The sequence below is a fragment of the Phoenix dactylifera genome, chromosome 1 (assembly GCF_009389715.1).
Source record: "Phoenix dactylifera cultivar Barhee BC4 chromosome 1, palm_55x_up_171113_PBpolish2nd_filt_p, whole genome shotgun sequence".
NCBI classification, from domain to species: domain Eukaryota; kingdom Viridiplantae; phylum Streptophyta; class Magnoliopsida; order Arecales; family Arecaceae; genus Phoenix; species Phoenix dactylifera.
This window is the reverse complement of record NC_052392.1, coordinates 4,653,612-4,797,790: the sequence shown is the minus strand read 5'-3', so window position 1 is coordinate 4,797,790 and position 144,179 is coordinate 4,653,612. Positions and strand designations below refer to the sequence as shown.

Here is a 144,179-nt window from a genome sequence, read left to right as displayed (position 1 = left end):
CTACACAGAATCAACAACAAACGGTGTGTACAATTGGCATTCAAGATACAATTTGTGAAGACAATGCAGAATCAAGCATCAGCATTTATGAGAACAGATTCGCACCATTTGATGAGCCTACTTACTAAGCCGCGCTTCTGGTCGTCCTCCAGCCCAGGTCAGATTTCTTCTCTTACTGGAAAATCTTTTTGTTCTCTATATTCAGCATCGAGAAACTCTTGTGTGCTATATTGAATTATCTTACTGTGGATTCACCATATAGACCCCAAACAACCCTAAATCCTTATAGTGGCCCATCTTTGCCATTAATTGTAGGGCTGCCTAATCTTTGGAAGTTTTTCGAGGCTTCGTGATATCCTATAACACACAGAATACTAGTACTATTTGACTTCTTACGTGTACTTCTTACGTGATTTTCTACTTGATTTTACTTGCTACAAATTACGGAAGTTGCATTAATGCAATATCCTCCAGCATCATCTCCTGCTTAGGTTTGACTCCTGTTCCCCAACCACAATCCTATAAGATCTCTTAGATTGACACAATTTTTGTTTATATTAAAGAGAGATGTCTTGTGCCCATTTATATCCTTTCTTACAAATACATCATATGGTGTGACGTAATCCCGATGGATGTGGGACATCTAATTTTGGGGAGACCTTGGTTGTTCGACCTTGATGTCACCATCCAACTCTTGCTCTTTCGTGTTCAAGGGTAAAATGATTCAACTCAATCCTTTACGGCCCAAGCCACCTGACAAGAATACGAAAAGAGAAGTGTCAAAAGACAAGGATCTCCACATCCTGCGTCCTGCTGAATTTGAGTGGAAAATGTTCAACAAATCTTTGGTATTCACTCTCCTTGTCAAAGAAGTTCACCCCCATATTTCATTCAATATGTCCATAGGCATGAGTCCATTTGAGGTAGTGCATGGTTACAAAGCTAGAAAACCTCCAGATCTCTTACCCATGTCACCCAATGCTAGAATTTCTAAGTGCACATGCATTTGCACAACACATTCATGAGTTGCAACGGAAAATTCACAAGTGCATTCATGCAAGTCTTGCTCACTATAAACTGCAAGCTGATTCCCACAGACGTGCTAAGGAATTTCAAACTGGGGATTATGTTATGATTCGTATCCGATCTGAACGGTTTCCTCCTGAAACTGTTAAGATCGCAGGCTTGTAGTGTTGGGCCATTCAGAGTGTTGCACATGGTTGGCACTAACGCCTATATTATTGATCTTCCATCTAATTTTGGTATTAGCCCACCTTTTAATGTTGAAGATTTGGTTGTTTACAAGGGCCCACCAACAAGCCTTGATGATCCTTTTGCTGAGCCCAATGATTCCCTCCCATACCAGCTTTGATTCCTTTACCCTTCCACCGAGCACAAAAAGAGCACATTGATGATATTTTAGATAATCAAACAGTTTTTACCAGTGATGGAGGTATTCAGCGTTTCTTTGTTCATTGGCGAAGACGATCAGAGTCCGACTCCACTTGGATCACGTACGAGTTTCAGTGAATTGACTTAGACCTATTGGAGTACTACCAGAGCTATACCGAGCCGCGCCCATCAAGGTCGACTTCTTTCTACCCGGAAGGAGCTGGTGCGGACACCAGTGCCAGGTCACCCATCACTTGGGTCTACGGTCGCCGCAGAAGAATAATCCAGGCAGTTTGATTTTATTTTAAGTGATTTTATATTATTTGGGCTTATTAGGGTATTTTGTTATTTGATAGCCTTTAGGGCCTATTTTGGTACTTCGTTATCTTGATAGCCTTTAAGTATGTTCCAAGCTTATTTACTGTGTGTCTAGAAGACTTAACTATGTGCCAGCCTAGATTAAGGCCCTGTTTGGAGGAGCTGTTAGTAGTAGAGCTTTTAAAAGTAGAGCTGTTGGAAGTAGAGCTATCTGAAACAGAGCGTTTATAAAAAGCTGTTTGCTGTTTGGTAACTACATTTCTAAAGTGCTGTGATACTTTAACATGTGTTTGGTAAACAAACTGAGAAAGTACTTTTGTGTGACAAAATAACCATAAAGGACATTACCAGTATTATACAACAGAGCATAATAAAATATAATATGTATTAATACATAAATATATGATAGAGTATAATATTAATGTAATGTAATATAATATTATTATAATATAGTACTATAATATTATGTATTATAGAATAATAATTTAATATAATATTAAATTATTTAACATAACATATCAATGTATTATGATATAATGTAATATAATATTATATTTATAGTATAATACAATAATAAATATATAACTATTAGTGTAAATTAATTTTTCATCATTCTAATGATCATTTATCTCTCTAACAAATTTTCTAGCTAGGTAATAAAATTGGTTAACTAATTACTAATATTTTTATTTATTTATTTATTTAGATCAGATTATTTGCCACTCACTCATTATTTTATTTTATTTATTTATTTATTTATTATTTTATTTCATTGAAATATAGAGGGGTCGCTGGCCATGGGTGGTGGCCGGAATGGTGGCTGCCACCGTGGGCAGCCATGAGCTCCCAAAACAAAAAAAAAAGAAAAAAGAAGAAGAAGAAGAAGAAGAAGAAGGAACAGAGGTGGCAGTGTTGAGAGGAAGAAGAAGATAGAGAGGGGGAGAGAGAGGATGGGTGAGAGAGGAAGAGACGGAATGAGGGTTTTGGAAAAAAAAAGTATGATTTAGATGGGGGTATTTTGGTCCAAAAAATAGCTTCCCGACAAAGCTGAAAACAGCATTTTCGGAAAGCTCCAAATTGGAGCTTCTTTCCAAAAACTGTTTTCAGCTTCCTGCAAAAGCTGAAATAGCTTTCCAAAAATTTTACCAAACACCATTTTTTATCTAAAAGTACTTTTGGAGCGCCAGGAAGTACTTTTTGGTCCTCCAAAAGCTCCCCCAAATAGGGCCTAAGTGTTCAACATTGATTACTTAAATGTGTGCCATGCTATATTACCTATGTACCAAGCTTACTAATCTAATTGCAATAGTGAGTTGACTGTGTTCGAGGCTATATGAACTGATCCGTTATTTCAATTTCAAAAATAAACCACGCAATAGCACGTATCCTGTAGGATAGTGATTACGGGTGTCGGTCCACAGGGATTGAAGAATAAGTTATTTTTCTTTTAAAAATAAATCAACAAGAAGGATTTGCTAACTTGATTTAACTAAATCAAACTATGAGTACGGATTGAAATTTTATCAAAGTAAATAGATCTAGGGTTTGGAATCCACCACATAGCATCGCATCAAGGATTGTGTTCTTAATCTTATCTTTTGGAGAGGCATGCAATTTTGGCTACAAGCCTTATAAAATAAAAGCATAAAGAGTTTTAGGAAGATCCATCTTCGGTATAGCATGAAGTGTCTACCTAGTATGCTAATCTAGGGTGTAGCACATCTCATCTTCCTAGGCATGGATCATCTTAGACTACTTTAGCAACATGAATAGTAAATGGCATGCTCAAGGTTTAAACATCATAAAATAATTTTTCATTGAGAATGAGAATTTAAACAAACTCCAAAAAGATTAAAAGAGTAAGAACTACAATGCCCTGTTACATTGCTAGGGCTTCATCCAGCCCTAGACTAGGTGTTCAGCCGCGCATGGTGGCCGGATGTCCTTCCATCTTCAAATGAAAGCCTTCACCTCTCATTCTTCCCAGAATAACACAAACTCTTCTCTTTCCTCCCCTCTCTCTTCTTTTTTTTTTTTTTATTTCTTTCTCTCGGCTGGTGGCTTCTTCTTCTTCACCGAAACAGGGGTTCTCCCCTGTTTTCTTTCTTCTCAACCGACCCCCCCTTCTCCTCTCTTCCGTCTTCCTCTTATAGATCGCTGAAAACCCAGCGGTCGATTCCCAGAGAGGAGGAGGGCGTGGTCTGCGGTCTTTGATCTCGCGGAGGCTGGATTATGGGCGCTGTTGCATGCGGCTGATGGCTGGAAATAGGCATGATCCGTGAAGCTCAGACGCGGAAGAGTTTGGCTCACAGGCTGCTGCGGCTTCCTTGACGGATGGCTGGAGGATCCAACGGATGCATTCCGGGCGAATTACGGGGAGATTGGATCACGGAAGAGGAGGATACGCTGGGAGATTGATGATCGCTAGCTGCACGCGGCTGATGGCGGAACACCCGAGGACGCTGGGACGAGCCGATCACGCTTGGAGCTAGGAATCCGGAGGAGGAGGAGTCGCTACGCCATCTCTGGGATTCGGAAGCTGGTGGCTGGATCGACGATGATTGCGGAGGAGATTCGGTGTGGATGCGGGAGAGCTGAAGAAGAAGGTGGCTGGATCGGTGGCTTCGGATGCTCCGTGGATGGCTGATCACGGACGGCTGGCCGCGGGATCGACGGGAGGACGTCGTGGAAGGTGGACGGCCGCGGGATCGACGGGAAGCTAATGCGGAATGTTTGGATGCACTGCGGGGGAGGGGGGAAGAAGATAAACAGTGGAAGAAGAAGAAGATAAACAGTGAATTTACATATATATTATTTATTAATTTATTTATTTATTATTTGATATATATATATATACACATAAATATATATATATTTGTAAAAAACACTGTTCATATGAACAGTGTTTTCACGGGATACTGTTCATATGAACAGTGAATCCAGTAATTCTTCCCAAACTTATTTTTATTTATTTTATTATTTATTATTATTATTTATTATTATTATTATTTTTTTTTAAAATTATAAATTTTATATGAAGGCACGCAAGGCATTGGTTGGGAATTGACTTTGGGTTTGAGGTGGGTCATGATCGTTGATTTGCTTGAAATTGTTCTTGAACCCAATGTTATTTAAATTTAATTCTTGCTGAGCTGCTTCAGATCGAACTCGACCAGACAAGACTAAAAACCGGACCGTGACCTAATAAAAAGGGTTAATCAAACTTTTGCCCCATACATAATTAATTATAACGATCGAATCAGGACCAAAACCTATTTAATCATAGCCTTAGCTTGATTACAACCCCATCAGGTTACTAAACCGGGTCAACACAATCTCCTCCTTATATGAAAGATTACAACCAGGAGAGAGACAAGTTCAAAGTCTGTTTTGAGAAAAGAATTATTTACCTCTTACCAGATTTTAAATTTATTTCAATGTTTATTCAATTTTATGGTAAAGTATGTATTTATTAGTTTAAGAACATTGATAAGTGCTATGAAAAGATAACTAAATTATAAATTATTCAGCACTTATCACACCCCTAGACCTATGTTTTGCTAGTCCTCGAGCAAAATAAAACTAGAAAAGAAGAATTTTAACTCACTTTCGCAGGCATCGCGATTGCATTTACCATATGCAACAAGGCTTTAAACCCCTAGGTTACCCTAGTGGACGAGTTATAGTCTCGTGAGGGTTTTCAGTGAAGATACCCACAAACTTTAATAAATCATTTTTTTAATTATTATTTATTATTATTATTATTATTTATTTTTTATTTTTTATTATTTTTTTTATTAGATCGATTGATCTATGAAGTGAAAATCGAATTCCAAATGCATACTAGCTAAGATTTTCAAAAACTCTCTTTTATTATTATTATTATCTAAGATACATAAATGATAAGAATTTCAAAGCACACACGGTTTTATTTACTAAGTCAGCCCAAATTCTAGGTTAGTATGCAATCTAAGTTAAAGTCATTAAGTTTCCTTTTAGGGAGTTGTAAGACTTATTTATACTGGAGTGCTCGGTGAAATCTGGACCGTACCCAAGCTAAGAGTTCGGATCTCCAAAATATTGCTAATACCAGTAGTTTCCAAGGATTGGTCGAAGGAACCTACTCACTGATTCAAAATCATCTTATCTGCAGGATTTCGAGAGTTGTGGATGTTTACTTTAGTACCTCACGGGCTTTATCTGTAATATTCCAGTTTACTCGAATTTTTACAACGACGGCTTTCACACTATTGTCTTTTCGGTCAATACAGCATTTTTTTTCTTCTTTTTCTTTTTTTTTCTTTTTTTTTAAAAGAAAGATATATAAATTGTGCACTTTTACTCTTGTGGTGATTTCTCCGTGTAACGAGCAATCAGTCGACAACTCTCACACCAGTTGGCATAAAGTGTCGGGCATCAAGACTCCCCTACGGACTTATGCTCGGAGTCCTCATCACAAGCCCACTTGACCTTTGACAATAGGTAGCCCTTTTCGATGTTCCTGACTAAATTCATTTTTATTTTTTTTTTATTTTTTTTATTGGATTAGATAAGTATGATTCATCAGGGTCCAAGGTTGCTACTATACTATCAACATAATGTCGAGCCTAGACCTTAGAAGGGTCGGCCAGTGTGTAGTAAAATTCCAAAGTATTAATTAGCTTACAACTCCCTAAGAGAGACTTAATAAAAAGAACTTAAATTTGTATTACTTCCCACTAGTCATTGGGCTGTTAGATTTTATATACCTTGTGTGTTTATCATTCTCGCATAAATGTATATAAATTAGGTTTTTTTTAACAAATTTTTTTTTTAATAAATTTTTTTTATTATTTTATGAAAATAAACACATTTTTTTTAAAAAATATTTTTAATTTTTTATTATTTTTTTTAAAGATGATTTTTTTATTATTTTTTTAACTTTTTTTTTAAATCAAGATGTTTTTTTTTTTGATGAAAATCAAGATGAATACCCCCAAACCTAAACCTAACATTGTCCTCAATGTTAAAGAAAACTAAAAGAATAGGGTTGCCTCCCAACAAGCGCTAAGTTTATTGTCTTCAGCCAGACACAGTGGGTCCTTAATTATTTTGATAAACAGGGTTCGTTAAATTAAGGGATTCGATCAATTGCCCGTCGGCAACACAGTCTACATAAAGTTTTAACCTTTGACCATTGACTTTTAAAATATGTTCACCATTGAGGTGTTGGATCTCTACTGCACCATAAGGAAAAACCTTTTTCACTACGAATGGTCCATCCCACCTAGAGCGAAGTTTACCCGGGAAGAGTCGCAACTTGGAATTAAACAGCCAAACCTTTTGACCAGGTTCGAAGGACTTACGGTTAATATTTTTATCATGAAAAGCCTTAGTTCTTGCTTTATAAATTTTAGCATTTTCATAGGCCTCATTGCGCAATTCTTCAAGTTCACTTAGTTGGAGTTTTCGGTTAGGACCAGCTACTGCCATGTCTAAGTTAAACTTTTTTATAGCCCAGAAAGCTCTATGTTCAAGTTCTACCGGTAAGTGACAAGCTTTTCCAAAAACTAATCGGCAGGGGGACATGCCAATAAGAGTTTTGTAGGCAGTACGATAGGCCCAGAGTGCATCATTTATCCTTTGAGACCAATCTTTCCTATCGGGACGTACCGTTTTCTCTAAGATGTGTTTTAACTCTCTATTGGACACCTCGACTTGTCCACTCGTTTGGGGATGGTATGGGGTAGCAACTTTGTGGGTGATGTTATATTTGCGAACCAAAGCCTCGAAAGATCGGTTGCAAAAATGAGATCCCCCATCACTGATAATGGCTCGGGGTGTACCAAAACGACAAAAGATGTTTTCATGTAAAAATTTAATTACAACCTTGTGGTCATTAGTTTTAGTGGCGACAGCTTCTACCCATTTTGAAACATAATCAACCCCTACCAGAATATATTCGAAACCAAAGGATGGTGGGAAAGGGCCCATGAAGTCAATACCCAGACATCAAAGATTTCTACAATTAAAATAGGATTGAGAGGCATCATATCTCTACGAGAGATGGTACCCATCCGTTGGCACCGTTCACAAGTTTGGCAAAAGTTATGGGCATCTTTGAAAAGTGTGGGCCAATAAAATCCACTTTGTAAAACTTTTGCTGCAGTTTTTCTACCCCCAAAATGTCCCCCACAAGCTTGTGAATGGCAGAATGAAAGAATACTTTGAAATTCACATTCAGGGACACATCGACGGATGACTTGATCGGGACAATACTTGAATAAATCAGGATCATCCCAATAATAGAACTTTACTTGTGAAAAGAATCGGTTTTTATCTTGAGTTGACCAATCATCAGGAATTCATCCTATGGCAAGGTAATTCACTATGTTTGCAAACCATGGCATTTTTATTCTTTGTACCTCAAATAATTGTTCATCTGGAAAAGAATCGTGTAAGGGTGAGGTATTTTTACAAGAGGGCTCAAGAAGAATCCTAGATAAGTGGTCCGCTACGACATTTGCAGTTCCTTTCTTGTCACGAATTTCTAGGTCAAATTCTTGTAGTAAAAGAATCCATCGAATTAGACGGGGTTTGGTATCCTTCTTTGCAAGAAGGTGTCGAAGGGCAGCATGATCAGTGAATACGGTAACCTTGGATCCTAATAAGTAAGATCGAAACTTGTCTAGTGCGAATACTACCGCTAGCAATTCTTTCTCAGTGGTGGTGTAGTTTAATTGTGCATCTGAGAGTGCTTTACTAGCATAGTAAATGACATGAGGTACTTTATCTAGCCGTTGCCCTAAAACTGCCCCAATGGCATAGTCGGATGCGTCACACATTAATTCAAATGGAAGGGTCCAATTAGGGGGCCGTATGATAGGTGCAGTGGTCAATTTTGAGCGAAGATTTTCAAATGCCTCCTCGCATGCTTTATCAAAGACAAAGGGAGTGTCCTTGGCCAGAAGATTGCACAAGGGTTTGGAAATCTTACTGAAATCCTGAATGAAGCGACGGTAGAAACCAGCATGGCCAAGGAATGATCGGATTTGTTTCACAGTTTTGGGTGGGGGGAGATTGGAAATAAGATCGACTTTGGCTTTATCTACTTCAATGCCCCTCTTGGACACGACGTGTCCTAAAACTATGCCTTCTTGAACCATGAAATGGCTCTTTTCCCAACTTAATACTAGGTTGGTCTCCTTACATCTTTTCAAAACTAAGGTCAAATTGTTCAGACAATCATCAAAAGATAGGCCAAAAACTGAGAAATCATCAATGAACACTTCTAGAAAGTTTTCCACCATATCTGAAAAAATGGCCATCATGCATCGTTGAAAAGTTGCGGGTGCATTGCATAATCCAAAAGGCATCCTCCTATATGCAAATGTCCCAAATGGGCAAGTAAAAGTGGTTTTCTCTTGATCGTCCGGGTAAACAGGTACTTGATTATATCCAGAATAACCATCTAAGAAGCAGTAGAAACCTTGACCAGCCAACCGTTCCAAAATTTGATCTATGAAAGGTAGAGGGAAATGGTCTTTCCTAGTCATCGAATTAAGTTTTCTGTAGTCAATACACACGCGCCAACCCGTGGTTGTGCGTGTTTGTATTAATTCTCCTTCCGTATTCTCAATCACAGTGATACCTGATTTCTTGGGTACCACTTGTGTCGGACTCACCCACTTACTATCAGAAATTGGATAAATGATTCCGGCATCTAATAACTTCACCACTTCTTTCTTGACTACCTCCTTCATGTTAGGATTGAGTCTTCTTTGCATTTCTCGGGTAGGCTTTGCATCATCTTCGAGATGAATTCGATGCATGCAAACAGAGGGGTCAACCCCTTTCAAATCGGCTACAGACCATCCTATGGCTTGTTTATTCTCTTCTAGCACCCTCAAAAGTTTACCCTCCTGTTCAGTAGATAAGTTGGCTGCGATAATTACAGGGAGGCTATCTTCTGGTCCTAGAAAGGCATACTTAAGATTTGTTAGAAGTGGCTTTAACTCAAGTTTAGGTGGTGAATCAATGGAAGGACAAAGTGGCGTGCTAGCAATGGGAGGAAGAGGTTCAGGTCGGCTCTTCCAAGGAAGGGAACTCACAGGAGATTGATTGTCAAGTAAGATGTTAACTTCTTCTATGGCCTTGTCTATATCAAAGTTGTCAATGTCAAAATGGGCCAGACATGCCTCTAAGGGGTCATTTGTTAAGATATAGGGAAGGGCTTCCTCTACAAGATCATCCATTTCGTCAATTAGGCAACACTCGTCTTCCCTCACATGTTGGTCAGCGGCATGAAACACATTCAATTTAATTTTTATGTTCCCAAATGATATATCCATTGCCCCTGTTCTACAGTTGATGCATGCATTGGCTGTCGCTAAAAAGGGACGACCAAGAATCACAGGGATTTGTTTTTTTAGGTTGGGCACATGTTCCATGTCAAGGACGATAAAATCTACTGGAAAATAGAATTTGTCTACCTTGACAAGAACATCTTCAATCATCCCCCGTGGTATCTTCACAGATCGATCAGCCAATTGTAAGGACACCGAGGTAGGTTTTAATTCACCTAACCCAAATTTTTCATAGACTGAATAGGGTAGAAGATTCACACTTGCCCCTAGATCTAAAAGTGCTCGATCAATGGAGTTATCTCCTATGACACAGGAAATAGTGGGAGCGCCAGGATCTTTGAATTTTGGAGGGGTGTTGTGTTGGAGAATTGAACTTACCTGTTCAGTAAGTAAGACCTTTTTAGGCACATGTGTCCTAGATTTTCGCTTTTGGGTGCAAAGGTCTTTGAGAAATTTGGCATAGGAGGGAACTTGTTTGATGGCATCAAGGAGTGGGAGGTTGATTTTAACTTGTTTGAAGACCTCCATCATCTCTTCTAGTGAAGTTCCCTTCTTGCCAAAGGGAGTGGGTGCATTAAGTGCTTCAGGGAATGGAGCCTTTGGAATGTGGGTTGTAGCAGATGGTGAACTAGTTGAAGAAGGTTTTGGATTTTCATGTGATATGGTCTGTTCCTCTTCTTCACCTTCCTTATTGTTACCCTCCCCAACCTTATTATCTATTATACGTCCACTCCTTAGGGTAGTCAAAGCATTGGCTTGCTCATGATTTAGTCGAGTTTCTTGAGCCACGTATTGTCCCCTAGGATTACTCATTGGTTGACTTGGAAGCTTACCTTCCTCTCGCTTGTTTAATGCATTAGCTAGTTGACCCATTTGGGATTCTAGCTTAGCAATTGATTGCGTGTGAGAGTGCAATAGTTGTGTGTTTGCCTCCAAACCTTGAAGGGCAGTCAACACCTTCTCCTCAAAGGCTGTATTTCTTTGGGTTGGAGGAGGAGGGTGCTGAAATTGAGTTGAGGGACGCTAGAGATGAAAATTCTGAGGATTTTGAAAATTTTGAGAGTGGGGTTGGGCAGAGTTCGAAGCTTGCTGTCTCCAAGAGAAATTTGGATGATTCCACCATCCCGGGTTATATGTATTGGAAAATGGGTCATTACTCGGTCTGGGCTGTGTTTGAGCAGCATTGATATGTTCTTGTACGAGTTCGGGAAATTGGGGTGCTGAGGGGCACTCATGAATAGAATGTGATGGGCTAGAACAGATAGCACACACTTGTGCTTGGGAAGAGCTAATGACATGTCCCCCTACCATCAGTTGGTCAATCTTATGGGACAATGCATCTACCTTGCTAGACAGGTCCATAGAATTACTTATTTCACAAATGGTTCCTCTTCTTTGAGAATTCGGGGGTGCTTGACGAGAACATGAAGCATGGTGGAGGGAGTTTTCATTAAGATTTTCAAATAATTGCCATGCTTCATGCTCATTTCGAAGCATGAAAGTCCCCCCGCATGCAGCATCAATCATATGACGGTTTCGTTCAGTCAATCCATCATAGAAGCATTGCACTAGCTGCCACTTAGGTATTTGATGATGAGGGCATTTACGGATTAGGTCCCTAAATCTCTCCCAAGTTTCATGAAATTCTTCTCCCTCAGTTTGGGAGAAGCTTGTAATGGCACGTCTAAACTGGTTCGTTCTTCCTATGGGAAAGTATTTTTTAAGGAATTCTTGTTGCATTTGATCCCAAGAACGAATTGAGTTAGCTTCTAAAGAATTCAGCCATTGTTTGGCTCTATTTTTAAGGGAGAAGGGGAATAACCTAAGTTTCAAGGCATCATCAGTGAAGTTTTGAATCTTGACAGTGGTGCAAATCTCAAGAAATTCATCTAAATGTTTGTATGGGTCTTCATTGGTGAGCCCATAAAAAGATGGGAGCATTTGGATCACACTAGACTTTATTTCATATTGTACAGCTGCTACCTCAGGTAATCGAATGCAAGATGGGGAAGTGTAAATGGTGGGAGTAAAGTATTCCCTCAGGAGTTTGGGTTGTTCTTCAGCCATCTTAAGATGTGGGGATGATCCTAATATTTTGATCTTAGCTCGAATGTTCCTAAGGGTTCGTTCTATTTCAGGGTCAAAAGGTAATAGGTTTTGTACTCTAGAACGACTACCGTGCATACACTAGTACTCGATCAATCAAGCATGTAATAAAAGAGAAAAGCATACCAATCCTAGTCTTTGTCCTAAAATCACTAGACAGCTCCTAACTGGTTTGAAGAGGGCACCTAAGCCTCCAATCCGGTCTAATGAACCGAGTTGACCAGGTAAGCTCCCAGGTAAGTGGAGGGGTCACGATGCGTTCGCAAAGGTCCCACTTAAAACCCACTTGCCTCGAACAGATGAACTGTCTCCCTTATAGGGACAAAGCTTGCCTAGACATCAACTAAGCCACAGAGCGAAATTGGTGCAACCTTCGGTGATCTTCGTCCTATTGAGCTCGAATGTCCTTAGGGGCCAACGTCTAATTGATTTTAATTAAAGATGACACTATGTGAGATTGAGTTCACCTAAGTTGGGCAAGAGTCCGGTGATGAAATCCGGCTCTTATCTTGTTGGGGTGATTGCCCTTACTATGTGCAAATTGATTTGTGTATGTGTATCAAGCATGCATTCACAATTTTGCTATAATTAAAATCAAACAATCACCACAAAATTTCAAACCAATAATTAATTTAAATAAGAAAAGTTTAGAGGTTACCAAAGGGAATTTCCCCAGCAATTTAATTATTTTTTTTTTTGCAAACCTCTACAGCATTTCTTTTCCGGCAGTTCTCCTTTTGATCATCCCAGATTTTTTTCCTCGATTCCTGATAAAAAAATAAATAAATAAATAAAAATTAGTAAGGGAGAAAAAGAAGATAAGAAAAGTAACAATAATAGAAATTTTTTTTTTAAAGAAATTTTTTTTAATTTTTAAATAATTTTTTTAATAAGAAAACTAACTATGCTAGCAATCCCCGGCAACGGCGCCAAAAATTGATCCGTTATTTCAATTTCAAAAATAAACCACGCAATAGCACGTATCCTGTAGGATAGTGATTACGGGTGTCGGTCCACAGGGATTGAAGAATAAGTTATTTTTCTTTTAAAAATAAATCAACAAGAAGGATTTGCTAACTTGATTTAACTAAATCAAACTATGAGTACGGATTGAAATTTTATCAAAGTAAATAGATCTAGAGTTTGGAATCCACCACATAGCATTGCATCAAGGATTGTGTTCTTAATCTTATCTTTTGGAGAGGCATGCAATTTTGGCTACAAGCCTTATAAAATAAAAGCATAAAGAGTTTTAGGAAGATCCATCTTCGGTATAGCATGAAGTGTCTACCTAGTATGCTAATCTAGGGTGTAGCACATCTCATCTTCCTAGGCATAGATCATCTTAGACTACTTTAGCAACATGAATAGTAAATGGCATGCTCAAGGTTTAAACATCATAAAATAATTTTTCATTTAGAATGAGAATTTAAACAAACTCCAAAAAGATTAAAAGAGTAAGAACTACAATGCCCTGTTACATTGCTAGGGCTTCATCCAGCCCTAGACTAGGTGTTCAGCCGCGCATGGTGGCCGGATGTCCTTCCATCTTCAAATGAAAGCCTTCACCTCTCATTCTTCCCAGAATAACACAAACTCTTCTCTTTCCTCCCCTCTCTCTTCTTTTTTTTTTTTTTATTTCTTTCTCTCGGCTGGTGGCTTCTTCTTCTTCACCGAAACAGGGGTTCTCCCCTGTTTTCTTTCTTCTCAACCGACCCCCCCTTCTCCTCTCTTCCGTCTTCCTCTTATAGATCGCTGAAAACCCAGCGGTCGATTCCCAGAGAGGAGGAGGGCGTGGTCTGCGGTCTTTGATCTCGCGGAGGCTGGATTATGGGCGCTGTTGCATGCGGCTGATGGCTGGAAATAGGCATGATCCGTGAAGCTCGGACGCGGAAGAGTTTGGCTCACAGGCTGCTGCGGCTTCCTTGACGGATGGCTGGAGGATCCAACGGATGCATTCCGGGCGAATTACGGGGAGATTGGATCACGGAAGAGGAGGATACGCTGGGAGATTGATGATCGCTAGCTGCACGCGGCTGATGGCGGAACACCCGAGGACGCTGGGACGAGCCGATCATGCTTGGAGCTAGGAATCCGGAGGAGGAGGAGTCGCTACGCCATCTCTGGGATTCGGAAGCTGGTGGCTGGATCGACGATGATTGCGGAGGAGATTCGGTGTGGATGCGGGAGAGCTGAAGAAGAAGGTGGCTGGATCGGTGGCTTCGGATGCTCCGTGGATGGCTGATCACGGACGGCTGGCCGCGGGATCGACGGGAGGACGTCGTGGAAGGTGGACGGCCGCGGGATCGACGGGAAGCTAATGCGGAATGTTTGGATGCACTGCGGGGGAGGGGGGGAAGAAGATAAACAGTGGAAGAAGAAGAAGATAAACAGTGAACTTATATATATATTATTTATTAATTTATTTATTTATTATTTGATATATATATATATACACATAAATATATATATATTTGTAAAAAACACTGTTCATATGAACAGTGTTTTCACGGGATACTGTTCATATGAACAGTGAATCCAGTAATTCTTCCCGAACTTATTTTTATTTATTTTATTATTTATTATTATTATTTATTATTATTATTATTTTTTTAAAATTATAAATTTTATATGAAGGCACGCAAGGCATTGGTTGGGAATTGACTTTGGGTTTGAGGTGGGTCATGATCGTTGATTTGCTTGAAATTGTTCTTGAACCCAATGTTATTTAAATTTAATTCTTGCTGAGCTGCTTCAGATCGAACTCGACCAGACAAGACTAAAAACCGGACCGTGACCTAATAAAAAGGGTTAATCAAACTTTTGCCCCATACATAATTAATTATAACGATCGAATCAGGACCAAAACCTATTTAATCATAGCCTTAGCTTGATTACAACCCCATCAGGTTACTAAACCGGGTCAACACAATCTCCTCCTTATATGAAAGATTACAACCAGGAGAGAGACAAGTTCAAAGTCTGTTTTGAGAAAAGAATTATTTACCTCTTACCATATTTTAAATTTATTTCAATGTTTATTCAATTTTATGGTAAAGTATGTATTTATTAGTTTAAGAACATTGATAAGTGCTATGAAAAGATAACTAAATTATAAATTATTCAGCACTTATCATGAACTGAGTCCCAAGCTTATTTAACTAATGCTTATTTAACTAATTAAAATGGTGACAAATCCACTATATCTATCAATATCATAAATATCAGATTATTTGCCACTCACTCATTATTATTTATTTATTTATTTATTTGTTATTTTATTTCGTTGATATATATATATTTATTTAATTATTCGTTCATTCATATATATATATGCATTTATTTATTTTTTTTATTTTTTTCTTTTCTTTTCTTCCTTTTCTTTCCTTTTCTTCTTTTTTTCCTTTTCTTTTCTTTTTTCTTCTCTTCTTCTCTTCTTCTTCTTCTTCTTTTCTTTTTTTTTGCTAGATCGGGTGATTCATACAACACGTGTACGGATGCACCCAATAAAATCGGAAAACAAAATATTACGGAGCTCCCGAGGCAGCTCCCCATCCTCCGCCCACAGGGTTCTACTGGCATGGTTAGCCACGTACGTGGCCATCCAATCCGCAACCCCGTTGGCTTCTTTAAACACATGCTTTGCCTGGACAACCCGTCCATCCCTTATCATCATCCAGATATCGCGAATCAAGGGATAGTCAGCAACAACAACCCTCGGACCCCCCGGATCCAGCTGATGGCTGTAGCCGAGTCACCCTCCAAGATGACTGAATTAACTAAGAGCACATGCTGAGCGTGACGAAAACCCGCCCAAGCAGCTCTCAGCTCCGCCCCAGGAACCGTGCAGTCAAATAACTGACAGCCTCCCACTGCCATGACCCTAAAGTTCGGATCTCTTATGACGAAATCTACTCCACCCTTTGTGCCTCCATCCAGCACCGACCCATCAAAATTGACCTTAAGAAAGCTTGGGGGTGGGGGCCCCAGATGAAAATACTGTACTAGAAGTTGCTGAGGCAGATGGGAACTCCAGATATTCCGAGATATCAAAAGTCCTTCTAAAGAGGAAACATGACTAATCTCTGCCGCCTGCACCTTGGCGCTCTCCGCTATGAGCCTTCGTGACATGCTCTGCTCGCCGAAGGTTCGAGTATTCCTTGCTAGCCATATCTGGTATGTTGTGCAGGTCGCCCTAACCGCCTCTTGGTGTGTCAATAGGTTGCCCGACCACCAACGGATGGTCCGCAAGAACTGATCCCCCTGAGACCAACCCTCCCACTGCAGCCCCGCCGCATGCTACGTCGCCCTCACCCATGTGCACTAAAACAATGCATGGTCTACTAACTCATCGGCTCCGCATGCCCCGCACTCAAGGGGCAGCCTCAATCTCCGTCCGCTAAGTATTGCTCTTATCGGAAGCCGATCCTAGACGACCTTCCATAAGAACAGCGCGGTCTTCGGATGGAGGCCTAGGCGCCAGACCCAGGCACACTCCGGACCTGGCTAATGCTCTGGCCGGAGCACCGGGAGAGCTCCCCCACCCTTACGCTGGTCCTGCACGACGTGCTCCACACTCAGGTATCCGGACCTGCATACTCTGAAATCGAAAGGGACCGGACCCTCTCAGCTAGGTGTGTCCCAAACATATGACCCAACCTAGCCTCATCCCAAGCAGCCCTACCAAGGACAAAGAGGTCACAAACCCACAGTCCCTCCGCTACCTCAATGTCAACCATAGTCGGCTAGAGTCTCAAAAGTAGGGCACCCACCCATGGGTCACCAACCACATCGATACTCCGCCCATCGCCTATCAACCATCTAGTATTCTCCACAACTGTGGGTAGGTATCTTACGATCTCTCGCTACATAAATGAGCAACGACGCCCACTGCGACCCGCTCCTACAGTGCCCGTCTGGCCATATCTAGTAGCCATAGTCTGACTCCAGAGCTCTTGTGGCTCCAGCGTGAATCGAGCTGTATGTCAGACAATCAGCGCCTCGTGCCTCTCCATAAGAGACAACACACTGAGTTCACCCTCCCTCGCTGGTAGGCAGACACTCTCCCATGCCACTAAGTGCATCCTGTGACCTCCTCCATACGACCTCCACAGGAAGCTCCGAAGTAATCGCTCGATCCTCATCAGCACTATTTTCGAAACCACTGTGTTTGCCATGAAGTAGACAGGCATGGAAGCTAGCACTGATCTAATCAGCGTCAATCTATCCATCATAGAGAGTGAAGATGCCCTCCAGCCCTCCAGTCTGCTCTGAATCCTTTGCACCAAACCGGAGCACTCGGCTACCCACAACCTCCTACCCGTAATGGGTACTCCCAGATAGCTCCAGGTCCCATCCTGTACTAGCATCTCCAGTATTCCCTAAATCTCCTGTCTGACCCTATGCTCAGTGCTAGGGCCGAAAGAGATGGTTGACTTTTAGAGATTTATCTTCTGCCCTAAAGTAGACCTAAAGAAGGGGGAAGGCATACCGTTAATCAAGATAGAAAACCTCGATCCCCGAATGCTTCCCTTCTTCTTCTTTCTCCTTTCTTCTCCTCCCGCGAGGCCAGCGGCGCCGGAAGGGGGCCAGGCCATGGTGGCTGCGGGAGGGGGCCCGGGAGGAGGCCGTAGGAGGGAGCCAGGCTATGGTCGGCCGCGGCCGCTGCGCTTCCTCTCCTTTCTTCTCCTCCCGCAAGGCTAGCGGCGCCTGCGGCAGCTGCAGCGGCCGCGGGAGAGGGCCCGAGAGGGGGCCGAGCTGTGGCCGATGGCGCCTGCGGCAGCTGCGGCGGAAGCGACTTGGCCTCCTTTCTTCTTCTCTTCTTCTTTTCTTCCCATTTTCTCTTTCCTTCGCCCGCGACTCAAGGAAAAGCTTCCCTCGTCGGAGTGCCTGAGAGGGGGGCCGGGCCGTGGCTGGCTGCGACTGCGACTAGCCAGCGGCAGCTGCGGCCTGGCCATTGTGACCGACCCCCTTTTTCTTTCTTTTCTTCGGTGGGAGTGGGGGATTAGCACCTCCCTATCGTAGGAGCGAAGGCATTTTTGGCCTTTTTTTTGAAAATAAAACGCTGTGAAGGATTGAGAATTAAGCTTAGTAAAGTTATTGGACCGAATATTTTAGTTATGGTCAACGGAGACTTTTTGTTATACTAGAATCTTTTGGAGGATAGAAAATTAATTATTTTTTTTTATTTACGATATTTATTTTGTAGTAGGTATGGCAGATGGCTTGGCATGAGGAGGCTCAAGAAGATAGACGCGAGAGAGAGAGAGAGAGAGAGAGAGAGAGGAAATTAAGCGGAAAGAGAGATATTTTGGAATTAGAGAAAAGGGGTAGGGACAGAGTTAAAAATTATAGCCCTCCGGACATCTCATATAACCTCATTGACAAAAAAATAAACAAAGGAAAAAAAGATAAGGTACAGCTGCTATGACAGCAATGGATAATTTTCTATGCTGAGCCCCACAATGTACGTGTGGACTTCCGCTCTCACTGAGTCTTCCCCATCCTACGCTACATGCACCGTCATACGTGCAGCCAATTGCTGCGATTTATTGTTTTAGAAATGCATTGAGATAAGTGCTGGACCAATTGCAAGTAGTATGGGGGAAACAACAACGCACCGACTAACGCAATGAGCAACGAGATGAGGATGAGGATGGGTTTGAGCTAAGAAGCTTCCTACCCTCGATCCAGCATTCATTGACGTTGTCTGCATCGTACATGAGATCTCGTAGCTCCTTCAGCCAACAGATACGAAGCTTCTTTGATTTCATCGGGCACACCCAAAATCTTGACGGCCTTTTCATTTGCATAACTCAACAGCAACCAACACAGTCTAGCGATGAAGGCATTTGGGATCGTCGCCATTTTTTCTCTTGAACTTCTTCTACAAGGACGAGACACTTGTGGAAGAAGGGTGGGAAGACAGAGAAATATTTGCGCCAATAATTGCTCATCCACTGGCTCCCACGAACTGCCATGATGTCTAGAGGACAAAATATCATCTCACCAAGATGGGTGGGAACGAAGATAAAATATCGACCAAAGCATTGTGAGTAACAACATTAGGCCTCAAACCTCTCCCAGCAACTTCATTAAGCATAACTTCCGCATCCTCAACCCTCCCCTTCTTACAGAGGCTACCAAACCATCTGGCGAGTAACACATCGCCATCCGGCGGCGATGGCGGAGGAGGAGGAGGGGCGGGAGGCGACGAGGGCGGCGACGGCGGCGCGGCGTGCCTTGATGATCGACGAAGGCGTAGCATGTTGGGGATCTAGGGGGGAGACATGGAATTAGGGTGCCGGCCGTGGCGGCGGCGCCTGGCGGCGGCGGAAGGGGGAGATAAGAGAAGGACGGCGGGGGAGGGAGAGGGAAGACTGACGTTTTCACCTACTTGTGGCCGACTTTTTTATTTTTCATCTTTTGGACGGAAATGCCCTTATACAAGGAGCTCGTACCGTTGGTTATGTTAGATACCATTTCTCTTCTGAAATCTGCACATTCCTTAGGCGGGATGGTCCTGGAAAAAATAAAAAAAATCGCCAAAGAATGACACAGCTGGAGTGCATTTATGAGAAATGGAGCGGATTTTATCAATTCTCATCATAGTAGCTCCATCTACCGTTCAGTGGTTCATCAAAAGTCGTGTGCCTGTAGATTTGTTAATGACAACGAATAAGCACTTATGCACCTAAATACATTTTTATTTTTATAATGACAAGCATAAATAAGCTGAATAAGAGCAAGCTAGGGCTAGTCCAAGCTTGTCTTGTCTTAATCTACTTAGCTTATTTAATTTTGAAGCAAGCTAAAGCCAGCCATTTAGGAATACTCGTTTGAGAGATCAAGTTAATTAGAGCATGAGATCATTTTAGGCTAATTTTTTTTGATAATATTATCCTTTTAGAGTTGAAATATATTTATTTTTTATAAAATAATATATTTTATATAAAATAGTAAAGTAATTTTCATATAGATAATTATTAAAATAATGGATAATATATAAAAATATTATATATTCATATTTACCTAAATCAAGTTAAACTTGAGCTAAACTTATAGTTGAATTTGAACCGGTTGTTGAAGCATTTATTGAAATTCTACAATTTATTGAAGCATGCTATACATATCCTATTTGAAAGGGAGTGCATTTTTTTTTTCTTAAGAAAGAAATAAAAAGACGTGCATAACCAAGAATGAAGAGTATATGTTAAGCAAGGACCATAATTACCCTCCCTTCCTTACGTGCTATAACAATCATTTAACAAGGCAACAATGCAATCAAAGTTGTTACAAAATGTTTTTGAGCAAAAGGTTGCACGAAGCCTTGATTTACCATCTGCAAAAGCTTGTGGAATCTTAATATACTATTTTAGCATTATGTATAATATGAATGGCTTTCAAAGACAAAATACAATATGAGGATGATAGTGTTATTTTGATGATTAACAAGCAATTATCTAGAGTATGTTATAAGTTAAATCGATACTACATTCTTAAGTCTGTTACTCTCAGTATATTTGTTTAAATTGATATAGATACATTTCATTGTTTATTTGAATGAATCTAACCTTGAGATGCAGCAAAGTGTGGATTGAGTCGACCCAAAGGATGATTGGGTCGACCCCGGCACATCAAGAAATCATTTGGCACACTTCTGTAAAAATGGCACAGATGAACAGTGTGTTGGGTCGACCCAAGGAAAGCATGAGTCGACCCAAACATCAAGATCCTCAAAACAACTCAGAAAATGGTTCTCTGGATTTACTGAGAGGGTCGACCCAAGAAGAAGTTGAGTCGACCCAACTGAACCTTGAGTCGACCCAAGGAAAGGTTGGGTCGACCCAAGTGAAGGAAAGCTGAATTCCAAGTTTCTGTGTTTCTGAAGGTTGGGTCGACCCAAGAAAAAGTTTGAGCCGACCCAAGGTTTGGGTCGACCCAAGAAAAGTTTGGGTCGACCCAAGCACGGGCAGAAGCATAACGGCTAGTTGTGCAGAAGTGCTTTTTGGACTCCCAACGGCTATAAACGGCTAGTTTCTTCAATCCAACGGTCAGGAAGGACTATTTGGAGGTTGGAGAAGTATTTAAGAGGGAGTATTCATCAGAGGAAGTAAGCTTTGGAAAATACATCAAGTGCATTCAAGAGAGAACCCTAGCAAGGCAAGCTTCATCCAAGAGCTTCATTCAAGAGTCAAAAGAAAGTGGTTGAGCAGATTTCAAGAGTCATTAAGAGCTCCATCCACCCTTGAAGAGTGAAGCATCCTTGACAAAGAAGAGAGAAGTCACATCAAGCGATAACTATTCTCTAAACTCTTCTTTGTAGATTATATTGTTATATTTGCTCATCTAGGAGCTTAAATCTTCTTACTTTGTTTATTAAACTCCTTGTTGTAAGGTTTGTTGGTAAGCCCGTAAAACCAACATTGTAGGTTGTTGGTAAGCCCGTAAAACCAACGTAGGTTGTTGGTAAGCCCGTAAAACCAACATAGGTTGTTGGTAAACCCGTAAAACTAACGTAGGTTGTTGGTAAGCCCGTAAAACCAACGTAGGTTGTTGGTGAACCCGTAAAACCAATTGTGAAGGTTCGTTGGTGAGCCCGTAAAACCAACATAGGTTTTTGGTGATCCCGGAAAACCAAAGTGTAAAGATTTTTAGATTGTGAGCCCGGAAAACAATCCAACTGTAATCCGCGGGATTATAGTGAATTCCCAAGGGGTCGCTTGGGGAGTGGACGTAGGTGCTAAGGAGAGCACCGAACCACTATACTTCTTGTTGTTTGTATTGTGATTTGTTTAATTCCACTAACTCATCATTTAACATAAGTAAGATAGTTAAAATTAAGAGAAACCAATTCACCCCCCCCTCTTGGCTTGTCACCTTGGGCAACAAGTGGTATCAGAGCAAGGTGCTCCAATAGTACTCATTGATCTCACAATCAAGAGTTAAAGATCATGACAACCCAAGTGAAATGTTCTATGAGTGAGGGGCAATCCACAGATAGACCTCCACTATTTAATGGTATAAACTACACACATTGGAAAGCACGCATGCGCATTTTCATTCAAGCACATGACTACGATTTATGGAGTATCATAGTCAATGGGCTACATACAAATGCTAATCATGATAAGAAAATGGCTCAGCAAAATGCAAAAGCCATGAATATTCTATATTGTGCATTGGATGATAGTGAACTTAATAACATATCTTTTTGCATGACTGCTAAGGAAATATGGAGTATGCTTGAAGTTAAATATGAATGCACTAACATTTCTAGTGAATTTGAAACTAGCTCCGAAGAAGAAGAGCAGCAAACTGAAATTGAAAATCTATGCTTTGTGGCACATGAAGATGAGGTATGTACTCGAATACAAAGTGATTTCTCATTCAAAAATCAAGTACATACTGAAGCTCAATCTGATTTTACATTTGATGAACTTCATGATGCATTTTCTGATTTATACTTAGAATACAAGAAGCTCAATTTAAAGAATAAGAAGCTTAGTTTAAAGAATAAAAGGCTACATCTGAAAATGTCAGAGGAAAGAAATTCTACTGCTGAAATGAAAGACAAATTAAATTCTGAGAATGAACGCTTAAGATTAGATTCAGAAGAATTGATTCAGAAAAATCAGAATTTAATTAAAGAAAATCAAAACTTAAGTGAAGAAGTTAACCAATTGAAATCTTTTATTAACAAATTCACTGTAAGTTCAGAAAGATTAAAAACGATGTTTGAAAGTCAACATGCTGTTTTTGATAAATCAAGACTTGGCTGGATTTCTTTGCTCAACAATAAACCCCTAAAGAAAAATGTTATCAATTCGCCAAGCAAACCATTAAATAAGATAACTTGATTCAAACATAAAAAGATTGGGCATAAAAACTTTACCTATGGTTCCAATACGAATAAATCAAATGGTAAAGTTATTACGTTTAAACAGAATTGGGTTCCAAAAGGAACCATATGCACTAACCCTCAAGGACCCAAGCAAGCTTGGGTACCCAAAATGAAAATATGAGGGTGTAGATATAAGTGTGCCAAGCTACCCATGGAACAAATGAAACCTTCATACAAATGGGTGCATTGACACATAATTAAAAATAAGTCTCAATTTATTCATTAAATCTAGTATAAGGTTTAACATTCTACATCGTGTATCAAAATTATCTTTTTATGAAATTACGATACTCTCTGCATCAAAGTTCTTAAATGCCTCATATGTTGAATTTTTATCTCAACGATCTTAGCATAAAATTTTTCTAGTGCTTGCATGATAATAAGAAAACAATGAATGAATATGTATAACCTTCTCCTTTAAGTTTTTCAAAATCTAAATTTCTTCTCTAATATAAATGGTTGATGCTGATTTCATGCTAAAACTTTATTGAGCATAATACTTATGAAATCTTAGGTTATCCTTCATGAAGGTATGAATGTAATTCATCATGTTATTATACCATTCATTCCTTATATGATTATCTGAAATGTATTATGATTTGCTTTATAAGTCTCATATATGCATCATAGGTTAAATCATAATCATTTCAAATTGGTTCAATCATAAATGATTAATGTGTTATGATCATAATAAGAAACTTACTTAAAAGTTTCTATAATAACAAATCGTCTTCCCTCTTACAAGTAATGCTCAAGACTATTCTAAAATTCAAAATCAATAAATCTGATCATTAAAAAAAAAAATATTTCATTGAGCATAATCATTGTATCCATGATTAATATCTTTTCCTAAAAAGATCTCAAATTCCACTGATTAATTTTAACTCATCATGTTTAATCTGAGCATAAAAATCTGTTAAAGCATGAATATTAATTTTCTTGAGCTATCTCTCATAAGTCAAAAATATTTCTTATTCTTTTCTACAAGAAGATTGCTTGTCTTCCTGAAACAAGAGTATCTGTGTTGAAAGCTAAATCATAATCATAATTTTGATGGAAACAACTACTTAAGATAATCTGATTAAAATTCAACTTGTATACTTTATTGATAATTATCTTATGCAAATAGAATCTAAGTTAAATTGATTCTGAAAACAAAAAAATTTTTGATTTAACTTTAATGAATCTTTCTATTGCCTCACATGCTTGTCCTTGAACCATTTTACTTAATGAAATTATCTCTTTAGTTCAAGTGACTTGTGCTTGCTTATGCAATCTCTTGAGTAAAGTGACTCAAATTCAATTATTGTCATGTCTCATGTTGAGTCATCTAGTTAAGAAATATGTTGTATGAATGTTTTTGTATCCTAGAGAACCTAATGAATTGCCTTCAAGAAAAGAAAAAGAATTTACTAATGATACAGAATTTATGATTAAGAAATTTCAACTTGAAGGATACATCGATGAAAGATACAATAAACATTCCCTTGCAAACAAAAAAAAAAAAGGAGAGATTTTCTTCAGCCAAGGATGTAAAGAATCTAAAAGGTATTTGGCTTCAAGAATGCTAAATGCATTGGTAATCTAAACTCTTCTCTTGTGAGTTAGTTGAGCAAAATCAATAGTCTGAAATTATATGGTAGCATGATTAAACCTTTAATTGCTGATCATCTTGATATCATGCTTCATTCTCATGCTAGTGATGATTGTTTCATGGTGTGATTAAATTGAAGTTTACTTTTTCGTATATAATGCATAACCATGAAATACACAAGTTTATGCCTCAAATCTCTAATTCAAAATAACTTGTGATAAGCTATGAATCATTGGGCATAATGAAAATGCTGTTTGCATGATATACATTTATATGCAGCATATTAGATTAATTTTTTATTCTGTTCTTTCATGTAAATTACTTGAGAATAACAAAAAGAGGGAGAGATAAAGAAAAGAAAATGAACAATTATTCAAGGGAAGTAAAATCTAAGTAAAGGCAAATACTCCAATCTTTAGGAAAAGCAAAACAAGCATAATATATTTGGCACATTTGTGAGACTAATATGAACATTCCTTTGGAAGAGATAAAATCCGTAATTAATTACAGGAAAAGTTTGAAGTGAACATTTTAACCCTTCTATATTGCTCATCATAGGGATGGTGTCAATGGGGAGGATAGTGGTAGTACCCGACACTATTTGACCCAACTATTCGGTGTAGGGCAGATTAGGGACGGCACAAGAGGGAGGCTAGTGGTAGTACCTCGTGCCCCTTCCAACTCCACCGGATAGGGAGCAAATAGAGTATAGAGCATAGAAAAGTAAAACCAAAAGAAATGAAGATTAGAATGTTCACTAAGTGGTTAAAGGAAGAAATTCAAAAATGAGGAAATGAATGACAAGATAAATGAAAGTATATAAAAAACTTGTGAAAAGCCAAATGAAGTTTCGATCACTTGAAAACACACCTTAAGGATAAAATCAGTGTAGAATTATATATAAATAAGGAGAGTTTATTTGAAAAGAATAAATTTTGATCCTTGACATGCTTGCTCTTAATGTTTTAATACATGATGTTATGACTTAATGCATATTATGTTTTGCATGTGACATGATATTTTGAATTATGTGTTTTCAATATTCAAATAACAAAGATCTTTCCTAAATATAACTTGGAATGCTTCATGCCTAAAAAATTTGATTGAAACATGTTATTACCAACAACAACATCATTCTGTTTTAATGAATATATTTTGAAAAATAAAAGAAAAGCATAATTTGAATTTGCAAATTAGGCAAAATGAATTGATTCTGATTTATCTCTTATCTTGCCTAACATTGGTACATAATATCCTGATACTTGTTAAATTGCTCCAATTTGTGCCCAAATTAAATGTTAATTACAAAGATTCTGAATATGTTCTAATACTTTTGAAATATGTGTTTTCAATCTTAATAACTTAAGATGAGCTACAATGTAGAAGATGCATATCTCAAATTATAATTCTGAAAGCTTCCTTGAAAATTTTTATGAAATTCAGAATCTGATTTTGTATAAAAGCTTAAACTTAATTTTTTTAAAAAAATGCTTCTATCATTGCATTTTTGTAACTTTCATTATATGCTTCAATGATTGCATCATTTTGGAGAATAACTCAATAGGATTCCTGGATGAAAACTACGGTCTAAAAAAAATAGAATTAATTTTGATGCCTTAATTGTTTGCTCCGATACGCATCTGAAACATATCATTTTTTATCTTATAAGTTTATTAAAATTGGTCTAAATGATGTATTTTTCAATGATCTTGATTGCAAATAAATGGTTCTAAACATATGATATTATTTTGATATTAAAAAGATTTATGGTGCTTCATATATACTTTGCTGAAAAACTATGACTAAGAAATTAATATTTTGAATATACACTCCTACATAATTAAATGCTTCTATCATTAAAAAGAAAAGCTGTTTTTAAGAAGAGAGTTAATGATCCTAAAGCTTAAAATATTTCAACTCACTTCAATAATTCTTATAGGAAAGAAAATATAATTACTTTTGAAAGAAATTTGAGCTTCAAAAGAATTATTTTCTGATTAATATTTTCATACATATTCAAAAAAATAAGAGAAAATATAATTTATTCTTGAAAGATTAAAAAGAGTGATTGCTATAAATTTTGAAAAATTCTGGATCACTCTACATTCTTGATATTATAGAAGAACAAAAAAAAAAGGTTTGAAAGAAAATGCATCTTTTGAGGGGGAGCTTTAAATACTCAATCTCTTTATTGAAAATTATCTTCAAACTCTAAACTCTCAAATGGAATGATTAATTAAGGAGGAGAAAGAAAATTTTAGAGTGAGAGATCATATAGAACTTAATCGTATAAATTCGCATCTAAAGATGAGACAAAGAATACTAAATGTAAAGTGGTCTTAAACTTTGTGCTTCATTGAATATCTTTTGAAAGTTGGATTTCCATCTGTATTCATCGGTAAATCATTTATTTCTGAAAATTAATTGAAAAGGATTCCATCTGTCTCAGTTTCGAAAATTTATCTTGGAATCTACTTATGAGTTCTTATTGGCTTGCACTTTAGTGTTTCAATCCTGAGCCAATTCATTTTAATTGATTTTGATGCTATGATCTTTAACGGAGTAAAAGAAAGTCTTTAAGAGAGCTCTAAAAGAACTTTCAAAGCCTTGAATTTTATGTATCCTACACTGCATAAATTCATGTTTTGGTATCTATGCCCCAATACTTTTATATCATGAAAGAACTTTGAAGTCATTAAGAATTAAGGATTCAACATAATCTTATGTTTTTCGAGTATATAAGGTTTGATCTTTATTTGCTCTTATACTATACTCTGAAAATTAATTAGATTGCTCTCATCTTGCTATATACTTAATATATATATATATAAAAAGGTGTTGAATTTTCATTCGTGCCTTCTTTGAATATTATTCTTGATACTCCTTGAAATAACTTGAAAAAGATTCCATCTACACTTGATTTGAAAAATATCTTTGGAATCTACAGTTAGAGATCTCTTTTGGCTCACATCTTAAATATCTCATTTCTAAAGCCAAACACATAGAAATAAGATATCATTTTATTAGGGATCATGTGCAAAATGGAAACATATGTATTGAGCATATATGTACTGAAAAACAATTAGCTGACATATTCACAAAACCCTTGAGTGAAGATAGATTCTATACGCTAAGGAGGGAATTAGGCATATGTGATCCTTTTTATTGAAGAGATATAAAAGGGAGCAAGCAGTCTCATGATACATTCCTCCCATTTCTAAAAACCCATGAAACATGAGTCAAACTTGTAATCTATAGATTCCTTACTCATGTATCATTGTCCCAGAGAGAATTTGTAAGGATTGGAAGCAAGGAAAATTTTTAGAAGCGAAAAGGAAGAGAAAGGAAAAATTTCTGAACTTGGGTCGACCCAACCCAGAATAGGGTCGACCCAACGTTGAGTCGACCCAAGAAAATTCTTGAGTCGACCCAACGTCGGGACCCTACTGTTAAAAGGGGGACCCGTGAGCTTTTTTAGGGCACTGTTTACCCTTTGTCCTCTTCCGAAAACCTTATTCCCCACTCTCCAATCTCCTCCAATCATCTCCAAACACTAGATTATTTCACGATCTTGGAGAAATGAGACCCAAGAGAGCCGTAGCCAAGCGATCCGGGAGAGTCTCATGATCTTGTTTAGAGCCTAGAATATGTATCTAGTTCTCATATATATTTTGTGTTTATCATGTATCTTAAACTTTGATTAAGGAACATTGTATTTGCTTTTGTTTTTGGCATGAATGTACTAAAATGTTCCTATTTTGATCAATGAAGTTTGAATATTTGTTATTTATTGTGTGTCTTCCCATACACCTATTTGATGATAACAAAAGGGGGAGAAGTAAAGAAAGAGTAATAGAGGAGAAGTAAAGAAAGAGTAATAAGAGGAGAAGTAAAGAAATTGTGTAAGAAAAGAGAAATAACTTGTAAAACAAATTGAAAATCATATAGGAAAGCATATACATTTAAGGGGGAGCAATTTGTAATAATGAAAATGATCAAATCAAAAATTTCTATAAAATTTCAGAATTTGGCACATAGAATTTCAGAATTTGACACGCACCTTTCACACCTCGATACATAATCTGAAACTCATGTTTTATCTCAAATTTTTGGAGTTTCATCTTTAATGAATTATAAATGAAAGGGGGAACAATTCAAAAAGTCAAACTGGCAACATTTGAATGATATAGGGGGAGACTTCACTCTTATATATGAAAAGCTGAAATTCAGCAAGTTAAGCCCTTTCAAAAACTGATTTTAAGATAAGTATCAATAGGCTCATACTCTTTATTTTGTAATCATCAAAAAGGGGGAGATTGAGGATGATAGTGTTATTTTGATGATTAACACGCAATTATCTAGAGTATGTTATAAGTTAAATCGATACTACATTCTTAAGTCTGTTACTCTCAGTATATTTGTTTAAATTGATATAGATACATTTCATTGTTTATTTGAATGAATCTAACCTTGAGATGCAGCAAAGTGTGGATTGAGTCGACCCAAAGGATGATTGGGTCGACCCCGGCACATCAAGAAATCATTTGGCACACTTCTGCGAAAATGGCACTGATGAACAGTGTGTTGGGTCGACCCAAGGAAAGCATGAGTCGACCCAAACATCAAGATCCTCAAAACAACTCAGAAAATGGTTCTCTGGATTTACTGAGAGGGTCGACCCAAGAAGAAGTTGAGTCGACCCAACTGAACCTTGAGTCGACCCAAGGAAAGGTTGGGTCGACCCAAGTAAAGCTGAATTCCAAGTTTCTGTATTTCTGAAGGTTGGGTCGACCCAAGAAAAAGTTTGAGCTGACCCAAGGTTTGGGTCGACCCAAGAAAAGTTTGGGTCGACCCAAGCACGGGCAGAAGCATAACGGCTAGTTGTGCAGAAGTGTTTTTTGGACTCCCAACGGCTATAAACGGCTAGTTTCTTCAATCCAACGGTCAGGAAGGACTATTTGGAGGTTGGAGAAGTATTTAAGAGGGAGTATTCATCAGAGAAAGTAAGCTTTGGAAAATACATCAAGTGCATTCAAGAGAGAACCCTAGCAAGGCAAGCTTCATCCGAGAGTTTCATTCAAGAGTCAAAAGAAAGTGGTTGAGCAGATTTCAAGAGTCATTAAGAGCTCCATCCACCCTTGAAGAGTGAAGCATCCTTGACAAAGAAGAGAGAAGTCACATCAAGCGATAACTATTCTCTACACTCTTGTTTGTAGATTATATTGTTATATTTGCTCATCTAGGAGCTTAAATCTTCTTACTTTGTTTATTAAACTCCTTGTTGTAAGGTTTGTTGGTAAGCCCGTAAAACCAACATTGTAGGTTGTTGGTAAGCCCGTAAAACCAACGTAGGTTGTTGGTAAGCCCGTAAAACCAACGTAGGTTGTTGGTAAGCCCGTAAAACCAACGTAGGTTGTTGGTAAGCCCGTAAAACCAACGTAGGTTGTTGGTGAACCCGTAAAACCAATTGTGAAGGTTCGTTGGTGAGCCCGTAAAACCAACATAGGTTTTTGGTGATCCCGGAAAACCAAAGTGTAAAGGTTTTTGGATTGTGAGCCCGAAAAATAATCCAACTGTAATCCGCGGGATTATAGTGAATTCCCAAGGGGTCGCTTGGGGAGTGGACGTAGGTGCTAAGGAGAGCACCGAACCACTATACTTCTTATTGTTTGTATTGTGATTTGTTTAATTCCACTAACTCATCATTTAACATAAGTAAGATAGTTAAAATTAAGAGAAACCAATTCACCCCCCCCTCTTGGCTTGTCACCTTGGGCAACACAATATCATGAGTTTTGTGCATTAAAAATATCTAAAAAATTCAGTGAAATTTGATTCTATGTTACGACATGTATGCCATGGACCAAGAACACAAATTATTGTTTTAATGAAGAAAATTATCTATTTTTTTCCTGAAGTGTTAGTGTAATTGAGTTTGATTTGACTTGACTTAGTGTAATTAGTTATTGCAGTGTTTTGTCTATGATTATCATTGGAAAGGATGAAATAGATAAGTAAATAATGATATATGATTTTAACGATACAAAATGGAAAGTTTTAAAATTTAGTAAAAAACAAAAAAACAATTTGATAAGAAGAAAAAGAGAAGAAATATGCCATCCAAAATTGGCCTTCCAACCATATATCTTCGCTCGTTCCATTTTTTTAATTAAATTTCTGGTTATTAATTCAAATATATGTTTTTTCTGATGCCAGCTATTCTTATTGAGAGAATTTTTTGAGAAAATAGGAAAACAAGAAGGAAAAAAGATGAAAGAACAAGAGAATAGAATATTTATGAGGTTCAGTCCATTGACCTACATTTGCAAACAGAAATGATGCAAAAGTTTCACTATAGAAAATTAGAGATTATAGAGTACAATATTTCCTCACAAATTCCAACCCCCAATACACCCGATTTCTAAAACACTTGGTTACTTTCTTTTTTTAAGGGTTACAAAAGATATATATAATAGAGTAAGTTGATTTGGACTCGAACTGGTGTCCCACAATAATAAGATTAGTCCAGCTCGTGAAAGCTCTAACCTTGCACCTTGGGTGCAGCTTAAACAAAATAAGTATGGCTTCCCAGAGGAGGGGGGGTCCCTCTGCTCTGCTTGCTACGCTCGTTGCGCTATGTTCCACTCACTTAGCTCACTCCACTTCAGAAAAAGATTTCTTTTTGCCTTTCTAGAGTTTGTAAACTCAAGAAATACTCAACATAATTGTTGCCATCTACCTACTATTGGCAGACCATAAGTGGAGTACCTTTAAGATCAAGAGTCCTTAGATTCATCAACTCTAGAGCACCTTTAAGGGGCTTATGCAAAGATTTATAATCCTTAAGGATCATGAATAAGAGATTTTTTTAAGATCTCCTATATTTTGGTATCTCTCTGATGTGAGTACCGATATTAGCTTTTTTTATTATTTCTCTGAAATTTTCTATGATTTTAGAAAAGGTTCAAATCGATATGGGATAGTTTAATGCAAATTGATGTGTATTTAATGAACTCTAACAATTCAGGGCTTAGTTGGGCTCTATAGGTTCTAAGCTGCTGACCATGAAGCGCAGCTCGTTCTATCGTGCCATGCATGATATGGATATGTGCATGGCTAACATTTTTGGCCATGCTCTGATATAATTCAAATTTTAAAATTCAATTTGAGGTGCCACACTCCCATTTAATTCAAATTTTAAAAATTTGAATTCAGGTCTTAGTCATCTTGATTTCACTCTTCCATATATAATGTTGGCATTATGGGTCTCTACAAGATGCTAGCAAAGGTAGGCAATTTACGACCTTCATGAGGTTATTGTTGAGGCCTTTATAGATCTCTTGACGGATTACCTGAGCCTGTATAAAGGCTACAAGTCAGCATGCAACATCGGTACTATCAGCCTTTATGAGATGCTAGCTCATGTAGGCCTTTACAGAGATAGTTGTGGGTTACTGAGAATCAGTATATATAAAGATTCTAGGTCTGGGTCTTAAATACAGATCATAAAACTAAAATCTCCACGAGAAATAAACTTCCTAAATTCTCTTCATGCTTCCTAAATACAGATTTTCAGCATGGTAAAGGGTAGATTTTCGCCCCAAGTAGCAATGGATGCCACGAAATTATACGGAAGGTGGGACAAAGCTCCTCGAAGACCTACCTGATTGTCTTAATCTCATCCTCTTTGTAGTATGTTCAAGGCTGCACGTTGTGGTCGTTTGGTAGCGTGAAATGCAAACTTTAGTATTCAACATGTATGTTGGCTAGAAGTGCTACATCTTTTGCTTCAAACTTGTGTGTAGGAAAGAAAAATATGTGGAAAAGAAAATATTGTGGAGAATTTTTTCTACCTATCTCATGAGGTAGTCTTTTATATCTATTATCTATAAGAAAAAATTGCAAAGTTATCTTGATTAGGCATCAAGTAGATATTGACGGTTAGGTATCTTTGTTCAGTTACTAAAACAAGGAGTCTCAAAGTTAGACAGGATTGATGTCCGGAGCTCACTTTTCATTCATCATGTCGAGCTTGGGCCATAAAATGTCGAATTGGGTGTGGGCTGGATTAAGCATGGATTATAGTAATATGGTTAAGCTCGAGACTACATTTAACCTGGCCTAACCAGTGGAATTTGGCATCGCTAGGCACAAAATCCATCAAATGAATAACAACCCAATTATCAGGTCTAACGGTTTTCATATGGTCACATTGATAGATGGATCAAAAAAATTCTTTCAATAGATCATAGACATACAACATGTTTTCTCTATCACATTTTTGTTACATAGACAAGCATGACCTCATGTTTTCGAATGCTAATTTGCTTTAGAAAAATCTTGCGGAATGCTTGAAGAAATTGAGAGAATTCTGCTATTACATGCTCCCACATCAGAGTACAAAATATGGTTTATGTATTCATGAATCCATCTGCTCATGCATTCATACAAATACATTCTAAAAAATGTCATTTCTTTCTAATCCTTGTCCATCCAAATGTGGTAATAATACGTCGAACATGATTTCCGCAGTCAAATCTCCAAAATAAATGGTCCCAGAATTCGTTAATGTACTTGCTCGCAGGCTGCATACTTTCATTCGCATCTTTCCAATGTCTAATACTCCCTAGTATGATACACTGATCTCATGAGGTTTTGTCCATGATGCTAACTTCTTCCGGCCAAGCAGGTGAAATAATGAAGTTTGGAACACCATCATCTTGGGGTCATCGATCCTTTCTCTGCACGAGAACAAGAAAGAGGTTTAGTCTTGATTCTACTAATTAGTAATTGTTGATTAATGCATGTTAGCAGCCGGTGGTTTTCGGAATTAGGACCATAGATTATGTAATTTGAGAGGAGTCTCTAGAAACAAGGGATTTCAGCTGACCTGTTGGGCCTTTTAGATCATACAAAAGCTGAAGGAAGGGTGTAAAAACAAACAACTTGATAGATCTTTAATTATCATCCGGTAGCCAGTTAATGTAAGGAATTGCCATGAATATCATCTGGGGCAGGACAGGCTTTTCTTCCGTCTTACTGCAGTCCCTGGGTCGAAGTTCTGCACAAAAAGCTGTAGATCATGCAACATACACACGAGGATTCCATGTATTGAATAGAAGAAGGCAGCCAAGAAAAGAAAAGAAGAAAAAGACTGATATCAGATATCGTCTCTTGAAAGGACATGCGAAGTAGATTAGGTATAAAAAAAAAAACGAGCGATCAGGTCAGAATATGTACCTAAAAGGACGAGAATGATGCAAAATATCAAACAATTGCCGAGTAGTATAACATCCATCCCTGGCTTGCTGAAGCTGCTGCAAAATATGAAGAATAAATGATGGGCCTATTTGCCAATTATCTTCCATTCATAGCTATAGAAAGGGGACTGAAAGGAAACACAGAGTGGAAACCATTTCTGACCTTTTTCTTGTACAATTGATTGTCGTTGGCCCATACTTGCTGATTGCTTCAATATGAGGTGGGTGCTGTGTCATCAGATTAGAGGCCAATCAGGCAGCCCTCGGCGACCGATTTTGTTTTTGAGAGTCAACTTGTGGAGGGAAGGGAAACGCGGTTGTTCTTCACCAGCACCTGCTAACCACTCTGGAAGAGACTCTACTTCTCGATCATTGAGCTCTATGTGCTCCACGGCATCCACACCCTCCACAACCTTCAATTTCTCACAATCCACAACAATTAATTGTTTGAGTCTAGGAAAGTTGGACACTCTCTCCAAACTTGAGTTGTGCTCCAAGATCAATTTTGTAAGAGAGGGAAGGTTTTGGATTTCTCTCAGGCTGTGGGCACCAGTCATATATAACTCCTGCAAGGCGGCGGCATGGCAGAGAAGGCTCTCCGGAAGAGAATTCAACTTCGGACATCCAATAATGCTTATTTCCTTGAGAGAAGGTAGCAACGATGTTGTGCGGTTGTCCTCCTCCCACCACCATTCTTCCAACTTAGGCATGTCTTCAAATATAAGTTTCTCTAGCCTGGGGAAGTAGGAGGAGGAGAAGAATTCAGGCCCGATGCTCGTGACTGCAGAAACACCTTCAATCCAGAGGTAATCTAGTTGTGGTAGCATTCCCAAGAGTGGAAGTTGCTGGCATAGAGCACAACTACTCAGTTCCAGCCATCGCAGGCGAGGGAGCGATGACGAGGAACGTGTCATCATCCAGCTGGGAAACTCACGGCCGAAGTAGTCATGGATTGAAAGTATTTCAATGCATGGCGGTGGGCAGAGCTCCTCGAATACCTCCCTTATTCTCTTGATATCTTCCTCATCGTAATTACTTGCACGAGGCTGCTGCACATCAGAAGAGCTGCTCAATTGCTTGCAATACAAATCTAGTCTGATAAGATGGGGCTTGGCTTGAAGTGCAGCGGCTTTTGCTTCAGCCCTGTTGGATACCCTCTCCAAGTTTTCTATTGTCAAACCCTGGAGCTGGGACAGGGATTTCAACTCCTCCAAGGTGCAGAATCTCCCGTGTTGATGTCCCTTGTGCTCCTGCTCCCTGTCACCCTCTCCCACTCCAGATTTGCAGCCCTCGCTACCACTCACCACAAATCCCCCAAGTGAGCGTAGTTGTTTCAGGCTCCCTATTCCCACAGGTAGACCATCAAGTGGTGCATCCCGAACGTCTAGACCCCTTAGATTGATTAACCCCACGACACCATTTGGGAGGTTGTGCAAATATTTACAACCATCGAGAAACAGGAATTGGAGATTTCTAAGATTCCTTATGCTATCTGGTATCTCTCTTATTGAAGTAGCAGAGAGATCAAGAAGTCTAAGGTGTATAAGATCTCCCAAGAAAGTTGGGAGATTGGAAATGGCAGTTTCACTTAAGTTCAGGACCCTTAAACTCCTTAGCATTTTGAAGAGATCTTCGGGAAGATCACGAATAAGTGGGGTATGGAAGAATGACAGGTTCCTCAAGGATATCTGTTCCATTATAAAATCTGGTATGATTTCTAATTTTTCATCTACAATTGATAAATGACGTAATTTTATTGATGATGATGATGAGGAGGAGGACATGATCTTGTGATCAAATGCTTGTGCATCTCCGACGAAGCACTCATTTCCTGCTATATGCTGAGCTAGAGATCGCAAGAGGTCATGCATCCTGCAAACTGATTGATCATAATATTTAGGATCTGGCTGTAAGAGGTTCCTTTGCACCAACTCCTTCCAATATCCTTCTGCCACATCTTCCGAGGGTGTATTGTCTTCGAATATTACAAGGCCCCCTGCAATACAACTATTGATGAAAGAACCTTGAGTAATTAGGTGGTCCTCGGGAAATAATGAAAGGAAAGTGAAGCACTGCTTGAGAGGAGGTGGCAAATGCAGATAGCTCAAGTACAAAGCACCCATCACCCCATCCGGAAGCTTAGTAAAAGACCATGCTGAGCTAGAAAGGACCTTTTCCCACTCTGATTGCCTTGTCGCCTTAGTTCGAAGAACCCCTCCAATCGTCCTAAGAGCAAGGGGAAGGCCATCACATTTCTCTACAATTCTCATCCCGACATCCCTTAACACCCCCCTTTCTCCTTCCTCTCCTTCCTCAAAGACCATCTTGCAAATTAGTGACCAACCATCATCTCGAGACAACTTATCCACCATATGAGTGTGTATGGCACCCATCTGTTGAGCAATATTTATATTTCTAGTTGTTATCAAAATTCTACTATCCACCAAACCACTATGTAAGGGGTTTCTTAATAGCTTATCCCATACCTGTGCATCCCAAACATCATCCAAGACTAAAAAAAATTTTTTGTTCCTCAGTAATTCGCTAAGCATAGGTTCAAGCACTTCCTTCTCCTCATTATCTCCAGGATTACCTCCAGCTTGCTTTATGATAGATCTCAGCAAAACGGACTCGGAGAAATCTTGGGACACGCACAACCAAATCCGTGGCATTTGGTTGAACTTGTCCCGAAGCTTCTCATCATTGTAAATTTTTTGAGCAAGAGTAGTTTTGCCTATCCCACCCATGCCGACAATAGCAAAGATCGGGATTTTTTTCTTATTTTCTTTTGTCAACAGATGCACCAACCTCCTTGTATCATCCTCAATTTTTTCTCCCACAAGATCAGGCTCAACAAGTACAGGAGATGTCTTGGGGCTAATTTTACTCTTATAGCGATCATTACGAGGAGCAGATGTAAGATGGAGGTCGGTTTTGTCCTTAGCAAGTTCATCAAGCTTAAGGATGAGATCCCTAATTCTATTGCCAATCTCATGACGGAATCCAACTTTGTGCAAGCAAGCAATGGGGGGGTAGCAACAATTTACCGACTCGGTATAACGAGATGAGGATGAGTTTGAGCTGAGAAACTTCTCCCCCTCGATCCAGCATTCATCGATCATGTCGTCTGCATCGTACATGAGATCTCGCAGCTCGTTCAGCCAAAGTTTGATGGCCTCGTTGTCGAAGCGTCTATTCTCTGCATCAGCGAGAACGGCCTGCATCCTCTTCAGCCTCCTATGGAGCTTCTTGATTTCGTCAGACACACCCAAGATCTTGATAGCCTCTTCCTTCGCATAGGTTAATAACGTCTCACACAATTTGGAGACGAAAACATCCGCGATCATGGCCATCTTTTGTTTCTCCAGGTGCAAGATAATGGGAGGATGGAGAGCCGCAAATGGTAGGGCACTCTTGCACTCTCCACAAAGACAGCTATTTAATGACTGCTAATACTGTTCCACTCGTCCCAAACACGACATGCCATATAGAAGAGCTATTTTCATTACTTTACTCCAAAGATGCCATAAAATAACCTGTGACGCGTTGAGGGGTCTGCCCTTACTTTATGTGGGAACCGTCATTTATCTTTTTTTATTTATTTTTTTTAATTTTTGGTTTGGTGTAATAGGATTTATAGTGGGTTAGCATGGTCCATCGCTAATTTAATTTCAAATGTATTTTTTTATTTTCTCTCATTTTTTATTTTAGCGTGTAGGAACTGAGGCTGGTTTTTAAGCTCAATGGACCATTGAAGGCCTTAATGCAGCTTGGTCATGCATGCCGGAGCCAAAAATACAGAGGACGGACATTCGAAAACAAGCTTTCATGAATCTTAATGCATGATCTAAGGGTCTAAACTGCATAGGGTCATGAAAATGGTTCCATGCATGACCGTTGGACCCAACCCTTAGCCCTCTGATGTAAGAGCGTCGTCAATGATATTAAAAATATATTAAATAATGTGGAAATTCCGCAACTTGCTCAAGGATGTGGCTGTTAAGGCGGTGGAAGAATACTGTACCCAAAAAAATATATTAAAAATGAGAAAATCCCACACTTGCTCATGGATACAGCTGTTATGACTTGACTAAAAAAGGAAAAATAAAAAGGACAAGGTGCAGCGATGGACCCAATCAAAGATTCCTTCAAAATTTTACTTCTATAATCTCACAACTTCCTCTGTGTTATTATGTGGGGTCCCGTCACATTTAGCTCTTCAGACTTTTTGGTTCCCCGGAAAATAAGGGTAGGAAGTGGGCTAAATTTAAAAAAATAAAAAAAATATTTTAATATTTTGTTGAAGATTTTAGCAAAATAATAAATAGTGTTTTAATAAAAATAAAGTTTTGAAGTTTATAAAAAAATTAATTTCTATTCGATAAAATTTTAAATTTTTTTTTGAAAAAAAATGCTCTTAAGCTATGAGATAGAATTATATTTTTCTTTAGTTTGATAAATATTTTATATAATTTTTATAGAAAAATAGCAATCCAACTAAACATAAGTCGGTAGGAGACCCCCGCTCTATAACAAGTGCTCATGCTTTCTGCCCACGACATACGACATGGAAGATGCTCTCCTTCATGTGGGAGCTGTCATTTATCACTTTTTTAACTAATTTTTGATTTGGTGGTGTTGCTGAAAATTGGACACGGAAATGACCACTCGGCTGAGAGGAAGGAGCTCCGAAGTGAGATGATAGGTGAAGGTCCATCGGCGAGCGGCGTCCTCCCGAGGACCTGTAAAAAGCCGGTGGCCGGGGTTTCTGGCGCCGGCCCTCCGATGTTTAAGTCAGAGGAGACTAATATATGGAAGGAGAGAAGGTATCCTCTAGAGTTTCATAGTCCAACCCTTTCTAAAGGTGAGGGATTTTTCTTTTATAGAGGGGTATAGATTTACTTATGATGCGACAGAACGAACGAATTGCCATCATAATTGAGCACGATCGTGCGAATTATTGCATTGCCATGGGAGATCAGGCCGGAGTCAGTGAGTCGTCGTGGCTGATCGGACGTGGCAAAATAGCTTAACTATCTGCCGTGGAGAGCTTAAGGTCCGTAGATAGCATTAATTGTTGAGTGAGCCGGAGATCAGCAGAGGCCATGCGCATTAATTGTTGAGTAAGCCGGAGATCAGCAGAGGCCATGCGCATTAATTGTTGACGATGGTAGCAGGGCATGGTCCCTGGTCGAGCTGCAGAAGGATGTGACCGCAGCAGGTGGATGGTGAGGTCATGCCCGACGTCCGACCAGGTGCTCGACTCCGAGATGTCCCATCCGAATATTCGATCTCGAGCGCCTTCGGGTCGGGCGCCTCCAGGTCGAGCGCTTTCAGGTCGGGCGCCTCCAGGTCGAGCGCTTTCAGGTCGGATGCTTCTAGACACGTGCCGGCAATGCGTCCATATGTTTTGAAGCGACTCATTTTTCCTCCAACATGTGGAATAGCATTTGAAGTGGGATAATCATGGTTTATCACTTATTTTATGTCAAATGTATTTTTTAAATTTTCTTTTATTTTTGATTTTAGTGTAGGGAGTGGGTTGATTTTGAAGCTAAGTGGACCATCGGAGGCGTTGATGCAGCTTGGTCATGCATGCCGGTGCCAAATGTATGGTCATGATCTATGCACATAGCACATCCGAACGCAAGCTTTCATGTATCTCAATGCATGGTCCAAGAGCCTAAGCTGCATGGGGTCATCAAAATGGTCCCATGCATGATAGCTTAACCCAACCCTTTAAACATTTGATGTCAGGGCGTCATCAATGAGATAGGCATGAAATGAGACTCATAGAGATGAGTGGATGTGATAGGTGGCATGCATACGCTATCCAGGATACAATTTTTTATTATTTTTTTTCTGAAACGGGCATTTCATACCTTACGGATACGAATACACCCAATAGAATCGGCAAACAAAAGGTCCCGTAATGCTACAGGCATCTCAACCTCTCCAACCTACATGGTGCCTCCTGAGTGGCTCGCTACATATGCCACCATCCAGTCAGCCAGTCTGCCGTCCCGTTAGCCTCACGATATACATGCAGAGCCTGAAGTGTAATGCCCTTCCTCACCATCAACCGAGTATCACGAAGCAAGGGAAGAACACCTCCAGCCCTGCTCGTGCCTCATCAGACCCAGCCGATCACCGTGGCCGAATCACCCTCCAGGAGGATAAATGTCGCCTGAAGCAGATGCCGCGCATAACGCAATCCCATCCAAGTCGCCCGTAACTCCGCTCCTAGAACAGAGGTGTCGAAAATCTAACACCCTCCGCTGCCACCTCACTCAAACTCGGACCCCTGACGACAAAATCGGTCCATCCCCTCCTTCCTCCATCCAGGACAGCTATCAAAATTGACCTTGAGGAAACTCGGAGGTGGGGGCTCCCAGATGAAGAAAACCGTATAAGGAGCTGCCGAAGCAATGTGGGGGCCCCAGATGTCCCGAGCTGTCAAAGGTCCATGGTCTAACCCTGCCTGAAGAATCTCTGCTGCCTGTGCCCAGGCCCGCTCCATCACGAAACGTGGAGACGGATTGAGCTTGCCAAATACCCGAGCATTCCTGGCAATCCATACCTGATAAGCTATGCAAACCACCCTAATGGCCACATGACGCATCTCGGGGGTACCCGACCAATGCTGTACCTCCTCCAAAAAACGGTTCCTCCGACTCCAAGCATCCATTGGAATCCCGGGCAGCCTCCAAGTTCTCCTCGCCCACACATACTGGAACAGTGCATGGTCCACCGACTCGTCCACCTCACAGTCCAAGCACAAAGGAGAGATGCCAACTCCTCATCTGCTCAACACGTAGCTCGTCGGCAAACGCTCCCAAGCCACCTTCCAGAGGAATAATGCAACCCTCTGGTGTAACCCAAATCTCCATACCCAGCCACAGTCCATACCCAATTCTGACTCCTGCTGAAGAACTCGGAAAACATCGCCGATCCCAACTCTAGCTCTGCAAGTGGTACTCCATATACTAACATCTGAACCTGCTGATTTCGGAATGGGAAGGACTCATATCCGCTCTGTAAGATGCTTTCTGAATAACTGGACTAATCCATCAACATTCCACTCTGCCTCCTCCGATCTTAGGAGGTCACACGTCCGGAGCCCTACAATTTTTTTCTCTGGCCAGTCTTTTTCTACTCCGTAGAAGCAGATGCACGACCAGATAGCTACGTGCACCAGCTAATCACAGACTCCACCTCAATAATTGCAACATGAAATTTTTTTTTATTAAAAATCTTACACCTTGCTTCTGTTATCATGTGCGTTTCCGTTATATTTTACTCATCCTCGATGTAACTCTTTGTTGATATAATGCCTTTTTTATTAACTCGATGACATCTGGATGGGTTTTCCCCTTTTTTTTCTCCCAAAAAAAAGTGAAATTACGAACATGTTTGGCCTGATTAGTCTCTGTATGTTCCTAATATTAATATTTTTATATTATATTTATTAAATAAAATAAATATAGATGCATTAGTATCTGGTCCGATTCCCGCCTCGTTGTCTTGGCACCGCTTCGCGTGCAGCGGTGGAAACAAGAATACCGTATTCGAAAAATATATTAAAGAATATGGAAAACCTACAACTTGCTCGTGGATACAGGTGCTCTGGCGGTGGAAACAAGAATACTGTATCTGAAAAATATATTAAAGAATATGGAAATTCCGCAACTTGCTCATGGGTGGAGCCGTTAGGCGGTGGAAGAATACTTTACCTCTGATCATATCAAGTTGAACTTTAATAGTAGGATGACGTTGGTTGTGAGGGGTCAAATTTGTCACCGAAGATTTGAGGCGACTGGTTGCAGCAGGTGATCGATATATGCTTGGATTCACAGTAGTTAGGGCAGAATTGTGGACAACTTGAAAAGATATATTCTATACGAGAAGGATGCATCTCAAGATAGATTCATCTATAGTTATCGATTGGATCCGAGGTGCGAACAGATATGATGATAGTCATCCTTTTATCCATAAGATCCGCAGGCTAGCTTAAAAGATGGATGCGTTTAAGATAGTATATATATTTCGAGAGGTAAATAGAGTACATGTATTTCGAGATGTAAATAAAATCGTCTTTCATGTTGTACCGTATTTTGGAAAGGTCGGCTAGGCTTTCACTATTGTATTTCTTACCTTTTTTTCTGTTTTAGCGGAATGTACTTGAATTGCGGCTTTTACCAAGAATATATATATATATATATATATTAAAAAATGAGAAAATCTCGCACTTGCTCTGGACACGGCTGTGATGACTTGACTAAAAGAAAGGAAAACTGAAAGGACAAGGTGCAGCGATGGATAACTTTCTTTGGCTCTCCACTTGTCACGTAGGCTCCTCGACAGTCTCAACATGGCGAAAAATTATTAAAAATTTAACTTCTATGATCTCACAACTTCATGTGGGGTCCCGTCACATTTAGCTCTTCGGACTTTTCGGTGCACGAGAAAAGAAGGAAAGGACGTGGGCTAAATTAAAAAAATGAAATAATATTTTAATATTTTGTTGAAGATTTTAGCGAAAAAAGTGTTTTAATAAAAATAAAGTTTTAAATTTTATAAAAAATTAATTTCTAGCAACTAAAATTTAATTAGTTTTTTTTAAAAAATGCTCGAGATATGAGATAGAATAATTTTTTAATATAATAAATATTTTATATATTTTTTATAAAAAATAGTAATTCAACTATACATAAGGCCCCTGATGGGTACAGCCGTTATGGCGGTGGAATAAAGAATAGCGTAGCCGAAAAATATATTAAAGAATGCGGAAATCCCGCAACTTGCTCATGGATACGGCGGCTAAAGCGGTGGAAGAATATTAAAAATTAAGGAAATCCCACACTTGCTCATGGATACAGCTGTTATGAGTTATGACTGACTAGAAAAGGAAGGCGATGGATAGCTTTCAATGGTTGCCTGCTCTACCCTGCACACGCAGATGCAATTCCTTCTCATCGATAGTCTCAGCATGGGGTTCGGGACATTTAGTTCTTCGGACTTTTTTTTTTTTTTCTGTGGTATTTTTTTCCTGTGGATTCTTCGGACTTTTGGTTCACCAAAAAAGAAAGAAAAAAAGTCGTCTAAATGAAAAAAAAATTAATATTTTGTTGAAATTTTTAGTAAAATAAAAAATAGTTTTTTTGATAAAAATAAAGTTTTAAATTTTATAAAAAATTTATATAAAATATAGAAAAGTTTAATTTCTATTAACTAAAAATAAAAATATATTTTTTTTAAATACTTTTAAGCGAGATAGTATGAGATAAAATGAGATAAAATTTTTATTTCTATTAAAAATATAATAAATATTTTACATAATTTTAAAAATAAATATTTAATTAAACATAAATCATTTTGGAATACGCGGTTTTCAATGAAACAAGTGTCCACTGGCTCCCACGAACTCCTTATCAACCAACCAAGTGGGTGGGAAGGAAGATAAAATATTACAGCGAGGCTCAGAGGACCACCACCATATGACGAGTGCTCATGTTTTGTGCACACGACATGGAATTTGCCCGCCAGCATGGCTGTACGCTACAATCCCATCGTGCCATATTTTGCTTGCTGGCGACGATAATCAACAACGACGTCATGCTGGTTATCAAGGATCATATTTTGCCACATCTATCAATGCCTTATCGTTTACCGAACGGGCCATCCAGGAGCGGCCCAAATCTTAGATAATCGAGGCGGTCGTTCTAGGCCTCGGCCGAAAGAAAGACCTCCGGGAGTCTCCTACGAGCCAGCATGGCTGCCTACAAATCGAATTGAAGTCGGAACTCGGAAGCCTACGAGCTACTCCAGCATGGCAACATAGCTGCCTGCTGCCTACGAGGCTACAATCCAGACATCTTAGCCCGTCCTCTGTCCTCCTACCGACTGCCGTCCATAACCCATAGGAAGTTGAGGGAGGGAAACATATTCCCATCCGTGAAAAGAGAAGGGTCTTCTCCCTTTCTCTCTCGTCCATCCCTCCTTTTGGTCTTTTCACCGAGACCGGCCACCGTCGCCGGTATGGCGGCGGCCATGGCTGGCGACGACATAGATCGGTGGTGAAAAGGTGGAGGTCGGGCCACCCCGACTGTCCCTAGATCTGGAGACATTAAGATATTTGGGGATCTGGTGATGGGCTCCATAATAGATGTGGATTATGGTTGAGAATAATTAATATTAAATGATTTAGTTGTGATTTATAATTGATGTTGTAGGGGAAGAATCAGCGGTGCCAGGAGGTTTTGATAAGGGGACTCAGCATCCCAGCTCGTAGGTTGTGATTTGGATCCGTGTTTGAGTCAGTCTACAAATTCCTGTAAGAATCCCTACATCTGAGCACCTCTATGCATATATTTGATTTATCGTTGGATTTATTTTATAATTATGTTGTTATTTGTTTCATGAGCTGATATGACACATATAAGGTGTGCATCTTGTTTGTGATGGAAATATTAAAATAATTAAATTGAAAAAAATAATCATATTTTTTGAGAATATATGAAAATATGTAATGTGATTGAAATTGGATTAAACATGTAAAATTTGACATGTAAAATGGGTTGGACGAGCCTCGTCATGAGATAGCCTCTACGAGCTTATGCGTAAGATAGCTGCCACGAGCTGATGCGTGGGATAGCTTATACGAGCTTATGCGTAGGATAGCCTCCACGAGCTTATACGTGGGATAGCCTTCACGGGCTTATGCGTGGGATAGCTGCCACGAGTTTATGCATGGAATTTGTGCAGCCTTGAACTGGGTCATGATCTTGGTTAGTCCAAAGCCAGAAGTGAAAATTTTGAAACTTGGAAATCAGAGTAATACGAAAGTGGATATCATAATGTGTAAAAATGATTTATGTATATGTACTGGTTTATATATACTTGTTGTTTATTGAGCTTTTCGAATGATGACATAACACTTATTTGTTGCTCGGATTATTTTCTTATTATTACTGGTATGGCTGTTGGAATTCTTACTATGCTGGAAAAGCTCATACTACACTTACTTTCTTTTTCAGAGGCACTGGATTTGTAGAATCCGTCGGATGGGATAAGAAGTGAGATCGATCTGGAGTCAAACTGCTGGATAGTTAGAAGTTAATTTATCTTTTGTTTATGGATATTTGAAATTATATAATCAATCAGTACATTTTAGTTGGTTTGATTTAAATACATTAATCATTAATTTTTGGCGTTTTTGTGAATATTGTACCTTTTTAGGCCTTACATGATCTCTAGGGTTTTACTTTATGGATTATGTGGCAGTGTCACGTGGTCGACCCGAGTGGTGGATTTGGGGCGTGACAGAGATGATGCAAAAGTTTTATTGTAGAAAACTAGAGATTATAAAGTACAAGATTTCCTTCCAAATCCTAGCTTCCAATACATCTAATCTCTAGAATACTCAATTGCTCTTTTCTTTTAGGGTTACAAGAGATATTTATAATAGAATAAGTCGATTTGGACTCGAATTGGTATCCTATAATAAGTAGATTAGTTCAATCTGTGGGGGCTCTCCCTGCACCCTCGGCTCACTAATCATGCAGCCGAAACAAAATAAATATGGTTGTTGGGGGGTACCTTTTTCCCTCTACTCTTCTCGCTTTGCTCGTTGCAATACGCTCTACATGCTTCGGTTGCTCGGTTCTGGGAAAGGTTTCCTTTTTGCCTTTCTAGGGCTTGTACTTGGATTGAAGTTTATGAAGTTAAATATATCGAAATATTTCTCACCATCTCTTCCACATCTACCCCTAAGGGTGCTAGTCTCTACAAACAACTGGAAGTGGCTTTGTCAACATATTATCTGGATTCTCTGTAGTGGCTATTTTTGGAACTGCTGTAATTCCATTGTCGATGATCTCCTGAATAACATCATACCTAACATCAATATGATTGGTCTTCTCATGATACGCTGGATTTTTAGCCAACATCAATGTGTTTGGTCTTCTCATGATACATTGGATTTTTGGCCAAATGAATGGCACTCTGGCTATCACAGTGCATAACTGGTAATTGCCACTGTACGCCAAGACTAATAACTAGATCCTGCAACCATATAGCTTCTTTTACTCCCTCTGTTACAGTCATATACATTGCTTTAGTCATAGACAAAGAAACTGCAAACTAAAGTGCAACTTTCCAACCGGCAACACAATCAAAAAGAGTAAAGGTATATCATGTTAGTGAACATCACTCATCTAGATCATCTATATAATCAAAATCAACATGGCTTGCAACAATATTAGTTGATCTGATACTATTATAGAGTAAACACACATCTGTAGTGCCTCTCATTTTCTATTTTATGAAATACAGTATGATGAATATGTTGATAATACTGATTATATTGTCTAGCCAATATTTTTGATCTCTCATTTTCAGATCTATTTTTTCTTCTGACAATTTTCTAAAGGACTCATGACCTTGAGAGTACTTAGCTCAACTGCATTGATATGAACAGTATGTTTATGGCTCACAGACACTATTCCTTGAGCAAAACTCCAGCCTTGCCCCCTACCACATTTGAGGGAGGAAGTAAAATTGGATTTTTACGATTAAAATCATATTTCAGATCAGCTTCATATAACCAGTGTCATGGCACTAGAACATCCACCATAACCTAGATGTAGTGAATTATAGAGTTCAATGTGATATCAATGAAATTGAGATGATATTTCATTTTGCTTAAGTATATGCAATTACTGCAGCACCAGTAATTGGACAACGCTTCTGTTGCAAGGGAAATATCTGATACACCCATCGAACACTACTGTTCATGTGAAGTACTAATAGAGCTGTGCTGATAACTTATGTTCAGTACACTACAACACCGTTAAAATTAACTTGAATGGCGAAATCTTGCATGCACGAGACTAGACATCATCAATTGATGCTCAAAATGCACAGAGCAATCAGACTTAGGAGATTGTACCCTATTTTTTTCATGACTTCAAGCAGTCCTCATATGTGATAGCAATGATTTACAGTAATTTTACTATGTTATCTATTCGATAGGGCACTTGGGGCCTGCCCTCCAAAGAGGGATCCAGACATATTTTGGTGTATGTCATGGTCCTTTTCCAGCATCCCATACTTCATGTGTTTTTTTTTTCCCAAAAAGAAAAGAGTGAAATTACGATCGTGCTTGGAGCTGATTTCTGACACGTCCTTTTTTTTTTTTTTTTCACCTGATGGACTAAGCCCGGTTTTGATATTGGACTCCTAGCTAGTCTAATTACCACTAGAACAGAAAAAAAAAAAATGAAACAATTTATTGGGCTCTTAAAAATCAGAAGAACCAAGGTCCCACCTGGCATGGCAAAAACATTTAAAAATAAAAGAAATGAACTGGTATGTCGAATCACGCCTGCCATAGCACAACAATTTGCAAAAGAAGAGACATGAAACAAAGATCACAAAAGATTGCATGTCGGATGGGTGGTATTGATGTGTGGTTTGAATGGGCTCGAGAATCCTTATTATTTGAACTGATGTAGGATGGATGTTGTAATTTTGTACTGGGAAGTCACAAGGGTCCTCCTGGAACCGATCCAGCAGTTGCTAGTTCTAATGGGAGGCCTTAGTGGACTTCTTTTCGTTCTTAGGTCGGACCCGTTTCACCATTTCATTCTATCAGTGAAATGTGTAGTAGTTAGTATTTCCACCATTTTGCTGAAAAAAAGATGAATGGAACTTGTAAATCAATTTTTCCATGAATTTAAGGAAATTTTAATTCGATGCCTTAGCCGTTTAAAGAACCGAGTACATGTTTCTTGGACCAATTTTAACCAGTTAACTAAGATGCAAAATCACTTCCTAAGGAACAAGATGTTTGCTCGTTGAAACACTCGGGCGGCTAGTATGATAAATTAAACAGTCCATAGTGCTTTGTTGTGAGCAATTACATTCCTCTTTGCACGCAAGGTTTTGATTAAGAACTTGATGCGGGATTTGCACCCCGTCACCAGCAGAGCCCACACCCACCGGCCGAGCAGCAGAAGAGAGAGTGTCCCCCAGGAGGTATTGTCCGCTTTGGGTCCGGTGTTAGCGGCGCCTCACGGTTTTGCCCCACAAAAGGCGCCTCCTTAAGGAAGGGTTATTGATCCCCCCATTATATGGCACAGACCTTCCCGCTGAACAGCCGATGTGGGACTAAATTCAGGGAACCCCCCACAACACAGCCCCCCAGCGGGAAGGTCCTGTGAGTGGGTCGGCTCCTTTACTGGATGGATGAAGGGCCGAGGCCCTTCCTCTAGCGCCATCTGATGCGGAATTTGCACCCCGTCACCAGCAGAGCCCACACCCACCGGCCGAGCAGCAGAAGAGAGAGTGTCCCCCAGGAGGTATTTGAAGGGTTTTAGCATGTTATAATGCGCAGCGGAAGCTAGGAATTTTAAAAATTTCTTAATAAAGTCCCTATGCATGAAACCCTTTTATGCCTAGATCACCTTAATGATTACAATCAAATGATATAAAATAAATGCAGAATTAGTAGAATACCTCAAACGCTAATCCAAAGTGTACAATCTCCACGAGGCGTCCAAGTGTCCGCCCTCCAATGGTGATCCACACGAAAACTTGATCAAGACTTTAGCTCCAAAAACTTTTGATCCTTAATGCAGAATTCTTCTAAAGAACTCTAATGGCATGCTTTCCTTCCTTTCTATTTTTCTTTAGCCTTCTAAAATCACTTCTAATCCTTTTGTCCTAAAGAAGACCACCTTGTCTTGGCTTAGGACACACTAGAAGCAATGCTAGAAAGAAAGAAACTAATGTAAGAAAGAAAGAAAAGAGGAGTGAGGTGGAATTGGAATGATGAAACCCATGGAGTGCTAACCTATTTATAATAGGTGTAGGGATGCATCTCCAAGGGATGCATCCCATCCACACATCCTCTCATGAAAGGGCATCATCTAAAGGGCCATATCAAATAAGAGGAGGTGCAGATCAAGTGAGGAGGTGTATCAAATGATATGTCCTTTCATGTGGTGCCATATTTTGACCAAGTCAACATCACATGCTAATCACATGTCCATCACGCCTCACCTCTTGATCTTTCATGATGATGATCCAAGGGCTCCAATGCAAGGCGCCATTCACTTGACCCATTATGTCTTCATCCAATGGTGGGATTAAGATCCAATGGTCAATTATGGTAGCCATCCTCTAACCCAATCCAATTGGGTTAAACCAACTCTCCATTATGTCTTCATCCAACGGTAGATCAAGATCTAACGGTCTAGATTGAATGATTTATTAAATCTAATCCAATTAGACTCAAACCAAGCCAATTAGGTGCCAACTCTTGGCTAACCCATATTAGAATATGATCTAATCAAATTAGATCAATTAAGAATCAGATTCGAATCCAATTCGAATCAGATTCGAATCCAATTCGAATTAGGAGCTAAGGTTTGCAACACCTGCTAGGATGTTTATCTTGCAAACATGATCTAATCCAATTAGACCCTTGATAAGTTTTCTTGTGTGTGACCCATTGGGTTCCATACTTAGCCAGCAATAGGTGTGAGTGCGAGTTGACCCAACTTGATTAGAACTCTTCTAATCAATTTAAGTCCAAACTGCGCGAACCCGAACTTAACAATTAGAATCCTTTCTAATTGGTGATCGAATTAACTCTTTAATTTGATCAAACCTATAAAACAAGATTGACGTCTAGCAACGTGTCATGTCTATCCGAAAAAATATGAAATTTGGTGGAAATACCAAAAATACCCTTCAGTGGCAAGTTACCATGCAATTCAATCCTTTAATCAAACTGCATCCCAAAAATGCATATGAGTATGAATATATGTCAAACTCAATTTCATATTCATATTTTTCTCAATCTTTTAATGATAATTCAAATAATGAAACATTAGAAACTCTTTCTAATTTTCATTCTACTTTGATCAAAGGTTTCCTGAATTATCATATGATTAGAATAAATAGGATGCTATCTTCTCTTATTAGAAGTGATAAATTCCTTGTTGACCTACTCATAATCTTCGTACACAATTTACCATATCCAGAAGACCTCGTACATAACTTATTGTCATGAATGAGTGTAAACCAAAATATGGGTTCATGTGCACAAGATACCATGGTGATCTCAGGTCATAGGATCAGTTGCACAACTCCCACTAAGAGAATCATCTTTTGACATGTAAGTAAGACTTCATAAGATTTCTCTTTGTAGGTCAATTCAGTGAACTCATTCCTCTAATGAGCACCCACATCTTTGTATTAGTGTCTCCACACAAATGATTGTGAGATCAATCATCCTCTGCATCGAGCATACATAAGACATGCCAGTCTTTCCGGTAATCATTGATCCCCGACTCAATGTACCAATGACTGGAAATATTTAAGATTAGGATTTTAGGATTTTAAGTCTCACTAGTATGATCTCATCATAGTCTTAAAACCATTGCCATAATCTAAGAAGTTTATCATAAATATAATCAACAGCATATGATAAAATATAACGCCTTTATTCATATTTAAATGTCATGTACATGATTTGGACAAATCAAAAGAAAAAACTTTTCGCAATACATATTGCGATTGGCTTGTAGGGCATCTACTCTTTCAATCTCCCACTTGCACTAAAGCCAATCGCTCTTATATTTTATCCCCATACAATCGAGGTGGCGATCGAACTGCTGTTGTGGTAGAGCTTTAGTGAACGGGTCTGCTAAGTTGTTCTTTGTGTCTACTCGTTCAATGACTATGTCTTGTCTCTCGACGATCTCTCGAACGAGGTGGAAGCGTCTTAGAATGTGCTTGGATTTGTGATGAGATCTTGGTTCCTTTGCTTGAGCAACAGCTCCAGTGTTGTCACAATAAACTGAAACTGGTCCAGCAATCTCAGGAACTACTCCCAACTCAGCGATGAACTTCTTCATCCAGACAGCTTCCTTAGCGGCTTCACTTACAGCGATGTATTCTGCCTCAGTAGTTGAGTCAGCTACAGTTTGCTGCTTGGAACTCTTCCAGCTCACTGCACCACCATTTAGGGTAAAGACATACCCTGAAGTGGACTTGCTATCATCTGGATCTGATTGAAAACTAGAATCAGAAAATCCTTTTAGTTTCAACTCAGATCCTCCATAAACTAGAAAAATATCTTTAGTCCTTCTTAAGTACTTAAGAATATTTTTCACAGCTATCCAATGATTTTCTCCTGGATCAGCCTGGAATCTGCTTGTTATGCCTAAGGCATAAGCAACATCAGGCCTAGTACATAGCATAGCATACATAATTGATCCTACTGCCGAAGCATAGGGAATAGAATTCATTCTATTCCTCTCTTCAGATGTCTTAGGAGACATATTCTTAGAGAGACGTATGCCATGACTCATAGGTAAGTAACCTCTTTTACTTCCTTCCATGCTGAATCTTTTTAGCACACGATCTATGTACTTAGACTGGGACAAGCCTAGCATCCTTTTAGATCTATCCCTATAGATCTTTATACCAAGTATATAGGATGCTTCTCCCAAGTCTTTCATGGAAAAGCTTTTTGATAGCCAAGTCTTGACCGATTGTAACATTGGAATATCATTTCCAATGATTAGTATGTCATCTACATACAATATTAAGAAGACAACGGCACTCCCACTAGTCTTCTTGTACACACATGGTTCATCCACATTTTTGATAAAACCAAACTCTTTGACTGTTGTATCAAAACGGATGTTCCAACTCCTCGATGCTTGCTTTAATCCATAAATGGATCTCTTAAGCTTGCATACTTGATTTGCTCTCCCACTTGAGACAAATCCTTCTGGCTGTGTCATGTAAACCTCTTCCTCAAGATAACCATTAAGGAAGGCGGTTTTGACATCCATCTGCCAAATTTCATAATCATAGTATGCAGCTATTGCAAGCAAAATCCGAATAGATTTAAGCATGGCGTGAAAAAGTTTCATCATAGTCAATTCCTTGCTTTTGCCTGAAACCTTTTGCCACCAATCTAGCCTTGTAGGTTTCTACTTGGCCATCTGCTCCAATCTTCTTCTTATAGACCCATTTGCAACCTATAGGGTTAACACCTTCGGGTGCATCAACCAAAGTCCATACTTGGTTGGTATACATAGAGTCTATTTCGGATTTCATAGCTTCTAACCATTTGTTAGAGTCATTACTCATGATAGCTTCCGAATAGGTCAGGGGATCATCATTTTCGATGATGTGGGCTTCATCATTCTCAATGATAAACCCATACCTCTTAGGTGCATTTCGCACTCTATCTGACCTTTGGAGAGGAGATGTGTGTTGTGGTTGTACTTCATCAATGGGTACATCTGGTTGAAGAATTTCTTGTGTTTCTATTTGTAGGTCTTGAACTTCATTAAGTTCAATTCTTCTTTCACTGCCCTTTTCTAAGATAAACTCTTTTTCTAAGAAAGTGGCATGCCTACTAACAAATACCTTTTATTCAGTAGGGTGATAGAAGAGATATCCAATACTTTCTTTGGAATAACCTATAAATGTACATTTATCTGATCTAGCACTTAGCTTATGTCCAAAATTTCTTTTGACATATGCTTGGCAGCCCCATATTTTAAAATATTTAAGATTGGGCTTTCTACCTCTCCATATCTCATATGGAGTACTAGATACAGATTTTGAAGGTATCCTGTTTAGCACATATGTAGCAGTTTCTAAGGCATAACCCCAGAAGAAAATAGGAAGATCTGTAAAGCACATCATGGACCTTACCATATCTAATAGAGTATGATTCCTCCATTCAGCTACACCATTTAGTTGTGGCGTATACGGAGGTGTCCATTCAGAGAGAATGCCCTTTTCTTTAAGATGATTTAAAAATTCACTAGAAAGGTATTCACCTCCTCGATCAGATCGAAGGATTTTAATACACTTTTCGATTTGTTTTTCAACCATACTTTGATACTCTTTAAACTTATCAAAGGCTTCGTATTTATGTTTCATAAGATACATAAATCCGAACCTTGATAAATCATCAGTGAATGTGATGAAGTAAGAGTATCCACCTCTAGCTGCAGTTGTCATAGGACCACATACATCTGTATGTATAAGTCCTAATAACTCACTTGCCCTTTCTCCATGTCCAGTGAATGGAGACTTGGTCATTTTTCCCATAAGACAAGATTTACAAGTTCCTAATGATTCATAATCATAAGGATCAAAGAACTCTTCTTTGTATAACTTGTTAATTCTTGATTCACTTATGTGACCAAGTCGGCAATGCCAAAGGAGGGTATTATTCACTTCCTCTCTCTTTCTTTTATTGCTTTTATTAATATGAAAGACATTGTCATTAAGTAATAAAACTAGAAGACCATTTTTCATAATGCCATTGCAAAGATGCTTATTAGAAAAATAAATAGAGCAACCATTGCCCTTTCCATTAATTTCAAAACTTTTCTTTAACAACAAAGGAATGAAAATTACATTTCTAATAATTTTGGGCATATAATAACAATCTTCTAATTGTAGGAGCTTTTCCGAAGGCAATTCCAAGTTGTAGGTTCCAACAGCTTCAGCCTGGATGGACTCTCCTCCAGCGCCATACAGCTCGAAGTCACCTTTCTTCAAAATTTTAATTTTCTGTAGTCCATGCAAAGATTTGTAAATGTGAAAACCACAGCCGGTATCCAATACCCATGAATTTGAATTTGAAGAACTTAATGACAAGTTGGCATGTAACATAAACATACCTTTTGATGCAACTCTTGCATCGGTCTTCATACTTGCAAGAAAACTCTTGCAATTCCTTTTCCAGTGGCCAGCTTTGCCGCAATGAAAACAGGTACTTGATTCGGAGTTTTTCTTTCCTTTTTTCTTTTTGATGCTACTCTTGGGGTTCAATCGTTTCTTAGAACCCTTATTTCCCGATTTCCTCATAGAGGTGCTATTTATAAGGAGTGGACCTTTATCCTTCTTAATATGCCCTTCAGCTGTTTTGAGCATATTTAACAGCTCGGGCTGGGAGGTGTTCAGCTTGTTCATGTGAAAGTTCACAACAAACTGAGAGAATGAATCAGGCAGTGATTGCAGGATCAAATCCTGACTGAGCTCACTATCCATAGCAAAACCTAATTGACTTAATCTGGTGATCAAGTCTATAACCATAAGAACATGATTTTGCACTGGAGTTCCTTCATTCATTCTAGCACGGAACAACTGCTTAGATATCTCATACCTAGCAGTCCTGCTTTGTTCTTCATACAACTCTTTTAAATTGAGAAGTATGGATTGAGTGTCCATGCCTTCATGTTGCCTCTGTAATTCATTGTTCATAGAGGCAAGTATGATACATTTGACAGTCACACTGTCATTTTTCCACATCTTATGTGTGGCAACCTCCTCTTCTGTAGCATCATCCCCTAGATCTCCAAGATCAGGGGTTTCAAGTATATAGGAAATTTTCTCCTGAGTGAGTACTATCTTTAAATTCCTCAACCAGTCCACATAGTTTGGTCCGGTCAACTTGTTGGCATCTAAGATGCCTCTTAGTGAAAGTAAAGAAGCCATTTAATAATTCTACATATGCAAGAACAAAACTAATATAAGCAGACCAATCATGATGACATGTTTGCAACTAGATAAGGACTTTAATCTAATTTGTCTCCTACTATTTTTATCGAATATCATAGCCCTCCCCTATGATAAACGTGAAAATATAATTTTTCTTAGTAGGGTTGAGATCCTAATTCATCATAAAAAGCCTTGTGTTTACACAACAAATTCTTATGAGTTCAAAGATAGGAAACTCTTTCCAATTGCATCTCATGCAATTCTCAACTTTATCTTGTCCTCTTAAAATACTTATTGCCTTGTGTTAGCACAACAAACAATAATATTTTAGTTAAGTCAAACCCTTCATTTCCATATAGTCATATTCGAATAATATTGCCCTTGTGGTTGCACAACAAGGCAATATATTAAAATATGCCATAAGCATCTTAATGCACCAAGACAGTATAACATCAGTCCCCATTGCAAGTCTTGTGTTAGCACAACAAACTAGCATGGATCTTGACATAATAATATCGAGGCATGAAGGAAGGCTATCAATAGTGTTATATCAATATTAAGCTTATCCATAATAGGCAATCAAACAATTGGCCAGGTAAGCAGGTGGGAGGCTCCCCTTACTCAGAGAGTAAGGTCCTAATTAAGTAACCACCTTTAGTGCTTTTCTTATACACCAATTAGATTAATTGTTCTAGAATGGGTTAGCTCAAAGTTTTTCAACACTATGACTTAATATAATTTTTATTGAGGGCTTACTAGTCTCTAGCACATTCTTTAATTATAACATACATTTAACATGTCTAAAATAAACTATTATGCATCATGGCTATCTCATAGCATGTATAAATCATAAGCAATTAATTAACATGCTTCAACATATTTTCATATGGAAAATTTCATATCATGATATTTTATAACATAACATATCATATATTAATCATACATTTCAGCATTTCTCTAAGCATATGACATTACTATCTCATAGTAAATTAATAATCATACATCATACATAATTATTTGATTGAACCAATTAAGGATGGCTCTGATACCACTGAAGGGTTTTAGCATGTTATAATGCGCAGCGGAAGCTAGGAATTTTAAAAATTTCTTAATAAAGTCCCTATGCATGAAACCCTTTTAAGCCTAGATCACCTTAATGATTACAATCAAATGATATAAAATAAATGCAGAATTAGTAGAATACCTCAAACGCTAATCCAAAGTGTACAATCTCCACGAGGCGTCCAAGTGTCCGCCCTCCAATGGTGATCCACACGAAAACTTGATCAAGACTTTAGCTCCAAAGACTTTTGATCCTTAATGCAGAATTCTTCTAAAGAACTCTAATGGCATGCTTTCCTTCCTTTCTATTTTTTTTTAGCCTTCTAAAATCACTTCTAATCCTTTTGTCCTAAAGAAGACTACCTTGTCTTGGCTTAGGACACACTAGAAGCAATGCTAGAAAGAAAGAAACTAATGTAAGAAAGAAAGAAAAGAGGAGTGAGGTGGAATTGGAATGATGAAACCCATGGAGTGCTAACCTATTTATAATAGGTGTAGGGATGCATCTCCAAGGGATGCATCCCATCCACACATCCTCTCATGAAAGGGCATCATCTAAAGGGCCATATCAAATAAGAGGAGGTGCAGATCAAGTGAGGAGGTGCATCAAATGATATGTCCTTTCATGTGGTCCCATATTTTGACCAAGTCAACATCACATGCTAATCACATGTCCATCACGCCTCACCTCTTGATCTTTCATGATGATGATCCAAGGGCTCCAATGCAAGGCGCCATTCACTTGACCCATTATGTCTTCATCCAATGGTGGGATTAAGATCCAATGGTCAATTATGGTAGCCATCCTCTAACCCAATCCAATTGCGTTAAACCAACTCTCCATTATGTCTTCATCCAACGGTAGATCAAGATCTAACGGTCTAGATTGAATGATTTATTAAATTTAATCCAATTAGACTCAAACCAAGCCAATTAGGTGCCAACTCTTGGCTAACCCATATTAGAATATGATCTAATCAAATTAGATCAATTAAGAATCAGATTCGAATCCAATTCGAATCAGATTCGAATCCAATTCGAATTAGGAGCTAAGGTTTGCAACACCTGCTAGGATGTTTATCTTGCAAACATGATCTAATCCAATTAGACCCTTGATAAGTTTTCTTGTGTGTGACCCATTGGGTTCCATACTTAGCCAGCAATAGGTGTGAGTGCGAGTTGACCCAACTTGATTAGAACTCTTCTAATCAATTTAAGTCCAAACTGCGCGAACCCGAACTTAACAATTAGAATCCTTTCTAATTGATGATCGAATTAACTCTTTAATTTGATCAAACCTATAAAACAAGATTGACGTCTAGCAACGTGTCATGTCTACCCGAAAAATATGGAATTTGGTGGAAATACCAAAAATACCCTTCAGTGGCAAGTTACCATGCAATTCAATCCTTTAATCAAACTGCATCCCAAAAATGCATATGAGTATGAATATATGTCAAACTCAATTTCATATTCATATTTTTCTCAATCTTTTAATGATAATTCAAATAATGAAACATTAGAAACTCTTTCTAATTTTCATTCTACTTTGATCAAAGGTTTCCTGAATTATCATATGATTAGAATAAATAGGATGCTATCTTCTCTTACTAGAAGTGATAAATTCCTTGTTGACCTACTCATAATCTTCGTACACAATTCACCATATCCAGAAGACCTCGTACATAACTTATTGTCATGAATGAGTGTAAACCAAAATATGGGTTCATGTGCACAAGATACCATGGTGATCTCAGGTCATAGGATCAGCTGCACAACTCCCACTAAGAGAATCATCTTTTGACATGTAAGTAAGACTTCATAAGATTTCTCTTTGTAGGTCAATTCAGTGAACTCATTCCTCTAATGAGCACCCACATCTTTGTATTAGTGTCTCCACACAAATGATTGTAAGATCAATCATCCTCTGCATCGAGCATACATAAGACATACCAGTCTTTCCGGTAATCATTGATCCCCGACTCAATGTACCAATGACTGGGAATATTTAAGATTAGGATTTTAGGATTTTAAGTCTCACTAGTATGATCTCATCATAGTCTTAAAACCATTGCCCTAATCTAAGGAGTTTATCATAAATATAATCAACAGCATATGATAAAATATAACGCCTTTATTCATATTTAAATGTCATGTACATGATTTGGACAAATCAAAAGAAAAAACTTTTCGCAATACATATTGCGATTGGCTTGTAGGGCATCTACTCTTTCAGTATTGTCCGCTTTGGGTCCGGTGTTAGCGGCGCCTCACGGTTTTGCCCCACAAAGGCGCCTCCTTAAGGAAGGGTTATTGAGCCCCCCATTATATGGTACAGACCTTCCCGCTGAACAGCCGATGTGGGACTAAATTCAAGGAACCCCCCACAACAGAACTAATTACCTTTCAACTTGGAGCATCTCTATTTTACATCAGCCGGTGAAAAGTGACATTATGGGGTGAGCCATAATTAAAGCAAGGTTCCACCTAAAATTGGCAAATACATGAAACTACAAAGCTGCAGATAAATACAACAGTTGCTTAAACTGCGGTAATAACTTTTAGTGGTGCTACTTGTTGCTGGAATTTGGACCCGAGGGCGATCATGGGGCCGAGAGGGAGGAGCTTCGGCGGAAATCGGCGATCGGCGGTTCAACGGCGTGCGACGTCCTCCGGAAGACCTGCAAAAAGCCGGTGGGCGGGGTTTCCGGCGCCGGCCCTCCGATGCTTAAGTTAGAGAGGAGGCTCAAAAGTGCATGAGTCGGGGATCCAGGGGGGCGAGAGTCAGAGAGAGAGCCTTCCATTTTCCAACGGGGAATTTCCCCTTTATAGGTGGGCAACGGATTTACCTGTGATGCGATAGGACAAATAGTATGTCGTACAACCGGACGTACAGCAGGCATTAATGCTGGATCGTGTAAATCACCGTAGTTATTGGAGATCAGGCCGGAGCCATGCCATCTTTTGTAGCCGAGCAGGTTTGCCATTTAGGGCTTGGTGTCCGTAGACAGCAGAGGCCATACGCTTTAATTGTTGACTAAGCTAAATGCCTGTAAGGGCCATGCGCATTGATTGTTGAGTAAGCTGAATGTATGTGAGTGCCATACTTATTAATTGTTGACAGAGGCAAGGCGTAGTTTCTTGGTCGCGTTGCGAGGGGATGTGACCGCAGCGCGCGGGTCAGGCATCTTTAGATCAGTAAGGCTGCTTGGATACTTCCGGGCTGAAGGGGTTACTCAGGCATCTTTGGGTAAGAGGGCCTGCTCGGGCGCTAATTGCTCGGAGGGGCTGCTCGGAGAGTCTGCTCGGAGGGTCTACTCGGATGCCTCCAGGTCGGAGGGATTGCTCGAAAACTTATGCGGGTGCGGCGGCTTTTCCCCCAACACTACCCTCCGACTTCCGAGCTCGAGCTGCTCGCAGGCTCGAGCGCGGAAAGTAGTTTCAATTGTATTAATGCGGGTTAGGAGAAATTTTGAATTATCGCGCGCTTCGAGGAATTTTTAATGGGGGTGGATGGGCGGCGTCTTTTCTTTCCCGAAGCATCTTATCATTAGTACTTTCTCACTTTCCGAAGCGTCCTCGCGTCGTGGGCTCATGATGGGGCCACGCGATCCGACGAGGCGTTTCCGTATTCGAAACGTTGGTCCGAATTGAATGCCGTGCTTTAATTTTCGAGAACGACGCGTGTCGTGATCTGGGCGGGGAGCAGCGCTCTGCCTCGCAGATCAGGACCGTTAGTGGGATTTATATAAATCTCTGCTTGGTCGTCTCCAACTTCTTTCCTTAGTCTCCTATAGCCCTTATCTTCTTCCCAGTCTGAGGCAACCGATCCTCCAATCCTCCATTTTCTTTTCGAACTTTTTCTCTTTTCAATTTAAACTTTTCGACTTGCTAACTTTTCTGCTAAGGCTTTCGAGCTCGTTCAAGTCCTCAGACCTGGGCTCTATGATTTCATCCACGTTCAACACGTAATTAGATTTAGGTTTATCGCGTAAAGTCCCTGGGCTCCGGATCCCAGCCTTCGCTGCTCGGATTTCCGACCAGGGGAGTTACTGTACTTAGGTCGAGGTGTTCGAGATCGCCAAGCCTCAGTCTAGGCTTAGGTTTTGCCATCATAGAGCTCGGGGCCCGAACCGCAGGGCATCGTGCTCTAGTCATCATGTTGGATTATCGACTTCAAGTTTTAGCGGAGTTCGCTGTTTTCGAACTCTGATGTGAATTTTGTCGAGCCCTCGAGCTCGGATCTCTAGTTGCCGAAGCAAATTATCGAACCCCTCGATTTAAACTCGGGATCAAATTTCACCGAGCTGCTGGCACGAATCAAACTAGGATTCATAAGGCGATGCACGCGGGGTCAGCGAGATCTCAGCTCGCGACCAATCCGGCGAAATGCCTCGATGCTGGTCAGGATCTTATCTGAGCGTTCAATCGGTGCAGGAGCGAATGAAACAATGTAAGCATTGATTTGAGTGTACCTTTTGCACTGTCGGAGCTAGACGATCCGTCTTGCAAGCTGCTTCTGGAGGCTGGTTTTGGCTTGAGATCCGTCCTAAAACCTTGGAGTTTGCCTAGGTACTGAGGTAGGGGACGGCCTTGTAGACCTCGTCCAATATTTGCTTCGAGGTTGAAGCTCTAGTTCTCCAAGCTCGAATGTAAGGTCGAAGCCGAGCAGCGAGGTTGCTGCAAACCAGCACTTGAAGCCAAGAGGTTCGAACCAATCTTGCGGCGCTTTCCGAGGTCGAGGGGTCTGGGAACGCACTGTTGACCTCGGGGCATCCCGATCTTAGTCGAGGTATCGTACGCCAGGTCGAGGGATTTAGGAACACACTATCGACCTGCGACGCTTTCCGAGGTCGAGGGGTTTGGGCACGCACTGTCGACCTCGAGGCATCCCAACCTTCGTCGGGGTATCGTACGCCAGGTCGAGGGGTTTGGAAATGCACTGTCAACCTACGACGCTTTCCGAGGTCGAGGGATTTGGGCATGCACTGTCGACCTCGAGGCATCCCAACCTTAGTCGGGGTATCGTACGCCAAGTCGAGGGATTTGGGAACGCACTGTCGACCTGCGACGCTTTCCGAGGTCGAGAAATTTGGGCACGCACTGTCAACCTCGAGGCATCCCAACCTTAGTCGGGGTATCGTACGCCAAGTCGAGGAGTTTGGGAACGCACTGTCAACCAGCGACGCTTTCCGAGGTCGAGGGGTTTGGGCACGCACTGTCGACCTCGAGGCATCCCAACCTTAGTCGGGGTATCGTACGTCAGGTCGAGGGGTTTGGAAACGCACTGTCGACCTGCGACACTTTCCGAGGTCGAGGGATTTGGGCACGTACTGTCGACCTCGGGGCATCCCGAACCGTCGGAGCTTTTAAGGGAGATCGAGATCGAGCTCGACGTTGGCACTCCGGATCTTTGGTAAGGCGTCCGGTGCTGCCCGATATGAATGGTAATGTCCGAGCAGGGTCGTATGTATATGAGTTGGGTCGGGTCGTCTGGGAATCATGAACGTTTAAACGTCAGGAGAAACAACACAGTTGAATGATTGCAGATAAATTATTGTGAAAGGCGTAAGATTCGTGTTCCGAATAGTGAGAACCCCTTGAGGTTCTACTGGTAGTACACTCGGAGATTTTCAGAATTCCAGCTTCGGAGGATGGGGGTCCCGTCGAGGGACTCCAGCTTGTACATCCCAGATCGTTGGACCCGCGCGACCCGATAGGATCCTTCCCAATTTGGGGCTAACTTTTCTTGCTCGGTGGGTTGAGAAGCTTCAGCTCTTCTGAGGACGAGGTCCTCCGCTTTGAAAGATTTGGCTTTGACTCTGGCGTTGTAGTATTGTGCCATCTTTTGCTGGTATCTCGCCATGCGGACTCGGGCAGCTTTTCTTGTCTCCTCGATTAAGTCCAAGTTGTTCCTGAGCTGCGAAGAGCTGGAGTCGGCATCATAATACTCCATCCTTGGGGAGGAAAGTCCAATCTCCAGTGGGATGACGGCTTTTGCTCCATATGTCAAGTTGAAGGGCATTTCACCGGTGGGCACACGGAATGTGGTCCGGTAGGCCCACAGGAAGTTGTACAGGTCTTCGACCCATTGCCCTTTGGACTGGTCGAGACTGGCTTTGAGCTCCTGCAAAATAGTACGATTTGTTACCTCGGTTTCTCCGTTTGCCTGAGGGTGCGCAACCGAGGTGAAGCGGTGGTCGATGCCAAGCTCGGAGCAAAATTCTCTAAAACGAGCATTGTCGAACTGGTGGCCATTGTCCGATATGAGGATGCGGGAAAGTCCAAATCTACAGATTATTGACTTTCAGACGAAATTCCGCATCTTCTGCTCGGTGATCCGGGTCACTGGCTCGGCCTCGACCCATTTGGTGAAATAGTCGATAGAAATGACCAAGAACTTTCTTTGCCCGGTCGCCAGGAGGAACGGTCCCAGGATATCGATTCCCCATTGGGCAAATGGCCAGGAGGAACTGATCGAAGTCAGCGGAGCCGAGGATCGGCGTTGAATATTGGCGTTTCTCTGGCATCGGTCGCACCTCCGGACAAAGTCTAGTGTATCCTTCTGGAGTGTCGGCCAGTAATACCCCTGGCGTAGAATCTTGTGCGCCAGCGCTCGGCCTCCCAGATGGTTTCCGCAGATCCCTTCATGAACTTTGTGCATTGCATAATCCGCCTCTGACGGGCGGAGGCACCTGAGGAGGGGAGAAGTGAAAGATCTCCGATAAAGCCTGCCTTCATACGGTATATACCAAGCGGCTTGATGCTTAACTCGGCGAGCTTCACGCTCATCGCTAGGAAGGTCTTCATCCTGTAGATAACTGGTGAGCTCGTCCATCCAGCTCGGCTTAAACTCGATGCAAAGAGCCGGTTCGGGTTCCTCCGTGCTGGGCATTTAGAGATACTCTAATGCTGCTGCCTTGGGAAGCTCACTCATGCGAGAAGATGCCAACTTTGATAATTGATCTGCTCTGAGATTCTCCGACCTGGCGATGTGTTGAATGTGAAAAGAACTCAGAGTTGAGGCGAGATGTCGCACCTTTTGAAGATACTTCTGCATCGACGGTTCTCTAGTCTCAAAATCTTCCAAGATTTGGCTCACAACCAATTGAGAATCGCTGAAGACCTTTAGGTTCCCAACCTTCAGCTCCTTGGCCAGCTTGAGCCTGGGAATAAGTGCCTCGTACTCCGCTGCATTGTTCGTGGCGGGGAACTCGAAGAGCAGGGTTGTTCCGCGACCACCCCATCCGGGCTGGTGAGGATGAGGCCTGCCCCGCTACCCCCCGAGCTAGAGAAGCCGTCCACATGCAAGGTCCACGGCTGCACTGAGGGTTCTTCTGGTGTAGATGCGGGCTCGAGCTCGTCAGGCACAGTGCATTCCACGATGAAATCGGCGAGTGCCTGAGCTTTAATTGTTGGCCTCGGCCGATATTCAAGATCGAATTCTCCGAGCTCGACTGCCCACTTCGTGATTCGACCAGCTCGATCTGATCGTTGTAGGATCTGCTTTATCGGCTGGTCGATCAGCACGGATATGGTGTGGGCTTGAAAATAGGGCCGGAGTCTCCGAGCCGAGACGACCAGGGCAAAAATGGTCTTCTCCAATTTGGAGTATCGGATCTCAGCATCCCTCAAGACTCGGCTGGTGTAGTACGCTGGTCTTTGAAGCTTGTTCTCCTCCCGGACCAAAATTGAGCTTACCGCAACTGGGGAAATAGCCAAATACAAGTAGAGGAGCTCGCCTTGCTGCGGCTTCGTGAGCAATGGTGGAGAAGCGAGGAGACGCTTAAGCCCTTCAAAGGCTTGCTGGCATTCTGTCGACCATAGGAAGTTCTTCGGCCGCTTGAGAGTTGCGAAGAGCGGAAGACAGCGCTCGGCCGACCGGGAGACAAATCTTCCTACAGTTGCGACCCGTCCCGTGAGTCGCTGCACTTCTTTGACTATCCTCGGGGGCGCCATCTCTTGAAGTGCTCGGATTTTTTCGGAGTTGGCCTCGATTCCCCGTTGGGTGATCACGAAGCCAAGGAATTTGCCCGAGGTAACTCCGAATGCACATTTTGCAGGATTAAGCTTCATCTGGTACCTTCGAAGCGTGGAAAATGCTTCGTTGAGGTCAGCCACATGATCTCTCGCCATTCGGCTCTTCACCAGCATATCGTCAACATAGACCTCCATATTTCGGCCTATCTGGTCTTTAAAGATTTGGCTGACCAGCCTCTGATAAGTTGCGCCAGCATTTTTTAAACCGAAAGGCATCACCTTGTAGCAATAGGTGCCCCCATTAGTGATGAAGGCCGTTTTTTCTTCATCCTCCTCCGCCATCCGGATCTGGTTGTACCCTGAGAAGGCGTCCATGAATGTGAGCAGCTCATGTCCCGAAGTGGAGTCCACGAGCTGGTCGATGCTGGAAAGTGGGAAGCTATCTTTCGGGCAAGCTTTGTTCAGATCGGTGTAGTCCACGCACATGCGCCATTTCCCGCTGGCTTTTTTGACCAGAACCACATTGGCGAGCCACTCCGGATAGGAAATCTCCCGGATGAAGCTGGCCTTGAGGAGTTTATCAATCTCCTCGGCCACCACCCGCTGCCGTTCTGGGGCATTATTTCGCTTCTTCTGCCGCATGGGCTTGCAGGTTGGTTTCACTTGAAGTCGGTAGACCGCGACCTCCGGATCTATTCCTAGCATATCGGTGGGCGATCAGGCGAAGATGTCCAAGTTGGCCTGCAGGAAGTCGACGAGGCGATTTCTTTCGTAAGCGACGGCTTCTTCGGCCTTGGCATACTTCAGCGCCCGGACCAGCATCTCGGTGAAGTCGGCAGAAAAATTCTTCTCGATGGAGAAGAGAAATCTATAGGACCGGGCACCAGTCTTAAGCGCTGACATGGCAATTGACTGGTCAAGCTCGCGGACCTCCCATGTTGCGGCAGTAAAACGGTCCAGATATTCTCTGAGGGACTCTCCCTTCCTCTGCTTTATGTTAAGGAGAGAGTCTCAAGTCCGCCGCTGGGGTCGGCTGGCAGCAAAATTGGTGGCGAACTGCCTGCCGAGCTGCTCGAAAGAAGAAACGGTGCTGGATTTCAGCCCGGTGAACCAGAGCCGGGCTGCTCCTCGAAGCGTTGCTAGGAAGGCCTTGCAGAGCATGGCCTCCGAGGATCCTTACAGTGCCATCAAGGCCCAGTAACTTTTCAGGTGGTCGAGAGGGTCGGTCATGCCATTGTAGGGCTCCACTTGGGGCATCTTGAACCTCGGTGGGACCGGCTCATCCTTGATTTGTTGGGAGAAAGAGGACTTCGTGGTAAACTCGAAGCCGCCCTCGCATCTCGCCCTCTTACCGTGGAGTACCTCGATCTGGCGCTCCAGCTTCTCGACTTTCTTGTCGAGTTCACCACTCTGAGGGACCACCACAGTGGTCTGTTCAGGCGCAGGTTGTCCTAGGACTGACTCGGCCTCTGACGGTTGTGGCCAGTCATCCGGATCCCTTACCAGGGGTTCCCTCCAGGAGGATACTCGGGCTGAACCCTGACGATGACACCGCTCCGCTCCATCAGCCTTCGAAGAGGCATGGAGATTTCGGTCCTAGAGAGCTGGCTCACTTGGCGGGGGCGCCGGCTGAACCGGGGCTTGAGGGAGAGGTGCTGCCGGGACGCTCTTAGGCTGCAGGCCTTGGACAACAACAGCCAAAGCCTGGACTTGCTGCACCAAGATGTCAAACTGTTCCGCCCGGACTTGAGGAGTCGAATCGGCCGGAGGCGGCGAGTTCTGGACAGAGTGTCCGGGGCTAGGCGGAGGACGTCGAGAGGCATTAGAAGCTTCCTTGCTTCTCAGCTTCATGGCCACGACTCGGGCCCTTCCTCTAGCGCCAACTGTTGCTGGAATTTGGACCCGAGGGCGACCACGGAGCCGAGAGGGAGGAGCTCCGGTGGGAATCGGTGATCGGCGGTCCAATGACGTGCGACGTCTTTCGGAAGACCTGCAAAAAGCCGGTGGCCAGGATTTCTGGCGCCGGCCCTTCGATGCTTTAGTCAGAGAGAAGGCTCAAAAGTGCATGAGTCGGGGATCCGGAGGACGAGAGTCAGAGAGAGAGCCTTCCGTTTCCCAACGGAGAATTTTCTCTTTATAGGTGGGCAACGGATTTACCTGTGATGCGACAGGACAAATAGTCTGTCGTACAACCGGACATACAACAGGCATTAATGCTGGATCGTGTAAATCACCGCAGTTATTGGAGATCAGGCCGGAGCCATGCCATCTTTCGTAGCCGAGCAGGTTTGCCATTTAGGGCTTGGTGTCCGTAGACAGCAGAGGCCATACGCTTTAATTGTTGAGTAAGCTAAATGCCTGTAAGGGCCATGCGCATTGATTGTTGAGTAAGCTGAATGCCTGTGAGTGCCATACTTATTAATTGTTGACAGAGGCAAGGCGTAGTTTCTTGGTCGCGTTGCGAGGGGATGTGACCGCAGCGCGTGGGTTAGGCGTCTTTAGGTCAGTAAGGCTGCTTGGATACTTCCGGGCTGAAGGGGCTACTCGGGCATTTTTGGGTAAGAGGGCCTGCTCGTGCGCTAATTGCTCGGAAGGGCTGCTCGGAGGGTCTGCTCGGACGCCTCCAGGTCAGAGGGATTGCTCGAAAACCTGATGCGAGTGCGGCGGCTTTTTTCCCAACACTACTTTGTTGCCATGGTTTACCATTTGCCAATAGTTTTTTATTTTAGTGAAATTATCCAAACGATATATTGCATTTATTATTCAAACAAAGTCGAGGAAGAAAGGATAATCTCTAGGATTATGGTCATCCAACCGCATGCATGGCTAAAATGCATACCTTTGACATTGCCCAACTCTGATGCTAAGATCTTGGCACGATAAAGGGTAGATTTCCGCCCAAAGTAGTAATGGATGCCAAGAAATTATACGGGAGGTGGCTGACAAAGCTCCTTAAAGACTTGCTGATTTTCTTAATCTCATCCTCCTTGTAATATGTTCAAGGTTGCATGTTGCAGTCGCTTGGTAATGTAAAATGCAGACTTTAGTATTCAACATGTATGTTGGCGGGAAGTGCCACATCTTTTGCTCCAAACTTGTATGTAGAAAAGAAGAATATGTGGAAAAGAATATATTGTGGAGAACTATTTCTACCAACCTTATGAGATAGTCATCATTTATATTTATAGTTGATAATGTACAAGAGATCACCACTAGGATGATACAAAGATAGAAAAAGAATAAATGGATCCGTAGAATCAATCCAAAATTTATGCTATTCGAACTTCAAAATTCAGAATTCAAAATTCAAAATTCAAAATTGAAAATTTGTAGAATCATGGATCTTTGATATATGGCTTGATATGGGGCTGAGATGAAGATACTGCCAATATTGTGAAATCTCTTTCTATGATGGGACTTAATGAAGCTCAATAATTCAAAGTCCATTTGGGCTTTATAGGTTTTCGACTGATGACCCTGCATGCAGGCTCTCGTGCAACTTGGTTGGTTGTGCCATGCACGATATAGACATGTGCATGGCTAACATTTTTGACTATACTCCATACAATTCAAATTTTAAATTCAAATGGAGAAGCCACACTCCCATTTAATTCAAATTTTAAAATTAGAATTCAGGCGTTAGTCATCCTAATTTTACTATTTCACATGTATCGTCAGAGTTATAGGATATAGTTCACTAATGTATTCCATCTTCACACACCGCTAAAATATTTGAATCCAATAAATAGGTCCAGATGGCAAGTCATCTTGTCCATCCACAATCGGCATTATTTCTCCAACATGCAGAATTTGCAGAATTATAATGCTTTGTCGGCCATGGCAAATGCAAAAAGGCAAGTTCCGTGGTGTGGGGGATCTGCCAATGACACCCAAGGGTCCCATGATTCTTTGAGTGCTGTAATCTTCAACAAATATTGATGAGATACAAATATGAAGGCCTTTTTCTTTTGAGGGGCAAGGCACACCTCCTGGATATGCATGATAAGAAGGGATCGAGGGGAGGTGGCTATGATATTGGAGAAGAAAGCACTCTAAGCCCTAACCTGCGGAATTTTGTATCGCTGAGCACAAAATCCATCATAAAAATAACATCATCATCAAATGAATAACAACCCAATTATCAGGTCTAACGGTTTTCATATGGTCACATTGATAGATGGATCAAAAGAATTCTTTCAATAGATCATCGACATACAACATGTTTTCTCTATCACATTTTTGTTACATAGACAAGCATGACCTCATGTTTTCCAATACTAATTTGCTTTAGAAGAATCTTGGGGAATGCTGGAAGGAATTGAGAGAATTTTGCTGTTACATGCTCTCACGTCCAAGTACAAAATATGGTTTTTGGATTCATGAACCCACCTGCTCATGCATTCATGCAAATACATTCTAAAAAATGTCATTTCTTTCAAATCCTTGTCCATCCAAATGTGGTAATAATACGTCGAACATGATTTCCGCAGTCAAATCTCCAAAACAAATGGTCCCAGTCTCCCAGAATTCGTTAATGTACTTGCTCGCAGGCTCCATACTTTCATTCGCATCTTTCCAATGTCTAATACTCCCATGCATGATACACTGATCTCATGAGATTTTGTCCATGATGCTAACTTCTTCCGGCCAAGCAGGTGAAATAATGAAGTTTAGAACACCATCATCTTGGGGTCATCGATCCTTTCTCTGCACGAGAACAAGAAAGAGGTTTAGTCTTGATTCTACTAATTAGTAATTGTTGATTAATGCATGTTAGCAGACAGTGGTTTTCGGAATTAGTACGATAGATTATGTAATTGGAGAGGAGCTTCTAGAAACACGGGATTTCAGCTGACCTGTTGGGCCTTCTAGATCATACAAAAGCTGAAGGAAGGTTGTAAAAACAAACAACTTGATAGATCTTTAATTATCATACGGTAGCCAACTAATGTAAGGAATTGCTATGCATATCATCTGGGGCAGGACAGGCTTTTCTTCTTTCTTACTGCAGTCCCTGGGTCGAAGTTCTACACAAAAAGCTATAGATCATGCAATATACACACAAGGATTCCATGTATTGAATAAAAGAAGGCAGCCCAAGAAAAGAAAAGAAGAAAAAAACTGATATCTGATATCGTCTCTTGAAAGGATATGCGAAGAGGATTAGGTATCAGAAAAAAAAAACAAGCGATCACATCAGGATATGTACCTAAAAGGACGAGAATGATGCAGAATATCAAATAATTGCCGAGTAGTATAACATCCATCCCTGGCTTGTTGAAGCTGCTGCAAAATATGAAGAATAAATTGATGGGCCTATTTGCCAATTATCTTCCATTCATAGCTATAGAAAGAGGACTGAAAGGAAACACAGAGGTGGAAACCATTTTTGACCTTTTTCTTGTACAATCGATTGGCGTTGGCCCATATTTGCCGATTGCTTCAACATGACGTGGGTGTTGTGTCATCAGATCAGAGGCCAATCAGGTAGCCCTCGGCGATAGATTTTGTTGGGGAGAGTCAACTTGTGGAGGGAAGGGAAGCGCGGTTGTTCTTCACCAGCACCTGCTAACCACTCTGGAAGAGACTCTACTTCCCGATCTTCGAGCTTTATGTGCTCCACGGCATCCACACCCTCCACAACCTTCAATCTCTCACAATCCAGAACAACTAATAGTTTGAGTCTAGGAAAGTTGGACACTCTCTCCAAACTTGAGTTGTCCTGCAAGATCAAATTTGTAAGAGAGGGGAGGTTTTGGATTTCTCTCAGGCTGTGGGCACGAAGCATATATAACTCCCGCAAGGCGGCGGCACGGCAGAGAAGGCTATCCGGAAGAGAATTCAACTTCGGACATCCAATAATGCTTATTGAGTCGAGAGAAGGTAGCAACGATGTTGTGCGGTTGTCCTCCTCCCACCACCATTCTTCCAAATTAGGCATGTCTTCAAATATAAGTATCTCTAGTCTAGGGAAGTAGGAGGAGGAGAAGAATTCAGGCCCGATGCTCGTGACTGCAGAAGCACCTTCAATCCGGAGGTAATCAAGTTGTGGTAGCATTCCCAAGAGTGGAAGTTGCTGGCATAGAGCACAACTAGTCAGTTCCAGCCATCGCAGGGAAGGGAGCGATGACGAGGAAGGTGTCATCATCCAGCTGGGAAACTCACGGCCGAAGTAGCCATGGATTGGAAGCCGTTCGATGCATGGCGGTGGGCAGAGCTCCTCGAATACCTCCCTTATTCTCTTGATATCTTCCTCATCGAAATCACTTGCACGAGGCTGCTGCACATCAGAAGAGCTGCTCGATCGCTTGCAATGCAAATCTAGTTCGATAAGATGGGGCTTGGCTTGAAGTGCAGCGGCTTTTGCTTCAGCCCTGTCTGATACCCTCTCCAAGTTTTCTATTATCAAACACTGAAGCTTGGAGAGGGATTTCAACTCCTCCAAGGTGCAGAATCTCCCGTGTTGATGTCCCTTGTGCTCCTGCTCCCTGTCATCTTCTCCCACTCCGGATCTGCAGCCCTCGCTACCATTCGCTACAAATCCCAATAATTGACTCAGTTGTTTCAGTCTCCCTATTCCCACGGGCAGACCATCATGTAGTGTATTTTGGAGGTCTAGAACCCTTAGATTGATTAACTCCACGACACCATTAGGGAGGTTGTGCAAATATTTACAATCCTCGAGAATCAGGAATTGGAGATTTCTAAGATTACCTATGCTCTCTGGTATCTCTCTTATTGAAGTATGAGAGAGACCAAGATATCTAAGGTGCACAAGATATCCCAAGAAAGTTGGGAGATTGGCAATGGCGGTTCCACATAAGTTAAGGACCCTTAAACTCCTCAGTTTTTTGAAGAGATCTTCTGGAAGACCACGAGTAAGTGGGGTACGGAGGAATGACAGGTTCCTCAAGGATGTCTGTTCCATTATAAAGTCTGGTAGGATTTCTAATTTTTCATCCATAATTAATAAACGGCGTAATTTTATCGATGATGACGAGGAGGAGGACATGGTCTTGTATTCGAGTGCTCGTGCATCTCCGATGAAGCACTCATCCCCTGCTATATGCTGAGCTAGAGATCGCAGGAGGTCATGCATCCTGCAACCTGATTGATCATACCAATGAGGAACCGGCTGTAGGAGGTTCCTTTGTACCAACTCCTTCCAATATCCTTCTGCCACATCTCCCAAGGGCGTATTGTCTTCGGATGTTACAAAGCCCTCTGCAATACAAATACTGATGAAAAAATCTTGATGAATTAGGTAATCCTCGGGAAATAATGAAAGGCAAGAGAAGCACTGCTTGAGAAGAGGTGGTAAATGCAGATAGCTCAAGTACAAAGCACTCATCACCCCATCCGGAAGCTTAGTAAAAGTCCATGCTGAGCTATAAAGGACCTTTTCCCATTCCTATTGCCTTTTCGCCTTGGTTCGAAGAACCCCTCCAATCGTCCTAAGAGCAAGAGGAAGGCCATCACATTTCTCTACAATTCTCATGCCGACATCCCTTAACACATCCCTTTTTTCCTCGCCTTCCTCAAACACCATCTTGCAAATTAATGACCAACCATCCTCTCGAGACAACTTATCCACCATATGAGTATATATGGCACCCATCTGTTGAGCAATGTTTATAATTCTAGTTGTTATCAAAATTCTACTATCTCCCAAACCACTCTGCAAGGGCTTTCTCAATAGCTCATCCCATACCCGTGCATCCCAAACATCATCCAAGACTACAAAGAATTTTTTATTCCTAAGTAATTCGCTAAGCATGGGTTCAAGAGTGTGACCAGCTTCTTGAACTCCTCAAGAGTAAGAGTTCTCAGCCTCTCACTTCTGCCTTCTCGCTAGGTACTGGTTCTAGCTCAAACATGACAGGTATTCCCACTTCTCTCGCTTTGTCTACTCATATCATACCTTTGGTTTTATCTTCACAAAATGGTTTCTCAAATGGTGTTTGGATCATTGATACGGGTGCTTCAGATCATATCGTATCAGATGTCTCTTTCTTAACTCATGTCAATGCACAACTGAATTCCAGAGTTCAACTTCCAACTGGACAAACTGTGCAAGTGACACACATAGGCAGTGTTAGATTAACAAGTCACCTCTTATTAAAAAATGTCTTATGTGTCCCAACTTTTCATTTTAATCTACTCTCCGTTCAAACACTTGCCTCTGACCTTAATTGCCAACTTACATTTGAATCTTCTTCATGTCATATTCAGGACCTATGCAGCAGGAGGATAATTGGTCGGGGTAGCGTAGTCGGCGGACTTTATCAGCTACAGGTGCCTGGCTCTCAAAGTTTAACTAAGAATTGTTCTGCTTCACCTCCCTCTTTTAGCTACCTAACAAAATTTTCTACTGTAGACCTTTGGCATTATCGCCTCGGTCATTTATCTTTTCCAAAACTTCATATGTTACACAACATTGATTCTGCTATGAATTTTAGTTCTACACATGTCTGCCCAATATGTCCTTTGGCTAAACACACTCGGTTACCTTTTCCCTCCAGCATGATACGTACTAAATCCCCATTTGAATTAATTCACAGTGATGTTTGGGGACCATATCCCATTCCTGCAAGAGATGGTTCATGCTATTTTCTTACCATTGTTGATGACTTCACACGAAGCACATGGTTATATTTAATGAACCATAAGTCCCAAACAGAACAAATCTTTCGCAATTTTAGCATGCTGGTGCAGACACAATTCAATCGCAAAATAAAGGCCATTAGGACAGACAATGGAACTGAATTCATCATGAAAGACTTTTTTCAAAGCCATGGGATAATCCACCAGTTAACATGTGTAGCCACTCCACAATAAAACTCAGTCGTAGAACGGAAACATAGACATCTTCTTACGGTGGCTAGAGCTCTTAAGTTTCAAGCCTCTCTGCCTATAAAATTCTGGGGGGACTGTGTTTTAACCGCAGCATACATCATCAACAGAACTCCTTCCAAAGTTTTAAACGGCAAAACACCGCATGAACTATTATTTTCATCTCCACCGACCTATGATCACATGCGGGTTTTTGGATGTCTTTGCTATGCATCCACCTTAGCTCATGACAGAAAAAAATTTGACGCTAGGGCTCGAACCTGCATATTCATTGGATATCCATATGGAACAAAAGGTTATCGTCTTTATGATCTGCATAATCATTCTGTGTTTGTATCTAGAGATGTGGTCTTCCATGAGCATATCTTTCCATATGCTCCAGATGACTCTCACTTGTTCTTCATGTCCGATACCTCTCATACTCCTACACATATCATGCCTTCCCCTGTAACTGTTGATACATCAGTACCTTCTTCCCCAGCTACAATTCCTCCAGAAAATACTTCAACACAGACTCACACTTCCACTGAAAACCCAGATGCAGATTCTCTTTCATCTGAATCTTCTTTGTTACCTGACTCTCCAGCATCTCCCACAATCCTTAGGCGATCCGAGAGAGTCAGAAGACAACCCAGCTATCTTGCTGATTACCACTGCCACTTAGCTACCTCCTCCAAGGATCTTCCTGCGGCTACAGGTATAAAATTTCCTCTTCATTCAGTTCTCTCATATCATAGGCTCTCTGCATCTCACAAAGCACATGCCTTTGCTATCTCTACACATCTCGAACCAAAAACTTTTGAGCAGGCTTCTCAGTTACCCGAGTGGCAGGAAGCAATGAGGCTTGAGATTCAAGCTCTTGAAGAGAACAAGACTTGGTCATTAACTGAATTACCAGCTGGAAAATCAACAGTTGGCTGTAAATGGGTATATAAAGTGAAGCATCATGCAGATGGGAGCATAGAGAGATTTAAGGCCCGCCTTGTAGCTAAAGGCTACACTTAAACGGAAGGGCTGGACTATTTGGAAACATTCTCTCCGGTTGTCAAAATGGTGACGATCAGAACTGTATTGGCTTTGGCATCATCTTTGAACTGGCATTTACACCAACTTGACGTGAACAATGCTTTTCTTCACGGGGAGTTGGATGAAGAAGTTTACATGAGCTTGCCACCAGGTTTTCAATCCACAAATCCTTCACAGGTTTTAAAGCTACATAAATCACTGTATGGATTAAAACAGGCATCAAGGCAATGGTTCTCCAAGTTTTCCTCAACATTGCTGTCTCATGGCTTTTTACAATCCGCAGCTGACAGTTCTATGTTCATTCGCAATAGTGGCGCTTTCTTTGTCGGGCTTTTGATTTATGTTGATGATATAATTCTTTTCACCAACAATGCAGCACAAGTAGATAAATTTGTTGCATTCCTCCATAGGCAGTTCAAGCTCAAAGACTTGGGGCCTCTAAAATATTTTTTAGGCCTTGAAGTAGCTCGATCCGCACAAGGAATCACCATCTGCCAGCGGAAATATGCCTTAGAGCTTCTTGAAGAGACAGGTTTACTTGCTGCCAAACCTGCTGCATGCCCTCTTGATCCAAAGCTGAAACTTTCTAAAGATGTCGGAGAAGAAATTCCGGATGTCACTCATTATAGAAGGCTTATTGGGCGTTTGCTATATCTCACAACTACACGGCCAGATTTATCTTATGCAGCTCAAACTCTTAGCCAGTTTATGGACAAACCTCGCAAGCCCCACTTAGATGCAGTCACTCGGGTGCTACGCTACATCAAGAAGGCCCCGACACAGGGCTTATTTTTTCCCAGCAAGTCTCCTCTGCATCTGAAAGCTTTTTCAGATTCTGACTGGGCTGGATGTCCAGATACCCGTCGCTCAGTTACTGGCACATGCATATTCCTTAGTGAATCTCTCATTTCTTGGAAATCCAAGAAGCAACACACTGTCTCTCGGTCTTCAGCAGAGGCCGAGTATCGTGCAATGGCCACTACTTCTGCAGAAATTGTCTGGCTCCTTCAATTACTCAAGGAGCTTGCCATTCCCCATCAGCAGCCTGCATTGTTATTTTGTGATAGTTTGGCTGCGATACATATAGCTTCTAATCCTGTATATCATGAACGAACCAAACATATCGAGGTTGACTGCCACTTCATCCGAGAACGACTCACTGCTGGCCTCATCAAGACTCTTCATGTCTCCACCAATGACCAATTGGCAGACGTGCTCACTAAACCCCTTGGAGCTGCACAGCTTGATCCACTCCTTAGCAAGATGGGCATTCTCAGTATTCATGCTCCATCTTGAGGGGGGATATTGGAAAATTACAAGCTCCACATTACGCATGCAGCTGGCAGAGTTAGTTACACCAGAAATTTGTTTTTTTGTTGCTAGTTTGTTGTTAACAGTTAGGAAAGATAGTCACTAGAAGGATCATCGGCATCTATATATAGAATCCTTGTATACTGCAATGAATAAGAAGAGCCCATTCCTTTTTCCAACTTCATTTCATTTCTTTACACTTCCTTCTCCTCAACATCTCCAGGATTACCTCCAGCTTGCTTTATGATAGATCTCAGCAAACCAAGCTCTGAGAACTCTTGGGACACGCACAACCAAATCCGTGGCATTTGGTTGAAGTTGTCCCGAAGCTTCTCATCATTGTAAATTTTTTGAGCAAGAGTAGTTTTGCCTATCCCACCCATGCCGACAATAGCAAAAACTGGGATTTTTTCATATTTTCTTTGGTCAACAAGTCCACCAACCTCCTTGTATCATCCTCAATTTTCTCTCCCACAAGATCAAGTTCAACAAGTACAGGAGATGTCTTGGGGCTAATTCTACTCCTATAGTAGTCATCACGACGAGCAGGTGTAAGATGGAGGTAGGCTTCATCCTTGGCAACTTCATCAAGCCTAAGATTGAGATCACTAATTCTATTGCCAATCTCATGGCGAAATTCAACTTTGTGCAAGCAAGCAATAGGAGAACAGCAACAACGTACCCACTCAGCACAACGAGATGAGGATGAGTTAGAGTTGAGAAGCTTTTCGCCCTCGATCCGGCATTCATCGACGAGGTCATCTGCATCGTACATGAGATCTCGCAGCTCGTTCAGCCAAAGGTTAATGGCCTCATTGTCGAAGCGTCTATTCTCTGCATCAGTGAGAACGGCCTGCATCCTCTTCAGCCTCTTATGGAGTTTCTTGATTTCATCAGGCACACCCAAGATCTTGGCAGCCTCTTCCTTTGCATAGGTTAATAGCATCTCACACAATTTGGAGACAAAGGCATCCGCGATCATGGCCATCTTTTGTTTCTCCAAGTGCAAGGTAATGGGAGGATGGAAAGCCGAAAATGGCAGTGTACTCCTCGCACTCTCCACGAAGGTAACTATTTAATGACCGCTAATACCCTTCCACTCATCCGAAACAAAGATGCCATTCCTTGCCAAAGAAAAAAAAGGCAAAGATGCCATTCCTTGCCTGATAAAAAAAAAAAGAAGCAAAGATGCCATTCCTTGCCGAAGAAATGCAAAGATGCCATTCTTTACTCCAAATTGCTTGACTGGGTTATCAAAAAGAATTTCTTCAACTGCATGATTGGGTTATCAAAAATATTGATTCTTTCCAGAGAGGTTCCGATGATGCCTATATTGTGTCTTGTAAAGTAAGTTAGGATAATGTAAGCCTTTCAAAGGAAGAAGGAGATCTCCGTATCAAAAATCTGCGAGGATTTAACCAGGCCCTCCTCTCTAAATGGGGTTGGAGGTTACTCAAGAATGACCAAAGGCCGTGGAGGCAACCCATTCTGCTGCCTAATTCAAAAGAGTGAAGTTTTCTCCTAGTTGGTCTCCCAAGAAGTGCTGCTCTTTTCTTTGGAAGGATATTTCAAGCCGCCTTCTTCCTCTCTGTCATTTATGCGCTGTAGTAGAAACAAGAATACTGGAACAAAAAGAAAAAAATTAAAAATTTGAGTCCCTGTTTGGTACCCTTTTTCTTCCTATTTCTATTTTTATAAACAGAAACACAGAATACGTTGGAGAAAATATGCCATGTTTCTATTTTTTTCTAAACAACTTTCATTATTTTTATAAACAGAAACATGGAATCTGATGCCGCCATCCTCTCTAACATCGTTCAAACACGCTCCTTCCTCGAGACCCTTAGCAAACGCACCAACCACGAGGCTATCGACGATGCTCGATCTCATTGTCAGTTGCTCCCAGCTCTGCCTCATGGCTCCTCTCATTAAAAAAAGAGAGCAATCCAAACATATTTTCACTAGAAAAAAATCAGACATTGCTGACGTTTTTTATTATATATACCGACGCTTTTAAGCATCGTTAGTTTTATTTCCGATGCTAAATAAAGCATCGCAAAAGCGTCGGCAATGTAATCATTGAAAATCAATTTGCCGACACTTTTGCAAAGACAACGTGCTTATTAGCATCGGCAATTAGTGACGCTTATAAGCATCGGCAATTAGTGATGCTTATAAGCATCGGCAATTAGCGACGCAAATAAGCATCGCTAATTCGTGACACTTGTTAGTGTCGCTCATTGCCAATGCTTTTTACATCGGCTAATAACGATGCTTAATAGCGTCGACCATTAGTGACGTTAAAAAGCGTCGCTAATATTTATTACAACGACGCTTTAAAGCATCGTAAGAGTTTTTTTTTGAAAAAAATTATTTTAAAAAATTTTAAAAATTTGTATACCTATATATACACCAAACACATATAGAACAAAAGTCATATTATTATATATATCACAATCAAACAAATTATTCAAAATATTCATATTGTCAAATATGATTACATTTACGTTGTCAATTTATATTTACAATGTGCTTCGAAAAACATAATCTACGAGGCTATTAAGCATCATCATCATCTCTATGAGTAGAGAAAGTATCAAGAACCTACAAAAAAAAGATAAAAAACTTTATAAGTTAAGAATCCAAAAATCATTATGCTAATACAAAAATACATGATAATTATATAAAATATTCAAATGGATATAGTTACTTACCCGAAGAGGGACAAACCTATGTAACATAGATGCAATCAGATCAAGTTGAGCCCTCAAAGATTGTATCTTTGTTTGATGGCTCTGCCTCATCTCCTCCATCGCTGCCTTCAGATTACAAACTTCTGTAGTGTTACTACTTTGTCTGGCATCTTAGGTATATCTGTTCACTATAGACAATTGAGTGAGGGTAACTCTAACACCATAACCTCTCACTCGACTATAACGCTCCGGGCCCATCAATTCGGAAAACACTTGAGCTTCAACGCGACTGGTCTCGCCGGATGATGATGACTCTCCGACACGCTCTAAAATAAGGGATATAGCCCTATCCCATATTTTAGAAAAAAAAGTCATATATTAATGTTTGAAAAAATGAAACTAATAAAAAATCGTTGCACAAATCAAATATGAATACATACAACTATATCTCTCTCTTTCCGGACAAAATTGCTATCTTGATGGGTGTGAATCATCCTGTAGAACTCCACCTCACCGGGCTTCTTTCCATGCTCTTCCATCTACAACAAAAAGTATATTGGTAAGCTATAGATCATCCATGATACGTGATATATAATAGAAAATTTTCAAAGAGTTTCAAAAAACTTACAAATTTATCTCTACACCTCGCATAACTCTTCGAGCTTGATGTGTGAGGAACTGCCTGAGATGCTCATGCAGCTCTACCAATGTCAGGATATGTCTGCCAAAAAAAGTAAACAATGTAATATATTCAATGTGTATATTTAGAATCTATAATAATAATAATAGATATAATATAAGGTATTCAGAGTGTATACACAACCTGTCCCCTTTTGGAAAACTATGTGTAGGTGAGATACCCAAGTCGGGAGGCACCAAAATCAAGACTTCAAACTATGATGTCAGACCCACAACCCATCCCCCCACCCCCTTTGTGTGAATCCTTCCATTTGAACTAAATCGGGTAGGAGCAAGAAATTTAAGAAATCTCCGGGGTTTCTAAAATTCTAGACCAAAATTAAAGTAGCAACTCAAAAGAAAAATATTCTAGAAATAGAAACTTATCAGCATAGAGGAAGGATGGCTGAGATCCGCATGCGAGGAGGCAGTCGACTGAAGGAGGATGGTCGGTCTGATCTTCGAAGAATATCGCGGATTGGCGGTGGGTATGGGCAGCGAGGAGGAGGAGAAGGAGAAGAAAGTTGGCAAGAGAAAAGGAGGCATCGGAGAGGGAGAGGGGGAGGAGGAGGAGACCGCCATGGATGGGCGGAGGCGGAGCTCGACGGAGATGGAGGTAGCTGAGTCGGGGAGGAAAGGGGGCTGAAAATGGGATGATGGCGGCTGGGTTGGGGAAGAATCGAGATATATGGAACCCGATGACGCTTATAAGCATCATCGGTACTTAACCTTCCAACGATACTTATAAGCATCGTCTTGGGTAGCAAGTTAAAGTAAGAAGACGCTAATAAGCATCATTTTACTAGGCTTCCGACGACACTTATAAATGTCGTCTTAGGTCCCCTTACTAGGCTTCCGACGATACTTATAAGCATCGTCTTAGGTTAGTATTTAGAGGAAGTTAGTGTTAAGAGGAGGTTAGTGTGAAAGATTCTGACGACGCTTATAAGTGTCGTCTTAGGTCCTTTACTAGACTTCCGATGATGCTTATAAGCGTCGTCTTAGATTAGTATTTAGACAAGGCTAAAAGAAAGTTACTGTTAGAGGAAGTTAGTCTCCTAGAATTCCGACGACGCATATAAGCATCATCTTAGTTAGCTATTCTCTTGTTTCCAACGACGCTTATAAGCGTTGTCTGTTGCTATGCTTACCACTTCTGATATTTTTAAGCATCGTAATATACCAATGCAACTAAGAAACATCGGTAAATTTTGGTGCAGTAACTAAATTACTACGATTCTTTTTAGTATCGGCGGATCACCGTTGGAAAATTTTCTTTTTCCTATAGTGTTTCTGTTGTCAGAAATTTTAAAAAAACTACAGAGTTTTGTTTCCAAATTTTTTAAAAAAGAAAAGTGACAATAATGCCAAATGTTCAACCTTAGAAAGCCACCCACTTGCTCATTGATACAACTGTCATCTCTATAGTTATTAAACGGATAGGAGGGAGCAACCTCTCCCCTCTCTAGATATTCACCAATATTTTAAAAAAAATCTGAGAAAATAGTATCCCTACCATGTTATTAGGAAACCACATCATTTCAGATTTTAGGAGTGAGATTTTGAAATTTAAAATCGCACAACTATTAAGGACTTTTCAAATAGATAGTTAAATACATGTGGAAAACTTGGCATTGGTTAAAAAGGAAAGATTTATCATTTTTTTTAACTAATCATGATTTGTCTTAACTAAAATCAATTGAAATTCCTCTCCATGTAATTCCTGATTTTTGGAGTTGGATTTTAAAATTTAAAATCACATGCTAATTAAAGACTTTTCAAATAGATATAAGTGAAAAAATTGGCATTAGTTAAAAAGGAATGATTTACTATTTCTTAACTAATCAGGATTCTTCTTAACTGAAATCAATGAAAAATCCTCTCCTTCATTCCTCTCACAAGGATGGCCTTTATTCAATCCCTGCTTCTAAATGAGAGAGCAGTTCATATGCCCAAAGAGGCTAGCCATCCTATAGGGAGCTTGGGGCCTGCCCTCCAAAGAGGGATCTAAACATAATTTAGTGTATGTCATGGTCCTCTTCCAGCATCCCATACTTCATGTTGGTGACCTTTGAAGGGGTGGGCTCCAGAGAACCCTAGTGCTTTTGCTTTTTTATACTTTAATATCTTGCGTAAGTCATAAGTTTGGGCTAAGGATCTTGATTATGGTTTGCTTTTGTGGGCCAAGGAAGAGTGTCTCTAGGTAGCATGGATTGTGTTACCAAAGTCCTTGTAAGAGGGCATTAATTCGATTGGAAGTAGACCTGACCATGGTTCGGTTCTAACCGGAAAACCAGACCGGAACCGAACCGAAAAAAATCGGACCGGAACCGGAACTGTGTCTCACGATTCTTAACCGAACCGGAACCTTGAGGAATACGGTTCGGTTAAGGTTCCAGGTTTGATGGAACCGGAACCGGCGGTTCGGTTCCGGTTCGAACCGAAAAAAACGACTATTTTACTCCTCCTAACAACTAAAAAACGGCTAGTTTGAGGGGCATTTTGAAAAACGACTATTTTACCCCTCCTAACAGCTAAAAAACGACTAGTTTGAGGGGCATTTTGGAAAACGACTATTTTACCCAACACTATATATACCTCTCCAAATCAATTTTTCACCACACCACTCAATGACCCAATCTTCCAATCTCTCTCTCTCTCTCTCAATTTTTCACTCTCTCAATTATTCAATCTATTCTAATTCTCTACACATTTCATAACCTTCCCATATTTTCATTTTTTCCAATCCAATTATCAAAAATGTCTTCCTCCCGTTCAAATAAAGGCAAGAAAATATATGTTCCAAACCCAAATTCTTGGGATCCAAATTACCGACCCTCCTCTATTGATGAGTAAATAATAAAATGAGGTACAAATTATCATTTTTTATTAATTACACAATCTATTTGTATTTAAAATTTTTTTCCAAATTAATTACACAATCTATTTGGACAACAATGCAGTAACTCTCTCTCTTTATCTCTCTCCCCTCCCCACAAAACGTACATCGAAGCATTTGTCGCTCTGATGCAAAACCAAACATGGCTATCTAATATTATGGATCCACACTATTTATGATGATTTACGAAATCTAAAGAACCTAGAAGTAATCATGCATTTAAAAGGTCCGGTACCTACAAAATATGGTCTGCAGTGGTAAATTTTTTGAAATTTGTTCTAGATTATAATTGATAAATCCAAGTAAGAATATGATGATTGAAACTCAACTCATCTGAATGTCTTGAACCACATACTTTATCATGTTAATCTTGTCTGATTTATGACCACTTTGGTGCATAAGCAGAATGCTTGAATTTTTATTTTTAGGTAAATCATATTTATTGGTCTTAATTAATTTATTATACTCCATTTATTATGCATTTGTAATATTTAGATATATATCATGGCTCACAGTATGTTTATGGCTCACAAACACTGTTCCTTGATCAAATTCCTGCCTTGGCCCCTGCCACATTTGAGGGAGGAAGATTGGATTTTTATGATTAAAATCATATTTCAGATCATCTTCATATAACCGGTGTCATGACACTAGAACATCTACCATAATCCAGCTGCAGTGAAGTATAGAATTCAATGTGATATCGATGAAATTGAGATGATATCTCATTTTGCTCAAGAATATGAAATTACAGCAGCACCAGTAATTGGACAATGCTTCTGTTGCAAGGAAAATATCTGATACAACCATTGAACACTAATGTGGTGAAGTACTAATATAGTTGTGCTGATACCTTATGTGCAGTACACTACAATATATACCTTTATAACTTGGATGGCGAATTCTTGCATGCACAAGACTAGACATCAATTAATGCCTAGAGGTTTATACCCTATTTTTTTCATGACTTCAAGCAGTCCTCATATGTGGGAGCAATAATTTGCAGTAATTTTATTATGTTGACATTAGGTGTGCTCAACTCTACCATGGTTACACTCCACATTGTATTCATGTCTCTCCCTTCCGTGAACCAGGAGAAGAAAATGTAGCGCCAGGGAAGGTTGGCCTTTATTCAATCCCTGCTTCTAAGTGTAATCAAATGAGGGAGCAGTTCGTATGCCCGAAGAGGTTAGCCAGAGAGGGATCTAAATATATTTTGGTGTATATCATGGTCCTCTTCCAGCATCCCATACCATGTTTGTGGCCTTTGAAGGAGTGGGCTCCTGAGAGCCCTAGTGCTGTTACTTTTTTATACTTTAATTTCTTGGGTAAGTCATAAGTTGGGGCCAAGGATCATGATTATGGTTTGCTTTTGTGGGCAAGGAAGAGCGTCTCTAGGTAGCGAGAATTGTGTTACCAAAGTCCTTGTGAGAGGGCATTAATTCGAGTGGAAGTATTTGAGATTCGGAAGGAGGGTGGATGGTGGAAGTGTTCTTGAAGGAATATTTGGACGTGGAGGTGGTATTAGCAGGGGAATTGATGGTGTTTGGTTGGTCTTATGCTGACTAGATGGCGAGTTTATTCTTTATGGAGTTGATTGTAGGAGAGAAGCAAATGGAAGAAATCATGCAAGTAAATCTCTGTAATTGCATGCGAGGTGAAAACGACTTCATTGGAGCACATAATCGGCCCTTACAGCGGTTGTCGGAACGTTGCAGAATGCTGCCGCTTCTTCGTCAAGGCCCATTAACTTATCTCAAGGATGATTTTTAATGCCAATTAACTTATCCCAACTTTAGGCTAACTTATTAGACATTTTTTATGCAACAGCAAACGTAAAAGTATCCTTGATGACAGCGTTCCTATGGTGTTGGCTACCACGATCATATTGAATTACTTAAATAATTCCAAAACCGGATTGAAACTCTTTAAGAAGATGTTTTGATAATTTTTTTAAAAAAAATTCAATCCTGTTAAATAATATCAAAAATTATTTATATTAAGTAATATCTACAAAATAAATGCTCAGTGTGGGAGATAAAAAATATTTGAATGACATTATGGTGCTAAATAGATAGAGTGAGGCAATTTTTTGGACAAAAGCATGCAATATTCTTAGTTTGAATTTTTTGCATGAATACCCTCCTAAATATCAAATTTTGCATAAATATCTTTTCAAAATTGATATTTGCATGTATACTCTTGTCAAACACTTATTTTGCTTTTTTTTTTTATTTTTTTTGCATATATACCCAGGTCATCAAAGGCCGTTAAAAAATTAACGATTTCAAATTAAAATAACTAAAATATCCTTAATGGGTAGATATAGAAAAAGAAATATTTATAAGACGATTACAATGAGAACAAAAAAAATAATTTTAAAATTTTAATAAAATGAATATAGATTTGATTAATGGTGTTAGAAGAACCGTTATATTAGGGGCATTTGTGTAAAAATAGTATTGTATAAGAATACAGAAATAAATATAAATTTTAAGAAATTATTCATATAAATTTAATTTTTTAGAAGGGTATTTATGTAGAAAAACTTTTTTAGTTTTTCTCAAAAGATAGAATCAAGAATCACAACGTTATTTGATATTTTTTGTTTAGTTAGTTTAACTCAACACATTCAATATGTTACTCCACTCCAAACATGGATGGAACCGGCTTATATTAGATTCTTTTGAATATGATGACAATATTCATATCGAGACTCATCAATTTTCATATTGACAATTAGGACTATTGTAAATTGACTCCAATATATCTTGTGACATGCATAATTTTCAACTACATGAGCAACGGTCTTGATTAATGATGACAATCATTTTGAGATCAAATACAAAAATTGTTTGGCCAAACAAGAAAGCATAGACCCGAATAGTGTTTCCACCGTGTGCTCATCCTCTAGGTTAGGTTGTTGGTATAAGCCATAGTGTCCATTCTTTGGCATCTTCGTTGTTATTCTAAAAATTAGGATTGTTTTCTCAAGGCCAATTTCGATAGATGCGTACTTGATGGTAGTGCAGGCTTCGTTATTAGGAATTCGAACTCTAGACTGATTGCTGCTGGTGAGTGCCAGATTCTCGACACCTCTATTCTGGAGGCGGAGTTGAGAGCAGCATAGGCTGGTTTAAGTTATGCTCGGCATGTCTATGGGGTAGAGCAGTCCTGTTTGAATGCGACTCGGCCACAGTGATCGGCTGGATCCAAGGGGAGCCGATGACATAGGTGGGTGTCACCTTCTACTCCGAGACATCTGGACCATGGTGAGATGTGATGTTGCATTTTAGATTGGGCATATATATAAAGAGGCCAATGGGACCGTGGATTGAGTGGCCTCGTACGTGGCCGATCACTCCGAGGAACCCTATGGGTTAGTGAAAGGAAGCTGCCTCAAGTACTTCGTGATATGCTATTTTTTGATTTGTTTGGATATATTCATACTAAAAATGTATAAGCTATCCGCTATATATATATATATATGTATATATGTATATGTATACATATATACATATACATATATATATATATGTACATATGTACATATATACATATATATATGTACATATGTACATATATACATATATATATATATGTATATATATACATATATATATGTATATATATACATATATATATACATATATATATGTACATATGTACATATATACATATACATATATGTATATACATATATGTATATATATACATATATATACATATATATATATACATATATGTATATATATACATATATATGCATATATATATATACATATATGTATATATATACATATATATACATATATATATATATACATATATGTATATATATACATATATATACATATATATACATATATGTATATATATACATATATATATATATACATATATGTATATATATACATGTATATATATGTATATATATACATATATGTATATATATACATATATATATATATATATATATATATATATATATATATATATATGTATATATATATATATGAAGGAGGAGGAGGAGGGAGGGTGTATCGTGTTCCGCATACGGAATTCCATATTGGATACGTTCATCACTATGGGCACCGTCCCGGCGACTCGCGGAGCAGCTTAACGACGGAAAATAACAGCGGCTACGCTCTCGACGTGTCTAGTTCCTATTGGTGTTGACACCTAAGTCGCTTCCGCTCATTGGTCCGTTTCCGGAGATCCACGTTTGCACGCAGACGGACTCGTTGACGCCTTCGCCCTCTAAAGGCCGTTGTTGAGAGAGGGAAGGAGAAACCGAGAGGGAGAGAGAGAGCGCGCTCGCAACGGATACTGGAGGAGATCTCGACCTTTTTCCGAACCCTGATTTCGATCTAGAATTCCCCAACTCTCGATTCACAGACCTTGATTCGAATTCCAGGTTTCGGATATCGGAGCTGCTCCACGGCTCCGATGGCGCCGCCGAGAACGAGGCTTCTGCTCCTCGCCTTCCTTCTATCACACGTTCTTGCCGCATTCGGGGGGTACTATTCGATCCTACTTGGATACTTTTTTTTCAGTAGTTTGGATTCGAATCGCTTTGGATTTTGGTAAATTTTCCTCTATTTGGTGGTTTTTGGGATTTTAGGAAGAACTATTATGACGTGTTGCAAGTTCCGAAGGGTGCTTCGGAGGAGCAGATCAAGAGGTCCTACAGGAAGCTCGCTCTGAAGTACCATCCCGATAAGAACCCCGGAAACGAGGAGGCCAACAAGAGATTCGCGGAGATCAACAATGGTATGGATCGAGATTTTTTGTTTAGTGGACTGCAATGTGATCAATTCCTTTTCGCGTCCTCCTTCTAGGGCGATGCGTTTGATTTACTTGTCCTTAAAATCTCTTCTTTTGTGGCCTAAGGATTTCAGTGTTTTCCCCTTTCTTCCTTATAGGTTACGAAAATTTCATTAATTCTTTATTCAAAATCTAATCATTTTGCCAAAATTTACGAATTTTAGCATATGAAGTGCTGTCGGATCGTGAGAAGAGGAGTATCTATGACCGTTATGGCGAAGAGGGTGTGAAGCAGCATGCCAATAGCGGAGGAAGGGGTGGCGGGATGAACATCCAAGATATTTTTAACAAGTAAGAAAATGTTTCTTTTTTGTTCCGTTGAGATTGCCTTGAATTTATTTCAAATGTAAACATAACTAAGCAACACAGACTAATATAGTTTTGAGAGACATCACTGGAATTGCTTTAATTGTTCTTGATGAAATAGAGGAAGAAGGGAGAAAGACAAGGAAAGAAGGATAACGTTTTCTTGTTTTTTAGGAAACAGCCATAGCCCTCCTTTTATAAAGGGAAGGTGGCTATCCTATACAGTTACAATGGCTTCAGTACAACGGCTATATTGTTAGGTCATGTACAATCACGTCACTAGCTAAGCTAATGTATAGCTAAGCTAAAGCTAAGCTAACATCCTCCCTCAAACTCAATATGGAAGTGAAGATGCCATCTTGAGTTTGTGAACCAAATCACGATGACGCCCCGGTGGATGTGCCTTCGTAAAGATATCAGCAAGTTGATCCACAAAAGCAACATATATCAACTGGAGAGTACCTTGCTTGATATGATGCCGAATGAAGTGACAATTTATCTCAATATGCTTCGTTCGCTCATGAAACATATCGTTATGAGCAATCTGCATGGCACTTACATTATCACATTGAAGAAGAAAACTGCTAGTCAAAGGAACACCTATATCATGCAGTAGCCATCGAAGCCACAAGAACTCAGAGGTAGTATCTGCCAGTGCACGATACTTAGCCTCTGTACTCAAGCGAGAGAACCGTTTGCTTCTTTTTTTTTCAGGAGATAAGAGATGACCCAAGCAAGAAACAATAGCTTGTGGTAGAACGGCGATCTGTAGGATCTCCAGCCCAATCAGCATCAGAATAGGCCTGTACATCTAAAGTGGAGTAGGCTGAGAAATTAAGGCCGTGAAATAATGTACCCTTAACGTACCGAAGGATACGTAGGACTGCTGCATAGTGTGTAGAGCGTGGAGCATGCATAAACTGACTAACCAAGGTGACTGTACAAGAAATGTTAGGACGTGTCACAGTTAGGTAGATAAGACTGCCAACCAACTACTGATATAGAGTCGCATCTGTCAATGATTCACCATCTGTGGGAAGAAGCTTAGCATTCATTTTCAGAGAATTATCCACAGTCTTGCTATCTGTCAAACCAGCACGAAATATCAACTCGGAAGCATACTTAGCCTATGAAAGATAGTAGCCATCTGAGCTGGATGTCACCTCGAGACCAAGAAAGTAGCTGAGGGATCCTAAATCCTTCATCTCAAACTGCTGGCCAAGAAACTGCTGAAGTGTATGAATCCCTGACATGTCATCTCCAGTAATAACCATATCATCCACATATAGCAAGAGAAGAACGATACCAGCATTAGATCGGCGAAGAAATAGTGCAGAGTCGTATGCACTAGAAGTGAAACTTTGTTGAGTGAGAACTGAACTAAACTTGAAAAATCAAGCCCGAGGAGATTGCTTGAGGCCATATAACGCCTTTCGAAGACGACAAACCTTCCCCTGTGGATGTGCAAGACCTGGAGAAGGCTGTAGGTACACTTTCTCGGCTAAATCACCATAGAGGAAAGCATTCTTAACATCCATCTGATGCATCTTCCATTGTTTGACAGCTGCAACTGCAAGTAAGGAACGAAAAGTGGTAAGACGTGTAACTGGAGAAAAAATCTCCTCATAGTCAATACCATACTCCTGTGTGAATCCTGGACCCACCAGACGAGCTTTGTAGCGTTCTACTAAACCATCAGCTCGAGTCTTGATCTTATCCACCCACTTACATCCTACTGCAGTCTTTTCAGGAGGCAAGTCAATCAGATCCCATGTATGCGTATCATGAAGAGCTTGGAGTTCATCAGACATGGCTTTTTGCCAAAGAGGATTAGAACTGGCCTCGCAATAATTACGAGGCTCATAGAGGGTAGCAAGAGCATAAAAACAGTGATAATCATTGAGATGAGATGGGATGGATCTTACCCTGCTAGAGCGGCAAAGGGTAGTACTGAGAAAAGGCTCGGATGATCCGGTTGTGATGATCGGATCAATGGACGGTCCAGACCTAGTGGAGTCGGTCATTGAGAGATTGTCTGATGAGCTCCCATCACCTGCAACTGAAAAAGGGGTCGTGGAAGAGATCAACAGTGGGGTTATTGAAGATAGGAGAATACTGAGGAGGGCCCGTGGAGAGCGGAGAGATGCTAGTAAATATTTTGTGTTTCCAAAATTGAACATGTCGAGATATACGAAGTCATTTGGCAATAGAATCATAACAACGATAACCTTTATGTTCGATACCATAACCAAGAAAACAGCAGAGACATGAGCGTGGTTCAAGTTTAGTACGCTCATGTGAAGGAAGCAGAACAAAACAGACGACCAAAAACTTTTAGAAAAGAGTAATCAGGAACCTTCTCATAAAGAACCTCATATAGCGATTTATTTGAGATCGTGGGAAAAGGTACCCGATTGATGGTATAGACTGCTGTAAGAGCAACCTCTCCCCAGAAAGACTCAGGTAAGGCAGTAGAAAAAAGAAGGGACCTGACAGTGTCCAAGATGTGTCGATGCTTTCGTTCGGTATGACTATTCTGCCAAGAGGTGTAAGGGCAAGAATGATGGAATACTATTCCATCTTATTTAAGTACTTTCATAAATAAGGTAGAGGTATATTCCATGGCATTATCACCACGAAAAAATTTTATGGGTCGACCAAACTGGGTTTTCCATCTGCTGAAAATTACGAAAAGTGTCAAGTAACTCAGGGCGATCACGTAAAAGATAAAGTCATGGGTATACCGCGAGTAGTCATCAATAAACAATACAAAATATCGTGATCCTCCCTTAGTCGCAACAGGAGCGGGTCCCCAAATATCAGAGTGTATCAAATCAAAAGGTGCGGTGGAGAAAGAAACGCTTTTATTAAAGGGTATAGCAATTTGTTTACCTAATTGACAGGAGACACAATCAAAAGGTTGAAAGTTAACTTTTCCCAAATAACCGCTCGAAGCTAAAGACTGGACACGAGACAAGGAAGCATGCCCCAAACGAGAATGCCAAAGACTCGAGGAGACAACAGCAACTGATGGAATAGGACTAGAGCTAGGTACATGTAATGATGTGAGCTCAAACAAACGACCAACTTTACGCCCGGTCCTAACGAGCTGACCCATTTTCTGATCCTGCACATCACAACCTTTGTCAGTAAAAGTTACCTTAAGGCCATGTTCCATAAGTCGACCAACAGATAGCAAGTTAAGAGATAGTTTCGGAACAAGATATGTATTTGGTAAAGACAAGGTAGAAGTAGAGACAGAACTTACGTGGCTAACAGTCACATGGGAGCCATTAGCAATGTAAATAACGGGAACAGGATTCAAGTTAGTTTCCAAGAAAATTAAAGAGGGATCAGAGATCATGTAATTACAACATGCGGAGTCAATGAACCAAGAGAAAGGTTCACCTGAGGTGGTAGAGAGGGTAGTGCGAGATAAAACCTGATAAACTATTGCCTCAATATCTGCTGTAGTAATGGATGAAGTGGGTATAGAAGAAGAAGATGCAGACGCTGACAAACCAATAGAAGCAACAGCCGCAGTCCGATGTGATGAGGCCGTCTGGGCTTTTTGAGCTGCTTTCTCCTTAGCTTGTTTCTTTCTACACTTTGAGATCTTATGGCCTATTTTGCCATAATGGAAACACCGTCCCTGAAATTTACTAAACTTTCCTTCATAAGAAATAAAGGAAGTGGGTAAAATACCAGCTGATGTGGCCCTAATTGAGGTCCCAAACAAGACCTTCCCTTTCTTCTTCTTCTTCTTCTTTTGAATGAGACGTGGCAGGAACTAGTGACGGAAACTACTTTGAGTCACGTCTCTGTGGCTTCTCAGAGAGGCAAAGTGGCTATTGTGTCACGTCTTAGTGTCAAAAGGGGCTTTTCGTGACCAAAAGCTCTTTTGAGCTTGCAACTACAGGAGGGGTTAAGGGCAAAGTGCAATGATTGAGGGGGTGGCTCGAGGAGCTGAGGCGGCGGGGATGACCCAGAGGCGCTCGAAGAGCTGAGGTCTTGGGGAAATCTGACCCTAGTAGGTCAAGAATCCGGCTTCCACTACAGCCAATCCAACTCTCTGCTTTCAAGTTTCCCAAGAGAGAGAGATATGGGTGGTAGAAGAAAACAATCAAATTGGTTTGTGGGGGTGAGAGGAAGCGAGCGAGCGAGTGGGAGAAAGAGAAGGCGGAGCACCTAGTACCGGTGGCGTGTCCACCGGCAGCGGCGGCGGCGCTGTCGCAGACGTGGCGGAGGCATGCTTGTCAATAAAGCGGCAGCTAGAGGAAGTCGGAGTCGGCGACGGGCGGGCTTCTCCTCCGGGCTGCACTGCGATGTAGTCGGCCGATTCTCCACCAAAAAAGGTATGTGTAGTTTGTGTATGTTAGATGTTTGATGAAATGCCACAAAGAACAGAGATATACTCCTGAGAAGAATAGACGTGCCAGATCCCGACGATCCTGACGATGCCTGCCGCCGCCGAAGAAGTGGCCAGTGCCCGGTGGTGGGCTACGAGAGAAGAGATGAGAAAAGGAGAGGAAAAAGGGAAGGAAAAACCAGGGACTGCTTCAGGATCTCTATTGCTCTGATACCATGATGAAATAGAGAAAGAAGGGAGAAAGACAAGGAAGGAAGGATAATGTTTTCTTATTTTTTAGGAAACAGCCATAGCCCACCTTTTATAAGGGGAAGGTGGCCATCCTATACAGTTACAATGGCTAAAGTGTCAGGTATTACAATGGCTATATTGTTAGGTCATGTACAATCACGTCACTAGCTAAGCTAATGTACAGCTAAGCTAACAGTTCTTTTGATCACCCAGTTTACTGGGGTCAATATGATATCCTTATCTCCACTCAGTCACATAATAAAAATCAACAGTACATCTTAAATTTATTTTATCCGCATCTTAGAGTAATTCTTAAGTTCTTCCTTCTCATGCCCATCCAGAACACATTCATTGGCTTGTCATGCTGAACTGTTAATTGGAAGTGATAGTATACCTTTTTAGTTGGTGTAGGGAAGTGGCTTCTGTCTTGCAGGGTGAGAATAGGTAAAGAAACATGGGAAGGACCTAACTAAAATGATAATGTCCCGTCCATCCTAGAAGCCTTAGATATGTGCAAATGTTGATCTATTGAAATAGTTTAAATCTAAATATACAAAGTAGTTTAGTTGAATGAATGAATGAAAGCGTGACTTTATAGTAAGTTCGGTGCCTAGTTGTTTGTGGTTCGCCGCACCAGATTGTGCCGCCCAGTACCAGGCATACTATACTATATTGGTAGCGAACTGATACTCGGTATAATCGGTATGGAAGGCATACAGAGTGTTGGTACAATGAGATGACCCGATACTGTACTAAAATAGTAACATGTACCTAAAAGAGTACTGCGAGCCATTATCTAGTCATTATAGTAATTGTATGGGTGATAGCAAGGTCCTTGGCTCAAGGGTCACCTAGACAATTTGACCAATACGGTTGCAACTCTATATATCTCATAGTTGAGAGCATTTAAGATGGTTTTATCATTGATTATCAATTCTTTCTGCTGATTTTATATGCTTTTGTTTTCACACTCCATCGTATTGGGTTGTTTTTCACAATCTTGTTTCCTCTTTACTGCTGCTTTGATATTTGCAACTGCTTCTATGATGATTTTTGCCTGGCTGTTAATGTGTTTTCAATGAGCCATCTTGCATATGCATAATGCATAATACATTATACATTACCCCCTTTTGCATTACATTTGCCTTTTTTTTTTTTCCGAGTGTTGCTTTCATACATTATCTCATACAGTAAGTATTGCTAGTTTTATCATGTTGTATCTAAAGTACATGCATTTTATTGGCTTACCTAATTATAAATCAAGTATTGCTGGCATTGCTTACATATAAGGTTTCTTTCAGTTTCTTTGGAGGTGGTATGGCTGAAGAAGAGGAAGAGGTGATAGCAAAAGGTGATGATGTACTTGTTGAATTGGATGCCACACTAGAAGATTTATACATGGGAGGTTCATTAAAGGTAATTTTACTCTCTTCATAATTTTCTTAAGGCCATTCATTATCTAAAACTTCTTCTGCAAACCACCGTAGACATCATTGCTATTATCGTTTCTTTTTAGATCAATGCCTTATATGTGAATTGTGCCACTGTAATTTTTATGGTCCTATATTCTTGTTCAGGATGAGGACTTTTTTGGGTTTTTGATGTTCCCCTTTTGCTTTTCTAGTTTATAACTGCATTATTTCTTGAAACATAATTTTAAATTGATTTTGCATACTATGAACTGGAGCATGTCTTTGAGATAACCTGTTTCTTATGAATTCCAAAACACCTTACTTTGTCTTCTTTGGTGAGATATCTTATAGGTTTGGAGGGAGAAAAATGTTGTAAAGCCAGCCCCTGGTAAGAGGCGTTGTAACTGCAGGAATGAAGTTTATCATAGGCAAATTGGGCCGGGAATGTTTCAGCAGATGACAGAACAGGTTCATTCTCTTTCAAAAGATTCCTTGCTAGGTAGCTCTGCCGTGTGTGGATGAGACTTTCTCAAACAAAGAGCAGTTTAGGCCCCGCTATTTTTGTTGTCATTCGAATATGCACTGATAGGGATAAATAATTATATATGAACTTTTATTCTTAAATAAATTTCACCTCCAGAACATGTTTAAGTTGAAAAAGTTTTATTTAGATTTCATATGTTTCTTTTTCAGGTGTGCGAGCAATGTTCAAACGTGAAATTTGAGCGAGAAGGTTATTTTATCACTGTTGATATTGAGAAGGGGATGCAAGATGGACAAGTAAGCTTCTAAGCCTCAAAACTGACTCAAACATTATTTATAGGTTATCATTATTCCGAGTAAAGTCTTCTTGGGCCAGTGTTTTCTATGTATGACACTACTGCTTGTTCCTGCCAGATACATATGGGGATTTCTATTTTTTTTTTTTACTAGCATCCAGTGGCAGTATCTTCATGGATGTTCTTAGGCTGCTTAGTTTTTCAAACTTATGATTTGCCACTAGTTTTACTATGTTATTTATACTATTGGACATTGCATCACATTCTTATCAAAAATTATTCATATTTTGGATATTTTCTCAGTTCCTTTATTTGATCAAACCTTCACACTAATAGACCTACATCTATTTTTGAATATGCTTATTAAAATGCATGCTACTGCTGGGCAAAACAAAGTCATTTTGATTAACCCTGATTTGTATCAATTAGCATGTCTATTTATCCATTTTACTGGTAGTTACACTATTTCTTAGGCTTTCATCTATGTTTCATCTTTATGGTTATTTTTGTATATTCTATTTCCTTCATATTAATTATCTCATCTGCATGCTGAACTTCATTTGGCAAATCCTATACCATCTTCATTGTGTTGGCAGAGAGTTCAATCCAGGCTCTATGATATGCGTAGCATATTCTTCTCTTATTTCTTATGAGTGACCAACTAAAAATTTATCTGCGTTTAGCAAAGTTTGCGGTACCAATTGGTACGTACCATATCAGTGTTGAACCAGTACACGGTATTAGGGATGTACTAATTGTCGATGCACCGAAGTGGGTACCGTATCGGATGTGTACCGATAAAGTAGTAGGATGGTATTGGTATAGGTCCGCTTCCAAGATGGTGAACCTATTTAGGCCCTATTTGGAGAGCTGTTGGCAGTAGAGCTTTTGGAAGTAGAGCTTTCTGAAGTAGAACTTTTATAAAAAGTTGTTTGCTGTTTGCTTTAACATGTATTTGGTAAACAAACTGAGAAAGTACTTTTGGTATGACAAAATGACCATAAAGGACATTGCATAGTATTATACAGTAGAATATAATAAAATATAATATATATTAATACATAAATATATGATATAGTATAATATTATTATAATGTAATATAATATTATTATAATATAGTAATATAATATTGTATACAATAGCATAATAATTTAATATAATATTAAATTAATTAACATAACATATCAATGTATTATGATATAATGTAATATAATATTATATTTATAGTATAATACAATAACAAAGGTATAAAATATCATAATTATTAGCGTAAATTAATTTTTCATAATATAACATAATATTAAATTATTTAACATAACATATTAATGTATTATGATATAATGTAATATAATATTATATTTATAGTATAATACAATAATAAAGGTATAAAATATTAAAATTATTAGTGTAAATTAATTTTCTATCCTCTTGCAGATTTTCATAATTATGAAGGGACATTTTGTGTAATTGTTATATTTTGTCATGGGTATTTTGGTCTAAAAAACAGCTTTCCGACGGGGCCTAAAAGTGCTTTTCCGGAAAGCTTCAAAATTGAGCTTCTTCCAAAAAGTTATTCTTAGTTTTCTGAAAAAGCTAAAATAGCTTTTCGAAATTTTTACCAAACATCCTTATTTCATCTAAAAGTGCTTTTGAAGGACCCGAAAGTGCTTTTTGACCCTCCAAAAGCTCCCCCAAACGGGCCTTAGTATGTATGTTGAAGCTGCTCTTCTATCTGAGTTCTAAACTAATTCAGACTTGTTGCATCATAAATATATGTATTTTCCTTATTCAATTTTATTGTGACTCATAAGTGTCAATCTATAAACCTTGCATAGGAGTTGCTTTTTTATGAGGATGGTGAACCCAAAGTTGATGGTGAAGCTGGAGATCTTAAGGTCTCTCTCTCTCTCTCTCACCCTCTCTCCACTCCCTTTAAAAAATGAAACTTACCACTTTAAAACTACATTATCATTTAACCCAATCATTTTCATGAGCAGTTCAGGATCCAAACAGCACCACATGAGCGCTTCAGAAGAGAAGGCAATGATCTGCATACAACTGTGACAATTTCACTGGTGACAACTTTTCTTCAATTTTTTTCCCTTTTGTCTGACTATGATTTATTTCTACTGAAGTTGACCACCATTACTGCTGTGATTCATAGATCTACATGTTTTTGTAAATTTCACTTGGTATTTTGTTCCGATCTAGAGCTGTGTGCTGCTATTATGATTTTAATGTAACCGTGACTGGGTTGTCTGGATTGTGTTTTCATGTCAAGTAAGAGTATGGATTTTGCAGCGATCCTGGATCTTATCTGTTTATTTCCTGATTCAAAGAACTTCTTTGTGTGATTTCTCTTATGTTGCTAACTTTGGAAATCAAAGTTCCAATCATCAAACGAACTTGTGCTAGCAGTTTAGAGGAGGTTGCTCTCAATACAGAAATCTAAAAACATCTTTGAGCATGGCCTACTTTCAGAATATTTTACTGAAAATTAGTATTGTTATGTGGATGAATAGCATAATCATGGGAATAAATCATATTAGGCAGTCCTGACTAAGAAGTATGCATGCTGGTGGGTGCTTCCATGTGTTGATTAGTCGACTAATTACCATATTTATGTCATGCAGTAATTTTAATGAGGGATCAGTGCTATGAGCCCGCATATTCCTACGAAATCAAAAGAACATGGCGTTGCATAGTTTAGCATGTCATTAACTGGCAGACAGATTAACAGAAAACCTACAGTAATGAGTTTTTTGATGCTCTTTTTTTCTTATGTAGTTTTTCTTTTTTAGTGGGAAAGAAGGGGCACTGCTGGTATTTCCTTGTTGATGCCAAACTTATTTTTATTGATCATACAGTGATTGCAGTGTAGTGAATTGCTTTAGTATTGGAGACATAGATGCCTATAGCCTACAATGCCTGCAATATTGACCTTCTAAATTATCAATATAATCTACATGGTGAAGTTTGACTTCCAGGGATTTTCTGATGCTTGCCTATTCTATTTTCTCTCTTGGTTTGCCTTGAGGCATGAGCTTCATAAAATTTTTACCTCTGAAGTTTCTGTTTTCTGCCACTTATAAAGAAATACTACACTTTCCAGATTCTTTGGGCTTCATATCTGTTTGTAACCAGGATTTTAAAACTCGGTTTGGTCTCCAAGTTGAGCTTTGGTTTCGGTAGTTTCACTCTAAGTTTCAAAGTTTTGGTAAAGTGAAGAAAAAATCCATAAAAAATAAAAATTAGGATAAATAAAAGAAACTGAGGCAAGTTATTTTACATCATTTTTTATGCTTTGAGTTATTTGCAGTGATAATTTGTGCAGCTTAGGTAGTTTTAGGCTGAAAATTCTTGTACCCTCTAATAATTTCCCCTCAGAGATTTTTTTTCACCCTTTTGGAAGTTTGAGGATTATATATCTTCAAACTACTAAAACAAACCTATCTATTCAATTAGAAACTTAGGATAGACTGAGGATAGAGACACTACACACCAGGTAGAATCCTATCTCTAATGTCCTTAATAGTGACTGCAAGTAGCCCTTTATTTATCAATAATCACATGCTATCAACAAACAAATAAGTATAGATAGAGATAGAAAAGCAACAAAAAAAAAAAAAGGCATTCCGGGTTGTCGAGCCTAACCACCCCTCTTTTTTCTCTTCTTTTTCTGCAGCATCTAAGCTTTGTTGTAATGTTTCAAATTTGAAATCACATTTCATAAAAAAATTGAGATCACATAAATGTCTTAATGCCTGATGATCGATGCGGTAATGAATAAATTTGTGTTTGAATGAAATTATTGATGAATAATATTAATGATTAAATGATATTAATGAGTTTTATAAAATAGTAAGCACATTTACTCTGGCAATTTGAAAAAAGGAAAAAAAAACAAAAACAGCTGTTTCGGTCAGTTTTGGCTAAAACTGACCAGAACCAACCGAAACCGACCGAAACTGACAGAAACTTGAAACTCTCTTGTAACACAAGCCTTCTATTCCGTAAAACTGGTCTTACTTTTGTGAACAATTGGAGAGATTTTGCTTCATGTCGATAGACATCAATAAGAAGGTAAGGAAGAGCATCACATGTTTTGAAACTGGGTTTGAATGTTTTGTTTTAGCTCCACCCTAAAGAAGTTTCACTTTCTAAACCTTCTAAAAGTATGTGCAACAACTCATTGGGAATATTGAATAAGTTATTATCAGCTGAAATCTTACGAACTTCAGTACTTAGCCTTAACTAAGAGGCTTTACCTGTCTCTCTGGGTCTGGTTTTATGATCCTCATGTATTGGGTTTTGCTCTGATCACCATTAATGTTTGTGTTCTTTTTTTAGTTTTGTAACTTTTGGGTGAATTTCAGATTTCATTAACTGGAAAAGAGACCTGGAGTCATCATCTCTGTTGTATCTACCCTTGACATACCTTAGAGGACTTGCATCCTAAATTTAACAGATAAATTTAGGGAAGGATATCTGCTAAACCATGGATACTTACAAATCACATCCCTTTCACTGTTTTCGCTCCCCTCTACCAAAAAAAAAAAAAAGAACTGCTAAGGGACAAGGGAAAACAGTGCTGCTTTTCCCAGGTCGATGTTTGGAATTATATCAATCTATAGAAAGGAAAGTCACAAATTATTGTGCTTGGTTTTTCAATACTGCAGATAAAAGGAAGTATTTTATGGACATCTGAACCTGGAATATTTATTCTCCTTTTTTGTTTAACTTCTCGGTTTCATATATGATGTTGATCTGTTAACTCCCTGCTTATTTCAGGTCCAAGCTCTTGTTGGTTTCGAAAAGACCATCAAGCATCTTGATGAACATTTAGTGGAAATTGGCACAAAGGTTTGCAAATAACCATGATCTTGGTCAGCCATATGAATTTGTCAATTTTCCTCCACTTTTTAAATGATTTGGTCAAATTTGCAGGGAATCACTAAACCTAAAGAGGTGAGGAAGTTCAAAGGGGAAGGCATGCCTTTGCACCTAAGTACAAAGAAAGGAGATTTGTATGTGACGTATGAAGTTTTGTTCCCCAAGTCACTAACCGAAGATCAGAAGACTAAGATCAAGGCAATTCTTTCTTAAAGCTGGCGTTCTCTCCATTGGTATTACTTGGTTCTCCTTTGTACTTTGACTAGGTTTAATTGGAAGGTGTACAGCTCCTGGAATTTTCCCAAGTGGCTCCTATTTGAATGATGTCATTGACTGTAATCCTTGTTGGCTGCCTGTTTCCATAGGATGCTGTCACCTCTTCTCTTTTTTTCCCCCTTTCTTTTTTTTTTTATTTTTTTGGGCAATAGATGTACTTTAGAAAAGGAAACTGATTAATTGGAATTTGATCCTGATCTTTCTCTCCCTTATCTCAACTAGGGCGAAAGAAAAACATATATTATAGAATCATGCTTGGTTATGTAATTCCATTTCCACGAGACAATTTATGTGGACACTGCTCTCAAAATGTATCCAAAATGATGAATTAAGATTTCCCTTGTTATATTTTGTTCATTGTTATATTCATTGTTTGGCTGGTTGAAAATCTTTTTCTTCCTATTTTTTCTCTTTTTATTTCTCTTTGTTGGTCTAAAAATCCTATTAGTTAACGTAGAACATGCAGTGTCATCCTTTGTAGTATGACATTGATGGTTTTGCTACATTATGATCTTATTATGTCTCCTTTGGGATGTGGATATGTAAGTAGATTTAGGCTCAATGCTGAAAGATCTTATTGGACTCCTGTTAGCGATCAGCGTCCAGGTGACAAACCAGTCCCCAAATCATGAAATCATTTTGAAAAAGGGATGAGTTGTCTTTGAAGACCACTGATTTGTTGTTCGCTGGCAGCTCTAATCTCTATTGAATGGTGCCATATTGTTATATTTTTTGAGATAGAATCCTGATGTCCTAGCATTCAAAGCCCTCAAGGGCAAGGGTGCTAAATGCGAAGATGCTTTGGTACATATTTTGTAATCCATCCACCAGCAGACCGCTGATGCCCAACTCGTTCTTGCCAGGGGGATGGACAAATTATCCAACATTTAACCTGCATAGCCTATGTACTGCTGATTAATTATTTGACCCTCTTGCCTGCATTGCAAGACCATATTTATTAGAGTTGTTTGTATTACTTCTTTCTGTTTTTTTTTCCTTTTCCTTCCTATAGCTGTTTAGGTAAAATCAAATAAATATAAAGCAGTGAAATATAACAGGAGGCACTTCTCACTTACAATAATTTAACAGGAGGCAAAATCTTAAGAAAATTGCAATCATTTAACAGGAGGCAAAATCAAATTCTGAAGACATCCTTCACCGGTAACATTCCCATAAATTGGTGATCAGACAGGTTATTAGAGTTGCAAGTGTAAATGGATCTCATTGGACCACCCTCAAATAATTGTAAAAGAAGATTTAACTCAACTCCCTTGTATCCACTTTATCTATTTAAAATGCAGGAGTACAGTATTGGCTATCAAATCAAAAAAAAAAAAAACCGCAATCACACAGTTACCTTTGCATGAATCATTGAGAAAATAAAGCAGTGAAATTTTGTGTGGGGCTCAGAGCCTAATTTTGCATTGCAACTATATCTCCTAGCAACAACAACAATACCAGCAGCAGCAGCAGCAAGGAAAAGAACAATGAAGCCGAGGATTTCATGTGGGCCTAGATCTAAATATCTTTTAATAAGATATAGTTTTAAAAAAAAACGAGATAGTCATTTTTTTTAATCTTATAAATACCATTATCAATATCCTTTTAACATACTAAAATAATGTACCACCCAAAAGAATCATAAGTAATAAAATTATTACTTATGTTTTGCCATATTCTGAATACAAATGACAAGCTCATGGAGTAAGATGTCCTCTGGGGCTACAGTTTTTGTAGTAATCCTGCATGGTATTCTCCAGAGTTGTCGCCTGGTGAAAAAAAACTTCTGCTCTCTGGAGAACGTGGATCTGGCGGACGTTGGTGCAGGTGGCGAGCCCATGGATGAGCTGCAGAACTCGCCGCCGGCAGAGGACTCGTCTCTCTCCCTCTGCTTTCCTGTGAAGCATAGTCAAGGAATGGGAAAAAAATATCCGTATGGACATACATGGATATGCATGAATTTTCTTATCACCTTGTAATTATGGAAGCATAAATACTTAGAAATGCATCAAAGGCTGCGACTATCAGACTAAGCCTCAGTTTACCTTGAGCACATTAATATCAAAATCCAAAATGAAATTTTACTTATTGTTCTTTTTTTTTTGAGGAAATTGAACTATACGATTACCAGACAATGATCGAGACTAATATAATTAGACTCAGGATTTTGATTGATGTACACAGCTAGCATCTCACATATACAATGTGCATGGCTAGTTTTGTGAATTAATGATTTAAGCATATATGAGGTATTTAACTGAAAGTGGTCCAAATGTACAATTAGATGTAGATTTTTTCAACATTAATGTGAATGTATAGGCAAAAATTGATTTCCCTGCAGGAACCAAAAACATGAAGGACACAAAATAGCTGCTGTTTTAAGTACCGAGGAGAACCAATTTTCAGCTTAGGAGTTGGACAAAATAAAAACATGTTGAAGAATTTTACACATCCTAATTTTGCTATCCTTAAGTTCTGATAAGTGGATGAAATTATAGGAGAAAATGTACCCAGAACAAACAGAGCAATTTAGACTTTTCTTTTCTTCTCAAGATCAGCAACTATGCGGCCATCCATAAAATTGCAGGGATCCTATCCATGAACCATTGAAGAGAGCAGATTCACTGAAAATCACAAATTACAGAGAATTTAGATCATTTTGACTTCAACCGTAAGAGCATCAACATACTAAACCTTCAAATTCTGTGACATTAAGTCTACAGCCCTTCATAATCATTGCAAAACACGTCCAGAAACAAAACAGAGCAACAGCTTTGTCATTTCATAGTCTGCTCCGCCAAAATTCTCATTAAAAGATGGGGTCGGTAAATGTTGCATGTCTAGTGTTGATAGAGACTGATGAGGCACTTCTCACTTTTTCGATGACCGGAAACCTCCAAAACCCATCATGGCGGCCACATCAGGATCAATGTCCTCTGATTCATCCTGCGCAGCCTTCTCCTTCTGGATTCCAAAGTTCAACTTGTCAGTGACCAAAACAACAGAAATGTGTAGATATATTGTTAAATAATCAGTACATTGATGTCTCCGGAGATGATTTCGTTCTCTGCATGGATGATTTAGGTCAATTTCATGTAATGAGAACATAGTCCAAAAGCATAATTTACCCCTCTTCAGAAAGTACGGAGGTTCCCAACTAGAAGATGGAAAAGAAGCTGATACTTAGCAATTGGTTATGCTAAGATGAATTGCTAATCCTTACAGTTGCAAGTTATATTTTCTTGTTGACGGTGTTCCTAAATCCTTAACTCTGGACACTGTTAAAAGTCACAAAACCAACTTAAAACATCTGTAACTAAGAAAAGTACAAGCAACTATGTGGTCACCATGATGGAGAGAATATTTAACTTATATTTTAGCAAAATTCTCAACTTTTTATAATCATGGAAGGGTCACTTCAACTTTTCTGTCAGCATTTAGATGTTTTGTTTTACATTGTTGGTCTATATTCTTTAAGACTATGTAAACCTAATTTTGTAGTGCATAATACAGATTAGTTTATGAATAGTATTTTCTGTACATGAACGAAACTGGTGGAAATCTGCTTCTCAGTTGTATATTACTCCAGATCCTAGAGATGTGCTTCCTCAGCTACTGGAAAACAGATTGCTCAATAAACATTATAAAATTAATTCTATTCATCCTGGTTACCATTCTTCTGGGTCCAAATAATTTATGGGTTCACCCTTTTCTCTGAAAAGAAGAGCCTAAGCCTCTCCTAGGGTGCAAAACACCAACTTGTAATTTGATCATCAAAGGGATCATATTAACACCACAAAATGACAACCAGTTAGAATAATCACAAAATGCAACTAGATATTGTAATATCAACAGAATGACATATCTCTACTATCCTAATTGGACAATCAGACTAACAGCACAAAAGGACAACCAATTAGAATAATCACAGAAATGCAACTAGATATTCTAATATCAATAGAACAAAATATCTCTACTATCCTAATTGGACAGTCCTCTGTGAGTGGACTCTTCCTTTGTAACCAGGATATTGTTTTGTAGTTGGACTTTCTTACGACTGGACTACTCAAAAGTAGAGTTCCAACACAACCAAGAGAGAAGAAAATCTATAGAATCCAGATATAATGGAGGGGCTGTACTTCTGAAGCCACCGCATGATTTTTCGGCAATTCCATGGTCACCAAATGGTACACCTTTCTTACAGTTAAGCATCGCCCCCCACCCCTCGTGTAATGCATGTGCGTTGCACATGCTGGATACTAGTATGCTCAAAATTAACAGGCAGCACCCCCGACACTCAGTTCTTAACCTCTTCAAGCACAAACTATGGCATCACATCTTGTCTTTTAACAAGCTGAAAAAGATCTATCTAAACATCATTTCAAGCAAAAATGATGATAGAAGTGACTTTTGACATCAGGAAGCCAAAAGCCTGATGAAACAGCTGAAAATGTACTCACCTTCTTCTCCTTCTTCCTTTCTCGGCGTTGACGCTTGCGTTCTTCCTCCTCTTGCTGCTGTTTTAGTATCCTCTCATCTAAATCTGAAGTAATATCGTAACACTTCATCAGAATGACCATGCAGATATATCAATGTTATGCAAGTCCCATATGCTTTCTGATCCATTTCAGTAAAACTAGCCAATTGTGGCATAATAGACCAGAATAAGGTTTTACTTTAAGACCCATGGAACTATTTTTTTCTACTATGCAGCAAACAGTAATTGACCAGCCAGCAATACTACAATCACCTCAAGATTACAAAACCAAGAGACTTCTCATTAATTACTTACCTTGCTCAGTAAAGCTACCCGGGGCTTTCCGCTTCTTAAGCACTTCAAATCTTTGTTGGACCTGTAAACAGATTGCTATTTTGGCATAAAAATGATATTATAGAAAGCAATAAGTGCCGATAGGAATGGGAATAACAGCTCTTTGATGTACTAATATGGCTAAAAACTGGTTCCAGCACCTAAAAACTGCTTGGAACATTGTCAAGCAGTCAAATTACATGGTTGACCCCATCAAAGTATATCAGTTTAACAATGGCTCTTGCTGTGCTCAGACTTCATCATTATTTTATTTGTTAGGGCAACAAATTTCAAATTTGGAGCCGATTACTAAATAAAATAGCACCCACCATACATAATTTAAATATTTAACAGGATAATGAAAGTTGAGGGAAGTATGTAGAAACATAAATGTGTCTGTTACTCCAGGTTATCCTATATAGCTTCTCCAATCTCACTTATTATATTGCTTGTGCAGCCACACAAATTCTAATACTTTGTTCGGAAAACAACAAAAGTAACATGTACCTGTTGAAGAGTTGCCCTCTCCGACCGCATAGACATACCCAAAGCTCTCTGATCTGGGCAGTATATGACAACCAAGTATTAGATCAACTTCTAAAAGTATGGTTATGACTCACAACAGAACAAAACAGCAATTTCAGGAACACCTACGCTTTTTTCCATTAATATGGTCCAGGTAGTTTGCTGAATCTTTTACTACACACTCACATACTGCACAGTAGTATCCAGCCTGCAAAGTAGGAAACTTATAATAATAAATAAACAACATCCAGATTGCCTGAAAGCATCTCTTGGTAAGTGGACCGAATGCTAATTTGCAATAATTTCCACAACCAAATACATTGCAATAATTGCTTTAAAATTTCCAGTGCATGGCTTTCACATACATAAATATGTCACTTTCAATATTATGCAGCCTTTTTTATTCTCAGCCTTTTCTCATGAAAAGCCTAAGAAAATTATTGCACATTAAATGTCATCTGTCATGATTCATCCATCCTCAAAGACAATTTCCGACTTTCAGATAAAGTTGACTGATGGAACATATTATATCAACTGAGAATTTGAGATGGATTTTGACTTAAACAGCACAGGCACTGCACATGCACAGATGGCAACTTTTAGCTGTACTATAATAAAATATTAGATTTAGTAATAAAATTAAATTTATAATATAAAATATAAACAATTACTTAACCATATTAAGTAATACAGGCCCCCTGAGGATCTTAACTCTGCAAGGTTTAGCTTGAAGTGCTAAAGTATATGTTGAAGTAACATACTCAAAAAGCATTGACAATAACATCAGTTTTCTTGATATTATTCTATTGCAGTGACTACTATAATGTTACAATGGTGTCATTTCCATATGAATTAAACAACTTTTTCCATTCAAATCTCAATTCCACCCAGACAAATAATACCTATATATTCAATAAGGAGTGACTTGAGCAACTGTTGTACAAAAAGAAATAATTGCCATCATGTTTTTTCATTCTTCAAATGGATAACATCTTTTAATTCAAATCTCAAATGTTTGTTGGAATTATTAGTTTTTTGTTCAATGAATAGTAACTCAAGCAAAAGAAGTTATGAGTTTTCATGGAGTATTTAAGACAGCAGTATTGTTACAAAGAAAATCAACCATAATTAAACAGGATACATGATAATATTCTTATTTACATTGTACACTTATTACAACATTAAGTACCAGTTTTAGGATCCTTTATTTGAAAATGCTGATGTTATTGAAGTCCTGAGATCGGGATAGAGAACACACAACAAACAGGAAGCACCGGACCAAGATGCCTCATTTATCTTGAAAAGCAGTAATATCAGCAATTCATGGCAATTAATCCCTTAATAATAGAAATGGAGTTCTAGGCTTCAACCAAGCATGAACCAACCTTTCCTTTTGCAAATTGCCTAGCTATTATGCTCAAAATGCTAACTGAAATTGGTGAATCCAGTCAAACCATCACGATCAACTTACTTAAAAACACTTCCAAAACAAAATTTGGACTCCCATTATGAATGCAGCACCAGATAATTGCACTTCAAGAAATCACAGTTCTTATATGTATTTCATCAAACATCTTCATAGCATTGTCCAGGTTTGATTTCCTATACCATGACAGCATCTAAGTTTTGGACTAACACATGATCTTTTGCATCTTCCATTGGCCTCTCCAGCCCACTATGAATGCTACACTTGGCTGCTATAGAAAAACATACGAGCTAATCTTTTGTTTAACCCACATGTCAAAGCCAAACCAGACTGTCACTCAACATAGCTGCTATAGAGTATAACAATAATATAATACAGAGGTTTTCACAAATGCCTAGAAGGCATGCATATTTGTTATGACTCGGGAAGGTTGAGCGAGATTGATCACTCAAAATATACTATAGATTGCTACTGATCAATGACTGCTCATATAGCAGACAAGATCCATAAGATCTATTACACAATTGTCGACCAGAAAAAGAAAGAAAAAAGACAACAACCAATACAAAGAGAAGAGGTAGATCATGGCAAGGCAGAGAAGTGATGGATTGCCCTTGATTAGCAGCCAGGCACAAAAGAGAAAAGGCTCCACAGCAACAGCAAGATAAGGAATGAATGGGGTATCAAGGAGGATGGCTAACTCAAATGTTGCTTCCTAGTGTTATCAGCTCCAATTTATTGTTAAGAGTGTCATGAAAATGCCGACTATAATTCACTCTTCCAAGATAAAGATTGTAAATTTTTTAAGTGGAGAAAGTACTCAGATTTTCTGCCATAAGTAAAGCTGATACAAAATACTTGAGAAAAGGCTAGTTACGCAGGTTTACTACATTCAAGGATACATAAAAGCTTTAATTTATACGAGCACAAGAAGACAGAGGGAAAATATTGTATCGATTTCTTGAGGAACGAAACAAAAATACAATCATAACATGTAGATTATGACATAGAGACAATAATAAGACATTTCATTAACTAGTATGTCAATCAAACATACCTGCTGGCTTAATGGTGCAATTGGAGTAACAACCTGTAGCAGGAAATAAAAAAAACTTTTAGAATGCTTCTAGTGAGCAATAATTAATCATATTTGAGTTGACAACTGTTATTTAAAATATCTAGAATTATTAAGATCCATCATGGTTGCAATAGTTTCATAATTTATATACCAAATAAGATTGAACTAAGAGTAAATTACTTATACACATGACGAGTGTATATTTATATTGACAAAACATGTTATCATCGCTAAACATTATACAATCATATTTACTATAAAAATTAAATATTATGCTAGCAGTAACAAGAGTTGCCAATATACCATGCATGGTTCCTTCACTGTGTTATTACAACCAACCTTCTGTTTTCTCCAATGTGAAACCATATGCCAGTGCAAAATATAAGGTTGGTCATGGACACAGATATGTGAGCATGTGCGAATGAATACATTCACATAAGATGCAGATGTACATATATGGGAGTATTCAACCATGCATATCATAACCCTTACAAGCTTATTAATACTGCATACTACACAACAAACAGCCCAACCACCAGCCGTCACCACCCCAATGCCCACCAGATAAAAAGAAAGGAAAGAGGAGGGGGTGAGGATGAACACATCAGATCATATATACGTGGTACGATATTCTGCTAGCTTTATAATAGAATTCAAATCAACACACTGGTATTTATGATGCATTATTATACATTTTTTGTAATATGATCTTTCATCTGTCACAAAATCCCTAGATTTAACAGTAGAGTCTCCTAGGTTCATGAGTGAAAGTCTGTCTTGAAGCTCTTCAAGACTTCCTCTCAATGCATTTTGCCCACAAAAGTGTTGCCAATGCCAGTGGAGTTTGGACAAGGATCTTTATTGAGAAATCAATGACCATGAGCTGTCCAACATCTCCTCCGTCTACCAATGATATCTCATAATCAGGACTAGATCCAGGCCATGAGGATGATAGAAAGAGAAGCAAGATAGGTATAAATCCAAATGGACTATCTAATAGCCATTCAAATCTAAAATAGATGACAACTAGAATGAGGTTTTGTTTAGCTACGCATCTTTGTGCATGAATTGAATTGGAATATGTAACAATGAAGAACCAAACCATCATGAAGAATAAGTACAATAAATGAAGTCAATAAACTACATTCATCCAGGATAGAGTTGTTGAGAACCAAATATGGTGATAATGAACATGTGCTATGAAAATCTAAGGATGTAGTAAGAAGAAGGTCTTGGATTTATCTGTGTAAGGGTCTCATGATTTAGAAAAAATTGGGGAAGACTTATGATCATGGCACAATGGACAATAATTATGAGAAGCACTTGAAAAAGTTTACCATGGATGTAGCCCTCACTAAAGATGATTGGCAACAGATTTTTAAATCTAACCAGTTTATTGGGGATAATGCTTGATGGTTACAATTATAGTTATGGCAAGTGCCAAAGATAATAAAAATAATTAAGTAGTGATGAATGGGAAGCATATCAAAACGGATTAAAAACCTTATAGCAGCGACACCATTATCCCATACAATAAATGAGAGGTGCAAGCATCCTATGCTACAGTGTAGGGGATGGAAAAGGTAGTCGGCATAGTTCATTTAACAAGCACTACTTCAACAAAAATAAAATGCTTTAATTGGGATCAATGTCTCAAAAACCATTATACTATTAAAAACTATTATGCCTGACCTGAGTTTTTCCCAGACGAGATTCAAGGTCAACTTCAAAATCCCTATGCTTCAAGGGTTTCCGTTGAACAGGAGGAGCTTTGGCTGCACAATTATAACAGAATAAAAAAATGAAGCATTATCAGATCATGCAGAGAAAGAAGGTTGAAGAAGAAGAAGAAGAAGATCAACCCGAATCTCTGATTTACCTATGGATTTAAAGTGGCCCTCCTCTCCCTAGTCATAATACAATAATGAATAAGTAAACAAACAAGCAAAATAATTCAACAACAAAATTTTTAGCAATATCTGAGTGCACCTTCTCTTCCCTTTCTCGTTCTCGAGCTCTCTCCAAATATTCTTCTCGGTTCCATTTCCTTCTAAAGGTGTTATCAACTCCAACAGCCTATACATATGAAAAAAGTGGCATGAGAGATAATTTACATCATCAGCTAACTATGATGGCAAATGATTTTTCTTTCTTATTAAAAGAAGGAAGACCAATAACCTCTGCACTCACATTACTGCTGGATTGAGCCATTTCTGTATCTTATCAGGCCAGCTAGTCCTGTGTTGAATAAGTGGCAAAATTTGTTATTGCTTTAACTCTGATGGCAACAATAACTGCAAAACATCTTCATTGAGATTAAAAATATCAACAAAACTAAAATGCATCCAAGGAAAACTTTGGGCATCAGAACTTGGAACAAGGAGCAACTCACTTGCCTGGGCACTGTAGCATACCAGACATGTAAAACCTTAACTCTTATAGAAAATAAATAAAAATATTTCAGCAAGAAGAATGCTACGATATTGTATCAACTAAACAACATAAATCCAAGAATTTCAACAAAAAAGTTCCTTTTTGTTATAATCTACACAATATTTTACAAGTATATTGCCTCTTGTAAAAATTCAGTTGGCCTCTACAGTTAACTTTAAAAGATACAACCTAAAGCCACAAGCTCCATAACCATAAGGTAATGAACTGATCACCTGCAAATCTAGACTTTCTTGTGGCTCTAATCAATACTCTCTAACAACAGATCAAACTACGTAAGTCAGTAACTACATTAAGAGTTAACCTAATTATAAGAAAAAGCAGCTGATTTCTCAATGAATCAGCTGATCTTCTCCACTGATAGCCAGACCACAGAACAAACGATCATGCTCTCATTGAACTTCAATAGAGTTTCGAGATCATTATAAAGAATCGCATTCTAGGTAAGCGGGTGAAGGGAGGAAAGACAAAAAGAAGGGCTAGGAGGGAAAAAGAAGGTAGATTGGGAGGGAAATCAAACAGTGTTACCACCATGACCAGAGATTAGGGAATTGAAATCCCAATTCAGAAATGAGGAGATTTCCTTTGAGCTTTCAAAAACAACGAAATTAAACAGTTAGGGTTTTAAAGGGGATGAGAAAGATGCCATTAAGGTGCTCCCCGTAATGCTCTTGTTTTAGTAGATAACCCTATTGTAAATATATGCACAAGCAATATTGTAAGCTTATCCTTTAATTTGAGCACAGCTAAAAGATCTTTTCCACTGACATGAGCTGAAAACAAGCTATCCTATACTAAAGACGTCAAACTAGTCCAACATTTTGCAACCAACATGTATGGCTTCATAATGCTCTCGCTGTTAGATATACCCTATAAGTATTTTTGAATATACATTAGCTCTCATCATTTTTGATGCAAAATTAAAACATCATGAAAATATAATGCGAGTAGCTTATCAGAATCAATCATTCCAAATACAATTCATGCTTGTTTCCTAGACACCCGCTTGTTTTCCAAAACCTTCCAGTGTACATAATCTCTATGCTCAACGTTCAGAATTTTTATATTGTCATCTATGAACATTATATTAATTTTGTTTCTATCTATATACCTGATGGCATCCATGTTGTCCTAAAAGTTCGACATCAGCAGATTATTGTGTAAAATTCAGAGAAACAAGGTTCAATGTCAGCATATACGAATATCAGCATCTTCTTGCCAAATCAGAAGATTAGGAACTACAAAGTGAACATCAAGAACCCATATATATAGTAGGTATTACGTCGGATCATACCGTAAACATAATTTTATATCCCATCGATAATGACTTACAGAAATTCTATCAAAAATTGTAACAAATGCTGCTGGTAGTGATGGTATTGTTGTTGAAGGACGGCCAGGTGGTGGTGGTGGTGGCGAAGGGGCAGTGCCAAGGTACGAGAAGAAAAGGGATTGGTGGAGAAGGGGCCGATCGTAGTTGCTGCCTCACTAGCAAGCCCCCCACGGAGTGGGGGGAGGGAGAGGTGGGGAGGGGAACAGAGGCGGCGGCTTACCTAGGGTGGAGACGGCGGCCGGAGGCCGGGAGCGGAGGTGGCAGGTGGGGCCGCAGAAGGCGATCGGAGGTAGGAAGCGGCGGTGGTCGTCGGCGGTGGGTCGCGGTGTGCCCTGGATGGATGTGAGAGAAGGGAGCCGAGAGAGGCTAGAGGATCGTCCGATGATGGCAAAGGGAAAAAGAAAAAAGAAAAAGCCATTTGGGTTGGATATCTTATTCCCACGATTTGATAATCCCCATTACTGGAATTACTTATCCAAGAATGTGTTTTTTTTTTATCCCACCCTGGTTTTTTAGTCCCCGGGATTTCGAAATACTGCGGGCTTGGGTCGGATAATACTCCATGCCTAACTGACAGACTTAAGTATTATATTTATACTTTATGAGGAGTGTTCTGAAAATAATACGGGTGTTAATTTTGAACTAGTCCCGTCAAGCCACTTGCAGGGACTAGTTCGTAAGTATTTATACAAAACACCCTGTCCTGTTTAATATTATTCGTTTTTTTTGAATATTTATCATGAGCACGTGAGCTAGAGTGAGGACAGTTTCAAAATATATTTTACATACAACCCCAGATAACCCTACTGTAATTAGAGAGCATGAGGATTTTTCTATTAATTTTCTTAGTATTTTATATTAGGAACTTATATGTATAAAGTTTGTTCTCGATAAAATATCTATGAGCTGGTCATAAGATAGTGTTAGGGCCAATTCAAAACTTAGCATGAAGGTTTTCGTACACAAGGGCAATGCCAGGATTTTCATTTTGGTGGGGCATCATAATTACCTAATTGAATCTATGTCCTTTTGCCCATTTTTTTCATGAATTAAAAATATAGATATCAAAAAATTATGAAATTTACTCTGATGTAAAGTACATTGTTTGGAAATAAAAAAGAATTCAATCTCTTTAATCATTCCATTTGACATTGATTATCAACATAGTGGAGTCTAATTTATCAAAAAAGATCATTGCTGACTTAATATAAATATAACCACATAAGTAGACCACATAAGTAGATAAGATGGTAACAAAAGCTGCTTTTTGTTGGTGGTTGTTTACAACATTTAAATCTAAAAATAATTAATAAAATAATTTAAAAATTAAATAAAATCTCGTGCTTTAGCATTAATTGTATTTATTGTTGTTACAAAAGTCCATCCATGAAAGGAAAAACAATTAAATAACTTACAATTTAGTCGGCTTGGGATGATGATATGGGCTGCTTTAAAACATATGAGCAATTAATAAAAAAACTTGCATCATTTTAAAATGCAAAATCTATAATAAGAACAATCAACAAATCTAAGTAAACATTATATCATATCTCAAGTTACGGAAAATTAAGGTATATATGTTAAACATAGTAGAAAAAGCATACTAAGCACAACATTACATGATGACTAAGTTTTAAAAAAATCACGAGTATTAGAAAACATAATGAGTGGGAGAGAGGAGAAGGAAAAACCTAAACAAGTGTCCACAATCGCCCGAAAAGGGGGAGAGAGAGAGAGGGTGCTTAGCAGTGATATCTTGGAGACAAAACAGCCAATAGAACTTGGACAATGAGAAACAAATATTTGTGCATGTGCATGTATGTGTGTGTGAGAGAGAGAAAAAGATATCGTCTCGAAGAGAAAACATGATATGCTTGAAATTGATGGCCGATGGAGTATCAAAATTTTGTTTTATTTTTGTCCTTATATGTTAGCTTAGTAGCTGAAGGCTTCGACCAGGTAAAGATATGAACCTTGAGCAAACTATTAGAAATTTATTTACCTAGAGAAAAACATAACCTTGGATGGGGAGGGAGACTTGGGATCCGTGCAAAAGAGAAGGAAAACTTGGACTAGGTGATATATAGGTGTTTTTTTTTATGGTCACAGATATATACTTCAATTGTCGAATTTTTAAACGCTTGCAGGGCGTTTGGTCTAGTGGTATGATTCTCGCTTCGGGTGCGAGAGGTCGCGAGTTCGATTCTCGCAACGCCCCAGTTTCTTTATTTTTGTTTAAGAATTAATTAATAACACCTATTTCCCCCTTTTGTTTCCTTTTTTTTTTTGAGTCAAATTATATTACACATAAAATTTAATCCCAATTTAGTTGTAATAATCATCATTACTGAAATGCGAAGCTGGAATACAAGGTGCCAAATGTATTAGCATGGCCTTTGATAAAACTATAGATCCTTCAAAATTCTTCCTCACAATAATACTAACTGTAGTGTTGCTTAGTTGTGATTCTCATGGGGACCATCAATGCCTCAATATGTCATGTCAGCTCATAAAGTTTGCATACCAACACTGAGGTCAATACAATCCACTTGCATTAAACATCTATGATGCATGTCACTGATTCATGAGGTACCTACAATAACAATCCATACATCTGTCATCCATTTGAGGCTTTGTTTAGCATTGCTTTCCCAGAGCTAAAAAGAATTTGTTATGGGGCCAAAAGTTTTTTTTTAGAAGTTTTCAAAGTGATTGGTAAAAATCTTAAACAATTTTTTGGGATCTTTCAAAAGCTGAAGTAGGTTTACCAGAGAAACAATCCAATTTGGAGCTTTTAGGCAAAAACTCTGCCTAAAATATGTTGGAAAATTGTTTTCACCCAAAAAAATTGAGTTTGAATCCCAACAAAGAAATTTTTCAAAAATCAATTTAAAATACTTTTTATTATCATAATCATTTAAGGTGGCGGTTTTTATGCCATAATCATCCCATCAAGAATTTTGAATATATTTATTATGTTAATAAGATTAAAATATAAAAACAATTTACAAATTAACAATACTTTGTAATAACATTTGTATACTATAATAATATAATATTGTATAATATAATATTGTGTTGTATTTATTATGTTACATTGTATTTATCGTGCTATAATACTATTAGATTACTATCATTACTATTATTCTAATATAGTAATTATATTATAATAATATAATAATATCATAATGAAAATATTATAATATTAATATTTAGATTGAAATATCTAAATAAATGATTTATAAATTAAAATACTTTATAATAGCAATAATATAGCACGGATAGTTAGATTATTGAAAGTATCATGCAATTCCCTTCATTATCATTTTTTGATGCTAAAAGTTCTTTTTCAGATCGGTTACCAAGCAGGCAACACTTCAGAAATTTAGTTACTAAATAGTAAATATTTTTTTATTAAAAATTTTATTGTCTAAACCGTATAGATAAAAACTTTACTATCTACGATGATGCCAAATTGGATCTATACATTTTCATCAATGCATGTCTTTGGTTTCTTGCTTTGTAGATAAAATAATGAAGAATATGTAGATGTCATAGATTCAATAATAATAATTATATCAAAATTAAATGAAAAATAGCTTTACCAAAATGATCACATAATACTTCAACTTGACCAAGTCACGATCTTAAAAAAAAAAAAAATTGATCTTTCTCTGACTTGTCAATCTAATTGAATTATCAAAGACTTGATAAATTTCAATCGAGTTCTAATTTTTTTAATAAATTTTTCAAATGTATACCTTTCTAAATATGAAAAATTGCACGAATACCTCCGTAAAGTTGCTATTTGTATGTATACCCTTACAACTTTTTTTTGCATATGTACCCATAGGAATATTTTAGTCATTTTAATTTAAAGCCGTTTATTTTTAACGACATTAAGTGGTACGAGTATATATGCAAAAAAAAAATAAGAAGGATATAAATGCATATAGTAATTTTACGAAAGTATTCATGCAATTTTGTATATTTAAGAAGGTATACAAGCAAAAAAAATCCTACATTTTCTTTATTATCATTTTTTGATGCTAAAAGTTCTTTTTCAGATCAGTTACCAAGCAGATAACACTTCAGAAATATAGTTAAACACTTCAGAAATATAGTTACTAAATAGCAAATAATTTTTTATTAAAAAATTTATTGTCGAAAACTCTATAGAAAAAAGCTTTACCATCTACGACGATGCCAAATGCCAAACGGGGTCTATACATTTGCATCAATGCATGTCTTTGGTTTCTTACTTTGTAGACAAAACGGACATAGACCAGCAACTTGAGGGCATTCGCAGATTACTAACATCAGAAAGGCAAAATACACCGAGCACCAACTCTTAATTATATTATACAGCAAACTAGGAAGCGAACATTCAACCGCCTCCACCTTTATAACAAACCCTTTGTAACTTCTTAAGAGTTGGAGCACTTATCAAGTTCAGTAGCCACATAATAAATTTATAATTGTACACTTCCGTAGTCTCTGTCACTTGCATTTAGGTGCCATGATCAAGATTAAACAAGTTCAACATAGAGAAGAGCAATTAGATCATAAGACAAGCCTATCAGATGGCATATCAAATTTTCATTGCTCATCTAAATAAAAATACCATAATCAAGATACCATAATCAAGGTCCACACTTTGGTGCCAAGTAGAGGTGGGCATTGGGCCGGGCCGTCCATGGCCCGGCACGAAGCAGGCACGGCCCGCTTGCTATAGTAACGGACCGTGCTAGGCACGGCCCATAAAAGAGGGCCGGGCTGGCACGATTCGTGGGCCAAGCACGGCACGGCCCGCGAGCCAGCCTGGCACGGCCCATAAGGACCTGGGCTGGCACGATTCGTGGGCCAAGCACGGCACGGCCCATAAGGGCCTGGGCTGGCACGATTCGTGGGCCAAGCACGGCACGGCCCGCGAGCCAGCCCGGAATGGCCCATAAGGGCCTGAATCGGGCCTGGGCCGGACTAAGCACGGCTCGTCCCTCTTAAAATAAATGAGAATAAATTTTTTTAATAAATTAATAAATATTGGGAACTAAGGATTTATTAATATAAAGCCACCTTAATGGTGAGGGGTTTGGCATAGACCCCTACCAGTTTATTAATTTAAATCAAAATGGTACATGAAGGGAGGTTTGGACCTTGGTCTGACCTCCATAATACAATAAGAAAGGAGAAAAAATAGAGATGATTCACTTTAACAATTAAAAAAATAAAAATATATAATTATAAAAAATTAAGAAATAAAAATAAATGATCAAAATCTTACTAATCATCAGTATTCACTATTCAGTAGTGTTTGTATCATCATCATCAGAGGATGTTGTATCATGTCCACCTTTATCTTGAAGTCTCGCCTCAGCATCCAACCAATCTTTGAAGCAGAGAAGCATCTTAACCGTTTCGCCAGTCATCCTACTTCTCTTTTCGTCAAGAACACGCCGATCTGCACTAAAAGCGGATTCCGATGCTACTGTGGACATCGGCACAGCTAAAATATCGCGTGCAATTGCAGACATAACAGGATATTGATTTTTAACACTCTTCCACCAAGATAATACATCTAGACTCTCTATTTGATTTTCATCATATGCAGACTGAAGATCATTTCGTAAATAAAATTCTAGTTCACTACTTAAAGATGAAGAAGATGAAGATGAACTTGAAGCATGTGTGTGTTTTCTCTGTGCAATAAATGAAAAAATAGATGACGAACGAGAACTACTAGAAAAAGAAATAGAGCTTTGTACGGAGAATCTAGATCCACGAAATTTTTCATCATATATAGCATAAATATCATAAAGAAGTTGTGTTACCTCAATTTTAGCAGGTTCAGAATCTTGAATCATATTTTCACAATATGCATCAAGTAAAATTAGTACGCCATTCAATTTAACTCTTGGATCAAATACAGCAGCTAAGTTATGCATAGGACATATCTTGTCCCAATACTCATTCCATTTGTTCAATAATAGGCATTAAAACATCATCATATCCATGTTCTGCAAATTTTTGACTAATCATATATGCTTGTTGTAAAAATGAACATGAAGTTGGATAATAAATACCAGAAAGAACATTAGTAGCATTATAAAAATTAATCAAAAAATCTTCCAAAATTTTGCCTTCATTCCAATCAATTTCAGTCAATGTAAAGCCTAATCCACGATCATTCATATATACACTTAATAAGTTTTTATATGGGTATGCATCATGTATCATGCTATATGTTGAGTTCCAACGAGTAATTACATCAAGTTTAATTTTTTTTAAAACGTTTACCATGATTTATACATAGTTCCTTAAATTCTTGAAGTCTTGATCTTGAAGCATGAATAAAAGAAACTGCATTTCTAATTTTTGAAATAACATCTTGAATCATACCCATGCCAGCTTGAACAGAAAGATTTAAGATATGACATGCACATCTAATATGCAATAAATTTCCATTTAACATGGGATGCAATGAGTCCTTTAATAATGTAACAGCAGAATTATTATTAGATGCATTATCAAAAGTAATAGACATAATTTTATCATTAATATTATATGAACATGCAGTTTGATAAATGGCATTTAAAATTTGTTGCCCAGAATGTGGAAAATCAAAAGCACGAAAAGCAAAAATATGTTTATTTAATTGCTAATCATTATCAATATAATGAGCGGTAATAGCAATAAAACAATTACTACCTATAGATGCTGACCAAATATCAGAAGTTAATGAAACTTTTACATTTAAAGTAGAGAGTGTTTCAATTAAACTTTGTCTCATTGCTAAAAAGTTAGTCATAGCTACTCTTCTAAATGTACGCCTATTAGTTCTTTTGTAAGCTGGTTGTAGGTTTAATTGAACATATTCTTCAAAATTAAAAGATTCACATAAACTAAAAGATAATTCATCCTTAACAATCCATTTTACAAGTGATTTTCTTTGATTTTCATGATTATATGCAAAATTACTTAAAAGTGATCCCCCTTGTATATTAAGGGTACTTTGAAGATGAGAATCATGCATCCTATGACTCTCTTGATGTCTTTTTAAATGGCATGTTCCCCCACTACTACTATAACTATAAAGTTTGGCACATTTTTTACATTTTGCTTTCCAGACTCCATCAACCATAATTCTATCAAATTCATTCCATACAGCACTAGTCCTCTTACGAGAAGAGGTTTGATCTTCACTCGATTCACTGGTTCTAGAGGAACTAGGAACATGGGGTTGGGGATTAGTTTCTTCTCCCTCAGAAACAAGAGGAATGCCAAAATGACTTTCATCAAAAGATGACATATCTAAATTGATGAATGCAAAAAATAAAAACTAACCACAAAGAAGAATTGAGTAGAGGACCAGAGGTAGAGCCGAGATTTGTGAGCTTCCTCTTGTGCTCTCAACAAGGAGTGACCTTCTCTTTCTCTTGTACTTCTAACTTCTCAACAAGAACCTCCTCTTATGTAGCACTTGAACACTTGCTAAACGCAAACTAAAAATTAAATTGCTAGAAGCCTAGATCACTTGCTAAATATTGTTAAAAGAGAGAAATAGTAGTAGTAGAGAAGGAGAGAAGAGTTGGTTTGGTGTGGTGAGAATGAGGGACGAAAGGGGTATTTATAGGACTCCAAATTCCCCCCCCTCAAAATACCCCTCAAAATAGCCGTTTTATGACTGTTGGGAGGGGTATTTTGGGTAAAAACCACAAATAGCCGTTATGGGTAACGGCTATTTTTTTTTTGCTAGACGGGCCCGTCTCGTGCCAGAGCCCGGCACGGCCCGCCACCCCACGGGCCTAGGGCCGTGCCGGGCTTAGCCTTTAGGCTAAGCGGGCCGTGTCAGGCACAGCCCGTTTAGTAACAGGCCGGGCTAGGCACAGCCCGTTTAGTTTGTGGTCCGATGGGCTTGGGTCGGGGCCGGCCCGATGCCCATCTCTGGCCCGGCCCGGCCCGGCCCGATGCCCATCTCTAGTGTCAAGGTATAATACGATACTATACCAACATTCGTATGCAAATATATATAGATTCCATACTAGTACAACATATTTTATTTTTATTTTTTTAATATTTGAGGAGGGTAGCATAGGCAAGCAAAGAAGTAAGACGGCAAATGGGTCGAGTTGATCCATAACCTGTCCTGATCCGATCCGTTATAAAGGATTCGTGGGCCGGGTTGAATTCTAAAATTGAACACGTTCTATTTTCAAGGTCGGATCTAGGTTTCTTGAATTCAGACCCGACTTACTCCATCTATTTGAAATTTGGATAATTTTAGGTTTCCAACTCTAGAACCCAACTCGAACTCGCTAAACCATTTGGACCCGTGGGCCATAAGGGTGCAGCTCTAACCACCCAACTGGTGCTTAAAGCTCTGCCTAGAATCTTAACTCTCTGTTACTCGTTGCTATTCTGAAGTTCATAGTGAGTAGAAATGTAAAATAATATAATGATATCGAGCTTTGTGGTGATCTCAAATTGTGGGATTGCATTTTTCATGAAGGAAGGTGGGTCAGATAAGAAATTAGTGCTCGTTAGAAATATAAATGCTTTCATTGGTTACATTTAGCTAGGATGAAATCAGAAGGGAAGAAGAAAAAAAAAATGTATGAAAGAGTTTATTTTCTTAAAAAGAGGAAGCAACAGACACAGCAACATGTAGTGAAATTGGTATTGCGGCTTAAATCAACTTTAAAAAAGAAACAGCAAACATCACTGATACCAAAAATAGATGAAGATCCATAAGTTTATTTTAGTTGTCTAGCAATATGGACCCAACCTTTTAGTGTCATTGAGTCGAAGCTTTGTTAGATGCTGGGTTCAGTGGTTGAAAGGCTTTTGCAGGTAGCTTGAGCCTTGTGAGTCTTTATTCCATGCAACTTGCTGCATTGGCTTAGAATTGATCTTAGCCAGCTATCTTTAGGAATTTGTTTTAATTAAGAAAAGGAAGGAGACTTCTTATCCAAGCAGCCTTTCTTTATTCTCTCTTCTTCCGATCTTCCCGCTTCCTCTCTTATTCTTTCTTTTTCCCTCTTCATTGTTCTCTAACATGAATCAAAATTTTTACTGTCCAATAGCATATTTCTTACTGATTTTCAGATCAAATCAATTTACTCCCCAACTTGCAGCAGATTCATATTTTGTAGCCTATTTTCCACCTGAAGCTGCATCAAAAGAAAGAAAAGAAGGAAAGTAGGGGGAAAAAAAAGAAGGCGGGTACGAAGATAAAAACAAAAAAAAAAAAAAGAAGAAAAGAAGAAAAAAGAAAAACAGTGAATAAAAAGAGGAAAGAAGGGGGGGAAAAAAAGGCAAGAGGTCCGAACTAACACGACCCACAAGACGGTTCCACTCAGTTTGGGCTACTTACCAATCTGAACACCTGAACTGGGGGTATTAGTTCAGATCGGTTCACATTTGGTACTTTGTTATCATAGAAGTTCATGAAATCATGCAGCATCTTGTTCGTAAAAGTTTTAAAAATAATGGTGAATCATGTCATACAACCATGGATACCTTTTTTGGATCAGAGACAACTCATGAATGAAACTTTAGCTATCCCAAGTCCCAACATCAATAATGTGCGCTAAAGCATCATGCATTCCAAATGCTGGCATAACAAAAACGCCCTAAAAAAGGTAGATCTTAGTAAACTATGTGGGTTTGTTTCACAAATATGCCCCAGTCCACAAGTCTTCACCTCTCCCATCTTCAACAAATGAAAGAAACAAAGAAAATACATACGCCAAAAGGTGGCAGTCTATCTTGAAAGCATGCCCAAAAGTGTGGGAATACACATTCAGAGGGGACAAGGATTCTGTGGGCAAACTCCCATCAACCATGAGTAAGAATTGAATGAATAATCTACGAAAATAAGAGTAAGGACAGCAACAGGGGTTGATCTGTTTATTTTCATCATAAATCACCTCAAGAAAATGAAAGTGGCCAGCCAGTAATCACCTCAAGGAATGGAAGAAATCTATGTATTACTGAGATCCAATGACAACTTTGCTCCCTCATGATATACCACAAGTGAACATCAAAGTGTGGCCGCTATATTAATTCAACAAACCATTTTAAACTAGAAATTGAGACTAATCTTTTAGTCCATCTGTAAGGAAAAGATACCCCGATGCGATATTTTTTTTAAAAAAAAGGTGTATTATGTCCCTGATCTGATGAAAACTTTTATTATTCATTGCCTTAGGAATGACAAACTCATGTAAGCTGAATAATTGTATTCCAACAATGCAGCAATAAATTGACGTCTGATAAAAGAGTGCATCCTTTCTATTCAAATAAAAAATAAGGTAAAGCATATCTGATCATGACGAGTTAAACAATTATGATGGAGAAGACAACTGCATGTTTTCTGAACAGAGTTGAGCACCAAGTTCAACACAGTGTTGGAGGGGGTAGCCAATGGCTAAGAGAATTTTTTCCAGAATCCAATAATGTCCAACGTGCTTACAGCTGAACTTTACCTGCTAAGTACCATGAATGCATTGCAAGGCTGCCAAATGCCATGATATTGGCAAGTGAAGATAAGCCGTGGATCATTCCAAATTTCTTGTTCATTCCTGCAAGTTGTGGATTAGACTTTGCTACTTCCATGTTCTTTGACCGTCCCACTTCGTCACCAATGCTTAGCTCTCTCTCAACCTTGTGCCTCTTCTTCATCATCTGGTCGGGGTAAATAAATGAATGAATGAATAAAGAGATATGTGTTCTCGAAAAGAAAAAAGGAGATACAAAATCAGATCTGGAATGTTATTTTGAAGCCTAGTCGTGCTTGTTAAATTATAAGATTAGCTGATGACATCAGTAACTTATGATTAGATTATAAACATCTGCTGATGCTTTTTTTAGAAAAGTCACCACAACAACATTTGCTCAAGTGATTAAACTTATAACAGACAAGTCGAGTGATGTTTAAGCCCTTCCATCTAAATTCAATGTAATATTAGTAAGAAATCGCAAGAAAATATCATTAATTATGAAAATTCCCAAAATAGAATCTTGAGTGAACTTAATCTTTCATGTTTTCCAGCAAACAAATTTACAGGCATGTGCAATCCACATTTACGAAAATTAATGAAAAAAAAAGAAAAATCTATCTGACCGGGAATTGGATTAAACAAATGAAGACCACATCCATTGAGATCTTCAATTGGACTTCTTATCTTTTTGTTTTGAAGGACTTGGTAAACAAAGGACCGCCTTTCAAGGACTCTCAACAGGAATGCCAATATTTTTATCTTTTATCTTCCACAACTATTCTTGAAAATAATAAAAACTGAAAATTAATCGATCATCCACCCAAGGGAAAACTAAACAAACCCAAAGGCCCTAACTTGTGCTTTTAAATATAGTATACAATCAAATATGACAGAGTAGTTTGTACATTAGAAATGAAAAATAAATGTTGAGAATCATGAAAATAAAAGAATCGACTTAGGAAGTATCAAGACCTTAGCATTGAGCAGCCAAAGGCATCAATTTGTCCTAAAACACTTCCTTTTGCCAGTTGTTGCAGCTTTCATTCAATTCATCAAATAAGATGTGTATTTCTTTTGTTTATCTTCTTCTGATGTGCAGGATATAACTATCATTGCTGATAAGTTGAAACCCATTTTAAACTATCAACCATCCTTTAGTAATTTTTTTTAAAAAAAAAAACTTCCAACTGCTGTCAGAGTTACACAAACCATTAACTAGAGAAGGAATATCTACATGAAAATAATGTTTCTCCATCTCCTTGGATAGCTATAATCTAATGACAATTCACCCTGTTTGGTGCCTGAATAATTTTGACCAGCATGTGTGAATAACTTCATCCAAAAAACTACTTACCCCTCGATAACCAGGTAAAACTATTCGAACCGCCCCCCACCACACACAAGTGTCTGTTGCCTGCACTTAACCACCCTACCAAATAGTTTTAACCTGGTTAAAGCTAAATGAATACCAAAAATGTCCATCATTACTGGGGCTTCGTTGGGTTGCCCGAAACATTGTTTGGTTGAATAAAGTTGAAAAAGAGACCTTTATTCAAATTTATCCCGGAAGCAAACAACGCTAGACTCAGCTTCGCCTTGAGAATATAATTTACTCTGCAACTCATAAAACCACTATTGCTCGGTAAGAGACAATGGAATAAATTCCAACGAGCTTTCAACCTACTTCAATCACTGATTCATTTTCGTCATACCGACCCCAACCACCAAATTAATGAGCTATTGAAGCCCAATCTTTTACATCAAAAACAAACCTATCCTGTGTAAATAGAGGGAGTAAGGATCAAAATAGTGGATTACCTCGATGGTCATGGGGGTGAAGATAAGGAGGTTGGAGAGATTGAAGAAAAGGGCAGAGAGAAGGAACCCAAGCTGGTATCTCTCAAGGGACGATGCCGACTTCCATGGGTGGAGGTAGGCGAATGCCATCACCGAGATCGCCGCACACACCGATATCAACATGAAGTACGCCGGAAACATCTTGCTCTGTAGATTCCCAAACTGGTGCCTCGGCAAATACCTTCAATTTTTTTTCCCAAGATAAATCAAAATCCAAATAAAACAACAACTAAATTATCAGAAAAAGGGAGGACTTTTAACTAACGCTTTGCCAAATTCCATCATCTTACTTCATAAATCCAAATAAAATAAAATAAAAAGAAGCTTTGGCAAGATTTTCCGAATTTTCTCAAAATTTCCTCAAAAGCAATGAAAAAGGCTGGATATTTTGAGGACTAGGAGGCATACTTGAACATGATGATGCCGCCGATGAAGGTGACCCAGAGGGCGGAGCCCCAGCAGGTGGCGAAGCAGAGGAGATGGGCGATCTTGGCGACGGAGACGGCGGCGGCGGGGGAGGCCGGCCCCGACCCGAACAGGTCCGGCGCGAAGACCACTCCGACCGCCAGGAACGCCACCGCCGACAGGAACCGCGTCGCCCAAGCCATCGGAGAGAGAACTCTAGGGTTAGGGTTAAGGTTAGGCTTCGGCAGTCGCACAGTCGCTGGGTAGGAGGAGAAGGCGACGACTCTAGAGTTATAAAAAGCCTTGAAGAAAGGAGACGGCCGGACGGTAGAGATAAGCTTGGGCGGAGAGGACGTACAGTCCATTTTCCATAAATCTCCCTACTCTTTCAAATATTTCATAGATATCAGTTCTTCTACTGGCTGTCATATTTATTTTAAGTAAGGGTAATAACGGAAATAATGGATCGGGGTTTGGATTGGTTGCTGCTAAAGTAGGCAAGGGTTAAACCGGGTCCATTCTGGCATAAAAGCCAGAGCTGATCAGATCAATTGGACTCTAGGGTTCTGAGATTGGGTCCAGTCCTGTAAAATTTGGACCATGATTAGATCCATTGGATTATCGGGTTCGAGATCGGGTTTTGTTGCAGATGGTGATTTTACAATTCATACAGGACTAGACTAGGGCTGGTAACAATCCAAGTTGGGCTATATTTCCACTGCACGCTTGTGCTCGTTTTATGTCATTCTTTGGCTTAATGCCAATTTGCAAGATTTTTTTTTCACAATTCAACTAGCTTTCGAGCATACTTGTTCCTCATCCGAGCCAATCTAATTAATTTGCCAATTCGGATCGGGTCATGATAATGCTGGGTCTACATATAGGTTGGGTTATCTTGGTATTAAGTTCAGATCTGAACCAAACCAGCAACCAACCTGATTCCCACCTTTAGCAATAACTGTTGTTAACAAATCCTACAAGTGAATTCATTTTTTTACTGGAAAAACGAAATCCGTTCAGAGCTTCTTTTTTTTTTCAACTCAGAATTGTCAAATGTGATTGCTAGATCAACTTCTTTTCTTGACAAAGAGATCAAATTTTGTTCCATCTTACATTAGTCTTTAATAAAAGAATGAGCCACAAGGTTTATTGTCAAAAAAATTACATCACAAAGTTGACATAAAGGAGGAAAAAGAAGAAAAAAAAAATCAAAGCACGGCAATTTTTTGCAGTGGAGTGAATTCTTTGTAGATCAGCAATTTTTCCAACTCTTGACCAATCTGCACATTAGAAAAAACACACTAATCAGGACTATGAGAAGCACGTTGCGAGAATGGCCACTAGAGTCATCACGTAAAGAAAGTATTTAGGCCGCTGTTGAAAAGGAATACAAGATGAATTGCAGCAGCAACACAAACATATCCATCAAAATAGCTATTGAGCACAGTTGAAAAAAAAAGCTCCACAGAAAAATTTTGAGCAGTTTATGTCCAAACTGTCATTTTGAAGTCAAGCCTCCCATGACTTTCCAAACATCCCCTGCTTAAATTAACAGCAATGGCATGTATGCATATGTATATGCATCTGTATGACTGTATTAGGAGAAGGAACATCATTATCTAACTTGGTTGATACTTCTTCGTAGGAGAAATCAGCTACTTATTCTATTTGATGGGAACAATTTCACCTAGTCATTACTTTCTTCCTGTCAGAAAGAAAAACTGATGTTGTTGGCAATAATATAGGCCGAAGATTGTCATGTTACTAGATCTTATAAAAATTTACAATTCAAAATCAGCTTATATTGTATCATGAGGAATACCTCATCCTGAATCTCAGATTAGATTCTGGAATTTGCAAAAGCTCACCAACATCATGTTTTATGAGACAGAAACAAAAGATTCTACAATATTAAAACAGTTTCAATTTTATCGCTAGAAATTCGTAGGCTTTGTTACTCAACGTGTTACCTAGAAAACCATCAAATCATTTTCAATTGTACCTAAGGACTCTTTATCATCAGGCAGCCATATACGAATAAGAAACACACCACTATTCTCATGATCATCTATAGAGAAACTTCTGTTTTTCTTCCCCATCATATGCAAAGAAAAATACTTGACTGTTGCACACCTCATACCATATCAATCAAACAAACATTCTCACTTTTAAACAAAAAAATTATGTCCCACAAGATATAGTGTATTTTTCTATCACAAACAGAGGAGAGTTTTAGTAAAATGAAGATCCAATTTACCAAAATTCCTGGGCGCTCTGAAACTTGAGATAAATGTCACAGCCCTACCCATAATATTGTTTTACATTTGATTGCCATTAAACATGCATGCTGACCATACTTGGGTGGTTCTGTTGATACAGAGTCAAATGCCTTGACTAATAGCTCCATGTTGTTCTTACTAGAATGCACATGGTTTACTCTAGAGGAAGAAGAATTTGATGGATGACAGTGATTTCATACATTAATTGTTTGGAGTAGATTCAATAGACATAATTCCCAATTTACTTTATGTATTTTTTTCGCAGTTACTTATTAGACAGTAAATGCAAAAGTATATATACTAAATATGTTTATTTTGAAGAGACAGTTCAAGCTGCTTCTGAAGTGAGAAACATGGTTTAATATGCCAACGTCCAGCCATGCTGGGTGTTTGCATTATGCATAGCAGAGTTAGCAATAAGGCAAAGGAATACTCCATTAATTCAAAAGGTTTATTCATCAGCTAGGTTGTACTACGGTCAACAACTATCAAGTGATTTGAGTCTTTCTTTCTCTCTTTCTTCTAATACCCACCTTTTCAAAAAAGAATATCATTATAATTATAACAAAGAGAAGGAATCATTGAAAGGATATGTTGAAACACCTACGCAAATGTTTCCAGATTTTAGCAGGAAAAAAGGTTTTAGACTGTACAAATTTATTTTTTCATCATTGGCCATACAGAAGCAAACAGAAAAGTGAAAAATTGAAAATGGTTTTCACTTATGCATCCCTTTTTGTATATTCTAGAATATATATATATATATATATATATATAGGCACTGATGTAGATATAGATAGATATATAGAAGTTTATGTCTTGAAGCATAAACAGTAAGACTTACCCTAGCTGTTTGTAGACAAAATTGTGAATGCATTGGCATTTATTGTTCAGGTCATATTCCCCTTCAAAGTGAGAACAATGAATCAATTTTCATCATTCCCATCCAAATCCTTTTTTTCTCCGTGTCTTTTTCCTAGTTCTTCTCCTTTACATAGAAAAATAGAGAATGAGAGCAGCATCCAATTAGTCCCATGGCTATTATTAAGGAACACAGCAAGGTAAGAAAAAATGTTAATAAGATAAATAATTACTGTTTGCAGCAACAGCTTACCTGTATGTTTGAAGAGCTGAGGCTGCAGTCAGAAACATTGGCTTCATTTCATAGACAAATACCAATCATCTTGTGGTAGCGCAGGCATATCATGCAAAAGTAACATGGCAAGATATCATGTATGAATACACAAAAGTAATTATCCAGAAGCCAAGTCACAGTGGGCTGAGATTGTTGAATGGAGCCCCTGCTTCACCCTTTAGTAGGGTTGAGATGATTTGATGGCATAACTGATATGCCTTTGGTAAAACAACCTTTAATAAAGAAGCTGTAATCTATGTCTGTTGAAGAATTAGTTTCAACCATGAAATAATTTGAATCAGCTGTTGACAACTCTGTCAGTGATTTCAGATTCTATCTTCAGATTAGGAAGGGGATTTATATGAATTCCCTTCCTTTCGCATTTGCTAATTAACTCTCGAGCCTCTTCTAAGTTGCCCGAAGAAGTAAGGGCATGAACAATTGAGCCATATGAATAAGAATTTGGAGTGCAGCCATTTAACTCCATGATGAGTACAGTTTCTTTGGCCTCTTCAATTTTCCTTGCATCACATAAAGATTTGATAAAAGCATTATATGTATAACTGTCTGGGGCCACACCAAATCTCAACATAGCATCAAAAAGGTTCTGTGCCTTCTCAATCTTTTTCATCTTACAAAAGCTTACAATTAGGGGATTAAAAGAAAAGACATCTGGATCAATGCCTTCTTCTTTCATCCTTCTGAAAAGTTTCATTGATCTGCGGACATCCCCAACTGCACAAAGAGAACGGATTAGTATGTTGTATGTGACAGCATTTGGAGAAACACCCCATTCTATCATCTCATTGAAACAATCAAAAGCATCATCCATCTGGTGGACCCGGCAAAGCCCATCAATTATAGAGCTGAATGTAACAACATCTGGCTTAAAACCATGCTCCAGAAGCATCTTTAGAACATCTCTTGCCATACTTGCATCCCCAACCCTAGAATGGCCACTGATAAGAGTATTGAATGTAATGAGGTTCGGACGAAAACCCTTCCCATGCATTTCTTCAAAAATCTCCATTGCCTTATCCATCATCTCAGCTTTGACAAAGCAATCGATCAGCATGTTATACGATACTACACTAGATACAAGTCCATCCAAGACCATGTGTTTCAAATACAGATTTGCCTCCACAACCCATCCCTCCTTTAACAAAGAATTGATAACCATAAGATATGTACTAAATCCAGGTTTGCCGCCTCCTTTTCTGTAATGGTCCAACATCTCACAGACATCACTCAATCCCAGACCCTTCACCATACAAGCCATCACTACATTAAATGTTGCAGCATCCGGAAAATAACCCCTTTGGCCCACCCTACTCATAAACCCTCTAGCCTCTCTTGCCATACTACACTTGGAAAGGCAATACAAAATAGTGCTACATGCATGCTCCTGTAGAACTGGTTCTCGCTCTAAATGCCCACATAACATTTCATACGCCTTGTGTGGTTCCAAGCACCGAAATGCGCCATGAATCAATGACCGGAAAGTGGCTTCATTAGGAGCCACATTTCTCTTCTTCATCGTCTCTAAGACCCGAAATGCCTCCTCCACCTTCTTTGCATTGCAAAATCCATCCACCAATATAGTGTAGGTGAAGACATTAGGTGGGTATCCTGAACTCTCCATCTGCCTCACCAACCGAAGAGCTTCTTCAACAATACCCAGCTTGCATACTCCATGGATGAGACTATTGTAAGTGAAACAATCCGGCGAGCAGTTGTCAGATGGCATCTGCTGGAACTTAAAATAGGCCAAATCAAGTGAATTAGCTTTAACCAATGCATCGATCACCGAGTTGTAGACCAGGGTGCTCGGCCTAAATCCCAAGAATGACACCTGCCCAAAGACTTCATTCACATACTTCGCAAGACCTAATCGGCCCCAACTAGATATCAAAATGCACAGCATGTCCTCCGTAATTCGACAACCGGAGCTCTTAATCTCCTTCAATAAGTCCACAGACAGCACCACTGGACCTCTCCTCCATAGAGCTTCAGCCAAAACCCTGCGAACGGATTGATCTTTTGCTAATTGTTCGTTGAAATTAGAAAGCCAGATGTAAAATTTGAGCGAGAATAGAGGGTTTTCCAGATTTTGTATCAAGCTCACCGCTGAACGGGGATAAAGATATGCCACAACCGATTTGAACTCAGTATTTAGCATCGAAAACCAATCTTTTCTCGAGAGAATCTCTGAGAAACGAACTGGGTCGAGGGATTTCGCGGTTTTTTGATGGATTTCGGCGGAAAGGCGCGATTTTGAAGCCGGCCAGCTCTTGGATCCATCGAAACCATGAAGAAAATCGGATTTTGAAGCTGGAGAACGGGGCTTACCCGAAGAGGCGCGGCGGAGAGGGGCCGATTGTGGGTTGGCGCTGCCGACGAGATCCGGTCTGCTTGGTTTCCTCCGTTTCAGGAGAAGCTCATCTACAGGGGGCTGCTTTTTAGAAGGAGAGGGCCGGAGATTGGGAGGAGGGAAGCCTCTCATGGTCGCCGGCGAGCGGCGAAGGTCGTGGCGGAACGGCGGCGGCGGTGAAGACGCTCTGAGGAAGGGATGGAGTGTTTTGGTCCTCCGTCTGCGGCTAGAATTCATCGAGCCTCCGGTTCGGTCCAATAACTAGGCCCGGCCTGAGATTGGCCGAAACTTTTGCCAGCCCAAAAAGAACAGAGTAGCCTCTTTTTCTACGCCAATGGAGATAAATTTGCCACGAGTATTTTCAGTGTGGTTTCATAAAATCCAATATTTATTTATATTTATTTTTTAAAAAAAGTTTAAAGTACTATGTTTTTTATTCGGATGCTAATATAAATGATTATGATGTTGATATGCTCGGTCACAATTAAAATTTATTAGTTAATCTACAGTAGAAGTTTGCCTATTAAAATCTTCTATTTAGTATAATTTATTATATTATTATATATTTTTAAAATAGTTAAAAAATAAAAAAATTGTATCTAATGTATAATGCTGGGTATGATATTGATATTAATAAGGGAGGTTTCTATACGAGGCTCAACTTTTTTATATTTCTCTGCTTGCGATGTGAATGCAAGTATTAACAATAAAACTTTCTTCTTGGCTATAATTAAAATTCATTACTTAATGTATAGCAAAATTTTGGCTATTGAAACTTTTTATTTATTATAATTTATTATATTAATATATTATTTTTAAAAAATAATAATAATAATATTCTATGCATGGCGTAAGTTATATGTTGGTATTATATGAGAACTAACAATCTCTCATATATCTTCATTTACGATTTCTTGATTTCATTTGATATCCATATTTAACGGAACAAGTATTCTTTGCACACCACATAATAGAACCAGCTTGCATCTAAATTTACATAATCCTTCCTTCCCCTCTTTTTATTTTTCAGTAGTCTCTCTATTTTTATTTTTTTGGTACAACGGCGGCTCACACTCAGCGGTGTAAATACGGCTAACAAGAATTCTCTATATTTTTCTTGAATATATCTTTTAATAGATTAGAGCCGCTTATTGTCCCGTTGGAGAAGTTTTGGTGATCCAACTAAAAATATATTGCTAACTATTACAGAAGGTCTAGATATATTTCCAGTCTTGAAGGGTTTAAATGCATATAGTGATCACATATGATGCGATGTACATAGATGGAGGAGCTGTCATTTCTCTTAAATTTTCATTGTTAGTTAACTTTTACCCTATTTTTTTAACTATCATTTTTTATTATGGTCATACATATTTTACTTCTACATATTTTTGTACAATCTTATCTTATTGGCTTATACGATTCCTATATCCATCGCTAGAGTCCAATGAACCATTTGTTTTCTTTAAACTTAAAAATCTATACCATTTTAATGGTAAAGGCTTTTGTGGAATTAGAATCTATACTATTTTAATGGTAAATATGCATATCTCCAAAAGTTGGAGAGAGAAAGCAGGGCAATAGGGAACTTTTTCTCAATTCCTCGTTGAAATCATAGATATGATTGTAGATAATCCCTTAAATTCACAAGCTTGGCATAGCAATTGTCATATTAGAGTGAACCACACAATGAATTGGTTTGACTTGAATCATTTTGCAATTCACCCATTATAGAACCAATCAAGTAAATATTGCCTTTCTAAATTCCAAGTGAACCCTTCGCATCAATATGCAATTACCAAAATCTAGTATTAGAGTCAAGACTTTACCTAAAACCAAACTCTCGATTCTAAACTTTTTTTTTTTTTTTTTTTTACTTCCAACAAAATAAGTGCTTCAACTAGCTGCTTTCTTGAACATGATCAGGTGCTCGACAAGAAACTCATAAACTTCAATCACTAGTCCCTAAGTCTAACTTTTCAAAGATTATAAAATACATAAAGCTAAAATACACCAAAAAGAATTTACAAGAAGAAAGTGAAGCCCAAAGGCAAGTAAATGAAAAATTGTTCGAAATTATTAGAAAACCTCATTGCTTTTTGTTCTTTATAGACCTTATTGTCATGGAAGGGAGAGCCTAATTTGAGGAATCATGTTCTTTCTTTGAAAAGAGTGGTTAACAATGTGGCACCTTAAAAAATATGCTATATGTTTTCACAAACGGAAAAAAAAATGATAACTTGAAATAGACATAAAGAATCTTATTAAAATGTTATAGAAAACAAAATTATTTCACTCACATGTTTATATAAAAAAAGGCATTGTAAGTGAATCCAGATGTATTTTGAACGGCATTGTAAGTGAATCCAGATGTATTCTGAACAATTTATTGGAAGTGTGCCACACTATCTCTCCCAAGAACAAATTTAAAGAAACAAAGACGATAATATACATTTTTAGGCTGGATGATTCAATAATAGGTTGATTTGATTAAGAAACAAGCGAAGCTTAAGCTATATGGTAAGACTCCACTTATAAATAAGTTACCTAAAAAACTTAGTGAACTATGAACCTGAACATTTATCTAAATTTTTACAAAAAAGAAACAAAAGAAAATAAATACTAGATGCAAAAGCAATTTTAACACACTCATATAACACCTGTGGCCATTGGACACCGGTGTGTTTCTCTACACATACTTTCAATGGTTAGAAAAAGAAAAAAAAAGAGAAAAAATTGAAGGGATTGTAGAGCATATGGCCAAAAAAGAAATATGAATATTATTATTATTATATGGCGTGGCCTTTCAGGCCACGCATGTATTCAGAGAGGCCAATGGGGCGGCTGACTGGGTGGCTGCATATGCAGCCCACCACTCAGGATACGCCCTGTGGGCAGGAGAGAGGGAGCTGCCTTTGGCACTTCGTGAGATTATGTATTTTGACTTTCTTGGATGTATTCGGACCCGTGTTGTCTGAACAATCCGTCACAGCAAAAAAAAAAAAAAATAAAATAAAATATTATTATTATTATTACTACAACCATTTTAAGCCGCGCTCAAGAGCTACCTTGATATTGTTATAATCCCATCCTGGCCCATCCAACATTCTCTAGTGTAAGTTTCCACCTTTTAATAGGCTAAATTTTCTTTTGGATCCATAGTGGATATTCAATTATTATATAAAATATCTTGAAAAACATATTATTTTATTTGGATTGTAGATTGTCCCATTTTTGATTGAGAACAAACACTGAAGTATTTTGGTATGATCCAATTCAGAATTATTTGGATTAGCTTAGTTTGGAACGAAAAATATGATCACTTTCTCGTATGGATCGCATTTGGATCCTTACTTATCCTAATTCAAAGCTGACCCAACTTGAATACAAGAAAAATTTCTGCATATCCTACTTCAATTTAAAAGGATGGTTTTCTTTTAATAATAATCTTAATGCAACCAACCGTTAATTTATTTTGTTGTTTATATTTTGTCTTTGTTGTCAATTAAACCCAATAATAGAATGCTGAAAATATTTAGATGCTGTTTAACTGTTATTTTCTTTCATAATATGTTTGTGATATAATTGAGTAATCAACTTATACACATGCTAATTGTTTTGTGCATTGATTGCTTGTATTTAAATCCAAGGTTGATATGCCAATAGATTGGCATGAAAAGGGAGAAGAACGTAGCTAAATTATAGAGGCAAGCTTATAGAAGAAGAGAATGAACTTGATCCAAGAGGAAAGTAAATGGAAATTGTACAAAATTATCATTAAACCCTTAGCTTTTTATTCTTGAGGGACCTTATTTTCCACCCCACTTAAAATAATTTGACACCAATTTTCCAATTGATCTTGCCCTCCATCTTTCTTAGGGCCAAGATCATGAGAATAGTACAATGAAAAGAATGATAAAACTTTCTTCTCCCTTGGCAGCAATTAACACCCAAACACTGAGTTTAATTTCAATTGTACCTGGTATTGTAAATGACCTAACTACCCTTTTATGGATGATATGGCGTGTTGGCGTTTCCATCCTTTTGCCCCTTCTATGGCCGTAGATCTTCGGCATCTAAGGATATCGAGTGAATTAAATCGCCGATCTGAAGATTGTGTTCGCCGATCGGAATCCTTCGGATCCCGTACTCGTCGGCAAAGCTCATTTGCCCGCACACGTCCACACCTAGCTCGACCCGGACCTGTCCACCGGCCGCCACGTGTACCTTTTCAAAGGCCACCAGCTGCTTCTGCGGGGCCCATCGTGTACCCGGCGGAGTCGAATACACGAGCACTGTGTGGGACCCATCCCGGTCCCCGACGTTCTCCACGTCCACGTGGACGGGGATGGAGAGGCCGTCGCACCTCGCGTGGGAGACCCGGACCGCTCGGGCTGGTTCGGTGGAGTTGTAGGCCGGGGCGCGGCGGCCGTCGAGTTGGACCGCTATCTGGGCCGGTGCGTGGGCCAGGGAGTGGGTGAATTTAGTGTAGGAAAGGCCGTGGCCATAGGGGTAGACTACCGGGCCGTTATAGAACCGGTAGGACCGGCCGGGGTAGCCCCGATCCCCGTCGGCTCGCATGGCCATGTTGGCCATAGACACTTTCTCCACAAATTCTTGGGGGTACCATGTCACAGGGAGCTTGCCACCTGCACAAGAAATAACAATAAGAGGATGGTTTAATGAAATGAGATGAAACTTTGCCCAGTGATAATTTTTGATCATTATAATTATGGGATATGATGGTATACCTGGGTTGAATGTACCAAATAGCACATCGGCGATCGCCGCTCCACCGGCCTGCCCCGGGTACCCGGCCCAGAGGATGGCAGCAATCCTAGGGTCATTCTTAGCAAAGGTTACATCCACAGGGCCACCACACATGAGGACCAGAATTATAGGCCCCTTTGAAGCCCTCGCAACCTTTGACACCAGCTCCGGCTGCCGGCCGGGAAGGAGGAGCCCTTCTCTGTCCCTCGCTTCAGCTTCAATTGATTGATCGAGGCCCATGATCAAGATCGTCGCATCTGAATTACGAGCGGCTGCCACGGCAGCCTTGATGGGCTGGTTCCCATTGCAGGCCACATTGGTGCAGCCCATCTGGTGATTGGTCTTCACATACCTTCCAATTCCTTGATGAGGGCTTGTGTAAGCACAAGCAATACCTAGTACAAATATAAGAATAGAAGATTAATCTTGGAAAATAAACCTCTTGGGCTTTAATGGTCTATAGTCTGATTGGTTTTTCTTTTGATAAAAATTACCTGCATAGTTTCCGATCATGGTGACGGTGGCATCCGAGTTTGGCCCGATGACGGCGACGGATCGGAGGTGCGAGGGAGAGAGTGGCAGAGCATGGCCGTCGTTCTTAAGGAGAACAATCCCTTGGCGGGCAGCCTCGAGGGCAAGATTCTGATGAGCCGGACTGCATACATCTCTAGGGCCTAGGTTCCCAAAGGGTTGTTTTGATAGGTCACCATCATACATCCCTAATCTCATTTGAACAGTGATGGTGTTGCTCAGTGCAGCATTTATATGGGCCTCACTCACCTTCCCCTGCTTCACAGCACTGCCAGTGTACTGGGCCAGGAAAGGCCCACAATCCAGATCCAGACCTAAAGTCAAAACATGTACAAGCAGCCACTTATTAGTGGACAATTGCATGGCCTTATAGTTTTTTGGATAGTTTAAATATTTGCAACTGAAATATCTCTGGTTTTTGAAGCTTTAGAAAAGTTAACTTGCAAGTCCATAGGGAAAATTATTTAAATTTAAAAAGATATATTATATACTGCTGTATTTGATCAAAAAAATAATTTTGTAAGAGATGTCCTACCCTGGCAATATGAATTTTTATGAAGCTATTCTTGGAAATTTGACTGAGCTAATCACTGACTTATTGGCATCAAATTCTAGTTCCGAGTTAATAACTAAAACCAATCTGAATGAGCTTCCAACTGCAGTAAGTAGAACACTTGTTCAATTCATCTCATCGAGAGCCATAATATTGTTTTTTCTCCAATATCAAGTCGACCTCTAAAACTAACTTCACACATATTACAGAGATGCATTCTAACTCATTCCATTGTGTTCTTTATGGATAATTTCCAAGCAGGTCAATATCAACATGGTGTTTGAGTGCAAGGAAAGGAAGCAATGATGTTTAGTTTTGCTTATATTGAAGCTAACTTGATTCGAATTTACCTCTACTTCAAACATTTTAAATCAAATTATCCTTCCAAATAAGTGATCTAGAGGTAGCATGAGCTCCCAAGTTACCTGCTTTAATTGCATCTGCAGCTGCCTCTTCCGGAGTAGAGGCGTAGTGCTGCGCGTTATAAAAAACACCAACCGAGTCACAATCTGAGACAATGTACCTAGAAACAAGAATATGGTTTCTATTTAGAAGTGCTTCTATGTGGATAGAGATGGACCTTTAATTTAGAAGTGCTTCTATGTGGATAGAGATGGACCTTTAATTTAGAAGTGCTTATATAACTCACCCATTAAGCTTCCATTCTCCACGAATGGTGCTGCGAAGAAGGTTGGGGTCAGCACAAGTGGGAACTCCATTGACTTGGTTGTAGGAACACATGGCGCTTGCCACCCTCCCTTGCATCACGCAAGCCTTGAATGGGACATTAAAGGTGTCCTCCAAATCTTGCTTGCTTACCTAAGAAAAACGAAGAAACAAAACAGATGTTAGAGACGTGACAAATTCTCCAGCTTTGGCGAGACAAAGTTTTAGAACTTGGAGGTGCAGCAAAGAGGACAAAAGTTTGAAAAGAACATCCTGAGCATAGGATATTGAATAAAACTAAAAAATATGAGCCAATTAAAATGAATTTGTTTTTTCAGAACCGCTTATTAATAGACACCTACAAATGTTCAAAAGCATCACACACCAAGACTTTAAGAAAACTCATAGGCTTTGACATGCATGAAGCGGCTTGGACATGTAATTTGAACCGTTTTAAGCTAATATTAGTTCTTTTTTAGGCTAGCCCAAAGGTATTTTTTAGATTCTGTAGTCCTTTATAAATATCCAAAAAAAATTTAACGAATAACCGATGTGAGACTAAACACACGCCTGTATAGGTCCTCACATATCTTTTATTTAAGCCTTGACGTCCTCATCAGACTAAGAGTCCAAATCCATTCAAATATAATCGTAAAGACCATGATTGCCCTGCGATCAGCTTTAATGAGCCCATATTGCAGTGTCTCCATTGGTCGGATCTGCTCTGATACCATTTGTAACAACTCATAGCCTCACCAAAAAGACTAATTGAAAGATATTTTTTTGAGTTTCTTAATTCTATATAAATATCTAAAATCTACTCCACGAATAAATGATGTGGAACTAAACACATGCTCGCCGGCGCTTCATATGAACAATGCCTCTCATGTGGCAAAAATCTAGGCTTATAAAATCTCCATAGAACCTTGCCAATATTTCCAAAATATACGCTGGTCCCACCTTCAACCATCACTTATACAGTAATAAACAACATTTCCAAAAGTACACAGCCCTCATACTACGTACATATGCTGTATTTCCTAGTTTTTATTTTTTTGTCTTCTTTTTGTTTTTTTTTTTGCTATAATGAGTAATTCATACAACACGTGCACGAATACACCCAATAATTTTTTTTTTCTTCCTCTCTATCTTAGCTTTGTATGTATTCTGTAAAGTAATGCCCGTTCTCTACATAGTAAGTTGAATTTAACATGATTATGGATACGACCGCAAATGGAGGGGGTTGGAAGAAAAATAAAAATTATTTTGTTGTTATATTAAATCTGATAACGACGCTAGTAGATAACGTTACTACTTTATATGATTGAAATCATGATTTAATAGGCAGGGTCCAGTATGCACGTGGTGTGCTTTCCAAAATTAGAGATTTGTTTGGAGTACTTTTCAATGGTCTTGTCATTGTAGCCGTACATCACCAATATTATTAGCGCAACACAGCGGAGAGACTAACATATTTCGAATAATAGACTGATTTTAAATATTCATATTCCATGGGAACTCATTTAGTCTGTGAGAAGGGGAGAAAGGAAAATGTGATTGATATAAAAATAACAAAAAATTTTATATTTCATTAGTTTTTTTAAAAATTAATTTTTTATAACAATAAATTTTTTATATTTTATGAGAAAGAAAAATTTATGTAGAATATAAAAAAGTCCAAATTTTTTCAGTTAAAAATTAGATTTTTTTTAAAAAAATACTCACAAACTTTTTAATAAAATAGAATAAAATCTTTCTCTTCATATAGGGCATAATAAATATTTTATATATTTTTTTTCAAAAAATAGATGCCCAATCGTCCTGAAATGTGCTATTTTTTTTGGTATTAAACATATAAGAATTACTTTTTTAGGCATTATATATCCGAACATCAACTTGGCAGATGAAACATTTGAGTGAGAAAAAAAAAATTCAACTATGCTTAATTAAGTCTAGAGTAGACTCAACATTTTTTGTGAAAAAAAGAAAAAACGAATGGAGAAACGTAACTTAACGTAGGAAAATGTTATACCTTGGCGTTGAAGTGGTAGCGGTCGACGCCACGCCAGTTATCAAGGTCGTAGGCTGTGTAGTGCTTGCAGCAGGCCGCCAACTTCAGCCGGCTGTGGTCGTGAGGCCCACCGTATGGCTGCTGAAGGCCACGAACATAGCTGACGGCGTAGCGACCGGCGACGCCCGGGTCTTCGCCGGGCGTCTCCTGGCCGCGACCCCATCGTGGGTCCCGGAAGATGTTCACGTTCGGGCTCCAGAACGTCAGCCCCGCCTGGCCGCCGTTGTACATCGCCCGTGCCTCGTCCGACACCGCCTGCAACGAAACTCGTTAAAGAAAATGGTGTCAAAGAAGAAAAAAAACGAGACTGAATGCAGAGATCATGAGAGACGTTCGGTCTCATATTCATGTTCACAAAGACATTTGATGCCATGCAAAGCTGCATTAATTTGTATTGTTTTGGAGTGTAAATTTGAAAATAACTTTCATCCCCAAACATGATAAAGACATTTGATGCCATGCAAAGCTGCATTAATTTGTATTGTTTTGGAGTGTAAATTTGAAAATAACTTTCATCCCCAAACATGATAAAGACATTTGATGCCATGCAAAGCTGCATTAATTTGTATTGTTTTGGAGTGTAAATTTGAAAAATCACTTTCATCCCCAAACATGATAAAGACATTTGATGCCATGCAAAGTTGTATTAGTTGCCGTATAAGCATCAGACATACAAAAATAAGTGTGTTTATGGGTCATTTTCAGTTGTATATTGTTTGGAGTATTATTTCCAAAGAATTACCCTTTCTGAAGCACAAGAAACCAAACAGGTCGGACAAAAAACATATAAACTGTGGTCACGAGTGTGGGTGCAGTCACGCGTTCCAAAAGCTGAGTCAAAGTACGAAAAGAATATTATTTTACTGACAAAGAAGGTAAAAGGAATATGAGAGTGCGGCAAGGTGCTGGATTCACGAGAGGGTTGCGAAGAACGTACACTAATCCCCTTGTGCCATTGGTTAGCTATAAAATTATTTTCATGGCAGTTTCTTTTTCTAAATATATACATCCATATCGATAAAGAGATATTTTGCATCTCAATATAAGATATTTTGAATCTCAATAATTTTTTTGGCATCCACTTTCCATGTCCATCGAAGCTCATGTTTGGAAGATAGTGGAAGCTTAAGAATGATCCTAACAATGGCCACATGAGAAATGGGAAAAAATACTTCATATTTGGTTAAAGTTTTCAAGTAATTGGATTTTTTTTTCAAAATTAAACTTTTAGATAAATTTTTTTATTAAGGATATAATATATATTTTTTAGAAAAGTAAATACTTGATTAAATATAAGTTATTTTGAAATATGCTATTTTTTAATAAAATAGAGTTTTTTCAGGTATCATATATTTAGATATTAACTTTTTTTTTTGAAAAAAATATTGTAATAAGAAAAAACTCTTTGGGAACCATAGTATTGCCTGCGAATGTTAGGTAGTTTACCAGTAGAGAACAAGAAAGGACCAAGGGTCCACATGTGAGAGAGATATCTTGGGGCCTACTCTGGCCTCAATGAAGCGAGACGGACGGAATTCTGCAGCCGTCCAAATCCCTACCCAAGTTTGACCACATGAAACCTCCAAAATGATGAAATTACCGTCACATGTGTCGATTCCTTTCTAGTTTCTATTTTATCCGGCCTTCTACCCACACGTGAGTGCTCAATCTCACGCCCGTGAATGCCGTGCTCTACCTTTTCACACTATCCATAAATGAAACGCATAAATATTTGTTATATTTCCTAAATTAAACTAAAGTACTATTGTGACGAACAATCATGTCCCCTGCTCATGGGTCAATGACAAACGAGGGCCAAGTGTTAAGAGTTTTAGTGGCAGTTGTTTGCCGTTGCCATTGTTCAATTAGTACTCATTTGATTGAGGAATTTTTTTATTAAAATATTTTTTAAAAAATAATATCTACATGAAAAAGTAATTTTTATATTAAGTTAACTATAAAAAAATAACATATTACAAAATAGCTTAATATATTTTTTTGAAAAAAAATTATACAAAATGTGTATTATATCTTTAGTATAAAAAAAAAATATCATCTCATTCTAGCTAAAAGCTTTAGGGTATTTTTGAAAAAAATTACTGAATTTTTAGCCGGTGGAAATTGGACTTTTTCATATCTTATATGATTTTTTTCCATAAAATGTCAAAAACTTGGTACTATGAGAAAGCTATTTCTCATCTCCTTTTTTTGAAAATTTTAATCAAATATAGAAAATTTTATTTCTGTAGAAAAATTATTTTTTTATCTCTTCCTTAAAAACTCCAACAAATATAAAATATTTTTTTATTTTTTATTAATATTTTTTATTAATAATATTTTAGTACTCAGTGGTTGTTTATCTATGTGCTGTGGAAACGTAACATTTCTAGTTGTTGGATGCAACATGTCTCGATTTGCAAGTGTCATTGGGCTCTTGGAAGCATTACATATGGCATGCATCACAGTTGCTTGCAAGCACAAAGAGCTCAAGTGCGCCAATGGCTACCTATAAACATTAGTCGCTGCCAGCTGAACCTTGTTTGTTTTTGAGAAGTAGGTATATGATGTTATGCTTCATTAAAAGTAATTTTGTTTGTTTTAACTTTGCTCAATTATGCATACATCCATACAGATTTCCATCCTGCCATTGAACTGGCTAAAAAGCATGCCTTTTGAACAATCTTTGTTGGTTTCATGCTTACACGTTTTAGCATTACTTTTTCTTAAATGTGAAGCTACATACCAGCTACCATGATAACTTGAAATTATTGTCACAAATGTTAAGACCCCAAACCTACAAAAAAACCTTCTATCTATATTAACTAGTGCAATTTAGTAGACAACTACGTTTTAGCTAATGTTTGGAAGATATACACGGGGATCTTTTTTTTCTTTTTGATAAAAAAGAGGGCCATAATATTGAAGAATGAAAGGTGGAAGAGACAATCATAGATCCATATTTGATATGCTCACTCATCTTATTTTGACTTACTCCAACGGACGGCGAGTAGCTGAAATTGATATAGAAGATTTTTTTGTATGAATATTCTTCAAAATATCAAATTTTGTATGAATATCCTCTCAAAATTAATATTTACATGTATACCTTTGTAAAATATTTGCTTTGCTATTCTACACTTTTTTATCATTATTTTTGCATATGTACCCACGTTATCTAACGTCGTTAAAAAATTAACGGTTTCAAATTAAAATGACTAAAATATCTTTAATGGATACACGTGTAAAATGAAACATTCATAAGACGATCATGATGAAGGACAAAAAAATAATTTTAAAAATTTATTTTATTTTTAATTAAAATAAATATGGTTTTTATTAACCGTGTTAGAAGAATTGTTGGTATTTGTGCAAAAATAATGTTTTATGGGAGTACAGAAATAAATATAAATTTTAAAAGGGTATTTGTGCAAATTTAAATTTGTAGAAGGATATCCATGAAAAAAAAAAATCCATAGATATATTAATGCTTATTTTTCATACGCATACTCCACTTTTACTGGTATGTGCATTAGTCTTATGTATCAAAGAAATAATATCGATACAAGAAAGGGGTGTGCTTAGCATTTAGAAAGGGGGTTAATATACATTGCTTAGCTCCACGGGGCTACTCAGTGAATTATCAACATAACGGAGTGAAAATATCGACCACTCAAACTGGACCAATTTCTGTAACGACGACCATCAGACGCCTGACGGAGCCAGAGCCGACGAGATCGGAAGTCTCGGCGACCGGGTTACCGAATTCCAGATCTCGTCAGAGCCGGTGAGGCAAAATTTGAACGCTAAAAGAGATTCAAAGGCGTGCGATACCTTCCCAATGAGCTCCCAGAGGGTGGCATTGAAGGAGGCGGCGGAGGAGATGACCTGGGGGAAGCTGGTGGCCCCCGGGTAGGCCCCGCCGAAATGGACGCCGGGACCCACGTTGGAGACACCGTGGAGCGCCTCCGACCACCATTCGTACCCGCCGATCCCCAGCCTCGGAACCCCCGCCGCGTTGTTCACCAGCAGCCGGATCTTCTCGTCCAGCGTCAGCCGCCCGATCAGATCCGCGACGCGGGCGCGGATTGGCAGCGCAGCCCGGCAGAAGGGCAGCCCCACCACCGGACCGCCACCGCAGGCGAATGCCGGGCGGGCGGCGCCGCCGCCGGGAATGCGGGCGGAGAGGAGGACGGAGAAGAGGAGGAGGAAGAGGAGCGAGTTGGCCATTGGGGATGGATGGAAGAGAATGGAGGGAAATGGATGGTATAAATAGAGTGAGAGGGGGGAATGGACGGCGGTGATGGGATCGCCACGTCGGCGCGCGAGCGGGGTGTCGTGGCCTGTGGGGAGTAGGAAGGCCAGTTGGAGAGAGGAGTGAAAGTGGAGAGGGGCGGGTGACCCGGTCTTTTTTGTAAAGGGGCTCCAATTTCACAGAATTTACATTCCTCCCCCCCCAAAAAAAAAGAATTAAATACAATTTAATAAATATATAATAATGATGGATAAATTAAAATTTTACATCTAAAATCATAAAATCACAGCCATCCATGTTTGGCATGACATCCTATGATTGTATAAGCTCTATACCACCATGCAATATACTTTCAAGATTGGATGCATTCTCTTTCGGTTAACATCAAAATAGATAAGCCTGGTTTCATGCTAGGTAAGGTCCCGAGTGGATCCCATTTTTGAGTTAATTAAGACCTATAGAATTATCAGGTTGTGTAACTTAGAGCGCATACATGCATGTCTATATGCAAGCATGCATTTTCATAGACAAGTTTACGAGTATATATATATATATTGTATCAACTCTTATTTCTTATTTCTTTATGAATACTTAGCTTGAATAAACATTCTTTGTATATACATGAGGGTAGGCAGGAGTTGTACATTGTGCGCGGGTAGATCACATGTCTAAAAATTTTGTTACGTTTGTTCAATATCAAGTATAGATCTTATTAACATGTGCATGAAATCGATACGGGGCACCATACTAGTTCTCCGATAGCACGAGTTTGTACGAGTTATGCCGGACCTGTACCGATAGATAAGAGGACACGTAAACTGTGGAAGAGAGAGGAAGAGAGAGAGAGAGAGAGAAGGGGGAGAGAGCCCGACGGAGGGTGGTAAACGCCGGTGGAGGCCGCGGGAGGCGAGACTGCATTCGGTTCTCCTGTTTCATACATGGATCCGGCCGCAGCCTCCGCCAGGCCTCCACCGACGTCCTCCCCTCTCCCTCTCTCTCACTCTCTCTCTCTCTTTTCTTCTCTTTCTCCAGCTCCGGCAACGAATTTTTTTTTTTTTTTTGCCAAAACCGTACCGATGAACCGTTGGTATGGCTCGGAATGATCAGAACCGTCCGGTTCAGGATGGTTTCGCCGACACTGATACCGAGTCTAATATATATAATAATGATGATTTGTCATAATATGCTATCATTGAAGTGCATGCGATGGGCATACACATTTTTTTCCCATTATTAGAAATATTCATTGCATGTCTCTCTCAATATCGTTTGAAAGAACACGAAAACAAGAAGACTACATCTCGAAGATGAAAGTGACCTTGTAATAATCTTGTAGAAGAAGGAATGTCTCCAAGCTGCAGGTGTAGGCTGTACGTAACAACCGCCGATCCCTCTCACTTCATATTTTACATATAAAAATATAGGTTTTGCATGTCAGACCGATTGGAAGGGTAAGGGCGGCTGGGTGGGGACTCCGTGAATACTGCTTTAAGACTCGGAAAACCATGTGATCTATTATAGAAGCTTCACTATAAAATTTTTATTTCTTTAATAGTGACATTTATTTTATGATAATAATAGAACACTCCATACAGCACAATTTATTGCTAAAAATAATCTTCACCGTTAACCACCGACAACAATTACTAACAAAGATAGGGTTAATTAATGACTACAAATTGTTGATTACCTACTTAGTTATAGCTATCAACGGTCCAAATTAGAGAGGGACCAAAAATTAGAAAAATATAATAATATTAAACTCCATGTTAGAATCATTGTTGATTGATTTGTAATAGATTGTGCCAAACTTAATCGGCCTTATCAAATTTTATTTTGATTGATTTATGATTAATTGTATCAAACTTAGTCGGCCTTATCAAACGCCGTCAGCCTTCTAGTACTGTATAAAGGTTGTTCCTGTATATTGCATACACAGGCAGAAATACAATTCTCTTTCCATATACTTCTTTTTCTTTCCTTATTCTTTTTTTTCAACACTCTAAATAGTCATTTGGAACCTCGAGCTTATCGTAGGAGCTAATAAAAAAAATATTCATAACGTACTCATTAATTACTTTGGCTAAAGTATATATATCAAAGACAAGTTTTTTTTAACCGAGATAGCATGCATGGTGACAAATAGAACGTAAAAGGTTTATAAGTAAAAATACAACAAGTTTTCTGCAGAGATTTGAGATGAAAATACTTTTATGATTTTGCTCTCTCTTAAGAACTTTGGTGTATACGTTCAGGTCGTACCGAAACCATTGAATTAAGAATAGTGTATGACCAGAAGCTAGGGCTAAATCTATTCAAAACCTAAGAATGGCGACAGAGTTGTATGCTTGGTGGTATCCTTGGTGTATGGCCCCAAGAGCTACGTGAACATTTTGGAATGTAATAATCATTAAGATAAGAAGTTGGCAAGAAAACAAAATCATATGCCGTGGCATGTGACAGTAGGAATAATTCCTTACGAAGCAATGCGTGAGAGAGAGATAAGAAACACTGCATTGCATCTTATCAGATTGTTTACATGCATAATTCATATAAAAGCTTGAGCTTGTGATGGATGACCTGGATATTTTCCTTTATTAGCTTGGACCTCTCCTTAATTCTAACAAAGCTGGTTCCATTAATTTAGGGAGTAGCTATGAGGACCTACATCCCTATTGATTCCAATAGAAGGCTCAAGACTTCAAGCCTACTCTTCTTTTGCGGCCCTCAGTCCATGCCAATACCTACCAACTAACCACTTTATTGCCGCCACCACAACCACCCTTTGTTGCACCAAAACCTTCTAAACGCACATTAGTTTCAACATTTTCATCTATTTAAAGTACATGATTTGGCCTTAGAAGTTACATTAGTTACTGATGGAAGCTATGTTTACAAATTGATGAGTGCCTCACCATACCAGCCTGATAACCCTACTAAAATATCAGCACCAGTTTACTACATTTTTATATTCTTATACATAACACGGTTGCGATCCTTTGCGTTATCTTGTATTCTAATTCATATATCAAGATTCACGATTCTCATTAATAATTTTTCCATCAAAGCTTGGTAATGTTCATCTATATTGGTTTTAATAAAAATT

The 144,179-nt window shown here is 38.9% G+C and overlaps 6 protein-coding genes, 2 non-coding genes and 1 pseudogene across 15 annotated transcripts; 3 read left to right on the top strand and 6 right to left on the bottom strand.

Annotated features, from left to right (window-relative positions):
* The first annotated feature begins 11,640 nt into the window (after positions 1-11,640).
* Positions 11,641-11,746, top strand: LOC120104275. The gene has a single exon (XR_005506735.1). It is a non-coding gene; the product is annotated as a small nucleolar RNA R71 (small nucleolar RNA).
* Positions 11,747-32,878: 21,132 nt separating this feature from the next.
* LOC113462018 lies at positions 32,879-75,682 on the bottom strand (annotated as a pseudogene).
* LOC103712452 (putative disease resistance protein RGA3) lies at positions 32,881-37,271 on the bottom strand. Its single transcript, XM_039115031.1, has 3 exons — positions 34,082-37,271; positions 33,899-33,975; positions 32,881-33,731 (listed from the first exon to the last, which is right to left on the bottom strand). Exon 1 carries the CDS (start codon positions 37,269-37,271, stop codon positions 34,155-34,157), a length of 3,117 nt encoding a protein of 1,038 aa, XP_038970959.1. The 3' UTR covers positions 32,881-33,731; positions 33,899-33,975; positions 34,082-34,154.
* A 9,536-nt stretch (positions 75,683-85,218) lies between the features above and the next one.
* On the top strand, positions 85,219-98,406 carry LOC103712468 (dnaJ protein ERDJ3B). Of its 2 annotated transcripts, XM_008798997.4 has the most exons (10): positions 85,221-85,484; positions 85,589-85,737; positions 85,956-86,082; positions 91,999-92,113; positions 92,461-92,577; positions 92,803-92,889; positions 94,725-94,784; positions 94,887-94,964; positions 97,681-97,752; positions 97,837-98,406. In XM_008798997.4, exons 1-10 carry the CDS (start codon positions 85,414-85,416, stop codon positions 97,993-97,995), a joined length of 1,035 nt encoding a protein of 344 aa, XP_008797219.2. In that variant the 5' UTR covers positions 85,221-85,413; the 3' UTR covers positions 97,996-98,406. The 2 variants fall into 2 exon arrangements, with proteins under 2 accessions (XP_008797220.2, XP_008797219.2); XM_008798998.4 differs by lacking the exons at positions 94,725-94,784; positions 94,887-94,964 and having other exon boundaries at positions 85,219-85,484.
* A 1,210-nt stretch (positions 98,407-99,616) lies between these two features.
* LOC103712471 (zinc finger matrin-type protein 2-like) lies at positions 99,617-110,117 on the bottom strand. 7 transcript variants are annotated; one of them, XM_026806703.2, is made up of 13 exons: positions 109,902-110,116; positions 108,076-108,191; positions 107,887-107,973; positions 107,777-107,804; positions 107,590-107,672; positions 105,877-105,909; positions 103,523-103,601; positions 103,376-103,428; positions 102,851-102,911; positions 102,519-102,601; positions 100,934-101,022; positions 100,569-100,682; positions 99,617-99,954 (listed from the first exon to the last, which is right to left on the bottom strand). In XM_026806703.2, the coding sequence occupies exons 2-12, from the start codon at positions 108,106-108,108 to the stop codon at positions 100,613-100,615; spliced, it is 699 nt and encodes a 232-aa protein (XP_026662504.2). In that variant the 5' UTR covers positions 108,109-108,191; positions 109,902-110,116; the 3' UTR covers positions 99,617-99,954; positions 100,569-100,612. The 7 variants fall into 7 exon arrangements, 5 of the variants coding, with proteins under 5 accessions (XP_026662504.2, XP_008797221.2, XP_008797223.2 ...); XM_008798999.4 differs by having other exon boundaries at positions 108,076-108,135; XM_008799001.4 differs by having other exon boundaries at positions 108,088-108,135; positions 109,902-110,113.
* A 1,710-nt stretch (positions 110,118-111,827) lies between these two features.
* Positions 111,828-111,899, top strand: TRNAP-CGG. The gene has a single exon. It is a non-coding gene; the product is annotated as a tRNA-Pro (tRNA).
* An 8,008-nt stretch (positions 111,900-119,907) lies between these two features.
* Positions 119,908-122,825, bottom strand: LOC103712473 (transmembrane protein 205-like). The gene is made up of 3 exons (XM_008799003.4): positions 122,449-122,825; positions 122,002-122,221; positions 119,908-120,367 (listed from the first exon to the last, which is right to left on the bottom strand). The coding sequence occupies exons 1-3, from the start codon at positions 122,808-122,810 to the stop codon at positions 120,152-120,154; spliced, it is 798 nt and encodes a 265-aa protein (XP_008797225.2). The 5' UTR covers positions 122,811-122,825; the 3' UTR covers positions 119,908-120,151.
* Positions 122,826-123,491: 666 nt separating this feature from the next.
* Positions 123,492-128,420, bottom strand: LOC103712493 (putative pentatricopeptide repeat-containing protein At3g16890, mitochondrial). Its single transcript, XM_039124405.1, has 3 exons — positions 125,839-128,420; positions 125,569-125,712; positions 123,492-123,725 (listed from the first exon to the last, which is right to left on the bottom strand). The coding sequence occupies exon 1, from the start codon at positions 128,360-128,362 to the stop codon at positions 126,158-126,160; it is 2,205 nt and encodes a 734-aa protein (XP_038980333.1). The 5' UTR covers positions 128,363-128,420; the 3' UTR covers positions 123,492-123,725; positions 125,569-125,712; positions 125,839-126,157.
* A 3,581-nt stretch (positions 128,421-132,001) lies between these two features.
* LOC103720637 (beta-D-xylosidase 1-like) lies at positions 132,002-141,071 on the bottom strand. Its single transcript, XM_008810441.4, has 7 exons — positions 140,653-141,071; positions 136,783-137,076; positions 134,734-134,903; positions 134,510-134,607; positions 133,495-133,845; positions 132,982-133,395; positions 132,002-132,879 (listed from the first exon to the last, which is right to left on the bottom strand). Exons 1-7 carry the CDS (start codon positions 141,046-141,048, stop codon positions 132,284-132,286), a joined length of 2,319 nt encoding a protein of 772 aa, XP_008808663.2. The 5' UTR covers positions 141,049-141,071; the 3' UTR covers positions 132,002-132,283.
* Positions 141,072-144,179: the final 3,108 nt, after the last annotated feature.

Bases quoted from the DNA above. Each gene is read 5' to 3' on its own strand.
- LOC103712493 (XM_039124405.1), bottom strand. From the start codon at position 128,362: ATGAGAGGCTTCCCTCCTCCCAATCTCCGGCCCTCTCCTTCTAAAAAG.
- LOC103712473 (XM_008799003.4), bottom strand. From the start codon at position 122,810: ATGGACTGTACGTCCTCTCCGCCCAAGCTTATCTCTACCGTCCGGCCG. The intron at 122,222-122,448 runs GTATGCCTCCTA...AAAAAATTGAAG, and splicing joins GGCGGCATCATCATGTTCAA to GTATTTGCCGAGGCACCAGT. The intron at 120,368-122,001 runs GTAATCCACTAT...TACCCCGACCAG, and splicing joins TCACCCCCATGACCATCGAG to ATGATGAAGAAGAGGCACAA.
- LOC103712471 (XM_008799000.4), bottom strand. From the start codon at position 108,108: ATGGCTCAATCCAGCAGTAATGTGAGTGCAGAG. The intron at 103,429-103,522 runs GTAGGTGTTCCT...TATACTGCCCAG, and splicing joins CCATATTAATGGAAAAAAGC to ATCAGAGAGCTTTGGGTATG. The intron at 101,023-102,518 runs GTGAGTACATTT...TTTGGAATCCAG, and splicing joins AAAGGAAGAAGGAGAAGAAG to AAGGAGAAGGCTGCGCAGGA.
- LOC103720637 (XM_008810441.4), bottom strand. From the start codon at position 141,048: ATGGCCAACTCGCTCCTCTTCCTCCTCCTCTTCTCCGTCCTCCTCTCC. The intron at 134,608-134,733 runs GTGAGTTATATA...TCTTGTTTCTAG, and splicing joins GGAGAATGGAAGCTTAATGG to GTACATTGTCTCAGATTGTG. The intron at 132,880-132,981 runs GTATACCATCAT...TTTCTTGTGCAG, and splicing joins ATTTGGTACATTCAACCCAG to GTGGCAAGCTCCCTGTGACA.
- LOC103712468 (XM_008798997.4), top strand. From the start codon at position 85,414: ATGGCGCCGCCGAGAACGAGGCTTCTGCTCCTCGCCTTCCTTCTATCA. The intron at 86,083-91,998 runs GTAAGAAAATGT...GGTTTCTTTCAG, and splicing joins ATCCAAGATATTTTTAACAA to TTTCTTTGGAGGTGGTATGG. The intron at 97,753-97,836 runs GTTTGCAAATAA...TCAAATTTGCAG, and splicing joins TAGTGGAAATTGGCACAAAG to GGAATCACTAAACCTAAAGA.
- LOC103712452 (XM_039115031.1), bottom strand. From the start codon at position 37,271: ATGGCCATGATCGCGGATGTTTTCGTCTCCAAATTGTGTGAGACGTTA.